Below are 117,173 nucleotides of genomic sequence, written 5' to 3'. Positions count from 1 at the left end.
AAAGGTATAAAAATATAATACAATTATATCAACGATCGTTTCCGATATTTAGATATTAATGATTTTTTTCAGGAAATCCTCCAAACATTTCTTCAGGAAGTCCTACCAAAATTTCGTACGATGATTTCCGAAAATTTCTTCAGCCCTTCTATTGATGATTCTCCCAGAATTTTTTCCAAGGATTTCTTCAGGATTTTTGGCTTTCTTCCTTGTTTCAGGAATTCCTCCAGTCCTTCTTGTTTCAGGAATTCCTCCAGATTATTTCAAGTATCCCAGATTGTTTTAATAAATACACTAATGATCAAAGGAATACAACAGAAATTTCCCCCTTCAGAATCCAAGAATTATTTAAAGGAATTCATAACAAATTGCTCAAACAAATCCATCAGTAATACCTACAAGAATTATCCTAAGAATTCCTCCATTGATAGTGCGGGTATTCCCTAATCGAACACGACGGTTCGGAACGTTCGTGCCTCGAACAGTCCCAAAAATCGTCCGTTTTCGCCTTCACACCTGGTTTCACAGTCAAATGTGTCAAAAGTGACAAAGTGGCACGTGCTTTTTTTGCTGGCTCAATCACATTTCATCTTCGCTCTCTTTCTTTTTTCAACGATGACAACGATCTATTGAAGTATTCGTTCTGAAATTTCACCAAAGGTTTTCTAAAAATTCCTCCAAGAATTCCTTTAAGAATTTCAGTAATTTCTTCAAGTTGGGTGACTTAGGGTATTATCGCAAGTTTGTTCTCATCGTCAAGGGGGAGGGGATTTGTAGGTCAAATTGCTTGAAGCTTGGTTGGTTGGGAAAGATTTGACGCCCACTTTGAGTTCAATAGGTTAAAAAAACCCTGATGACGAAGAGAACAAAACTGCCGAGAATGCGTTAGTTCCCCTTTGTAAAATCCTTATTTGCTGTTTTGTTTTGATTCTATTTACATTCCGTTTCACTCCGTTCCATGGGCAGTTTTATAACTTTCAAAAGAAGAATAATAAAGATGTACAAGATGTACAAACCTTCCTACCTCTCTTGAGGTAGACACTACAGGCAGAATAACATTTGAACCATTTTTATATTGAACGATGTGCAGATTAGCTGGGATCACATTAAAAAGTGTTCAGATTAGATGCGATCAAACCAACGGGGATAGACGGTACCGTCTACCCTCGTTGGTTTGACCTCATCTAATCTGAACACTTTTTAATTTGACCCTCTCTTATCTGCACATCGTTCAAACGTCATTCTGCTCATGGAACGGGGTGAAACAAAACGCACAATCAAAACAAAACAGCAAAAAGGAGCACCACCAGTGTGTTTTTCGATGCATGCACGTTGTACTAGAAGTTCAAATTAAAAAATGAACTCCGTTAGTTTGCATGAGGTGTCGTTCAAACCAACGGGGGTAGACGGTAGTTTCAAAAAATGTTTCAGGAGCTCCTCTAAGAATTTCCACAAATACTCGTTCACACAGTCCTTTAGCAATGTCTCTATTTTGATTAATCAATTCCATTATGAAGTCTTCCAAGAATTTCTTCAGAAATAATTCCAAAAATTTCTTCATGCATTACTAGAAGTGTCTTGTTCCTTCAGAAATGTTTCCAATCCACATAGATATAAAAAAATCGAATATATCCTAGTAATTACTTCAAATCCAGCAGCAGGAACAGCAGAAATTTCTCCAAGTTTTTATCCAGAAACTCCTCCAGGGATTTCTGCGAAAATTCCTCCCAGAACTTAAGAAATAATATGTTTAAATAATAATATGTTTAAATATTTTATCATGGATTCCTCCAAATTTTTCTCTAAATATTTTTAAAGAATTCGCGATCGCGATTAAAGATCGCGATCCTATAAATATTATTTTAAGAATTCATCCAGCGACTGCTTAAGTGTTTTTTTTTTCAAGTATTCCTGCAGGAACACCTCTAAGCATTCTCTCAAAGATTCGTTCCAGATTTTCTTTCAATGATTCTTTATAGGACTCCTTTAAGTCACAAAGTAAAAAATCAATTCCAAATGTGGAAAAATTAAATAACTTTATTGATTCAAGGAACAATGCAACTACAGATGACCCAATCGAAAAAAAACATAAGAACGGTTTGGCCCTAAAGTTATAGAGCCCATTTTACCGTAGCTCCCTCTAAAATTTGAGGTTTTATCACGCAGAAAACAGACGTCCAATCTCATGAAGTGCGTTCGTGTAAACCAGTATTTTCTAAAGTGTGCGCCGTAGACGTTTCTTAGGTGTACCGTGGACTCCTCAGCTGCCAAAACTCTAATAATCTGCATAATCTGAAAGAGTACATTTAACGTTTAACGAAAAACGAAATAAACAATCTCGCGATGAAAATCTATGCTGTATAAAAAAGTCGCTGTTTTAGGTGAAAAAAGTTTAAACAGCGTATGTTTTTATGTCTATACATTCATTTATGAATAGTGATCACCACGCAACCAAAAGTTCGAATTCCACTTGAAGAACGAACTCAAAAGTTCAAGTTTGGTTCAATTCCGGTTTCGTTGAACTGAATTCTCCAAAAAGTTACTCATGTATTGTTTATGAACTTGGAAGTACATGTCCAAGCTTTTGATTTCTGTTCAAAACTACATTAAAGTAGAAAAGAGGTCCAGAAAAAACTTACTTTGAACTTTTGAGCAGAGTTCAATTAAAATTTAACCGAACTGATGTTGAACTTTTGCGTGCCTCTAAAGCTCAAATAAAGTTCAGTTGGACATATTCCAACAACTTGTAAAGTTCTGTTTCGAACTTGTTTCGTACTTGCTTTGAACTTACTACTCAAAGTTCAGATAAATATTAACCGTACCAAAAGTGAACTTCACTTGAACTTCGACGACAGCGGAGCTCGGGAGAAGTTCTCATTCAATTAAATCACTCGGAAATCGAGCTCAGCAGTCACAGCTTGTGTTAATTTCACAAGTACACTTTGTTTCACTATAATATTTCAACATACTTACTTATAATCAACGCAAAGCATCTTCCGAACTTTTGGTTGCTTGGGGAACCATTCAGTACCTCGATATTTGAAATATTTAGCTTGTCCTTATGGAGGGTGCGTGCTACAATGTTCTGTAACTTTGGTTCTAGTTCTCTAAACTTTATGAAATTTGGAATGTGTATTGTCTAGCTAGTATATTCCAGAATCATAATATCCAAAGCTGTTTGTACCATCTACTTGCAGAAACAGAGGGTTCACCTTCTCCCCATATATTGTGCGTTTAGCACTAAATTGATTTCCGAAAAAACTTCATTGACTTCCGCTGCCTTTCCTATGCGTTAAACATAACGTCGGAAGTAGTGCGCTGTACAGTAAATCTGGTTTGCTATACAGCGCGCTACTTCCGACGTAATGTTTAACGCATAGGAAAGGCAGCGAAAGTCAATGAAGTTTTTTCGGAAAACAATTTAGTGCTAAACGCACAATATAATAATTAAGCTCGCATTACTACAAATCTAGTACTTCATCGATCGTGTCCTATTTCAAAGAAATTTTCTAATATCACCTTTTGACAGCTGAGCAACTGTTTGACAGCTCCGTCCAATACAAAATCCTGACTAATTTAATTGATAAACTTTAACCTGGCTTTTAAATAGGTTCCAGAGCACCAAAATAAATAAGTACTAGATTTGTAGTATCGCGGAGATTCCACCCGTTTAGACTGCTGCGCGAAAATAAGTTACGTGGATTTTTGTTGCGTGAGCCCACATATATCAAAACAGAAAGCGTACCAGTGAAAGTTGGACGCCGTATTGTTGAGTACACCTTTAGAATTCTTTTTTCATTAGAAACAAACGTTTATAATGCACCTACGCTAAATTTTTCGCGCTGAAATCTAAGAAATTCTGCAACGGGCAATAATGAGCTGAATATTAGTGTTGTGCACAAATGGAATGGTAGATGCCTATCTGCAAAAGGCGCCTATTGTTCGACAGTCGGCTCATTTCTATCTGCCGATAGTATAATGATGCCGTTTTTGCACATTCATCTTTGCACCCCACCAGAGTCGTCGATCGAGTAACGACAGAACGCCAACAGCAGCAGCCGCCGCAAGATGCTGTTCTCGCGCGCCCATCGCTCGATTGGGCTTTTATTACGTTTATTGTAAATAGTGTGCTCGTTAATAAATGTATATTTTGCTCGTGTTTATGTCCGCGTTTTAAGTAATTATTCGGCCACCGAACGCATAGCCGGACGTAACAATTAGTAGGTATGATGAGAAGGTAAATTCTCCATTTCTGCAATGAGATAGTGCAAAAAGCGAGGGTGTTTTAAAATTGAGTTTAAATCAGTAACAAATTTTGAAAACGACGTATAATCAATGCTACACCATTGATTATACGTCGTTTTCAAAATTTAAGGGCGAAAGTAACATGAGAGAGTTCTCTTCATCGACTCTCTCTTCTGCAAATCAACGTGACAAGATGCAAATTCAATCGAACTTTTTTACACTTAGGCGCTAGATTGCATGATTGCATCGCAACCTAGCGATTTACGACCAAAAAGTACAACCATACTTGCATCTTGTCACTTTAATTAGAAGAAGAGAGAGTCGATGAAGAGAACTCTCTCATGTTACTTTCGCCCTTATTTAAACTTAATCTAGAAATATCATTCCTTGTCTAATTTGATGCTCTTTGAGCAAAACTTTGGAAAACTGTGTTGTTAAAGAGACCAAGAAATTGAGAAAACAACAACACAGTTACCCAAAGTTTCTCTCAAAAAGCATATTAGACAAGGAATCATACCACACAAACCTCGACCTCGACCTCAACAATTGTTGTATTAGTCGTCACATTATGCAGAAACCCCACTGCTCCCTAAATGCGTGACGTAAATTGTGCACGGCCCCTGTTGTCGGCCCTGTTAGGGCTATTTGCAGATCAGAAGGAATTTATCAGCCTATCTTGATGCATGGGAAATTCCTTGTCAGAATCGCCCAAAAAACCGTTTTTCTTCGATCGCAGTACACAGTTGCGAAGAAATTGCGCAATTCAAATGGCAGTCTCTGTAGAAAGTTTCAGCCAGAAATCGATCGAGAAGTAAATAGTTGGGAACAGTGTGGTATACAGTACGAATATGGTTCATGGTTATGCGGGAAGTTTCTTCAGCGATTCCTTTTGAACAGGAGACATGGGCTTTTGTAAAATAATAGCACAGACAAACAGACGTATCACTTGGAACAAAATTGCGATAAAAATCATCGTCACGCAAACATAATCGCCCAATGCTAATTACGCTGTGGTACGCAAATCCACCGAGTAGATGGCGGTAGTGAGCAAACGTCAAACAGGAGTAAAAACGATGCGAGCGCCACAAGTGCGCGATTTGCGAACTATGGAATATTTGAATAATCCGTTAAAAAGGGAAACGATGGGAAGTGGGTAGAGTGAGACGTCTGTTTGTCTGTGATAATAGGGTCCTAAAATTAAAGACGAAATCTCGCTTATATTGAATAATACGATCAAGCATGGTATTCTAATCGGAATTGAACTTTACTCGAACTTGAAAAACAAAGGAATAATGAGAAAATTCGAAATAAGAAAAATGGTAAATAGTTCTACTTTGACATTTGAGGTCAACCTTGTGAGACTGAGCTCGACATTTTTCGCACTGGGATTTCAAAAATGTTCCTATCTGACATACACGGTGAAAAAAAATCACTCAAAGTTTGTGTTATAAGCTACACTAAAAATAATTCGCATCTAGTTTGTAAATGCCGCGCACATAGATTTTTGCAATCGAGCTTTGCACATAAATTTCACTGGCGTGGCACATAGAACCAGATTTCTAGCTCATCTTAGTTTCTACATGCAATGCACATAAATAATATAGGTCCGCACTTTTCAATTTTGAAGGTAAACCTATTGAATTTTAAATTTCATCACAAATAAATACTATATGTGATTTTCTAGAAAATAAATAATTCAGACTAATTATTTTATGATGAAAAAACTGTATTTCGAACTAGAATCAAAAACTATGGTGATTGCGAGGGTGATTGCATTGATCTTTTCAAAAGCGTCGTTTCGGTAATAGAGCCTTCCAGCAGGGTTTGTCCGGTCCAAACGAAAATATTTCCGGAAGATCGTCTGTGGTCAAAGCTTTGCCGCGCTGTAACCTCAATCTGGATCTGTAACAGAACGTAACATACGTAACAGAAAATGATTACGAATGATAACGTATTTTACCTTAATTAAATTGCAGGAATTCGACCGGAAGACTTGAAAAAGCGACCGTAAACTCGGTAAACGCGGCCAGCAACAAAAGTCTTGCTCCACCATTTTTCCGTTGATGAAATGTTTTGAACGTTTTGAAATATCAATCGATGCATTCAAAATTTATATTCAGTTAACATAGGTTGTAAAGGTATCATTTTTAGAATTCATAGCTGTGCATATAAAAAATATGTGCAACTCAATTATATTTAATGCGAACACTTTAAAATCTAAAAGCCGCACATAAAATGAGGATTTGAGCCACCGATTCGCTTTTATCTGCTTTGTGCACATAAAAACTGTGGTATTGTGCACTAATTAATTAGAAACTACTGGATTAATCAATTGAAGTTATTTATTGTACTACTTGAAAGTGACAGTATGCATCCACAAACGGACCACGCGTATGCGTGCATCCACAAACGGACTCTCTGCTAGACTGCTAGACTCCTCTGAACGTTAGGCCTACTATGATTACTCGGAATCACCACATCTCCCTTTTTCTTCCAGTTGATTGACGAAGTAATCTCGGTGCCAGGATGGTCGAGTCATCTGACGAGGTAGACGACGACTTGATTGTTCCTGACCTTGGTCGTTCATTAGGTTGCTGCTTGGGTTGCTGGTCGTAAATATTATCTGTAGCGGATGGCGACGTTTCCTCATTGGATGTTGTCTGCGGACTGATTTTCTTGAGGTGGGCTACATTTCTTTCAAACACGCTTCTTGAAACAGGATCAATAATTTTCACACAGCTTCCTCTTCTCTCCATCACCTGATATTCTATTCCGTTGAATGTTGGAGTTAGTTTCCCGGTTGATACAAGGTTTTGTACCAATACACGATCTCCTACTTGAATGTCCGAGGGTTTTGCATGACGCCGGGCGTCTTCCCTTTCTTTTCCCCTGTGCTTCAGAATTCTGTCTCTGTCTTGAACTTCAGTAGTTATAGGTGGTGCTGTTTCTATGTCGCTTATTGATGGAATCTTGGAACGAATCAGACGGTTCTGTAACAAAACCGATGGTGCCTTTCCCGTGACGGAATGTGCGGTGGTGTTATACATCATAAGGTAGTGAAGCAAATCCGTTTTCCAGTCACGATTCATTGAATGACTGATCTTGAGCCGCTTCAAAAGGGAACTGTTTTGTCTTTCGACTTCACCATTCGCCTGCGGCCAGTATGGAGCTGTGTGGCTCAAGGATATATTTCTTGAATGACAATATTCCTAGAACTCTGTATCTATAAATTGACGACCATTGTCCAGAGTGATCGTCCTCGGATAACCCAGTCGGACGAAAATTGGCTCTATCTTCTTGATGGTCTCTTCTGATGTTATTTTCTTCATGATGCAGACCTCTTTGTACCGACTATAGTAGTCCACGATCACTAGGAGGTACTCGTGTGATGGTAAAGGTCCTAGAAAATCCATCGCAACGTCTACCCAAGGTTCTTTTGGCATTAGACGGCGGCGCATCGGTTCGGGTGCTGAGGGCCTGCTTACCAAACGACAACCTTCGCAGCTTTTGACCGTCTTTCTTGCATCTTCATCCATGCCTGGCCACCAAACCCTGTCACGTAGTCGCGATATCATCAGTGTCTCCCCTGGGTGGCCTTCGTGAGCCAGCTGCAGCATTCTACCGCGTAGATCTTGAGGAATGACGATTCTGCATCCACGAACCACGTAGCCTTCGAGGAGAGTTAGGTCGTTTTGAAAGGGTATGTACTTCTTGGCACCGCTTCTAACAGCATCATCAGCCCAACCCGAAGTCAACAAAGCATCCTTGACGAAAAGTAGCTCAGGGTCTGTTTCCAGTGCATTCTTGATCTCCGAAACATCTACAGCTACAGATTCCGTGATAGCGCTTATGTACAGTTGATCGTCGCATTTGTCTACGTCTTCGTTATCTGCCGTCAGAGAGAGACGAGATAGTGGATCTGCTATATTCTGCTTTCCGGGCCTAATACAATCCTAAATTTGAAAGGTTGTAGTCTAAGCACTAGTGTGGGACACGCTTGTATGGAAAAAATAAATCCTCGCTCCAGTCGACTTTTTAGATCCCATTTAGGTCCCATATGAACTGTACAAAATTTCAGCGCAATCGGTGAAACTATAATTTAGCGCAAGCGGTTCAAAGTTTGCATAGGATTTACTATGGGAAAAGTTACTCTTTCAAACAAAAAATCCCAGGGGTCGCCCTTTATCTCCTTAATTCAAATCGATCAATGCTTCTTGTAGAAAAATCATTTATGAAACTTTCCTTCGAAGACCGCAAAACGATTGGATGCTTGTGGAAAAAGTTATTGATTTATTACCGATTAATGATCCAACGAACGGCTATTTGTTTTGTTTTATCAGCAGCACTGCTGCTACCGTTGTTGCATGGGGTGGCGGGAGGCATTACCACCCCCAGAAACAGCAGCAGCCAAGGCAGCAGCTACAGTGCTGCTGATAAAACAAAACAAAAAACCCTTCGTTGGATCATTAATCGGTAATAAATCAATAACTTTTTCCACAAGCATCCAATCGTTTTGCGGTCTTCGAAGGAAAGTTTCATAAATGATTTTTCTACAAGAAGCATTGATCGATTTGAATTAAGGAGATAAAGGGCGACCCCTGGGATTTTTTGTTTGAAAGAGTAACTTTTCCCATAGTAAATCCAGGTAAATCCTATGCAAACTTTGAACCGCTTGCGCTAAATTATAGTTTCACCGATTGCGCTGAAATTTTGCACAGTTCATATGGGACCTAAATGGAATCAAAAAAGTCGACTGGAGCGAGAATTTGATGTTTGTCCCATACTACTAAGCACCCATCTCTCAATGCGGCCTGGAGGTAGTGACGTCGGCTTGAAGATTGCGGTTAATGGACGATGGTCGGTTTCGAGTTCAAAGTCTCTCCCAAGTAAGAATAACTTGAACTTTTCAACGCTCCAAACTATCGCCAGCGCTTCTTTTTCTGTTTGGCAATATCGACGTTCTGTTGGCGAAAGGCTTTTGCTGGCGTAGGAAATGACAATTGGTTTATCATCACATTCGTCTTCAAACTGTATTAATACAGCACCTAAACCGACCGGCGACGCATCCGCAATCACTCTTGTTCGACGGTTGTTATCGAAGAATCCGAGTGTTGGGGCTGAGCATACTGCTCGTTTCAAATTGTTGAACGCTATTTCATGTTTCGTCGACCAATCGAACTTCTGACCGCTGATTGTCAATTGGGTTTTTAAATTTTGAAAAAAGTATTTATTTATTGATTTTATATGAAAGAGCACCTTTTTCTGAGCCAGTATGATTTTTTTCAGATTCTTAGAACTTTATTTTGATACATACCTAAAATCAATTTCAAAGAGATTTTTCGAAATCACCTTTTGACAGCTAGGCAGCTGTTTGACAGCTCCGCCCAGTACAAAATGCAACGAGGGGTGATTCGACAAATCGCTCCCATACAAACTTCAAATTGATATTTAAATAGGTTCCCGGGCATCAAAATTGATGAAAATTTGGATTTCGGCTCAGTTTGGCATGCAGATTCAGAATATGAAATTATCCCAACACCGCTAAAGAAGCCAATTGTCGAAGATCGAATGTTTTGGTAGCTAAATCGGGGATAAATCTTCCAACATAGCCAACGAGACCCAAAAAACTGCGGACTTCTTCGGCAGACGTAGGCGATCTAAATTGCTGCACCGCCATTACTTTGTCCTCCGTTGGTCTAACGCCTTGCTGAGAAATGTCATGACCCAAGAATTCTGTTTCCGTGACCTTGAATTTGCATTTCTTGGTGTTCAAAACGACATTGTGTGCCTCCAGTGTACGCAAAACACGCTCAAGAGCAGCGTCATGCTCTGCCTCTGTCTTTCCGTGTATGAATATATCGTCTTGAAAGTTAAAGGAGTTTTCGCAGCTGCTTAAAATCTGCTCGATTATGCGCTGGAAATGTTCTGAAGCACTGCAGATCCCAAACATCAACCTGGTGTATCGAAACATTCCAAGGTGGGTAATGAATGTCGTTATATACCGGCTCGACTCGTGCAGTTCCACTTGATGGTAAGCATCCTTAATGTCGAGTCGAGAAAACCATTTGGAGCCGTTCAACCTTGCCAGAAGATCATCAAGCGTAGGTATCATATGATACTCTCGTCTGATTGCAGTATTCGCTCGTCGCATGTCAATGCATAGGCGTACATCGCCGTTATCCTTGATAACGATTACAACGGGTGATACCCAGGGGCTGGGACCGTTAACTTTTTCAATGATGCCGGAATTCAGCAGTCTATTGAGCTGATCTTCAACTTGTCGACGGAGTGCTATTGGTACACGACGGACATGCTGAGCAACGGGTGTCACGGTCTCGTCAATATTGATTCGAATTTTAACACCTTTAATTACAGGAAACTTGTCAATAATGCTCTCTGATACTTTTTTTTTTCTTTGGACTTGTCTTTTCGACTGGCTAAGACCATTGCACAGTGGGACGAATGACCCAAAACGTGAACTTTTTTCAGTAGCGTCTTTAAACGTGATTTTATCGGCATAGTGTCTTCGGATGAAAATTTTATAAAAACAGGGTGCGTCGAATGGCGTTTAGTTTTAGTTCGCAACTTTGCCACAGGCGGCGCTGTAAAATTCAACTTTTTTGTTTTACGTTTTTTCAATATGATGTCTTCGGCAAAGTTGTAGATATGCTCAATACAAACATCTTTGTCGAAGACACCAACCCTCTATCTCTACATTGCTTCAAGATACAGACGTATTTTATGAATGACCCCCCAAAAATCGTTTTATTCATATATTTCGAAAACGCGCAGTTTTAGAAAGTTGCAATGTTCTACAAAGTTGTGTAAAATGTCAAAAGAAACAACTTTGTAGAAGTGAATAGGGTTCTAAAATGGCAATAGGGTTAGTTATGGCTATTTTTTAGTTAAAAATAGCCGTTTTTCAAGGCTCAATAACTATCTTGGATGCAAATGGATGCAAATCAAACCCCACTAGGTTCAATATGTATTACTATTAGTTGAATATCCTGATGTTTTCGGTTGTATCCTCGAGTATCCTTAGCAGGGGTTCTTAATCATACTAGAGCCTATTTTTGACGCTAAAACAATAATATCAGTTTTTGTATGTCATTTAGAACCCCATTATCTTCTGTGAAGTGATAAATATTAACTATTCGCATAATTGTAAGCTTTATTGCGCCTACAAAAATCAATTATTATCGAGTTATTATCATATTATAAAAAAAAAACACTGAATAGAAGTGAGCTAAACCAGACGGTCATATGTATCCAAGTGATCTCACCAGCAAGCAAATTTTATTCGTGTGTTCAAAACATTAATGTAAATCTGGCTTTCGATTTGAATAGGTCGAATCAGGGTAGGAACCACAATCTACATACGACCTATTCAAAACGAACGCCAGAAATATACATATTCTTTTTCAGCACGTATAGTAACCGAACAAACAGCAAGTCTATAAAACCTGAAATCATTTGCGTATCCATTTTCCCAACTTTCAAACATAGCTACAAATTGATTTGTGGAAATGAGAAGGAGCATTTTCAGCTATCGGAAACAACATGCATTTGACAGGTGCCGAACAAGCGGGAGAGTGTGTGTATTTATACGGGAAGGTCAATGAACACATGGCACAAGTAACTGTCGATTAAGCCAGTAAAAGGGTGAAACAGCTTCTCTAAATTAGTTCTAATATTCCAACACATACCCAAAACAACTTTTACGATTTTTGATTAGAGGAACCTTTACTTTTCATCAAAGATGTTGTGCATATCCAAAACTTTTTTGATAAATAGAAATCATTAAACATTTTGTATACAAAAGCTTATTTGCATTAATGCAGAATTTATTTAGATCATTCTCACAGCGATCGAAAAATCTCATGCCTCTTGACGCCTTTAAGTGAATTAGAAAATTAGTAATTGGATATTCGACATAAGAAACGTAGTGATTTTATATGAGTTGACTTTCTGCTTGTTCGGTTACTATACGTGCTGAAAATAATATGTGTATTTGCTTGCTAGTGAGATTACTTGGATACATATGACCGACTGGTTTAGCTCACTTCTATGCAGTGTTTTTAAAATAATAAGATAATAATTCGATAATAATTGATTTTTATAGGTGCAATAAAGCATATAATTATGCGAATAGTTAATATTTATCACTTCACAGAAAATAATGGGGTTCTAAATGACATACAAAAACTGATATTATTGTTTTAGCGTCAAAAATAGGCTCTAGTAAGATTAAGAACCCCTGCTAAGGATACTCGAGGATACAACCGAAAACATCAGGATATTCAACTAATAGTAATACATATTGAACCTAGTGGGGTTTGATTTGCATCCATTTGCATCCAAGATAGTTATTGAGCCTTGAAAAACGGCTATTTTTAACTAAAAAATAGCCATAACTAACCCTATTGCCATTTTAGAACCCTATTCACTTCTACAAAGTTGTTTCTTTTGACATTTTACACAACTTTGTAGAACATTGCAACTTTCTAAAACTGCGCGTTTTCTAAATATATGAATAAAACGATTTTTGGGGGGTCATTCATAAAATACGTCTGTATCTTGAAGCAATGTAGAGATAGAGGGTTGGTGTCTTCGGCAAAGATATTTGTATTGAGCATATCTACAACTTTACCGAAGACACCATATTGAAAAAACGTAAAACAAAAAAGTTGGATTTTACAGCGCCGCCTGTGGCAAAGTTGCGAACTAAAACTAAACGCCATTCGACGCGCCCTATTTTTATAAAATTTCCATACGAAGACACCATGCCGATAAAATCACGTTTAAAGACGCTACTGAAAAAAGTTCATGTTTTTGGCCATTCGTCCCACCGTGGGGTGATTGCGAAAAATGTCAAATATTTTCAGCTGCTAATAACTCACTTGTTTTAATAAATAACTTAATTCGATTTGCACAAATAGCTAGAGCACACTCCTAGCCTTGTGATGCATGTAAAGAAGTTTGTCTAGAAGCGGTTTGAAACGCAGAAAAATGCGAAAATGGGAAAGACAGAAATTTCTGTCGTCGTTGTGCTCGAGTACTGGCGCTCTCGCACTTGGAAACCGTTTCGTGGAAGAAGGCTGCAGGAAAAAAAATGTTATGACATTTATTTTTCGAACAGTTTGAGTTTGGCTGGGCCTACACGCTAGTTTGCAAATACCCATTAAATGGATTTTAAGTACCCATTTTTTGCAAATGTATAGAGCTGTCATAAAATGGGGCTTTTTCTGACATCTAAAAATGGGTATTTAACCCCCATTATGCAGTTCGCTTTCTCATGAAAATAATGGGTAGATAATACTCATGAATGTTTGTGATTTTTTGTGCCGCCATTGTTGAATAACGCGCTTACCGAAAGAAGAACATTTAGTTTGTGATGAATTTGACCAAAAAAGGACCACGCTGACGGAGTGGATAGTGATTTAATTCGCTTACACGTAGGCTTGCACGTAGGTATAATCAAACTGATCATTCTGGAAAGTTAAATACAAGATTTGTTTATTCATTACAGCTGAATGACTAAGTGCCAAGAAAATGCGAGTTCCCGTTGCTGATTGTAGACATTTCAACCCCAATGCCAAGACAGATATGTTTCAAAGGTGGAAAATAAATCGATAATGAGGTGTAAAATATAATGTAATAAGATGTAAAACATATGCATACAAATAAATACACAGTTTAAATAGTCATTTCTGCTTTTCTATTCGTAACAAGTTTTTTTCGAATAATCTAACCTCAAACAGCGATACCGCACTCGAAATAATGGAGTTTTATTACCCATTTTTTAATTTGCTATCAAGTGTAAAAAATACCCATTTTTTGAAGTTCATGGCTAATACCCATTAATGAGTAAACGGCAAATACCCATTTAATGGGTTAAGCCACTTTAGTTGGAAATGGGTACTTAAGTACCCATTAATGGGTATTATCAAACTTGCGTGTATGATGTTCGTGTGGAAAAATGTCAAATGTACAGCCGGTAACCGTTTTTTCCAGTACATTTCTCATCCCTGCTCTGAACCCACAGCGATCACAATCCACAGCGGAACGTTTGTTCGCCGAACGTGACCTGTCACTATCCGTAGATATTTTGTTGACGAACGTATTCGCACGGTTCGCTAGCTGCAATGTGCCTGTACCTGACACATGTTGACCAAGCTCGCGTATATGGTGCTGTACGGATAAGTGGGTATTGACGAGGGTGGTGAGATCATCCAAGTTGATATTGGGCTTTTCCAAAATCTTTCGCCGGAGCTCAGGGGGCGCCAGCATAACAATCTTGTCGATAACTGCTGCATCTCTGCTTTCTTTCTCCGATGATCCGAATCGACATTTATTGGCCATGACTTTGGCACGCAGCAGGAACTTATCCAGTGTTTCTCCAACGACCGGTTTTTGAGTCCAGAACGTATGCCTCTCGAAGGTGTCATGCTGTTTGGGAGCAAAGTAATTGTCGAGCCTGCGAATCATGCGATCGAACTCGTCTTCTTCTTCCTCACTGATTCCTTGGTTATCCTCGGGCAGGCTCTCATACACTCGCTGGAGTTCACGCCCAGCAACAGCAAGGAATATATTTTTCAGCTTCTTCTTTTTCTTTCTGCCCAGAGCGGCAGCGATGTATTCGAACTGCTTCTTGTAGTCGAACCATTTGTTCCTGAGCTCCGTAATTGGGACACTTTCACATTCGAACGGGGGTAGCTTGAACAGTTGTTCTTCCATTTTGAATACTTCCAAAACGCTGCTGGTTCGTCTCGTCGCCAAATATGTGGTATTGTGCACTAATTAATTAGAAACTACTGGATTAATCAATTGAAGTTATTTATTGTACTACTTGAAAGTGACAGTATGCATCCACAAACGGACCACGCGTATGCGTGCATCCACAAACGGACTCTCTGCTAGACTGCTCCTCTGAACGTTAGGCCTACTATGATTACTCGGAATCACCACAAAAACTAATGGAGTTTTCATTTCAGTGTAGGGACGAGACAAAATGCTAAAAAAAATAAAAATTATATATTTTCAACTACGGTTAATAAAAACGTCAAAAAATGAGTAAATATGTACTCTTGAACCATATATTGTGGTTTAAAACAAAAATCCCGATAGGACTTTAGGAGCCTATTGGGTTTTTAAATTTTGAAAAAAGTATTCATTTTTTGATTTTATACGAAAGAGCACCTTTTTCTCCTTTTCTGAGCCACTATGATTTTTTTTTAGATTTTTAGAACTTTATTGTGGATTTACCGGCTACTTGTATTCTACCGGTTATTTGAGTAGCCGTTTTCATATAAAAATCAACTTGATTGTCAAAAAATGAATGTCGCTGAATAGCTAGTGGCAACGAGGAATAGCGCATAAAATAAAAATGTTTAAAAACATTTTAAAGTTACTCTTTTTATAAAACGGCTACTTTGGAGGCCATACTGAAGCGACCGCTAGAATACAAGTAGCCGGTAAATCCACAATATTTTGATACCTAAAATCAATTTCAAAGAGATTTTTTTAAATCACCTTTTGACAGCTAGGCAACTGATTGACAGCTCCGCCCAGTACAAAATGCAACGAGGGGTGATTCGACAAATCTCTCCCATACAAACTTCAACAGGGGCCCATATAGCCGAGGCGGTAAACGCACGGGTATTCAGCATGACCATGCTGAGGGTGACGGGTTCGATTCCCGGTCGGTCCAGGATGTTTTCGTAAAGAAAATTTCCTTGACTTCCTAGGGCATAGAGTATCTTCGTGCCTGCCACACGATATACGCATGCAAAATGGTCATTGGCAGAGGAAGCTCTCAGTTAATAACTGTGGAAGTGCTCATAGAACACTAAGCTGAATGCAGGCTTTGCACGGTGGGACGAATGGCCAAAAACATGAACTTTTTTCAGTAGCGTCTTTAAACGTGATTTTATCGGCATGGTGTCTTCGTATGGAAATTTTATAAAAATAGGGCGCGTCGAATGGCGTTTAGTTTTAGTTCGCAACTTTGCCACAGGCGGCGCTGTAAAATCCAACTTTTTTGTTTTACGTTTTTTCAATATGGTGTCTTCGGTAAAGTTGTAGATATGCTCAATACAAATATCTTTGCCGAAGACACCAACCCTCTATCTCTACATTGCTTCAAGATACAGACGTATTTTATGAATGACCCCCCAAAAATCGTTTTATTCATATATTTAGAAAACGCGCAGTTTTAGAAAGTTGCAATGTTCTACAAAGTTGTGTAAAATGTCAAAAGAAACAACTTTGTAGAAGTGAATAGGGTTCTAAAATGGCAATAGGGTTAGCTATGGCTATTTTTTAGTTAAAAATAGCCGTTTTTCAAGGCTCAATAACTATCTTGGATGCAAATGGATGCAAATCAAACCCCACTAGGTTCAATATGTATTACTATTAGTTGAATATCCTGATGTTTTCGGTTGTATCCTCGAGTATCCTTAGCAGGGGTTCTTAATCTTACTAGAGCCTATTTTTGACGCTAAAACAATAATATCAGTTTTTGTATGTCATTTAGAACCCCATTATTTTCTGTGAAGTGATAAATATTAACTATTCGCATAATTATATGCTTTATTGCACCTATAAAAATCAATTATTATCGAATTATTATCTTATTATTTTAAAAACACTGCATAGAAGTGAGCTAAACCAGTCGGTCATATGTATCCAAGTAATCTCACTAGCAAGCAAATACACATATTATTTTCAGCACGTATAGTAACCGAACAAGCAGAAAGTCAACTCATATAAAATCACTACGTTTCTTATGTCGAATATCCAATTACTAATTTTCTAATTCACTTAAAGGCGTCAAGAGGCATGAGATTTTTCGATCGCTGTGAGAATGATCTAAATAAATTCTGCATTAATGCAAATAAGCTTTTGTATACAAAATGTTTAATGATTTCTATTTATCAAAAAAGTTTTGGATATGCACAACATCTTTGATGAAAAGTAAAGGTTCCTCTAATCAAAAATCGTAAAAGTTGTTTTGGGTATGTGTTGGAATATTAGAACTAATTTAGAGAAGCTGTTTCACCCTTTTACTGGCTTAATCGACAGTTACTTGTGCCATGTGTTCATTGACCTTCCCGTATAAATACACACACTCTCCCGCTTGTTCGGCACCTGTCAAATGCATGTTGTTTCCGATAGCTGAAAACAGAGTATCTGTACGCACAAATCTCACTACGAGATTGAGAAAAGTTGGCTGTGCGCACATTAATATTTCTTGAGCTTGAGACTCACGATGTTGGTGCACATCACATTAGCATTGCGAGTCTCAATGAGACGTCTCAATGAGACAAGCTCCATGTACAGCTTGTTATTACCCGACCCGACACCGGTTTGCTATATTCTTGAATCCTTCACTAAGATGACATTTGCAGATGATGTTCAGCGTGGATTGAGTTGACGTTTTTCGAAAGCGGAGGATGTTTGGGTCATGTATGCTGGGGTAGAGGTTGTTTTACGACGGGAAAGGTGGAACAAGGAACAATCCTGGTAGGGGCTTCTTCCCCAGTGATGTGAGTATGTCCATAATGTTTAGAGAGATTGGGTAAGAGTACTTTTGGTGCTCATTTGGTCACCTCGTGGGCTTCCGGTTGATAAATTTAACGGCGTGTTCTGTTTGACCAACAGAGAGGGATGGTAGGATGGTTTAAGTTGCAGGGAAATGGTACCGCCGTTCATTTTCGAATTGATTGTAATCAGCGGAACAAAAGAGTTGAAATCAGTGGTTTTATGTATTTTTAAATGTTTTACATATTTCAAAGTACGCAGAAGATGCTCGCAGGTCAGTAGAATCGATCAAAACGTCCGGACAATCTGGTCAAGAAATTTATCATTCCTCGCTGAAAGTCGATCGTTGAAAAATTAGCACAAATGAGCGGGAACGAAAGTTTTGATAAAGGTACCTTTTTTCTCACCTTACAAATACCATTATAAGATTATGGAGTGGAGCCTGGAGCGACTAGGAACGAGAACAGATTTGAGTTGTCCTCTATGACTAATAAAGTAGTCACAACTCCCAGCGAATGGTAGTGGCAGTGGTGGGTACAGACGAGCGGTTGTGATCATGACGTTTTGTGAGGATAGAAATCGATTGGCGTCACCAAACGGTTGGCGAAGGAGGAGTACCAAACCCTTCGTTAGTATCACTTGGTATTTTCATAGATTTAATTTGTGCCTTGCTTCTAGAGCGGAATAAGTTTCACAAGAACTAATAATGGGCCTCTAAAAATGTTTTGTTGCTATTAGTTTGATCTGATGAACATCTCAATGAGACGAGTCTCACGAGACGTCTCATTGAGACACGTACACTAGATTTTTTATGAGCATGCTACGATCTCAAAGCTCACAAATTTTCTTGAGACGTTTTTCAAACCAGCGCATGGCACACTGTCTCATTCATGTATACATGTGTTTTCAGACACTCTGGCTGAAAATGCTCCTTCTCATTTCCACAAATCAATTTGTAGCTATGTTTGAAAGTTGGGAAAATGGATACGCAAATGATTTCAGGTTTTATAGACTTGCTGTTTGTTCGGTTACTATACGTGCTGAAAAAGAATATGTATATTTCTGGCGTTCGTTTTGAATAGGTCGTATGTAGATTGTGGTTCCTACCCTGATTCGACCTATTCAAATCGAAAGCCAGATTTACATTAATGTTTTGAACACACGAATAAAATTTGCTTGCTGGTGAGATCACTTGGATACATATGACCGTCTGGTTTAGCTCACTTCTATTCAGTGTTTTTTTTTATAATATGATAATAACTCGATAATAATTGATTTTTGTAGGCGCAATAAAGCTTACAATTATGCGAATAGTTAATATTTATCACTTCACAGAAGATAATGGGGTTCTAAATGACATACAAAAACTGATATTATTGTTTTAGCGTCAAAAATAGGCTCTAGTATGATTAAGAACCCCTGCTAAGGATACTCGAGGATACAACCGAAAACATCAGGATATTCAACTAATAGTAATACATATTGAACCTAGTGGGGTTTGATTTGCATCCATTTGCATCCAAGATAGTTATTGAGCCTTGAAAAACGGCTATTTTTAACTAAAAAATAGCCATAACTAACCCTATTGCCATTTTAGAACCCTATTCACTTCTACAAAGTTGTTTCTTTTGACATTTTACACAACTTTGTAGAACATTGCAACTTTCTAAAACTGCGCGTTTTCGAAATATATGAATAAAACGATTTTTGGGGGGTCATTCATAAAATACGTCTGTATCTTGAAGCAATGTAGAGATAGAGGGTTGGTGTCTTCGACAAAGATGTTTGTATTGAGCATATCTACAACTTTGCCGAAGACATCATATTGAAAAAACGTAAAACAAAAAAGTTGAATTTTACAGCGCCGCCTGTGGCAAAGCTGCGAACTAAAACTAAACGCCATTCGACGCACCCTGTTTTTATAAAATTTTCATCCGAAGACACTATGCCGATAAAATCACGTTTAAAGACGCTACTGAAAAAAGTTCACGTTTTGGGTCATTCGTCCCACTGTGCTTTGTCCCGATGACGACGTTACGCCAAGAAGAGAGAGAGAGACAAACTTCAAATTGATATTTAAATAGATTCCCGGGCATCAAAATTGATGAAAATTTGGATTTCGGCTCAGTTTGGCATGCAGATTCAGAATATGGAATTATCCCGGGAAGATTCAAATATTACGTCCATCGTTTTTCGGGATTTCTAGACCCCCCTCCCCCCTCTGTCACGCACTTTTCCAATACCCAATACACGTACTGTCACACTTTTCTAGACCCCCCCCCCTCCCCCAAATCATGGACGTAATTTTTGAACGTTCCCCAACACTAAACGCTAAAGTAGCCAATTCATGATGAGGGAACGTTCAAAAATTACGTCCAACATTTGGGGGAGGGGGGGGGTCTAGAAAAGTGTGACAGTACGTGTATAGGGTATAGGGAAATTGCGTGACAGAGGGGGGAGGGGGGGTCTAGAAATCCCGAAAAACGATGGACGTAATTTTTGAATCTTCCCTGAACGAAATGCGCAATATTTCATTATTCAAACAAAGTTCATCACACTCACTGGGAACAAATCCAGCTGCCAGCTGTCAAAAATCTTCTTTTTCTCTTTTGCTCGGGTCCCCCCTTGAATAGAGATAAGTGACATTTCAACACACGAACACTAGCGCAAATTTTTCCTCACACAAAAGTGCACGCCGATTGAAAGGCTATTCAGATTGCATATGCAAATATTACCCAATCGAATTGGGTAAAACGGGTTAATAATGATAAAACTAACGTCCGGGGTAAGAGTGCAAATATTTTCCTCGCAGTTTCACAACTACATCTGCAAAAAAGGCACGCATACATTTGAACGTGATTACCACTATTGACCAATCCAATTTCCTGTGTGGTAGTGGTTTGTGTTCAGATTTCCCGTGTTAATCTATCTGTAAGAACTTTGTAAACATCTTTTGTTCTCACGTATATGGATAGGCTTGCATTAGGTTTCGTGAGACATATTTTGGACAACTCAATGTGTGCGTGTCATCGGTTTGTAATGTTTTTATTCCGTACTGTGCGTGTGTGTCATCATCGTCGTCGTTCGTCCGTCCGCCAAAGCCAGAAATTTTCAAAGACGCAGCACAGCAGAGAGGCAGCCAACAAGCAAAAGATTCGTAGCAGCGTAGCAGGCAAAGTTTTCGCCCAAATTACCCCGGAAATGTTGTGAAAATCCGACCAAACTGGGCGTAAAAGTGCACCGCAAACCCACATCAACCCGTAACCGTGGCGATTGTTAGTGATAATCTCAGTTTCGAGCGCTATTTCCTCCAGAAGATGCAGGTGAGTTTTTCGGTCTCGGTGTCGTCCGTGGCGTAGTCTGATCTTTTTTTTTTCCCTGCTAGCAGCTTGCTCACGTACGCTGCTCTCGCATCAGCAGTGTATGTGCACATTACCTTACTGCGTAGCTTGGTGCTCGCGGCGTTTCGTCGCTGCACCTCCCACTTTTCGGGCCCGGTTTGCAAGTGCATCGAAAATAATTCGAGGTTTGCGTTCTGTTTGGGATGCAATTAAATTTTTGAATTATTATATCAATTTATTAGAAATTCCAAAACATGATATTGTTACTAGTGAATTGAAAAGTAATTAAAATAAGCTATGCAGAGCAGTACCGTATGGGAGGTTGGCCCCCATCAAGGGCGCTAGAAGAGTGTTTACTGAATCGTTAATAAAAGGATTATTAATGTCAATCCTATATTGATTTAACACCCGGTTTCCCTTCCTCCACTGTTCCCTTTTCCAGCAAGCAGACGATCCCCCGTATTTGACTGTTGGCACGGAGGTAAGCGCCAAATACAAGGGGGCTTTCTGCGAGGCCAAGGTCCGCAAGGTGGTACGGAACATCAAGTGCCGCGTCGCGTACAAACAGGCCGGTCTGGGCTCGGGCGTGGTGTCCGACGACCAGATCAAGGGGGCACTCCGCGTTGGCGCCACGGTCGAAGTGAAGCACCCGGAGCGGAAGGAATACGTCGAGGCGACGCTGACGAAGATTCAGGACTGCTCGCAGTACACGGTGGTGTTCGACGACGGAGACATTACGACGCTACGGCGTAGTGCATTGTGTTTGAAGAGTGGGAGACATTTCAACGAAAGCGAAACGCTCGATCAGCTTCCGCTGACGCATCCGGAGCACTTCGGTAATCCGGTTATTGGCGGGAGACGAGGCAGAAGGTGAGTTCTGCTTAGGTTCAGTCAGGCTAGTCTAGAGTACAAATTCTCACCTAAATGTATTCCCATTGTTCAGATCGCGTCATCTACTGCAGGACGACAGTTCGGACGAGGACGATGAACCGGCTCCGAACTCCCGTTCGAACAACAGCGACAAAGAGGAAAACATCGGCAAGGTGGTCTGCGTGGAGTCCACCGACAATAAGAAGAAAAATCCCAAGGAAAACTGGTTCCCCGGATTGGTTGTGGCCCCGACCGCCCAGGATACGGTTCGCATTCGCGTCAAGGATGAGTACTTGGTGCGGTCGTTCAAGGATGGTCGCTACTACACGGTGCCCAAAAAGGAGGCCACCGATTTCAGCCGGGATTGTACGAACAAGTCGGAAGCGGCGGCCGTTTCGGCTGCGTTGGATTACATGGACAATGACACGTTGCCGCCGCACTGGGATCGAGAGGCGTTGTTCGGGATGTCCGGAAGCTGTAGCGACTCGGAACAAGAACTGGAAACGGACAGTTCTGATGACGAACCCACGGAGGAGAAGGATCACTTCGTGGCTCAATTGTACAAATTTATGGATGATCGTGGAACCCCACTGAACAAGGTTCCCTCTATTATCAACCGGGATGTTAATTTGTACCGGTTGTTCCGAGCAGTGCAGAAATTGAACGGATACAATCGGGTCACCAGCCAGAATCAATGGAAGCAAATAGCTCTGCGACTGGGATTCTCACCGGCCACGGTCAGCATTACCAACCTGGTCAAGCAAGCATACAAGAAATTCCTGTTTTCCTTCGAGGAATTCAATCGGAAGCTGGGTTGCACTATGGTTCCACATCCGCGAACCAATCGCTCCAAGGGGCGCAGCCTAGTACGGGCCAGTTCGGTGCAGTCACCGAAAACGACGGAAAAGGAGAAGCCTTCAACTTCCAAAGCGGCAGCGGCGGCGGCCGCAGCTGCTGCTGCTGCTGCCGCGGCGGCTGCTGCAGCGGCTGCAGAAGCCGCTTCCAGTTCAGCATCAGTGGAAGAGTCCGGCAACACCAGCGAGTCGAGCACGGCCGAGGTCAAACCGAACAACAAGCGAAAGTTGTCCGGGGCCAGCACAGGAAAGGTCAAGGCCCTGGTGGACAAATTCGAAGAAAAGGAAAAAGACAAGGAAAAGGAGAAAGAAAAGGAAAAGCCCAAGGAACCTCCGGCGGTGAAGAAGGAAGAACCTCCAACACCTTCAACGAAGAAGGCAAAGGAAGTTCCAAAGCCAACAACGCCGAAAGCCACCGAAACTATCATCGAGAAGCGTGGCCGTAAGCGGAAGGAAACCGACTCAACGGATTCCAAAAAGGACGACAAGGACAGCGGAAAAGGATCTTCGGCTTCTTCGAGTGGAGCTTCTTCGTCGTCGGTTTCTGTAATGTCGTCCTCAGGAGACAGCAAGAGCAACAGCAGCAGCAGCAGTTCTTCAAATTCATCTTCAGCACCAGAGGGAAAACCAGTTGCCACCGTGGTCGCCGCTGGCTCCACAACCACCGGCGCTCCTAGCTTCCCCATCGAAGTTGGCGACAAGCTGAAGGTTTACTACGACGAGCAGAAGGTGACCTACGAGGCGAAGGTGATCGAGATTGCCATCCAGGAAGGCAGTCCCATCTATTTGGTGCACTATACTGGATGGAACACCAGGTAATTTATTGATATTATTAGCAAAGCTAACTTGAAATCTTTTTGACACATTCTTTCTTCATTTCAGATACGACGAGTGGGTTCGCAAGGAACGTGTTGCGGAGAATCTCACCAACAGTAAAACCAAAAAGGGCAAATCCGACAAGAGCCACGGAAACAAGAATGCTCCTCCTCCGAGAGACAGCAGTAGTAGCTCTACCGGAGGGCCCCCTGGATCTTCAGCGAATTCAACAGGTCCGCCTTCCTCAACAGCTACGCCCTCCACATCGGCAACGACGCCCAAAACGTCCAAAAGAATCCGTGGCAACTCGAAAGGAGACATGTCCGGCAATACCCCAACGACTCCGGTCACTACGAGCTCTCCGCGATCTACGACCCCGAGTGCGTCCGCCGCTCGTAACAAGTCCCCGGCATCGGCCGGCAATCGCCGTCCGGTGACCCGCGGAGGCCATCCGAACACGTCCTCGAGGCGTCGCACCTCCAACAATACGGACATTTCGTCCCTGTCGTTGCAAACCGATGACAACACCAGCGACACCGATTCGGACGAACCGATCAAAAAGTGTCCGGCCAACACCAACAGCAACAGCTCATCGTCGACGGCGTCCTCCAATTCCTCCTCGTCGTCGTCTGCGTCCTCCAGCAGCAGCATTAGCTCCAGCAGCACGAAAGTAAGTACAACGGCCGAAGCGGGCTCGTCCTCGGACGCGGCGGCCATTTCGGACGAGTTTAGCAACGGAGCCTCCAAGGGTCGCGATTACGATCTGAACCAAGTAAATTTCGGGGTTTGTCGCCTCACTCTCATTCTCTCCTCTCGCTATCTATTATCTTTCTCTATCTCGTTCTTGTTGAAATGCTCTGTTTCTATCACTCTACTATGTACTATTGGTTCTGTCTATGTTAGAAAATGGTCGCTTCGTGTCCACGCGTCACGAAGGGATTGCCGCACTGTTGTTTTATACCTACCGCTATCCACACGTATGACATCTTTCTTTCTTCATCAGTTTGTTAGAATCTCGGGAATGAACAGTGCTGTTTGCGTTTTGTGCTAGGACAAGGGGGCCTCGTAGATTACTGTTTTTGTTTGTTTGGTTGTTTGCTTTAGTTGTGCATTTCGTCTCTGGGGGGTTTCATCGGTTTCATGAACTTATCGACGCCCTGAGTATCGGTTTTTGGGTGTCCATGGTTTGTCTTGAAAAAAGACACGGACACCGTCTTCAGTCACAGGCTGTACAGACTGAACGAAACTTAGCACTCAACACAAGACAGCTGACACGACACACATTACGAGAACCAGTGGATACCAGGAATAAACATTTCTTGCGAAAAGTTTCATCACTCGGAACGGGAATCGAACCCTCCCCATGATACGGTTATACGCTTGGTGACGCTAACCGCCCGTTCACGAGGCTCCATACTTTAGTTTGAGATCAGCAATGAGTCGCAGGTATTTGGGGACGTCTTCGAAGAGTTCTGTAAAGTAAATGGGATTATACATCTCAAGGCAGCAGTGTTTTACCTCCAAAACAACAGCCAGATGGAACGCTTCGTCGGGTCTTTTAAACGGACCGCCAGAAACATCCAAGCGGGGCAGGAAGGTCTGACGAAGAATTCGACCTCCGCCTTATCCAATCTGAACTTCTCTAATTATGCCCTTGGTGACCAATCACTGTTATTTTTTCCTAACTGTTATTCTCAAGCCCCAGATCTCAAGTCAGAAGAGAAGAAGAGAAGTCTATGCCAGCTCATCTGATGGCGTTTGAGGGTCTCATCCGACAACTGAAGACGGCTGGTGCAAAAAATAGATGAAGCGGATACGGTGATTCCTTTGTTCCAGACCCTTCCGGACATCCCCTGTTGACCGCTCTAGAGAATATCCTGGAAGAATACCTGATTCTGGAGATTATCAAGCAACGTTTATTGGTGAAGCTGAAGTACACGGAACGACAGGCAGACGGCGGAATAACCAACCTTATTTGACCTTATTTGTCTCCGGGATAATCGGCTACATTTCGTAAGTCTTAATTCCGAGACTTAACAAAAGTGAGTAATTGTATATTTTAATGACAGGAATCAAGTTTGTACAGGTAAACCTTCATCACGCAAAAGGTGCTTCTGCTGTGCTGAGTCGAAGGTTTAAAAAAGAAGGACTGGAAGTGGCGCTTATTCAAGAGCCATGGTCCAATAAACGAAAGATTCATGGTGTTCTGACACAAAAAATAAACAATTTTATGATGAGCAACAAGATTCTCCCAGAACTGCTGTCGTAGTACGTAAAACGTTAAAATGCTATCATATTACAGAGTTTATCAGAAGGGACATTGTTGCGGTCATGGTAGAGCTACCAACCACTAGGGGTAAAACTGAGATCGCTGTGGCTTCAGCTTACTTTCCTGGTGATGTTCCTGAGGTACCTCCCCCTGAGATCGCATCATTTGTTCAATTCTGTAAAGAAAACAACAAATCGTTCATCATTGGCTGTGACGCCAATGCGCATCACACGGTTTGGGGTAGTACGGATATTAACAGTCGAGGTGAGTCACTATTAGAGTATCTGTCTTCCAACAATATAGACATTTGCAATAATGGTGATAAACCTACTTTCTCAAATGTAATCAGACAAGAGGTCTTGGATCTAACACTGTGCAATGCTGCAATCTTTGATAAGATCACAAACTGGCACGTGTCAGATGAGATTTCTCTATCTGATCATGAACACATAATCTTCAATTCGAGTGGTTGAGAGAATCGCATTTAGAAATCCGAGGAAGACAAACTGGGATCAATATGTAGAATTGTTGTATACGCATTCATTTACAATGGGAGAAAATATTGATTCAACCCAAAAGTTAGAATAATTTTCTCAAAGGGTAAATGAAAGTATCATCAATTCCTTTAACAGCAGTTGTCCCACTATACAATCGTCTTCTACTAGAGACGTGCCATGGTGGAACTTTAAACTGGATCGCCTGAGAAAATTTTCTCGTAAAATGTTCAATAGAGCGAAACAAACGGGAGATTGGACTCAGTATAGGAAAGCCCTGACTGAATACAACAACGAAATACGAAAATCTTGGATGCTGACATGTGAAAACATAAACAACACTCCTGTAGTTGCAAGACTACAGATAACGCTTGCAAAAGATCATTCAAATGAATTGGGAAATCTGAAACGCGACGATGGAGCTTTTACCAAAACTGCTCGTGAAACTTTGGATTTAATGATGGAAACCCATTTTCCATGTTCGGTTCTAGGTGTGGATTCCAATGATACTATATCTCTGGAATGTGAAGGAAGTCCTAGTATAAACTCTTCGGAGCAAACTAGTACAATAAACACCGCCTCAGATTTAACTGATGAAATCTTCACGAAGGCCAGAGTGGAAAATGCAATAAGATCTTTTCAGCCTTTTAAATCTGCAGGAGTTGATGGAATAATTCCAGCACTGATTCAAAATGGAGAAGCGGTGTTGGTACCATCACTAATTGAGATGTTCAAGGCTAGTTTAAGATTGAATTACGTTCCATCAAAATGGAGACTTGTAAAAGTTATCTTTATACCAAAAAAGGGGAAGCGAGACAAGACGCATCCCAAAGCATACAGGCCAATTAGTCTTTCTTCAATTTTGTTGAAGACTATGGAAAAGGTTTTGAGGGATTTTATCATTTCTTCTTACAAAAAAGAGCATCCCCTATCTGACTTCCAGTTTGCTTATCAATCTGGTAAGTGAACGGTTACGGCACTTCATTCGCTAGCAACAAAGGTGGAAAAAACGTTTTCAGCAAAAGAAATAGCTCTATGCGCCTTTTTAGACATAGAAGGAGCATTTGATAATGCCTCCTATTCATCTATGAAGCGTGCCATGGAGAATAAAAACTTCGAACAATGTTTCATACACTGGATTTATACTGTGCTTGCGAAAAGAGGAATCACCTCTGAGCTGGGAAGTTCTTCTATAACAGTAAGGGCAACGAAAGGTTGCCCTCAGTCCTCTCACCACTAATGTGGTCCTTAGTTGTAGACGATCTTCCAAGAAGCTTGAAGGAAAAAGGTTTCGAAGTTGTGGGCTTTGCAGACGATATAGTCATAATAGTGAGAGGAAAGTATGACGAAACTGTTTCGGAGAGAATGCAAAGGGCCCTAAACTATACACATTCATTGTATATTAAGGAGGGCCTTAGCATCAACCCGTCAAAAGTCGTAATTGTTCCTTTCACTAGGAGAAGGAAGATCAACCTAAAAGCTTTTCAGCTTGGAGGGATACAAATTCATCCTAGTAGTGATCGAGTCAAATACTTAGGGGTGATCGGGGCAATATGGGCCACCTAAGGAAATCGTTCTGAAATGCACAGAAAATCTCAATAAATAATTATTTTAAAGTAATTGAACCATGATTAGGAGTGTTTCTCTTCATATTGCGTCGATAAATTATGAAAAAAACCTTTTGTTAATTGTTGGAATATACTTTTGAAAACCATTAATTTTCATGTGTTTCCCAGCTATACGGGGCAATATGAGCCACCAGGCGGGGCAATATGAGCCACCATTTAAAACTCTTGTTTTTTTTTGGACAATGTTTCGTAACAAATGAGAAATAGAACAATATGATAATTTAACAACAATTTAGTGTATTTTATACAAGTTTGATTGTTTTCGTTTCAAAACAATAAAGAAACATAAGCAGATTTCATCGCATTTTACAAACGCAACATTTGGTTCAACGTAGGCATGTTTTTCATCACAGGCATGAATCCAAGAATGGCATCGATGGCATTGGTTCCATTCCTCACATTCTGAGGATGAACGGACGAAGGGAGACACAGTAAGGGAGCACTTACAAATTACGTACCATTTTTGGCCAATTTTCTATAGTTCCTCCCCATCTGTAATTTGTTTTCACATACCTAATGCATGGCTCGTAACAATATCAAGAACTCTTCCCTCCCCCTCCAATGCTACGTCATTTATGGACGGTTCCTAAAACAACCTTCCTTGGCCGTTGCCAGAGAGGATATCGTTCCAAGCGAAGACCGCAAATATCCGGTTTCATTCAACGTTTGAGATTGGGATGTAATCTGTAGTGGCGCCTGTGTCTTGGCGGCGTTCAGGCTGCTATGTGACCTATTTTTTCATTCTGATCGCCGCTTGTAACCTCACACCAGTGATGAACCATGGTTCTGCAGATAATGTTCATGTTTTGATAGCAAAATTTTGAGGTTAGGTTACAAAATAAAACCGATCATGTTGGTCCGAGCAGGTATGACCATATTGCCCCGTAGATACTAGTTTCGGAAAATTCATGTTTTATTGTAATTTCAGTTTCGAAAAAAATGCAGACTTGTTCACAAACTGCCCAGTAATAGTAGGAGTATAAACTGTAATGGAATATTTACCTGGGCAGTAGGGAATTATCTGTTAAAAGCTTATTTTGGAGTTATAAATCTTATAACATTTTTGCGTTCGTAGCAAAAAATTACATTTTCATTAATATTTGCACTTCAGAATCGAATTTTGGTACGATTTTTACAGTGAGACATGATTGAAGCACTCTATAAAAGATCCTAAGGCTTTGAACAGAACAAAACTTGATAATATGGCCAAATTCAGGGTGGCTCATATTGCCCCGTATGGTCATATTGCCCCTACTACCCCTAGATTTGATTCTGGATGCCAAACTGAACAGGAATGCTCAAATTGAGTCCGTGATCGGCAAGGCAACAAGTGCGTTCTGGTTATGATGATGATGATGATGGTTTCCATTCATTGTAGCATGGTACTAAGCCCGATAGCAGTGGGCTGTCCATCCAATGTGATTTGACCAAGCAAAACATTATAATTATACAACCAAGATCATACAATTATATATAGTGCAAGCACTTCACATTGGAGGATGCCCCAATGAATGTGAAAAAGAAGAAGCTGTCATTCTCCACATAAAAGTTATAATAAGAAGTTGGCATCTCCACTCTTCCCAACCATTATGTTTCGACTGACAGCTCTTATTTCCCTCCACTCCCAAAAAATAGTTGTTTTATACCAAATGTTTTAAAATACCTTGAATTAAAATACAAAAATATAAAAATTGTTGTTTATTAAGAAAATAATTGTATTTTCCCTATACAAAGTTTTACCCATACTTTCTGGGACACCCTATATTTCTGCTGTGAACAACTCTTATTCAAAAGGATTTAGAGCAACCCGGAACTCAAAAGAAACAATTTGGTTTGAACTCGAAAACTTCAAAACGCTTTCTTGTTCCACTCTAACATTTGCTCTACATCTCACTCTTGTTAAGACAATATTTCAGAACTTTGGCTACTTTCATACATAGGTATTTGGGATGTGAATTTGAATGGATATTAATGGACATTTTCCTGGTAAAAACGCAAATGGCAAGGAAATGGTCTATAGGGAACAAAAAACTTGTTTGATTTGCCTGACTACCAATTAGTAAATAAGGGTTTGTAGTCCGCTGTTATAAGATACAAAAAAAAAAGAACTCTCTCACCAAGTTTTCAGTAGTAAACTCCGTCCAATATCTTGTAAGAATGGGCTGCTAGTAAACCTCCATAGGTCCGTCAGTTCTCCTCAGTTCGCAGTCAGTTCACCTATGACACTTGTGACGAGTTTTTGAAACAGGCTACCAATTCCAAATGATCTTCAAGAAAACGTTCGTGCTCCCGAGGTACCACTTCACCTTCCTCTTCGTATTTTGTATTATTTTCAATTAATTTAAGAACTTCAGGAATTCACGGGGATTCAAGAAAAAATATTCAAGTTAAAAATGACAGGACTAGCGCAGCTTGAGAAAAATAGGCAGGAAGTGGGGCTTGAAACCAAAAATGATAATGTGGATTAATACTGCCATAATCCGCCTAAAAGTGACATATGCTTCGTTTGTCTGGTGGCCAAAAACAAAAGAGGCTACCACGCAATCAAAGCTTCCGAAAATTCAACGTCTTGCGTCCATTGTTGTTACAGGAGCGATGCGCAGCACTCCATCAAAAGCTTTAGATGCGATTCTCAATCTGCTACCGTTGCACGAATACGTGCAATTAGAAGCAGAAAAGGAATTCCTGAGACTTGAACGAGTTGAAAAGTTTATGCCAAGTGATCTTGTTGGTCACCTGAGCATTTCACAATACTTCCAAAATAGGCCAGTAATGAAAATGATTAAAGACTGGATGAAACCTGTGGAGAACCATGATGTTCCTTACAAGTTGCACGAAACAACTCGTGCAGATTGGGAAGTCGGAGGTCCCACTGTTCGTCAATGATCAATCAAATTCTATAAAGATGGCTCGAAAGTTGGAATAAAAACTGGAGTAGGAATCTACGGCCCTGGAATACAAATTTCAGTGGCGACTATCTGGGACACTATCCTACGGTGTTTCAAGCAGAGATTCTTGCTATTTTGGAATGCGCAAATATCTACCTTGAGAGAAAATACAGATGCAAATATTTTGTTTTTTCTCAGATAGTCAAGCTGCATTAAAAGCAAATGCACTTCAAAGCTAGTCTGGGAATGAATTCTCTCACTGCGCAGCCTGTGCCAAGGGAACTCAGTAAACTTATACTGGGTGATATCTGTCGTTTCTGTAATACGGAACGTGAAACCTCGGAACAGTGATTGATTGATTTGTCTTTATTTAAGAGACTTTCAGGCCTTGGCTGGTTCGTCTCTCGCCTCGGAACATCTGCTTTGCAATTGTGGTGCTTTATACACGCGCAGGCAAAGATTTCTAAATAGTGGTTGCTTGCAACCCAGTGAGATCTGGTCTGCAGAACCTGGGAAGGTCTTGGAGTTTATAAATTTCAGGGGGAGGAAAAAAAACCAACAACACCAAGAAGGGCCCGAAAAAGTTTCAGGGAAGATGCCACAAATGCGGAGAACTTGGACATTTCAAGCGAGACTGCAGGTCGGAGCGAGACAACGAAGCAAACGTGGCAACGAAGAACGCGGTAGTTTTCATGGCAGATCGGTCAAGCAAGAAGACAAGTACTTGATTGTGGTGCGAGCGAACATCTGGTTAATCGTCAAGATATATTCCCGGCCTTCAGACGGTTGTCATCGATGTGGCTAAGGACGGAGAAACGTTGGAAGCTCATGTCGGTCAAAAAGCTTGCCAGCGCAGGTGTGTAAGCAACGTTTTTTGAATCAGTCACGCAGCTCAAGAAAGAAGCAAGGCCCTAGAGTGAATTCAGTCGTCTGTGGACCGGTGGATCTCCCGGCGTGGTTCATGATACTTCATCTCGGTCATTGATGACCATACACACTTCACTGTCATACCTACTGTGATACCTACTCAAGCGTAAGAACGAAGTCTTTGCCAAATTCCGCGAGTATGAAGCCATGGCGTCCAGTATGTTCGGAATGAAGATTTCGAAGCTGAGGATCGATCAGGGACGTGAGTATTTCAAATTCCCAGAAGCAACACTATACACGTATTGGGATTCAAGTCGAGACCACCGTGGCGTACACACCTCAACAAAACAGAGTGGCGGAACGGTTCAACCGAACCGTCGTTGAGAAGATACGAGCGATGCTGTTTGATTCCAAGGTACCAAAATCCATGTGATCGGAAGCAGCGTTGACGGCAGTCTACTTGATTGATCGAAGTCCAACTGCGGCGCTTCCGAAGTCAGTGAGTCCAGCTGAATGTTGGTACAAGCAGAAGCCATCCGTTGAGAAGCTCAGAATTTTCGGCTGCGAAGTGTTCGCCTGGATTCCTAGTCAACACAGAGGAAAACTGGATCCCAGAGGACGTGAAACCATTATGATTGGATATGCTGCCAATGGTTACCGGATGTGGGACGAATTGTTATAGCTCGTTATAAATCGTGTTACCCGTACAACGTGGACTATGAAGAAACTGCTGATTTTCCGATGAGCAAGAGAGAGAGAAACTTCCCAGGTCATGGCGAATGAAGGTACCGATCAACCTGAGGTAGATGACGAAAATCTCGAAAGCGAAAGGTTTGAATTCACCAACGATGAAGAAGAGGTTCAAGATGAAGATCAAGATGAACACGAATCAAACGTTTCAACACAAGGCGCGCTCCCTTTGCAACCAGAAGAGCACGAGCCCAAAAGAGATGTCGTGCTGAGGCGCAGCGAACGGGAGCGCAAGCTCTCTTGTAAGTTCCTACATTTCTTCACCGGATATAAAGCAACTTCTGCTAGGCCGTTATCCAAAGATCCCCCTTAATGCTATTTCGACATTGAGAGACGACCGTAAGCAGGTTACGTGCTGTGAAGGACGAATTGAAATCCATGGATGTCAACGGTGTTTGGAAGATTGTGTGCCCTCCTGGAGTCCGGTGCTTCAAATCAAAGTGAGTATTTCGAATCAAAGAGGAAGAAAATGGCCACCCGGTGAAGTCCAAAGCGCGTCTCGTGGCAAAGGGATTTCTTCAGCGCACTGATATCGAAGAAACCTACGATCCTGCTGCCAAGCTACCGACCATCAGAACAGTTCTCGCCGTTGGAGTCCATGTAGAATTCGTTTTCCACCAGATGGACCTAAGGACGGCCTTTTTGCACGGCTACCTAAAAGAAGACATTTACATGGAGATTCCAGATGGTGTACGCGCTAAGAAAGGGAAAGTCTGCAAGCTACTGAAGTCCTTGTATGGTTTGAAGTAGTTTCCACGCTTCTGAAACGAAAATTTCAATGAAGAACTTATCAAGATTGCATTTACCAGATCAAGACACGACTACTGATAATCAATGATACAAGATGTGATAAAGTTGATGAAATTTATATTATCCTGTACGTAGACGATTTGTTGACAACAGGAAAAGAAGATTTGCATCTGTGATGAAGTTGAAGAAGCAATTGTCCCGCATTTTTGACATGACTGATTGTGAAGAAGCTATAACCATTTCCTGGGCATAACGCTGGATTACAACAGACAGTCTGGTGTCCTAAAGATCTCACAGAAGGCACAGATGGACAGGTTTTTTCAACGCTTCGGGATAATTGACTGTAATATTACGAAAACACCAATGTAGAAAGGTTTACAACTAAACCGCCTTGGACAACCTACTCAAGAACCATACTGGGAACTGCTCGGAAGTTGAATGTACGTAATGCTTTGTGTTCGTCACGATGCATGTTTTTTTATAAGTTACATGGGTCGCTACCGAAAAGCTTCTACCGATAATCATTGGAATTGTTTAAAACGATTCGATACCTTCAACGAATCTCCTGGAATTCAAGATGAGCAATTCCGACGTTCCCTTTGAAGGATTTTCCGATTCTGACTGGGCGTATGACACATAGGACCGAACGTCAGTAAGTGGCCTCACTAGCCATACGCAATCACCAGTGGCTGTCTCATCTAGGTGGCAGAATACATAGCGCTGAGCGGTGCAATAGCTGAAGCTCTTTAATTATCTGGATTACTGGATGATATGAAGATTATCCGTCCTGGAACATTGGTTGTGTTTCGAGAAGACCATCGTGGCTGTATAGGAATGGCCACTAACGTGGAAACAAAGCGAAGTAAACATATAAATGTCAGGCATCACTTCATCCGGCACAATGTTGCTTCTGGCGAATCAAAATTGAATTGATCAAGACTGAAAATATCGGCAACTTGGCTTTGGATTTCAACCGTCTTAGGACGCTCCGTAGGACTCTTTGACTATTTTTGTTTGTTAACCTCGTCGTTATTCGTTACTCAAGTCGTCCCTTAAAAAAGTTGGCTTGACAAAATGTCAAAATTTAAGCTTCATTAAATATTCTGTACCCCAGATATACCTTTGGAAAGCTTGAGAACCCGACTCTGGTTAACCTAATCCGACCTGTATTTGCCATCTTGCCTATGGGATCGTACACGCCGGTCGCACGTTTCAATATGTTTATTGATACCTCCGTGGACACCTCGTTATTGTAGTTGAATAAAGTATGTTTTGTAAGTTAACTCGGATTACTAAATCTTTGGATTCATCAATCAGGATTTATCAGTTTGTTTGAGTAAACATTCGCTTCATTTGCATGCGTAGGAATAAATAGTTAGCAATAGGGAGTATTTAGATAGGTATCTGCTACGTAGCTGTTGATCATACCCAACAGCACTCACGCAGTTTGGTCAGCAGCCCGTCGTATCTAGCTCAGTGTGCACTGTATTGATAAACCCCTTGCACACAGCACTGTTTCCCAAACACCGTCACCCATCGCTCATCGTCGTGTAACACCACTAACCTGGGGTATCCCAAACTCTTCTCTTCTTTTCCGCTCAATGGCACTATTCTGTTTGAATTCTCACACATCTAGATTCGATCGGAGCTCAAGGGATTCAAGGAACTCAAGTCTCCGACTTCCCCGGCCTCGGATAGCACTACCACGGCCACGACAGATGCACCGGCAACGCAAGGACAAACGCTGGATGTCAAAGATGCCAAGGATTCCATACCGGATGGTTCTTCAACGCCTCCACACGACGACGAAGCTGCTCCGGCAAGCTCAAAATCCGATGGTACTCCGTTGAAGGATGAACTCGACGAGCCAATGGAAGAAGAACACGAGAAAACCTCCGAGTCGGAAACGCTTAGCGAGGAAGATTCTTCGCAATCTTCCAATAAGGCTTTCTCTAGCTCTCCGATAACTGCTATGGTTGATTCGGATACGGCTCCTGAAACCCCGGTCCCACCTCCGACGGTTTCGACACCCACCCCTACGGTTATCACAACACAACTCACTTCGGTATCCTCAACCTCCTCAACCACGGTGGGAATGGCCTTGAAGACCATAAAAACCATCGACACCTGCACATCCAAAATTATAGACAAGGTCGTTGAGAAGACCTACGAAAAGGACAAGGCAGCAAGTGCCGCCCCATCCAGCAGCGCATCATCCGGAATGCCCCATAAGCCTCCGTTGAAAACGTACGGAACGGCCGCGGCCATCATCGCCAATGCCGAGAACAACGCCGTCAAATACGCCGTCAGTACCATCATCCGGGAAACGGACGTTGACAAGCTCTTCCCGCTAGGATCTGCCGCAGCCGGTCCTTCCACCAGTGGCTCAGCACCGACTTCCGTCAAAGAAGTACCCACTCCAGTGATCTCCAAACCATCGCATTTACTTCCGGAAGATAAGCCAACCGTCGCAGCGGTTCCCCCGTCCCATCCAACCCAACGTCCCAACATTCCGCCGGCATTTGCTTCCTCTACTACTCCGGCAACACCCGCCGGTACCGTACAACCCGCGCCACCGAAGAGTACAAAGATGATCAACGTTCAGGACGAAATCGTGGCCACGGTGATCAACAAATCGGCCATTGCAGCGGCTACAACGGCGACCGCCGTCTCGGCGGCCGTTTCGTCGACCATTCCCGGAACAACGGGGATTTCGCTTCCCACCGCGACGGTGGTCGTCAATGCACCAGTTACGACGACGCCCAGCACTTCCACCACCACGCTGGCAGCGTTGCGAGCCGAGAAGAAACTCACCGGCGACAAGCGGATGGAGAAGGTCATTCCCATGGGGAAACTTGGAGTGGTAAGTGCTTGTTTGGTTTACTGTTTATCTACATTGTCGAAACGTCTACATCTTGCAGGGTTCCGATAGTGATTGTTTCAGTGTTTGTTCCAAGAAATATTTTAGGAATTTCTCCCACGATTCCTTCAGATTTTTTTTACGGATCCTTCTGCAAGGATGCATCGACGAATTCCTTCAGGAACTTTTCCAAAGCTTCCTTCAGTGATTCCATAATGGATTGCTCAAAAGATTTTCTCAAGAATTCATCTAGGGCTTTCACCAGACATTTCTCCGGGAATTTCTCCTGGGATATCTTTATAGGTTCCTCCAATGATTGTTCTAGTGTTTTTTTTCGAGAATTCCTCAGGATTTTTTCCAGGGATTCCCAAAGGAATGTAATCAGTGATCCTTTTTGCAAGTGTTCCTTCAGATATTTCTTCATGGATTTTTCCATATATTCCTTCAAGAATTCCACTAGAGATTGCTCCAATATTTCAATCTGGAATAACTTAAGATTATTTAAAAATTAATCCAAGAATTCTTAAAAACGTACAAAACATTCTTTTGAGAGTCCATCCAAAGATTCCAACAATAATTCGTCCAGGAATTATTGCAAACGGGGATTCCTTCATATTTTTCTCAGGAATTCCTACAAAAATTCATCCAAAAATTTGTTAAGAAAGCTTTTCGGGGAAAAATCTAAGATATTTCTCATGGGATTTCTTTAGGAATTTATCTTGGGATTCATCCAAGAATTCCTCCACGAACTCATCTTAGGATTCCTTCAGGATTCTTCCCAGAATTCTATCTGCATTTTTTTTTTCAGGAACTCTTCCTGGGATTCCTACAGGAATTCCTCAAAGGATTCTTCCACGAATTTCGTCAGGGATTCCTTCAGAAATTCTTCCAGTGATTCCTCTGGGAGTTTCTGCAGGAATTCCTCTAAAAAATGCTCCAAGGACTCATTCAGAAATGCCTCTAGAGATTTCTCTAGAAATTCCTCCAGCAATTCTTCTAGAGAAATCCCTACACGCATTCCTCTAGGATATGTTCCAGATATTCCTCCAAGACTTTCTCCAAGGCTTCACTCGGGGATTCTTTCTGTGATTCTTTCTGGAAAAAAAAAACATTTAAAAAATACCTCCAAAGATTCCTCCAGAAACTCTTCAGGAATTCCTCCTTGTATTCTTTAATGAACTCCTGCAGGAATTAATTCAGCACTTCCTTCAGGAAATGTTTAGGGATTCCCTTAGGAATTCCTCTTGAAATTGCTGTCGGGATTTCTTCTGGAGTTTCTTCAGGAACTGCTACAGGGATTCTTCTACGAACACTTCCTAAGGATTCCTTCAGAATTTCTCCAAGAATTTCATCTGCGATCTCGTCAGGAATTATTCCTAGTATTCCTCTACGAATTCCTTACGAGGTTCCTTCAGAAATATCTTCAGGAATTCTTCCAGGGATTTCTCTGGGAATTCCTGCAGGGATTTCTCTAAAAAATCCTCCAGGAATTCATTTAGAGATTCTTACAGAAATTCAACCATCAATTTCTCTAGAGATTCCTCTAGAGTTTTTCCAGGAGTTCATCTGGAGATTTTTTCAGAAATTCCAACAGGCATTCCACTAGGATATCATCCACGAATCCCTCCAACAATTTCTTCAGGAATACTTTCAGGGATTCCTCCAAGTATTCCCCAAGAAATTGCCCTAGAAATTCCTACAGGAATTTATCCAGGAATTCTTCAAGGGATTAAGATTCCTCCAAAATTCCACTAGGAATTATCTTAGACATTCTTCCAGGAATTTATCAAGGCATGCTTACAGGGATTCCACCTTGGATTCTTGCAGAGATTTCTCCAAGAATTATTTCAGCGATTCCTCCAGATATTGCTCCATGGACTCCTTCAGGAATTCCTCCAGGAATTCCCCAGTAGTTTCTCCTGCGATTGCTCCAGAAGTTCTTCCTGGGATTCCTCCAAGAATTCATGCCGGCATTCGTTGAGGATTTCATCCAGGAGTTACTCTAGGGTTTCCTCGAGGAATTCCCCCAGAACTTTCTTCAGAGATTCTTCCCTAAATTTCGTCAGGAATAGATCTAGGAATTCCTTCATCAATTCTGTCAGCAATTCATCCAGGAATTTCTCCTAGAAATCCTTCAGGGATTCGTCCAGGAATTCTTCCACATTTTCCTCCAGGAATTCTTCCACATTTTCCTGCAGCGATTCCTCTAGGAATTCCGATAAGAATTTCTCCAGGAATTCCGCTTAGAATTCCTTTAGGAACTTTTTCAGGGACTTTTTCCAGAGTATTGTTTCTCCAGAATCCTTTAATTCCTTCACAAATATTCCAGAAATTGCTCCAGGAATTTCTCAAGGCATTTTTTTCAGAAACTTCTCCCAAAGCTATTCTAGTGATTCCTCCAGAAATTCATCCAGTAATTGTTTCAAAAATTCCTGTAGAGATTCCTCTAGCAATTTCCACAGGAATACCTCTATGATTTCTTCCAGGAATTCCTTCAGGATTTTATCAAGGAATTTGTCAAGGAAATCCCCCAGGAAATTCTCCATAAATTACCCCACGAATTGATGCAGGAATTGTTCCTGAACACCCTTCAGAAATTATGTCAGCAATGTCTACAGGAAATCCTCTATGAGTTTCTTCAGAAATTGTTCCACGAAAGTCTTCAGGAATTTTTCAGGGATTCCTTCAGGAATTTTCCCAGAGATTCTTTCAAATATTGCTTGAAGGATTCCTCCAGAGATTTCCCCACAATCTTCTCCAAGGATTTCTCCAGGGATTAGTTCAGCTATTCCTTCGAGGATTTCTACAGGGATTCCTTCAGAAATTCCTCTAGAAATTCCTCCAGGAAATTCTCAAGGCATTTTTTCTAGAAATAGAAAAATAATATAAATATAAATCTCCCAGAATTCCTCTAAAGATTCCTCCAGAAATTCATCCAGTAATTATTCCAAGAATTCCTATAGAGATTACTCCAGCAATTCCCACCACAGAAATACCTCTAGGATTTTCTTCAGGCATTCCTCCAGGATTTCATCAAGGAATTTCTCCAGGAATTCCTTCAGGATTTTATCAAGAAATTTCTCCAGGAAATTCTTCAAAAACTACCCCAGGAATTTCTTCAGGAATTGCTCCTGGACATCCTTCAGAAATTATTTCAGCAATGTCTCCAGGGAATCCTCTTTGAATTTCTTCAGAAATTCTTCCAGAAGAATCCCCAGGAATTTTTCAGGAATTCCTCCAGGCTTTTCTTCAGGAATTTCCAGAGATTCTTTCAAAAATTTCTTCAATGATTCCTCCAGAGATTTCTCCAAGGATTCCACCAGGGATTCGTTCAGCTATTCCTTCGACGATTTATTCAGGGATTCCTTAAGAAATTCCTCCAGAAAATTCTCAAGGGATTTTTTTTTCTAGAAATCAAAAAATAATAGAAATAGAAATCTCCCAGAATTCCTCTAGAGATTCCCTCAGAAATTCATCCAATAATTATTCTAAGAATTCCTCTAGAGATTACTCCAAGAATACCTTTAGGGAATCCTCCAGCAATTCCCACAGGAATACCTCTAGGATTTCCTTCAGGTATTCCTCCAGCATTTTTTCGTGAAATTTGCCCAAGAACTCCTCCTAAGGATTTTTTTTCCTAAGGATTACCTAAGGATTTTTTTCAGGAATTCCTCCAGAAGTTTCTCCAGGAATTGCTCCTGCACATCCTTCATAAATTATGTCAGCAATTCCTCCAGAAATTTCTGCAAAAAAATCTCTAGGGATTTCTTCAGAGATTCTTCCAGGAAATTTTCCAGGAATACTTACAAGAATTTTTCAGGAATTGTTTCAGGGATTTCCCCTGGAGTTATACAATAGGTTTTTTTTCAGAAATTTCTCCAGGACTTCCTGCCAGAAATCTTCTGCAGAATTCTCCAGGAATTCTCCCAGCGATTGCTTCAAGAATTCCACCAAGATTTCCTCCAGCAAGTTCTCCAGGGATTACGCCAGGAATTTGTTCAGAAGTTCTTCCAGGATTATCTCTAGAGATTTTTCCAGGAATTGCTTCAGGGATTCCTCCAGGAATTCCTTCACTCTTTTCTCCAAAAACTCCTCCGAAGATTCCTCCAAAAATTTCTCTAAGATTTTCTCTTGGAATTCCTCAAGAGATTTCTCCAGATTTTTTTCTAGGGATTCCTCTCAGAATTCTAGGGATTCCTCTCAGAATTTCTCCAGATATTCCTCCAAGGAACCCTCCAGAAATTTATCTAGGATTTCTTCTAGGAGTTTCTCAAGAAAAGGAATTTCTCAAGATTTTTATTCATAAATTTTCTATGGACTCCTCCCATAATTTATCCAGGAATTCCTCCGGAAACCCCTACGGGATTCATCCAGAAAGTCTTCTAGGGATTGCTCCAGGAATTCCTCAAGTGATTTCTTCTGAAGCTCCTCTCAGGTTCTCTTCAAAAATTCATTCAGGAGTTACTTCAGAAATTTCAGAAATCCTTCAAGTTCTCCAAGCATTCTTCCAAGTCACGAGATCCGAGATACATTCATTTTTTTCATTTATTTAGTTCACATCAAATTCATGATAATACTGAATCAACAATTTGCCGCCATAATACTCGATTTGCAGCTGCAGCTCTCCAACGTCGGTCACGCCCAACACTCGCCAGATCACGCTCCACCTGGTCCGCCCATCGTGCTCTCTGCGCTCCACGCCTTCTTGTACCAACCGGATGGTTAGCAAACACCAACTTTGCAGGGTTGTTGTCCGGCATTCTTGCAACATGCCCTGCCCACCGTATCCTTCCAGCTTTGGCCACTTGCTGGATACTGTGTTCGCCGTAAAGTGCAGCGAGCTCGTGGTTCATCCTTCTCCGCCACACACCGTTCTCCTGCACACCGCCGAAGATCGTCCTTAGCACGAGTCGCTCGAAAACTCCGAGTGCTTGCAGGTCCTCCTCGAGCATCGTCCATGTCTCGTGTCCGTAGAGAACCACCGGTCTTATTAACGTCTTGTACATGGTACATTTGGTGCGGGGGTGAATCTTTTTTGACCGCAGTTTCTTCTGGAACCCATAGTAGGCACGACTTCCACTGATGATGCGCCTTCGTATTTCACGGCTCACGTTATTGTCAGCCGTTAGCAAGGAACCGAGGTAGACGAATTCTTCTACCACCTCGAAAGTATCCCCGTCTATCGTAACATTGCTGCCAAGGCTTGTCCTGTCTCGCTCAGTCCCACCTACCAGCATGTACTTTGTCTTAGCCGCATTCACCACCAGTCCGACCTTTGCTGCTTCACGTTTCAGGTGGGTGTACTGTTCTGCCACCGTTCCAAATGTTCTGGCAATAATATCCATGTCATCCGCAAAACAGACAAATTGGCTGGATTTCGTGAAGATCGTACCCCGGCTGTTGAGCCCGGCTCGTCGCATAACACCTTCCAGGGCGATGTTGAATAGTAGGCAGGAAAGTCCATCACCTTGTCGTAGTCCCCGTCGAGATTCAAATGAACTGGATAGCTCACTCGAAATCCTTACGCTGTTCTGTACACCGTCCATCGTTGCTCTTATCAGTCTAGTCAGCTTCCCGGGAAAGCTGTTCTCGTCCATGATTTTCCATAGCTCTGTGCGGTCGATACTGTCGTATGCCGCTTTGAAGTCGATGAACAGGTGATGCGTTGGGACCTGGTATTCACGGCATTTCTGGAGGATTTGCCGTACGGTGAAGATCTGGTCCGTTGTCGACCGGCCGTCGATGAAACCGGCTTGGTAACTTCCCACGAACTCATTTACTTTAGGTGAAAGACGACGGAAGATGATCTGGGATAGCACTTTGTAGGCGGCATTCAAAACGGTGATCGCTCGAAAGTTCTCACACATTAATTAGTCGCCTTTCTTGTGGATGGGACAGATTATCCCTTCCTTCCACTCCTCCGGTAGCTGTTCAGTTTCCCAGATCTTGACTACTAACTGGTGCAGACAAGTGGCCAACTTTTCCGGACCCATCTTGATGAGTTCTGCTGCGATACCGTCCTTACCAGCCGCTTTGTTGTTTTTGAGCTGATGGATGGCATCCTTAACTTCCCTCAGCGTGGGAGTTGGTTCGTTCCCGTCCTCTGCTGCACCAACATAGTCATTTCCTCCGCTGCCTTGGTCCTCCGTGCCTACATTCTCTTCGCCATTCAGGTGCTCGTCGAAGTGCTGCTTCCACCTTTCGATCACCTCACGTTTGTCCGTCAGGAGGCTCCCTTCCTTATCCCTGCATATTTCGGCTTGCGGCACGTAGCCTTTGCGGGATGCGTTGAGCTTCTGGTAGAACTTGCGTGTTTCCTGTGAACGGCACAGCAGTTCCATTTCCTCGCACTCCGCTTCTTCCAGGCGGCGCTTTTCTTCCGGAAGAGACGGGTCTGCTGCTTCCGCTTCTGTCTGTATCGCTCCACATTCTGTCGGGTTCCATGCTGCAGCATTACCGCCCGCGCTGCATCCTTCTCCTCCAGAACCGCTCTGCACTTCTCGTCGAACCAATCGTTTCGTCGACTCCGTTCTACGTACCCGATAGTGCTCTCGGCTGCGTTGTTGATGGCTGCTTTGACTGTACTCCAGCAGTCCTCTAGAGGGGCCACATCGAGCACACCCTCGTCCGGCAACGCTGCCTCGAGATTCTGCGCGTATGCGGTGGCGACATCCGGTTGCTTCAGTCGCTCTAGATCGTACCGGGGAGGCCGCCGGTAATGTACATTGTTAATAACGGAGAGTTTTGGGCGCAGTTTAACCATCACCAGGTAGTGATCAGAGTCGATATTAGCGGACCTATCGTGTCGTGACGTCGATAATGTCGGAGAAGTGCCGTCCATCAATCAGAACGTGGTCGATTTGCGATTCCGTTTGTTGTGGTGATCTCCAGGTGTAACGATACGGGAGGCTGTGCTGGAAGAAGGTGCTACGAATGGCCATGTTCTTGGAGGCGGCGAAATCGATGAGGCGTAGGCCATTTTCGTTCGTCAGCTGGTGGGCGCTGAACTTTCCAATCGTCGGTCTGAATTCCTCCTCCTGGCCTACCTGAGCGTTTAGATCCCCTATGATGATCTTGACGTCGTGGTTTGGGCAGCGGTCGTACTCGCGTTCGAGCTGCGCGTAAAATGCGTCTTTGTCATCATCAGTGCTTCCGGAGTGAGGGCTGTGCACGTTTATTATGCTAATGTTGAAGAATCGGCCCTTGATCCTCAACCTGCACATTCGTTCGTCGATCGGCCACCAACCGATCACGCGCCTCTGCATGTCGCCCATCACTATAAAAGCTGTTCCCAGCTCACGTGTGTTGCCGCAACTCTGGTAGATGGTATGATTACCTCTAAACGTTCGCACCATAGATCCTGTCCAACACACCTCCTGCAGCGCTACGATTCCGAACCCGCGGTCCTTCAGTATATCGGCGAGTATGCGGGTGCTCCCGATGAAGTTGAGAGATCTGCAGTTCCACGTACCGAGCTTCCAATGGCAAGTCCCTTTTCGGCGCTGTGGTCGTCGCCATTGGTATCGGTTCGCATTCTTCTCTTGTTGATTTTCCGGTGCTAGTCTTTTTTACGGCTGGCTCGCAGGGCCTGACACCAACCCACTAACCCAGGGAGCCGGGCTTACCTTCCCGGAAGCTACGGGTTCTGCATTGGCATTTCCTCCAACTACAGTGCTAAATAGCTAGGCTCGAGCGCCAGTCTTCGCCGGGGGTGGTGTTTTTAATGGGCGCCCAGGAGATAATATTTTACCTGAGCTTCCACCCCCATCCGAGATACATGAAAGTTCGATAATAATTGAAATTTTGACACCGTGCGGCAGCGCAGGTTTTGGTTGCGCAGAAGTCACTGTGACTTACTTTTAACATATAAGTACTTACATGCTAAAAGTGCTTTTAGACATTTCTCCAGAGAATCCTTCAGGAATTCACCCAGGGATTCCTCCTGGAATTTCTCTAGGAAATGCACCAGAAATTATTCTAGGAATACCTCTTTAGAATTACATTCTTCCAAACATTTCTTTTTTGAAATTCCAGGTTTTTTTTTTAATTTCATTATTTGAGAGTTTTTTTTTCCGGGAATAGCCGCAGGAAATTGTACAAGATTTTTTCCAGCTATTCCCTTCAGGAATTCTCACATGAATAACTCGAGAGTTATCTGCAATAATAGTTCCAAGGCTTCTACGAGAACACATTCGAAAATTCTTCCAAGGATCCTTCCGGGAATACGTCAATTGACATTTTTATAGGATTTTGCTCTGAGATGAGTATATGCAGTATATGAGCATATAAAACCATCTTTAGGGAGATTCCGGCAAGGATGTATTCGGGACAATTCAACTGAAAAGGTTTACTTTTAGAGGAATAGAGTTCCAGTTCATTATAAGATTACTAATAAGCATAGACAAATTGGATGATTAATTAATAAAAGAACTATTAGTCATGGAAGACTCAAGACATTATGTAGACATTTTGAAAAAGTCTTTGAACGGGTTCCAATTATGTTCTATTGGATTAAAATGTTGAAGAAAATCATTCTGGGTTGAGGACTAAGTTCATAATTTCCAAAAGATTCAGCTATTATTACTTACGAATATTTTGTAGATATTAACAAAAAAATCTGAGGTCCAGAAGAAATAATGCACGAGCAAAATAAAAATCCTAAATCATCCAGAAATTTGCAACCGCTACCAACACCACGTTGATTTGTGTAGAACAGGCGATGACTTTTTCAACGTATTGTACAAAATACAACAGCGTGATTGATGAAGGGTTAAATCAAATGAAGCTTTTAGAATATAATGTTATATTAATCATCCTGTTGCGTTTAGTTATAAAAGCTAGTAGGAACAAATTTGCTAAGGGTGCTGGTCCTCCCCTGACCGAAAAGCTGGCTACGCTCTTGGTGTGATGATGGGTAGAATTTAAATTTTGCTTTCCAGCAGCCCCTGTATAGCACGATTCGTTTGAAGAAAAGTTGAGTTGCAACCTACTTCACTATTGAAGGCGACATTATTTGCTTGTAGAAAGGTATGGTTTACAAATACCTGGGGCTGGGTATGAGTATTAATTTGCTGGTAGAACCCACGTAGTTAAAAATTCTACCTACATAGTTAAGAATACGATTGTCGTTGCCATTCATCTGCCAGGCACGAAATTCAACAACTTGTTTATGGGTAGTGCAATCTGTAAAGTTTGACCTCGCAATTTAAACAATTAAATTTTAAATGTTGTGTTTTGAGAAGTATCCATACCTAATATGCTACTGATACGAACGACACTTTCGTTTCTAACTGTATTGTGAAGTTCTTATACAATTTCATTTTGAATTAGAATCGAAGCCACCTTTCAATCATATTCTAATAACCGAACCCGCTACTATTTCACAGTCCGATCGCTTCCAGCCGTCCGTACTTTCCACAGAGAAGAAACTGTCCTCGTCTACGCTGACCCCGGCCCAGAACAAACTTCTAAGCAAAGAAGCCTTGTCGATCAAGTCGATTTTCGAATCGACCGCCACCAAGATCGAGAAGAACATTTCCGACGTGTACGAATTCAAGGATGTTGAGTTCGACGTTCCGGAAAAGACGACGACTACAACCATCAGCAGCAGTAGCAGCAGTACTGTAGGTGGAACGACTCCGAGAAAGCATGTGTCGGACGTTCCACCGGCGGAGGTGGTCAGCTCGATGGCTGCGGCATCCGAGGAGAAGAAGACCGTGGGTAAGAAGGGTTTGGTGAGAAAACCGGAACTAGTTGGGTTAGCTGAAAAGAAAGTCAAAAAGATTTCGCCGATGAAAGAAACGGATAAGCTCAAGCTGGTTAGGCGGGAAAAGGAACGAGATCTGGAGAAGGAAAAACTCCTTCTTAATAACGAGTTGGAGGGAGCAGTTGCGACGTTCAGCGCCATTATGGTAACGCCGGAGAAATCGTCTCCACATTTCGCTGGATTTTCCATGCAAAAAGACCCGCACACGTTTGATGTGTTTAAGAAGTCTCCTAATCTTCCGACTGTCTCGCATCGAGATGAAAAACCGGTTATTGAGGAAGACCACAAACCGGATGCCAGCAAACTGGCTGCAGTTACGAAGGGAATATTTACCCCGGTCATGTCTCCGACAGGACCGGAGCCATCTTTTAGTGAAATTGTCAAGAGTCCTTCAAAATTGGAAGAAAAAGTCAAGGAAGAACCTACGTTGGAAAATTGCAAGAAGTATTTCAATGATATGAACTTCGATTTCGATACTCCCAAAACGGAGAAACCTCCGTCGATTGCCGATAAGGTTTTGAAGGCCCTAGGCCAGCAACCTCAGGTCCACTGCAGTTCCGTGAAATCCGATTTCCCCAAATACAGCATACCGCCAACGGTTCATCATAAACATCCTTCACTGATGCCCGTTGAACCAGTGAGCAGTGCTCCAACGGTGGTAATAACTCCAGCAAAACTGGAAATGTCCAGCTTTGCATCTACAATTTCGATGAAACCACTTCACACCCAACCACCCAAGATCGAAATTCCTACGATAATGCTCAAAAAAGAAGTTGAACTGGTAAAACCAGCATCAATTCCCATTGTATGCGCCAAGGCCCCGCCAATGTTTACCAGCAATACGGATATCCTTCCACCAACCACCTGCACCAAGAGTCAAGATCTCACCGAATCCATCAAAAAGCTGGAAACATCTAATCTGGTCCAGGCGGAATCCTCGCGCTTCACCCACCACGACGAGGACAGTACGGACAGCAACGATTCCGAGCACCGTCTGGTAATCGAAGACCCGGAGGCCATCGACCCCATCCCACAGCAGACCGACTTCGAGAAGCTGATCAAGGTGGAGGTCGAAGAAAAGCCCCCCATGCCGATGTCTCACGTCGAAATGCACTCGGCAGCTTCGGCCGCTGCGGTGGCCGCCGTGGCCTGCAAAGAAAAGCTCATCTACAAAACCGAACCTCACCACCATCATCATCATCATCATCAGGACGTCAAAGAGGAAGTTCCGCCACTTTACGGTCTCGTCGACAGCAAGAAGGGTAAGCAGCCAAGTATTCTCGAAACGATCATCCAAAGCGAGCTCAACACGGTCGTCAAATGTGGCAGCGCCGGCATGGGTTCGCACAGTTTCCTTAAGATCAAAGATCACGATTCCTTCGCGCAGAACGAGTTGGATCGGCTCCGGCGCGAGGAACTTCTGCTCCAGCAGCAACCGTCATCACACCCCACTCAACCGAATCCTTCACTCGCAGCTCCCCTTTCAGAGTCGCCGATGACTTCGCCTACCACCATGACGGCCCCAGGGGCAACCACCACCACAGACAAACAGCAATCCAGCAGCAGCAACAGCGAGTCCCTCTCGATGCTTATCTGCGAGGAAACCATTCCCGGTTCGCCGGCTCCGGTCTGTGGAGTCTCGTCGGCCAGCGCCCAAAAGGAATCCACCAAGGTATACGCCGAAGCGGTCACTTCCTTCCTTTCCCCGCAAAACATCGCGTCCGATCTGAAACCCGTGCCGATGGACCTGGAACCGACGACGGATCCCCTGGCGATGACGACACCGGCCGGCAGGAAATCAACGGCAGCCGACACAACCGCAACCGATACACCCAACAGTTCACCACGCGATTCCATCAGTCAGGATGAAAGTAAGGAAACGTAGGGAATTGTTTTGATTACCGTGGTTATATTCCTATGCCTTTCCCAGATCAAGAACCGGAAGTATCGCCCGCCAAAAAGAGGAGACAACGGAAAACCAGCGAGGAGCCGACCAATAAGCGGAGGAGAACGACGGGTTGCAGCAGTAGTAGTTACGGTCGGGGAAGTCACCGGTCTATGGGCAACAACGGTAAGTAACTATCTGTGAATTGAAGACAGATGAACGGTGTGGATTCACAAGTGAGATTTTTTTTTTGAATTTTCGGTCAGATAGCTGGCTGACTTTCCTATTGGAAAAATAATCTATCTATCTATCTATATCTATATCCATCTATCTATCTTCTTTATATAAAATGAGTTTGAAGTTCCTTTGAGGCAACAAAACTCGGGAACGGCTGAACCGATCAGGATGAATCTTGCTTGGTTTGATTCGTATTCATGGTGGCTGTGTTAATATGCATAAAAAGTTACGAAAATCATTTAAAAAAGTATGAAAATTGAGAAAATACTGATTTTTTATGAGCCGGGAAGAACTTCAGCCTGATTGAAACGAAATCAATCTAGAGTGCGTTGCTGCGATGACCTCAGCAGTTGTCAAACCACCGCAAATTGGCAAGACAAAGTTTGCCGGGACAGCTAGTTGGCAAATACAAACAAATTTCAGTTCAATTCAACTGGATTATCGGGTTAAATTTGGCACAAACAAAATGTTGGATTGATTTTACTGCCTGGGGCAGTTGTTTCTAACCAAAACTTTAAGTTGTTTATCTGGCAGTTTGGCGGCTAAATTGTACAAACGTCCGGTTGAGAATAACCATCCGTCGGATGTTTCATTTTGACAAACAGGAAAACAAACATTTTGTTTGTTGTTTTCAACTGCCCTCTACAGTTTGTTTTGAACACATTGTAGTTCAACTCTAACGTTCATTTTAAAACAAACCAAATAATTGGTTGAAATAACAAACCCCTTTATTCAAACCAGCCCCCCTCACCCCTCCTTTGTTATTCCTGAAATCATTAAAACTATTATTGCACAAATTTCTTGGCAAATTGAATAAACTAATTATTTGAAGCATCTTTTATTTTTGCAAACCAAACACAGAATCAATTTCTAACACTAAGAATGGCAATTATACTCTCGATGCGGTGTCTCCATCGAGGTTTCCATGGTATCGCACATTAAGGTTTGATAGAACGAAGTAGTTTCTTGAAAAGACCGCAAAATATCATGGCCCCCGTTATTTTCATAGGCGTCGCCCAGTGAAGAGCAGCTTTTGGTTTCATTTGACGCTGTGATTGGGGTCCTCTAAACGATGAATTTGGGCCGGATTTCACCGATAACTGGTCTTACGAAGGAACGCTGAAAAGCAGATACAGATTTAGATTTAATTACTACATCAAGCAAAATATATTCCACTTACAGCATCCGCTCGATAACTGACTGCTGTTTAACTGGACTGCTTTTTAACTGGGCGCTCGATAACTGGGCCAAAGTCCAGTTAAAAATCAGTTGTCCGTCAAAAATAAACACTAACACGCGGAACTAAACAGTTTTATATACTTGTCGACTTTGTGATGGCGGAAAATCAAACAAACATAGACTACGGTTTACTTACAAACTAAATTGGTTGTTGTTTTTTCTTCAAATAGAAGATTGGTTTGATTCTACTGCCGAGTTTGTTGAATCAAGCTTATATTTTGATTTGTTATCGGCATCGAAATAACCCGAACTTAAGTAAATGCAAACTGACATGTTAGTTAAAAATAACAAATACTTGGTTCAGAACAACCGATTACAGGGGATAGACAAAATGATCGGGACAGGCAAAATTTTCACTTTTCAAAAAATGTTCAACTAGCTGTAACTTTTCAAAAAGTGCATCAAATATTCTCAAATTTTTACAGTAAGTTCATCAACTAGTTGTGTATCAGTGGTCAAAATTTGAGAAAAATCGGGCTATTCTCCACGAAGTTATAAAGATTATTGGAAAAGGTAAAATTATCCGATAGCCAACTTTGAGCTGTTATATCTTCGGATTCAATGAACCGAATGCAATGAAATTTTGACCATTTATGACTTATATAATGAACTATGAAAAACCGTTAACTAAACTTAAAATTCTTAACACGGAAGAAAATTATTGCGATTAGATTTTTTTTTCTAATAAAACACAAAAATGTCCAAAACTTCAACATCGTATCAAAATTCAAGATGCAAATCATAGTTCATTTAATTCCCCTCTAATTGACTTATATATAAATGTGTTTGAAAAAAAAGTAACAACATTGCCGCCAACAAATTGAAAAAGTAATGGAATACATATTAAAAATAGACCAATTTGCTAAAAAATCGTGAAGAAAATAAAATCGCTATAACTTTTTCTCTTGTTAAAAATTTCTAGTTAAGTTAAATGTTTTTTAGAGTTCATTATATAAGTCATAAATGGTCAAAATTTCATTGCAATCGGTTCATTAAATCTGGAGATATAATAGCTCAAAGTTGGCTATCGGATAATTTTACCTTTTTCAAGAATCGTTATAACTTCGTGGAAAATGGCCCGATCTTTCCCAAATTTTGACCACTGATACACAACTAGTTGATGAACTTACAGTAAAAATTTGAGAATATTCGATGCACTTTTTGAAAAGTTACAGCTAGTTGAACATTTTTTGAAAAGTAAAAATTTTGCCTGTCCCGATCATTTTGTCTATCCCCTGTATGTTTGTTGTTTTGTTATAATTTCTAAAAGTAAATGCAACCGACCTGCCAGTTTGTTTGAACCGACAATTTCTGGTTTAATGCAACAAATTTTCAATTCAAAATTACTAATGGTTTAGTTTGAAATTCAACAAACGTGTGAGTTGTTTCAAACTACATCGATTCTTCCCCGTCAGGTGAAGGTTTTGATACAATATGTCATTACACAATATATTAACATACTGATAACAATACCAATACTTCCTATTTGTTGGATAATTTAATTCCTCCAAAATTCCTCCGGGGATTCCTTCAAAATATAAAATTTCAATGCTCACTAGTACTACCATGTCTGAGATATTTACATGACATCATATTTTATTGGTATGCTCTTAAACCTAACCTCAGCGAATTCTCATACGATTTGTAAACTGTATAGACCGACGCCAAACGAGGAAAAGAGAAGAACATAATGGTGACGTAACTGTGCAAGCTACCATATCGTCCACAAAGCCGGAGACCACCTGCACTCTGAAAAATATTTAGGTCCGATTTAGGCTGAAAACATATATAGTTTTCGTTAATCCTATTTTCCATGTAAGAGTCACATGATTTGCAGGTGGAGGCACTCACGAGTCACTTTTTTAATTTTACTGAAAATAATTGCAAAAAAGTTATCAAATGCAGATTGATGTACTTGGACTTGGAATAATTGGAACAGTTTGTCAAGAAGTTAACTTAACCAGTCCTTATACATCTATCATCGTCACAATTTATGCTCGCTAGAAGAGGTCAAAGAGCACACTTTCCCTGAAAATACACTAAGGTCTTTTTACACGAGGGATACGTAGCGTGTAAAAAAACCGTGTAAAAACCGTGCTAATTCGGGAACCCGTGTTCCCCGTGTTCGCAGAGGATATTTTAGGGTGTTAAGGGCTGTTTGGACGGACGAAGCGAAGGATCAGGGAGACTGCCAACAACTGCTCCATGGACCTGTAGCAAGATGGTGTAGAGAAAGATGTTCTAGGACACCCAAGAACTTTCGCGAATAACGTTTTAATATCTACGAGCGTAATCGATTGATTGTTGTTAAATTACTGATACGGTGCAACATCCTACAGGTCTATGGAGCATTGTTTTGTAAATAAATAATCTTCAAACATGACCTCCAATTTTGATCTCCAAGAACTTCCGCGAGTAAAGGCCTGAAGATCTACAAACATAGCCAATAGTTTCTTGCTACATTACCGATGCGTTGTAACATCCCAGAGGTCCATTGAGCATTGTATTGAAGAGTATTCATTTCCAAAGATATGCTAGGTCTTCCATGAACTTCGGCGAGTTAAGGCCTTAAGATCTACAAGCGTACTCAATGTATCGTTCCTACATGACTGATAGGGAACAACATGCTACAGATCTATGGAGCATGATTCTGTAGAAAACTACTTTCCATAGATGATCTAGAACTCTCTCGAGTAAAGGCCTTAAGATCTACAAGCGTAATCAGTGGTTTGTTGTTACATTACTGATACGTTGTAACATCCTACAGGTCTATGAACCATTTTTCTGTAAGGAACTAATTTCCAAAGATGTTCTAGGCCCTCCAAGAACTACCACGAGTAAAGACCTGAAGATCTGCAAGCGTAATCAATGCTTTGTTGCCGCCACATTACTGATGCAGTGTAGCCACAGAGAACAGACATCCAAGGCCAGTTCCATAACTGTGTAAGGAATTTAACAGTCATTTAAAATGGCAACACAAGTGGCAACATCGTGGTGGCGCTGCTATCGCAAAGTTCCCACGCTGTTGTAGGTGGTGAATATAAAACTTATCTAGATATGTATTCTCACCACTGACTGTAGCCATTTGCCGCATAGTTAACGCTAGTGTTGCCAACGCTAAAAAAAATTGAATCCTTACACAGCTTTCGAGAAAATTTTCTACAGGCTAGGATGTCTGTTCTCTGTGGTGTAGCGTCCTACAGGTCCAGGGAGCATAGTTCTGTAGAGAAATAATTTCCAAAGATGATCTAGGACCTCCAAGAACTTCCACGAGTAAAGGCCTTAAGATCTACAAGCGTAATCAATGGATTGATGTTACACTTCTAATAAAACATCTTTTTTTGTTTGGTCAATCATCCTTATTGTGAATTTTGCACCCTCCCATGTTTATGGGTGATAGAAAACATGATATAGCAAAGAACTGCTGAGAGGTACTTTGAAAAATTGTGTAAACTTTCAATGAACTCAACGTGATCCTTAGAGTGCTCATCTTGCTCCGCCCTACCCTACGTTGTATTATCCTACAGGTCCATGAACCATTTTTCTATAAGGAACTAATTTCCATAGATGTTTAAAGTCCTCCAAGAACTTCCACGGGTAAAGACCTGAAGATTTAAAAACGTTATTAATGGTTTGTTGCCACATTACTGATACAGCGTAGCGTCATCCTCATCCATTCCCAAGTGGCGTGCAACAAGAATTACTTATTTAACTCGTATTTGTGTAAAACTTACATAGTATCGGCAATTTGACATACGGTTGGTCCTGCTCTTATCGATTGTGTTCCACTCGGATGGAGATACATGTAAAATTTCGAAGAAATAGGGGATATCGGGGCTATTTGAAGATATTTCAATTTAAAAAGCCAGCTCCATTCGATAATAAGGAATTTTTTACACAAACACGAGTTAAATAAATAATTTATTTTGCACTCCAGGATTTTTTCTAAAAAATGAAAGATAGTGGGGTAAAACTAACCCGATACACTGATTTCCACCATTTGCGGGGAATGACACCCTCCTTATCTGTAGAGGTTTTTGCTATTTGTGTCAAATATTCATTCGAATCCATCCACTCCGAGCAGAGATATTGAATTTATTCGCCTTTTATACCTATTTTTTCGCATTGTGCATCGTGGCGTCATATAAAATGTAATGAGAAGGGGGCTCATTGAAGTTTTTGACATGTGGTATTTTGAGACTAGCGTATATCCATTTGATATTTGGATACAACATTTTATTTTAGATCCCGAAGGAAAACTTCCCTATTTTGCACAATAACTTAAAAACTAATCTCGGGGCTCGTGGCGTAGTGGTCACCGTTTGCTTCATAAGCTGATGGTCATGCCAACCCCGGCACTTCGCCAGTTGCTCTTCCCTCAGAGAGCGCCTGACACTTGACCCTCTTCTGAGCTATCATAGCTCTAACGGATCCGGATAGATGGATATCGGCGAAACGGCATATCATAATGGATCCTCAACCGGACTGAAAAAGGAACTGCAGCCACACATCGACATTTTCGTGCTCATCATTCTACCATGGACAGAGTAGAAAAATGAATGCATCACAAAGATCGGTTCGATATAGTAGAAAAGAGTTAATTTAGATGCTGTGCAAGTTCAACTGTGAGTTGTAATCGCTCTCGTAGTGTTCCAGTGAACATAAGAGCTGTAAGTTACGTTAAGCGGTTAAGAATAAATTTAAAAAAAAATAAAATCGAGGAGATATCGTAATTCTGAGCACATTTTTGGCCCTTTAGAGTCCTAAAATCATCGTTTTTTAGTCCTATGCAATTTTTGACAACTTCAGGCCCCTTGAGGGACCACTGCTTTGAGATTCGAACTTCAAATTTTAACACGATCATTTCTTAGCTAAAACGATCATTTTCCAACAACGAACTTTTAACATTTCAATTTTTTGCAAAATAACGGATGGCCTTAAGGGATACATACATACGATCTAATCTACAAATATCTTGAATTTCAGTTTGCCAGAATTTCATTACGTTTCATCTTGTTCATCATTTTCTTTGGTAGAAGTTTAGAAAGGCGCTGTCCATAAACTACGTAGACTTTTTTTCGGCCATCTCAGACCCCTCCCCTCCCCCCTCGTAGACTTTTGTTCATACAAAATTTTCGAAATTTGTATGGAGCGTAGACTTTGGCCAGACCCCCCCGTCCCCCCCCCTAAAAGTCTACGTAGTTTATGGACAGGCCCAAAGGGGAATTATCATCTTTACAGCATAAAAACAATAGTTTGATAAATATCTCCGTCTATTTGATTGAGCTGAAAAGTTGATCGATTGGTTACTCGCTGGTGGTGACCAATCGATCAAGTTTTCAGCGCAAACCGACAGCCGGTTCTTCAGATTTGTGCTCTTGAAAATTTGAGGTGTGGCTTCGTCATATCGTCACCTTAAGTCAGCATTTACGTTTATAGGTACCTTTTTAAGACTGCCATCGAGGCTGTAATTTAATTTTTTTACCCGTTCTTTCCGAGTTCATTTGATAGGTATGAATGGTCTGGGTACGACACTATAGGCTACCTATACCTCGTCCCTATATAAATAAACTCAACATTTTACCTTCCGTCAATCTGAATCCAACCGTACACTGTTAGTGCTCAGCAAAGTCAAATTATCGTACTAACATGTATCTCCGTTCGCACTATCCCGCTTCCGGCCGTTTCAAATCGATCTACATGATTCCACGTGGTGGTGGCCCTCAACCGATGGACGATGACAACGAACCCATTTCGGATGATTCCATGTCCGACGTATCTTTTGCAACGATCCCATCGCTTCCGCCGTCACCAGCCACCGACAGCGAGGACAACTCCGATTCGATGGCCTTCCACCGGGGAGGTCACATTTCATCGGCTGCCGGAGGATCCAGCTCGGCATCACCCGGCGGAAAGTCCGGCCGACCCTGTCAGTACAATTTCCTCGTTAATTTGGGTAAGTTCGATTGACTTCTTGAATCTTGGCAAGGCCAGCATACTAAATACGAATGTTTTATCTTTCCACAGATCCTGCTCTCAATAGCGCCCAGCGGATAGCCATCCTGAAGAAGAAAATTCAAGAGCTTCGCAAAACGTACAACGCGATCAAGGCCGAGCTGGCCAGTATAGATCGCCGACGGAAGAAGCTCCGAAGGCGCGAACGGGAAAACAAGAAACAGGCCAAACTGGCCGCTGGCGGTGGAACCTGCTAGGTGGCAGGTCCCCCGGCATTATTGTAACTATAGTACTACAGTAGGCATGCACACACACATTTGCATCATATTCATGAAGAATTTTATTTACACTCGTTTAACTTATAGCAGTCCCCATTTTAGTAGCGTAGTTTGGCAAGAAGGCAGAGCATTAGATTGTGTGATGAGATTTCTGCTGAAAGGTCCGCAAGGAGCGAGCCCCCACAAACGGCGCAGAGCATCAGATACAAAAAAGTGAAACTTTAGAGTGATTAGATCGTAAGTCAGATTAAGTGTGTTAGAAAACTTCTATAGAACCTCATTCATCGAATGCTGTTTCTGTTTGTGGCGAGGGTGGCTTCCTGGTTCGTATGATTGTGTTTCGAACAGGACTGGGAAAAAGTGAGCTCTTTGTAAAGCTAGAAACAAACTAGGTAAATTTCACTACACAATTAAGTTTTACTCCAAGAAAGAGATGGTTTGCGATCTGTTAATTGTTTATAGGTAGGTTTTTTTAATCCCCCCTTGGAGTGATGAATGTTCTGCGTCCAATTTGTTTGAGATTCTTTCCTGCAACTAAACTACTATAGTGTCCAACATGTCATGCAATTTTAGCACTTAAGTATTCACCAGATGATACCTAGTGTGTAAGAGTTCGTTGTAAAGTGTTGTAAACAGTTTTTGAATTTCAATACAACACAAGAGACAGTAAGCAGATCCACCTATCCATTTACGCACGGTTCAACATTAATATTGTCCAGCTCTTGATTTTAATTTTTCAGATTGGTTTCGACCAAAACTTTCAAAAAATCTCCTGTTATGGCCCTTTCTGGTGAGCTCGTTCCATACTATGTTTTACTGTGTACTCAAACTAACAAATGTGAAATGTTTCCGTTCAGTGAGTCCAGTAAACAATAAAATGCTGATTGTATTTAATGGCTTCTTCTCCTGGTTTCTGGTTTTACGTTTCCGCTGGAATTGGTGCCATTTCTGATTTAAATGCTAGAAGGGTTTTGCGATAGAGTTTTCAATAAAAATTCCATAGAAACTTGTGGCAGAGCTCCTTGAGAAATTTGCGAAAACAATAAATATAATTCTAGGAGTATTTCCACCAAAAGCTTTTATAAAACTTCTTACAAAGTTTATGGTACGAATTTAAGTTCAATTAATAAGAGAAGGCCTGGAAACATTTTTGACAAGACTCTATTGAATTTTTAGTAAAGTTAGTGTGGAATTGTATAATTGCTTATGCACATTTTCGCAATTCCTACAACTTTGTTTTTCTCCAGAGTTCCGCAACTACATCCGTTAGAAATTTGTTCATCTCTCCAAGCAATTGTCTGTAAACTCTTTCAGTTGTTTCATCCTTAGAGAAAATTAGTGAAGAAGGGTAAAACTTAGAGCTGAAAAGAAAACAAACTCCTTTTTTTGTTGTGCCGTGTAATCATCTATAGCAAAATTGAAAATGAGAGCAATCCAACCGTACAGTCATCCAGCAACAGCAACCGGCAACTGATAACAAGATCTGTCTGTTGTGAGACGCCAATGTAAATAACATCCCCAACTAGGTATGGTTTGATTCACCCATCAATAATGAAAAAGAAATATGTGAAACCTCCAAACAATGCTCACAATCAGCCACAACAGTCTCATTATACTATCACCAATTGTTTATGATTCCTGCGGTTTGGTAATTACTTTGGCGTAGTAGTGAAGTCCTTGTTAAAATTTGGAAACAGTGAGATCATACGTAGATAAAAATCCCTTTTAACCTACAATGATAATCGATTGATAAAAAAAAAAACTTCAATTTCTGGAACGCAATTCATAAAAAAAGTACATACACACAAATACACAGATGGCTATTTAAATAAAAAAAAATCAACAGAATGTATATGCAAAATTAAACATTTCGACTCTTTCTGTCCCTTTTTCTAGGACATCCGAAACTACTCCCCAAACGGCGAACATTGTTTGGCTTTGTTCAAGCAGCTGTGATGGTGCGATGGTAAGTTGATTTTCTTCTTAGTTTTAATAATTCAAAGCGAAATCGCAAATCAGCATTTCAGAAAAGAAGAAAGCGGACACATCTTATTTGCTTTTTTGCAGTATCGATGAATACAGTTTTATTTACGTTATCATTTCTTGTTAATCGCTAAACCTTTGGCACACAAACGGTGAGTAAAGTTGCCATTTTTTTCGTTAATGTATTTGAATGTAAAAAAAGTTACACATTTTTGTCAGTTTAAATATTAAAGTAGCATAGGAGCAACCGCTCCACAACAGTAAACGCATAGAAACCTTTCAACAAGTTTGAAAATGTTAACACTATTGTTAACTTCTATGTACCTATACACAGACGTTTAATTCAAAACGCTCTGCCCCTAGTTCATTAGGTTATGGGCCCAGCGTAAATTCCCAACCAATTTATTTGAAGAATCATATCGCCGCATGTGTTCAAAATTAGTGACGAGAAGCTTTGGCTATTCAGCGGAGAAAACTTCGAGAACTGGAAGTTCATAATCGAAGTGTTGGCGGCGGACAATGAACTGCTGGAGCGTCTGGAAACTATTGTCACAGATCTTTCAGAAGATACTGCTGAGGAGAAGTAGCAGAAGAAGAAGCTACTGGACGAGCGGATGGCCAGACACCAATGATGTAAGGTGTAAGGATCCGCCGTATAGGGGGAGATCAGTGTAAAGATCGACAGATCAGACAGAGAAGAGAATGATTAAAGTGAAAAATACGCTTCACTTGAGAGCGCCTCCTGATTGGCCGACTCGGTGGATAACAAGAATAAACAACAAAAGCAAACATACAAAAAGCGCTACGCATCGTCGATTCAGTTCAGTTGATAGCCGATAGCGGATACGAATGGACGCACTCCAAAAGGTGCAGCAACAATGGCAGTGGCACTTGCTTTACTCAGCAGTACACCACAGAGAGGTTTTGACGAGTTTTTCTCTCTGCGGTCGGTGTTGTGGCTTTGAGGAAAGCCGCTGCCCAGGGCAATCAGCTCGAATATGTGGAGGATAAACGGACAGCTAAGAACGCTTGTGATGTACTCAGGAATACGATTGAAAGGGTCAAAATCATTGACCAGCTGTTAATTCGAAGACAATTCTAAGAACTGCAAAAGGAAGGAGAAATTGTTAAGTCATTTTGATCTCGATTGAGAAGGTACCCTGCGAGATAAAAGCGAATATTGCAGAATAAGACGTCATATGCCAACAGCTGTTACACAGACAAACAGACGTAACACTTGCGAAATTTCCATCGACCACGATTTTAACGATCATTTTAAATTTCCATAGTTGTGGCTTTCACAACCAGAGGCGCGCGCATCGTTTCTCTATGCGTTTGACGTTTCACACTAGCGCCTTCTGTTGATGATATTGCACAAGACTGTGATTCGTGCAACTTTACCACCAGGTGATGGTAGTGTGAACTGGGCGATGGATTTCCATGAAAATCGTTCAAGGTGTTACGTCTGTTTGTCTGTGGCTGTTAGTTTTGCCGGGATCCTATGAAGCTTTGATAATTGCCTACCTTGGGGCAAGACAGTGTGCTGGAGAGTACATTTTCTTTCACAGAGTTGCTCAGAATTTCTCCGGATTGCTCCCGTTTTTGCTTGGGTGTTGCCTGATATGCCGCAAAATCAAAACAATATTGCCCGATATCCCGCTTTTCTTGTAGTTTTAGGGGTGTTTTCCAACAAATTTCGTCGATCATTGGTAAAAAGAGTTACTCAGAATTTCTCAGAATCACTCTCGTTCGCACAGTGTCTTGCCCCTAGCTGCCTACCCAAACTATTCAACCCGATCAACTAACCTTCGAAGACGTGACGAAACGACTATTAGATGAACGGGTGAAGTGGTCCGGTAAGTGATCAACAAACTCGGAAGATACTGTAAAATTTGCCTTTGCCGTTTCAAGTGTTAATACGGATGCAGACGTTTTGGACATAAACGGCCAGACGGTTTCGGAAACCTACGGGCCTAGAGGAAGGATCGAGGGAAGAATTGGAAGTTCGGCGAACGTTACTTTAGGCGAACGAAATTTTTTGCGTGCTGATTGCATTCAGCAATACAAATTACTGAGTATCAGTAATTATTTTTCAACTTGCTGAACCATCCAGCAATTTTGACAGTTGATCGGCAAAGTTGTGCTGGAATTCAGCAAAAATGTTGCTGAAATTCAGCAATTTCTTATGCTGATTTTTTGCGTGTAAAACTGAAGCTTCTACCCTACGTGATATTTCACGTAAATCGGACGTGAAAATTTTTCAAAGTGTGGGAGTTTAAATAGACAGTTATGTCTCCCGAACTCCAGGTCGTAACAAGTTGTTAAGTCAATTCGTAACGTTTATGTATCACAGGTTAGTACACTTTAGGCGTAATCATATACAACTCAAGTAATATTGTTTGGTCAAATGGAATAGAAGAGGTGTGGTAATACATATCTGGAAATCCCTAGATATGTTAAATATGAATTAATTTTCCTCTAAAACTTCTAGTTAGGCACGCCGTCCATCAGGATTCCTTCGTACATTCGATACAGTCACACAGAATTACTCATACACATGAACTATACATAACATAGCATTGATTCCCCTAATTCTGTCTGCCCGGCTTACCAACGAACTGCGCTTCGTTAGTTTTCTTCTATCCTTCGGTTCGTACGGACGCGCGATCAAAAGCTATTCCCCATTCTTCGCCAGCAATTCACTACAGTAGTTAGGTGCAGCAGCAGTGTATGTAATTGAATTATCCCTCTGTGTCGTTTCATTGCGTTGGTCGAAGATGCGAGCCCATTCATACGGGTCGCTTGCGGTACTCGCCTTATCGTTGATGATAGGAACCGCCAGTGCCAAACTGTTCGTCAATCCCTATCCGAGCTACCAGCATCTGAAGAGCTACAGCTCTGCTTTCGCTGTGGACGGAGAGGACGTCGGTGAACCGCTGTTTCTGACGCCCTTTATTCTTAATGGTTCCGTCGAAGCTGGACGTAATGCGGCCAAAGTGAACCATTCTGCCATCCCGGCGAACATCGAGAGCTACTCCGGTTACCTGACCGTAGACGGAAAGCTCAACTCCAACCTTTTCTTCTGGTACTTTGTGGCTGAACACGATGTTCAGGATGACGCTCCGGTGGTCATCTGGCTCCAAGGTGGTCCAGGGGCTTCCTCTATGTATGGCTTGTTCACCGAAAACGGACCGTTCTCGGTGGATAACAAGATGAAGTTGCATCCCCGGAAGTACTCGTGGCACTTCAACCATCATATGATCTACTTCGACAACCCCGTTGGAACAGGCTTTAGCTTCACCGATCACGACGAAGGCTACAGCACCAACGAAACGCAAGTAGGCTACAACCTCCACAACGCTTTGGTGCAGTTCTTCCTGCTGTTCCCTGATCTACAGAAACGCAATTTCTACGTTACTGGTGAGTCTTACGGAGGAAAGTACGTCCCAGCTGTGTCGCATGCCATTCACCGCTACAACGATAACGCCAAGGTCAAGATAAACCTCAAAGGATTGGCCATAGGCAACGGACTGTGTGATCCGCTCCACCAACTTGTCTACGGAGATTACCTCTATCAGCTGGGGTTGATCGACTCCAATGCCCGTGACGAGTTCCACGCCTACGAAAAGAAAGGACGGGACTGTATCACCAAGAACGACATGAACTGCGCTTTCGAGGCGTTCGATGCGCTGATCAACGGCGACATGTATTCCAGCGGATCGCTATTTAAAAATGTCTCCGGCTTTGAAACATACTTCAACTACCTACAAACCAAACCGGATCCCAAGGACGATTACATGGTGAAGTTCCTAGAGTTGCCGGAAACCCGTAGGGCAATCCATGTTGGCAATAACACCTTCCACGAGTTGGACAGTGAGAACAAGGTTGAAGAACATCTGAAGCTGGACGTGATGAAGTCGGTGGTGCCCTACCTGGAGGAACTTTTGAACTCCTACCGAGTGGTGATCTACAACGGTCAGCTGGATATCATTGTGGCCTACCCATTGACCATGAACTACGTGCAGAAATTAAACTTCCCGGGTCGGGATCAGTACAAGAAGGCCCCTCGCTACATCTGGAAGGTGGACGGTGAGATTGCCGGGTATGCAAAGGAGGCCGGAAATTTGGCCGAGGTGTTGGTTCGAAACGCAGGCCACATGGTTCCGAAGGATCAACCCAAGTGGGCGCTGGATCTGTTGATGAGACTCACCCACGGTAAAGGTTATGCCTGAGCGGTTGGGGCTAGATTAGTGCTGTGGAGTTGGTGAACAATTCAGTTGAGAAGGAAGAATGAATAATATAGTTCAAACAATAGATATATTTTAACTAAAACATGTGTATAATGTTTTTTCAGAGAATTCATCCCATATCTAATGCTAACGCACATTTTTCATAAACCAATTTCAATTTTGTTCATTAAAGCGTATCTTTACTCCAGCGGTGAACGTATAGTATAAAGTCTTGGATGCTTCCTAGGTCTGCTCTTTTGAATGTCCACGTCTCGTAACTTTAGAGAGATACCGAAAGAATGAACGTTTTAAAAATAAATTTGCTCTGGAGAGCAAAAGCCCTACGATCGATGCCGATGAGATGAATATCGTCCGCAATGACGAGAAGTACTGGCGTGCTACTTCTATACATGCCAAAGCTTCTAATCGCTCATAGGAGTGTATTGTTTAACAGTAAATTTAAAATTAGATCCATACTGGTTACAAACCAGGTGGAAGATAGACACTCTCCGTTGGGGAACTGAACATTTAATTTTGATCCATTTTCAATTTCTCGTATCACCCTTACAAAAGAATCAGCCTTATTAGTTTCAGCCCATATAGCCGAGGCGGTAAACGCACGGGTATTCATTCAGCATGACCATGCTGAGGGTGACGGGTTCGATTCCCGGTCGGTCCAGGATCTTTTCGTAAAGGAAATTTCCTTGACTTCCTTAGGCATAGAGTATCTTCGTACCTGCCACACGATATACGCATGCAAAATGGTCATTGGCAGAGGAAGACCTCAGTTAATAACTGTGGAAGTGCTCATAGAACACTAAGCTGAGAAGCAGGCTTTGTCCTAACGAGGACGTTACGCCAAGAAGAGAGAGAGAGAGAGAGAGAGAGTTCCGCCAGAAAATCATGTTCGGACATTATCTTTCAAAGCTCATTTATTTTCACTGAATCGTACAACAGATGGTGATTTTGCAAACTGTAAATATCTTATTTGTCGTTGATCGTCCCTCACGAAAACCAGGCTGGTATTCGCCGCAAAAGGACTTCTAAACTGTTTTTTTTTTCTTCTTCTTTTCTTGCCCCATAATCTGCTCAACAGAAATGTGCAGGTAGTGTGGGGTTTAGGCCTTACCTTACCAATCAGGCTAAGGCCGGGGTGGCCTCTGCTGTACATAGTAGCCTTCTCCATTCCACTCGGTCCATGGATGTTTGTCTCCAGTTCCGCACTCTGCGTAGGGTCCGCAGATCGTCCTCCACTTGGTCGACCCACCTAGCTCGCTGCGCTCCACGTCTTCTTGTACCGGTCGGATGACTCTCGAGAACCATTTTAGTCGGGTTGCTATCCGACATCCTGATGACGTGTCCCGTCCACCGTAGCCTCCCGATTTTCGCGGTGTGGACCATGGCTGGTTCTCTCAGCAGCTGATGCAGCTCGTGATTCATTCGCCTTCTCCAAGTCCCTTCTTCCATCTGCACTCCACCATAGATGGTACGCAACACCTTCCGTTCGAAAACTCCAGGGGCGCGTTGGTCCTCTGCACGTAGGGTCCATGTTTCGTGCCCATAGAGGACGACCGGTCTAATCAGCGTTTTGTAGATAGTTAACTTCGTGTTACGGCGAACTTTGTTCGATCGTAGAGTTCTGCGGAGTCCAAAGTAAGGACGATTTCCTGCCACAATGCGCCTCTGACTTACTTTGTCTTCGACACATCAATGACTAATCCGATTCGCCTGGCTTCACTCTTTAGTCGGATGTACGTTTCCGCCATCGTCTCAAATTTACGAGCTATGATATCAATATCATCAGCGAAACCAAGCAGCTGAACGGACTTCGTGAAAATCGTTCCACTCGTGTTTATCCCTGCTCTCCTTATTACACCTTCTAACGCAATGTTGAACAGCAAGCACGAAAGATCATCACCTTGCCGTAACCCTCTGCGAGATTCGACGGGACCCGAGAGTGTCCCTGATACTCGAACTACGCACATCACTCGATCCATCGTCGCCTTGATCAATCGTATCAGTTTATCCGGGAATCCGTATTCGTGCATAATCTGCCATAGCTGTTCTCGATCGATTGTATCATACGCCGATTTGAAATCGATGAACAAGTGATGTGTGGGCACGTTGTATTCGCGGCATTTCTGCAACACCTGGCGGATGGCGAACATCTGGTCCGTTGTAGCGCGTTCAGCCATGAATCCAGCCTGATATTGCCCCACGAACTCTCTTGCAATCGGTGATAGACGGCGGCATACAATTTGGGAGAGTACCTTGAGCGCTCAGCAGTGTGATCGCGCGATAGTTACCGCAATCCAACTTATCGCCCTTTTTGTAGATGGGACACTCGATACCTTCCATCCACTCCTCTGGTAATACTTCCTCTTCCCAAATCTCGGTAATGACCCAGTGTAGTACTCTCACCAGTGCTTCTCTACCGTGTTTTAGTAACTCGCTTGGTAGATGATCTGTTCCAACGGCTTTGTTGTTTTTTAACCGGCTAACCTCCTCTTTAATCTCTTGGAGGTTAGGGGCTGGAAATCTTTCGTCCTGCGCACGTACTCATACATCTGTTACCGCACCACCTTCGGTGCTTGCAACGTCGCCATTGAGGTGCTCATCGTAATGCTGCCGCCAACTCTTGACCACCTCACGCTCGCTCGGGAAAATATTCCCGTGATTATCTCGACACATGTCGGCTTGTGGCACAAAGCCTCTACGCGAGCGGTTCAGCTTCTCGTAGAACTTTCGTGTGTCCTTAGCGCGGTACAGCTCTTCCATTGCTTCGCGATCTCGTTCTTCCTGCTGGCGCTTCTTCATCCGGAAGACATGAGTTCTGCCTGTTCCGCGCCTGTTTGTAACGTGCCTTATTCGCTCTCGTACGGTGTTGCAGCATTCTCGCCCATGCTGCATTCTTCTCGTTTTTCAACTGTTCACATTCGCCGTCGTACCAGTCGTTTCTGTGATTCGGAGTCGCGAAGCCTAGTGCTGTAGCCGAGGTACTACCAATGGCGGATCGGATGTCTCTCCAGCCATCTTCAAGGGTAGCTGCGCCAAGCTGCTCTTCCGTTGGTAGGGCCACTGCTAACTGCTGCGCGTAGTCTTGAGCCACTTCTACGTTACGCAGTTGCTCGATGTTGAGCCGCGGCATTCGACTTCGACGCGTGGTGATAACTGTCGAAAGTTTTGAGCGCATGCATACAGCGACTAAGTAGTGATCCGAATCTATATTCGCACTGCGGTATGTGCGGACATTGGTTATATCCGAGAAGAATTTACCGTCGATTAGAACGTGGTCGATTTGGTTTTCTGTTTGATGCTCGGGGTGGCTTCAGGTGGCTTTGTGGATATCTTTGCGGGGGAAGAAGGCGCTTCGGACTACCATACCACGGGAGGCTACGAAGTTTACGCATCGCTGGCCGTTATCATTCGATACGGCGTGCAGGCTGTTTCGCCCGATTACCGGTCTGTACATTTCCTCCCTTCCCACCTGTGCATTCATGTCGCCGACAACGATTTTCACGTCACGCGGCAAGCAACCATCGTAAGTTTGCTCTAACTGCGCGTAGAACGCTTCTTTCTCGTCATCAGGTCTCCCTTCGTGTGGGCAGTTGACGTTGATGATGCTGTAGTTGAAGAAACGGCCCTTAACTCTCAACATGCACATCCTTGCGTTGACCGGCTGCCACCCGATCACACGTTGTCGCATCTTGCCCAACACTATATATCCTGTTCCCAGTTCATTGGTGGTGCCACAGCTTTGGTAGAAGGTAGTCGCTCGATGCCCGCTTTTCCACACTTTCTGTCCAGTCCAACAAAGTTCCTGCAACGCCACGATGTCGAAGTTGCGGGGATGTAGTTCGTCGTAGATTCCAATCGTAGTCCTTATTGCGTCGCTTGGGTCTTTGCCGATTGTATCGAGTCGTATTTGGTCCTATGTTATTCGCAACGGGAATTTTTACGGGTGGCTTATTGGGCCTAGCCCACACTCCTGTCTCGCCGGAGAGGCATTGTGCCAGTTCTGTTGAACGTCCCAACCAACACTGGGACGACCACGCTGATGGAGCTACCACCTTGGATCTAGCTGGGCGTGGTGAGCATTTCTTACTCAGCCGCTGGATGCCAGAACAGACGCTGTTTGAGCCGCACCTCCTTGATGAACAGACGCTCGGGTCGTACCTCCTCAATCTCTTAGCTGGCGGTCTTTGTTATCGCTTGACCCGTGTAAGCATGAGGTAGGAACTTGTGAGGACCAGAGCTATGTTGGACGCTTCCCTTATCGATTCACCGTTTTGCAGCCGATGCAGACGTATGTGGTTCCGTTGAAATGCTGCCATTATGAGGAAGTCATTATTTCCTAACTTTTACGGATGATGCAAATCGGAAAGTGTTCGTGTATTGCTTGACATCGAAGTGTCGGGTGTTCGCAGCATACGAGGACTTCCAAGCGGTGACGGAGCGCCAATCTGAGGATCCTGCGAGCTGCGAACCGACAATGGAACAGAATTTGTTAATTCACGAATGGGAGGCAGCATGAAGAGTGTTCACCAGACATCGTGTTCGTACGTCGTGGCAATTGGGAACCGTGCAGTGTTTGAACTAAACTCTCGTTGCAAGAAGCGAGATTCATGTTGATAGAAGCGCGGTTACCGAAGAAATTTTGGGAGGACGCAATATGGACAGCAGTGTATTTAGTTAACCGATGTCCGAACAGATCGTCCTACAAACTTCTGATATCACCAAATCCCTTGCATTCTCGTACTCTGTCGTTTTCTTGCGTACTTCGCTATTAGAAACGATTAATTATTGAACTTTCGGATGTAATGATTATAAAAGTTATTAGATTATCGAATGTTTTCAAAGCTTTTATTGTCACTACGTGCTAAATTAAGATAAGAGCCTTTTCAAACAAATGCTTTACACAGCGCCAAAGTGTGATCCACCCCGCAGCTGATCTTCATCACCCGTGCGCTAACGGCCACCTTGAGCGGAAAGAACTGATCCTTCTTGTGGCCGAATCCCAAACAGCCGTACCGATTATGACCCCACATGTACAGATCGTCCTGATCGTTGATAGCCCCGCTGTGAATCAATCCCGCCGAAATGGCCCGCACCCTCACGTTGGGATTGAAATCGTTTCGCCCGAACAAGGTCGGCGGGATTTGCGTTGGACGTGCTTGATGGCCCACCTCCGGACCGAATCCGAGAATGCCGTACCCCCAGGAGAATACGTCGCCATTTTCTGAAGAAAAAAATCGATATGATTTAATCTTGTTAAGAGTTAGAAGATTCTTCACCAACTTACCATTGAGCACCATGCAGAAAGAACCGCCGGCAGCGATGTCTACAATTTTGCCGCACTCTTTCAGGAAGCTTAAATGCCTCGGCAGAGTAATTTGAGGATTGTCATCGGAATCGGTAGCCAACTGGCCGTACTCAGTGTTACCCCAACCAAACACTTCACCCTTGTCTGGAATGAGAGAAAAAAAATCCAGTTAGTAGGTACCCTAGGGTCACTCCATTGCGCAATCAACTCACCAGTTAAAGCCAGCACCGTGTCGGAAGTACCGGTCACCTTGCAGATTTTCTCCCCCTTCAAGTCACCTTCGACTTCCGATGGGGTGCTCACCTGGCCAAATCTGCCCTGACCGGTTTGGCCGTCATCGCTCCATCCGCAGGAATACAATCGACCCGACGCCGTGAGGAAGAAGCTATGATCCTGACCACAATCCACTTCCACAATCGGGTCATCCTGCCTTCCTCCCAGGTCCTTGATCCGGTTAATTACCGGTGCATTAAAGTAATCCTCACCCCGGACGATCTCCCTGCCGCACTGTCCATAGGCATTGCTCCCGAAGGCATAAACCACTCCATCCTTGGCCAGCGCCAGCGTGTGGGCCCTTCCGGCGGCCACCTTCACGATCTCCACCTCCTTCTCGTGACCTTCCACCGAGGTGAAATCAATCGGAGCGGGGTAGATGAGCAGCACGAACGGTTTTCGATGCTTGCCACCGAGTTTATGATACCCGATCTGCGCATCAGTGTTGATACCCGTTCCCCACAGACTCTTTCCGTTGCGACACTTGGCCGCGAACACCGAGAAGCCGTATCCGGCGGCCACGTCCACGATGTCTCGGTTTTCGGCAAAATTCAACCTACTGGGATGCTGAATCACATCCGTGTGAGCTTTGGCTTGCTTCTTGACCGAGGTCTGTACGCCGAGGGCACCGGTCGCGGCCAGGCCCCACACGTACACTCGGGTATCGGTCGGCTTGGCGACTGGGTACTCGTGAACTGGGCGGGGAAAGGTAAGAATGATTACATGCATCGGGCAGTTACTAAATGGACTTACCGGGTATTTTAGACTGATCTTGCCGGAGAACGGTTCTCCGCGCGTGAGACGTATAATGTCTGGAATGCTGGACCCGACCAACAAACGTACCTATCCGCAAAGTTCGATTCATCTTTCAACACTCTCAAGTTCACTGTACAACTAGTTTTTAATTAATTAAATCAGATTTAATAAGGTTCTACGAATCCCACGAATCCATGCTTTGGTTTGTTATGGACTTACAATATTCACATAATCAGCGCAACATGCGAAGAGGATCAAAACAAAAAGGCAATAGAGTAGGGGGTATAATGGGTATAATGAGCACAATGCATAAAAAGGGTTTTATGACAATACATAGCACATTCCGAGAATTACTAAGATCAAGCATAACTTTTCAATCCGACGTAACTCGAGAATGTAAACAAATCCGGGTTAACTGCTGCATGCATGATTCATAAAGCAAACTGAAGAATCCACATCACTGTTTGATGATTTATTGCCTAATTTGTTTAACTAAGCATATTTTTCTAAACGACGTATCTAACTATTTTGATGTTTACAACTTTACTGATAGATACACCGTTTTGATATATGAGAAAACCAAACGACGTATCTAGCCAAAATCAAAAGTAACAGATACACCAAACTGGCACCATACAAAAGCGACGTATCTGGCATGACGTATCTCTAACCAACCCGGTGTATGTGTATTTTTGTCAAAATTCATTGTGAAAATGATATGGAATGAGTAGGTTTTGTTTCTTACCTAGTGCGTGCTATATCCCTGGTGATGTTAAGCACGAAAAAACTTATGCAAAGTCTTTTTATAAAAAACTATTTTAGTGAAATGGTCGTCAACATTGACCATGAATTTACTCAGATCAGTGAAAAAGTTAGATACGTCGATTTGAAAAATTATGCTTGAGATAGTCTTTGCCAAACAAAGGTTTACAGGGAAATTTTACAATTGTGCTCATTCTGCGAATGGAGTGACGTGAGAAAAGTCGGAGTCGTATATCGAAGTGAGGAATACCGTCTCGAATGAAGTGACTCGCCGTGTAAATCAAATGTAGAGTCACCTCATTCGAGTCGAGATTTCTCACCTCGATATACGACTCCGACTTTTCTCACGTCACTCCATTCGCAGAATAAGCACAAATCTTTTCTAATTGTGCCCCCAACTCCGCTAATAAGTGTTGAGAAATATACCAAAAGTTGTTAGTTATTGACTTGTTAAAAGTCGTAACGGATAGGTACAAGTATGTACAATAATTTGAAGTCTTTATGTGAAAGAAGTTCTACACCGAATAGAATTGGTTTTCTTAAAAACATTTTTATTTTGGTCACATTCACTTACATGCACGCCCGCTATGCACAGTTACATAAACAATAAACATAACCTTAAAACGATTGACTACATTTTTGACAGATTGATTTCAGCCATCCATCTCAGATGTTGTGCAAAATCCACATCAATAGCAAATAATTGTTAAAAAACAAGTGAAACAACTTTAAAACATCGCCTACAAACTAATTAAAATAAGCAATATGTTACGGCAGGTAAGTTGAATATCAATTTCCGATTCAGAGATGCATTGCCCACGAAAACTAATTATTCTCTTACCTCGCTTCAGATGACCCACCGCTTGCTGACCACCGGTCAAGTGTTCCGGCCCTTCAGCAGCATGTACGAGCCGGACTATTTAGAGGTAAGTGTCCGTTTCCCCTTCCATTCGCCTATTCAGTGAATCCGGAAGTACACCGCTAGGTCCATGTCCCGCTTGGTAATAGTCACCCGCTGCCGGTGCATTGCCAACTTCTCGCAGTCCTCGAATAACATCACCAGATAGATTTCCGCTGCCTCTTGGACGGCCATCAGGGCTTCCGCTGTGATACGCAGATTGCGGCCACTATAATCCAGCATAACTTCTCGGATAACCCGGGCGAAGGGCAACTTGGGAATAAGCATATCGGTCGTTCGCTGCAAGTGTCGAATCTCGGCCAGCGCCTTGGCACCTCTGACTGCCGAGGCTGCCCGTGGTTCCGGGGCTTGCGCTCTGCTACTACGACGAGCGGGTGCCGACGATGATCGCCTTCGTGTCTGTCGAGAAGCAGCAGGTGGCGGAGAATTGGAGGCACTGCTGTCGGAGGAAGTGTCGCTTGGTCGTTCCTCGGCGCCCAGTCCTTGTGGATTGCGGGTTGGTTGTCTTCCCCAGCGTCGAGGCATTTTATCCAGTTCGTTGTTAAAATCCTGGTTTTGAAACGAAAGCTTACGCGACTGTATTTCCTCGAGGAAACAACAACAGCACGGTCACCTCCCGTTCGATTCGTTCGATTAGCGCGTAGAATTGAGCGATATGAGTTTTAATCGAATTTTGAGACACTCATGAGTGCTAGAGTGGCTGGAAGGGACTTCCAGTCCAGTCACTCTAATGAGTGCATGAATTATGTTAAGCATCCGGAGATGAACATGCACGCTTAAAAAAATTACCGACTTCACATGTTTTTTTTTATCCTCCCTAAAAAAATAGAGGTTTCACCAAAGTTTTCACAATAAAAAAATCGGAATATCCCAGTCTCGATCCAATTTTCGGGTGTATGGCTTGTGTTATTTCGGAAATTTTCACATTTCAAACGAAATTGTTGATTTTGATCATTGTTTTGCTTTGTTTGTCACTTTGCACGATATGCTTTTGGTTGAAATGCGAAGTGACCGGCGGTGCGAAAATTAATTGTTATCCTATTTAGAAATGTTGTAACTCGATTTGGATTAATGCATATTCTAGGGGCGGATCACTATCAACAACTAGCCCTACACACCAGCGGCTGACAGCTGATGGCCGCGACCAGAAAAGAAGAAGAAGGATCACTATCAAAACAACTGAATCGAAAATGCGTTAGAAAATCGTGATTTGGAATAATGCGTTGAAAAATGCATTGAAAATGTGCTAAAACACTCAATGCGTTGAAAAGTGCACGAAATAAAAACGTATTGTTTAACGCCGAATACGCCAATGCGGAACAAAATGCACCAATGCGTAATGCCTGGTTTATACTTATGACACACATGTGATACAAGAATCACTGTACCATTGCGCTTGAAATGAGTGCCATACTGAAAATTCTCTCAGTTCAAGTCAGTTTTGTTAGAATTTTCTTGACAGTGCGTACCGTTGTACAGGAATCACACTCGTATCACATGTCTGTCCGGGGTATTAGACTGTTCAATAGGAGGCAATCAGTGAAGTACTAGATTGAAAGTAGTGAGCTGGATTTTAGTATGGTTAGATGATCAATTCTCCATTTCTGCAATGAAATGGTGCAAATAGCGTGGGTTATATGATTTCTTGACTAATTTGATGCTATTTGAGCAAAAGTTTGAGTAACTGTGATGTTGTATTATTTATTTCTTGCAACTTCAACAACACAGTTACCTAAACTTTTGCTCAAACAGCATAAAATTGGACATTAAATCATATAACCCACGCTATTTGCACCATTTCATTGCAGAAATGGAGAATTGATCATCTCACCATACAAAAATCCAGCTCACTACTTTCAATCTAGTACTTCACTGATTGCTTCCTATTCAAACGAGCATTTCACTTGCTAACTTTTCAAGCTTGTTCAATCCAATGAAATGATGTGTTTAGACTGAGCAAATGACATAAGCGTCCACTTGCATGCTCTTGAATGCATCTCAGTTGAAGCAAATGTTTATACATTGTTCAGCTCGTGTGGTGCGTAAGCAAACTGCAACAATTCATGAACTGAATGCATTTCGTTTGACAGATGACTTGAATTCAACTCACATGGATCGCGGGTTTAGATGGGGCAAGTGAGATGATTTCGTTTGACTTGAATGAAAAAGTTCAACATATTCAACTTTCGTTCAAGTCAAGCCAGTTGCTCACGTGAGATGAATGGTGGTGTTTACATGTTCAATTCGCATTCAGTTGTACATTTTCAACTGACTGGAATCAAGTCACTTGCACCGCCCGGATAAAAAATTGCCATTCATTACATGGTAAATATTATTAACATATGACTGGTTTTATTGTTTACAATAAAACACATAGTAGATATATTGTTACTTTTTACAATAGAAATCAAGCCCATATAGTTCGTACAATAAGTGAACATTAGCTTTATTAGTGACTATTTGATTCGATTGTTTTTCAATAGTTCTATAATAATTTTAAGTTACTATCAATAAAATTAATTTATAGTTGCAAAAGTGCCTGCAAAGTTCTCATGGACGTTTTATTCAAAAAGAGTTTATATCTCAATTACATTAAAAAACAATTTGTAACAAATAAATAACAATAAATATTATTGTTGCTTGGATCATGTTTGTATAATCAAATACAAAATCACTTAACATCTTTTTTTTTATAGTTTTTGTTTTAAATTTGAGTACAGTTGGTTATCGAATGTTAATTTTTAATTAATTAATTAATTGTATTTGTATAGTAAGAACAATGAAAAAACATTAAGATATATTGTTTTCTTTTGTAAATTGCCCTAAAAATGTCTCATAAAAACACAATACATTCTATTGTTTTTCGCGAAAAAGTGTATGAAAATTTTTTCAAAATTTTATGGTTAAGATACATAACGACCACCATTTTTTATTGCAAAAATGCCATTTACCATTCGCCGAATGGTATAGAACAATAGGGGTGATGGTGAGTGTACCGTGTTAATTACAATACGTTTAATGGTGAATATTTTTCGAAAAAATGGTGTTGTAACAATTAAATTTATCGTATGTTTATGATATTTTTTATCAGGGCGTCTAAACCAAGCATATTGTCAATACGCAAGGCTGAATCGAAAATGCGCTAGTGATCCGCCCCTCGTGCATATTGTAGCTCTTAATTAGCTTAATTAGCAATAGAAAAAATAGATTCAAATTCACTTCGCAGCTGCAACTTCGCAAGTGCTTCATGCGACGACTTCGATTTGGTGGTGCGACGATAATATTACACGTAGAAGCGAAGCGTGTCGATGTTTCCGTCGATGTCGATAGGGTAACCAATACAATTAGGACCCCATATTTTGGACCCCCTGAGTTGTATTATCATAACTTTCACAGATTTAATGAAGAGATGACAAAAATTTTTAGAATCATTCGCTAAATTAGAGTGTTCTGCAATCATTTCCTCACTAGAAATATTATTATTTGCCTTGAAATTATTTTTTGTCAATTTCGTCATCCGTGCGAGTGTCGCGGCGTTTACGAAAAGAGAATGTGGTGCTCGAGGTGATGCTTGCAAAAATCAGCCTTTGTCAATCAAGTATTTAGGGTCTGTGTCAATTGGGAAATTAAAATTAATTTTCACTTACATTTGACAGTTCGGAAAGTATTTCCTTGGAAGAACTGTCAAGTTTAGGTGTCGAACTGTCAAATTTAAGTAAAAATTAATTTTAATTTCCCAATTGACACAGACCAAGACACAGATCCTTAGAATGTGATCCGGCATATCCAAGTGGCAGATTCTTCGTAAATAGTTTCAATCAGGTTTAAACACCGGGTGTCCAAAATTTATACTCAAGAGTGTCCAACATACATTAGGGCACAGACGTAACACCATAGACCCCATAGACTAACACTTAGAACAAGTTTAATTAAATATATAAAAAACATCGTCATAAAAACGTAATAGCCCTATGCTAAACCTACTGTGTTAGGCCGGGCCGCCACTAGATGGTGGTAGTGAGTAAACGTCAAACAGCAACAAAAACAACACCAGCGCCGCGAGAGGCCAATCGACCAACTACTAGAAATTTCAATCAACCGTTAAAAAGGTGATCGATGGGAGGCGTTGAGAATGCGATGTCTGTTTCTCTATGATTGGGGTGTCCAAAACAGTGAAAACTGATACTTCAAAAATCAGTTATTTTCATAAAATGTTCAGCCAGAAATGATCTTGTGGGTATTTTTGACGGACAGTGGAGGCTTTTACGATCATACCAACATCATCATTATGTCAAATTACAGTCATCCGCACCAACGCCCAGTGGCTCCTACGTCGTAGATTTGTTTATGTTTTGATCATCGTCTTGACAACCTGTGTGCCACTCTCTGAAGTTCAAGCAATGAAAAATTCATTACCTCGTTGTCTACTGAATTTCAACCACCCACTGATATTCAAAGTCAGCATATTCATATTCAATTGATATTTATGTTTAAGCACGATTTAAAAGCAAAAAGTACTGCTGGTGCATACCATTCACCTAAAGTAAGCATAATAAATATAATTAGGGCAATATATCGACATTTGCGTGCCTTAAATAGCCTAAAATAACCAAAAAGCTTAAATTCAAATCGTTGTCCTCTAGGGGTCCAGAATTCGACCGTCACCCTATTTTGGTTTGGGAAAATTAGTGTTGCTCCCCAGCAAAAATATGAATTTCTAAATTTATAAATTTACTGTAACTTATAGCTATAGCTGGCTTGAAGCGAGAGCTAAAGATAGTCTGAAGCCTCTATTTTTGTATATATAAGGTGCTTTAAACCAGCACATATCTCTTCAAGTTCCTGTTCTCATACATTTTGTCAACATTCTTCTCCGATTCACAGAAACTCCGACCCAAATATCCGCTGTACAACACGCTGAATTTCACCATCAAAGGCTACGACTATCCGATTCTTGAGAGCTACCAGCGCTTCATGCACAACGTGGCCGACACGATGGACTTGGACATTGCTGACTGCTGGGCTCAACCGCCGCAGAAGTTCAACGTACAAAAATTCAAACCGTCATCGGCGGTCATCGAAAGCGAATACAAGCTCACGGCGTACCAACGGAATGTTCAGATTGCCAACCTGCAGGCGCCGCTGTATCCCACGTTTCTGCGACTGCTGCAAGCTGCACTTCCGGAAGGCGTCACCCTTACGGTGAGTGAACACACCAGTGAAGTGGACGACGGGCGGTACGTGCCCGACCGAGAGCTGCTCGAGTTGCGACAGAAGCTCGACGAAATGGGTGGCTCCAGAGAAAAGAAGTGAGAAGTGAGGTTTGTTTGGTTCGTAAGGAATAGAGCTAATAGAAGGCAGTGTGTTATAATAATAATAATAATGTAGTGTTTTATTGAATGAGAAATGTTTTGTGTGATCTTGGTAAGAGAATAATAAGGTTATGAGTACCTGCTTTATGCTTATGCACATAGTGCTTTATTTAAAAGATTTAACATTTCACGATCGTTTCAAAATCGTTGCAATGCAAGGCACAATACACGGTTTCAAATATTATCAATCCAGCTGGAACACGGTATTTTCGACTAGCGAAGCTGGATTTTTCTCCAAATCCATGCGTCGGACCTAACTTCGGAAGTGGTGCGCTTTATAGCGGAGCTGGTGTATATACTACACAGTGCACCACTTCCAAAGTTAGGCCCGACACACGGATTTGGAGAAAAATCCAACTTCGCTAGTAGAAAACTCTGATTTTTAGTCGGGTTGCTATCCGACATCCTGACAACGTGACCCGTCAGCTTACACTGAAATAAATTTTGTTGTAGTTACCTTGGTAGTTACTACCGAATCCATGGTAAAATTAAGAACCGGACCAACGATTTTCAACCGAATGCAAAATTCTGTTAATTGTACTGAAACATTGTTAATATTACCATGCGTGCCGTACCGTTGACTGAAAACATTCTTGATGCTACTATTTTGGCATTGTTATTTTGACCACGTTTATCTGATATGCTCAACATTCAAGTCGACGTGGGCGAAATTACAATGCCAAAATGGTTGCATCAAGAATGTTTTCAGTTAACGGTACGGTACGCATGGTAATATTGACAATGTTTCAGTACAATTAACAGAATTTTGCATTCGGTTGAAAATCGTTGGTACAGTTCTTAATAGGGTCCTAAAATTAAAGATGAAATCTCACTTATATTGAATAATACGATCAAGCATGGTATTCTAATCGGAATTCTACTTTACTCGAACTTGAAAAACAAAGGAATAATGAGAAAATTCGAAACAAGTAAAATGGTAAATAGTTCTACTTTGACATTTGAGGTCAACCTCGTGAGACTGAGCTCGACATTTTTCGCACTGGGATTTCAAAAATGTTCCTATCTGACATACACTGTGAAAAAAATCACTCAAAGTATGTGTTAAATATAAGCTAGGGACGAGACAAAAGGCTAAAAAAATAAAAATTATATATTTTCAACTACGGTTAATAAAAACGTCAAAAAATGAGTAAAAATGTACTCTTGAACCATATATTATGGTTTAAAACAAGAATCCCGATAGGACTTTAGGAGCCTATTTTACCATGGATTCGTTGGAAACTACAACAAATATTATTTCAGTGTAGCAGCTGATGCAGCTCGTGTATCATTCGCCTTCTCCAAGTCCCATCTTCCATCTGCACCCCGTTGTAGATGGTACGCAACACCCTCCGTTAGAAAACTCCAATGGCACGTTCGAGGGCGCGTTAGTCCTCTGCACGTAGGGTCAATGCTTCGTGCCCATAGAGAACTACCGGTCTAATCAGAGTTTTGAAGATGCTTAACTTCGCGTGACGGCTAGTGTGACGGCGAGCTTTGTTCGATCGTAGAGTTCTGCGGAGTCCAAAGAAAGCTCGATTTCTGACACAATGCGTCTCTGAATTTCTCTGTTGGTTTCGTTGTCGGCGATCACCAGTGAGCCCAAGTACAGTAGACGTTCGATAAGTGCAACATGTTTACGTTTCAGTTACCGAATGAAATTCGCTAACTGCAACGACTGACAGCCGTCAAACAGTTGTCAAATGCTGTTGGACGCAGCCAGAATGCACTCAAAACATCGCAATGCAGGTGTAGTGCATCCGAAAAACATCGCAACTCTGATGACGTTTTGTTTTTGACAGATAGCGGTGCGATAACTGCAAAATTGTTGCACTTAGCGGACTTGCAGTTAAAAAGCATTGCAATTAAACCGTTTGCACCGAGCGAACGTCTACTGTACACGAATTCTTCAACCGCCTCGATTTCATCACCGTCGATATGAATTCGGGGTGGCGGGCGCGGTGATTCCTCCCTGGAGCCCTTTGCCATCATGTACTTCGTCTTCGACACATAAATGACTAATTCGATTCGCCTGGATTCACTCTTTAGTCGGATGTACGTTTCCGCCATCGGCTTAAATTTACGAGCTATATACAGTAGACGTTCGATAACTGCAACATGTTTACGTTTCACTTAGCGAATGAAATTCGGTAACTGCAACGACTGACAGATGTCAAGAAGTTGTCAAACGACAAAAAATAACCGTGAACGTGATCCGACTGTTCTACGCACATCACTCGATCCATCGTCGCCTTGATCAATCGTGTAAGTTTATCCGGGAATCCGTATGCGTGCATAATCTGCCATAGCTGGTCTCGATCGATTGTATCATACGCAGATTTGAAATCGATGAACAAGTGATGCGTGGGCGGGCAGGTTGTATTCGCGACATTTCTGCAACACCTGGCGGATGGCAAACATCTGGTCCGTTTTAGCGCGTTCACCCATGAATCCAGCCTGATATTGCCCTACGAACTCTCTTGCAATCGGTGATAGACGGCGGCATAAAATTTGAGAGAGTATCTACCAACAGATGGCAGTAGTGTGCTCATAAAAAATACACCGGGCAAAAAATTTTAATGAATTTCCTCTAAGAGTTACGTCTGTTTGTCTGTGCTCGCAAATACAATTATTTGGAACATTAAAATCACAAAAATATCATCCTGGAGGTACGAACTATTTTTTCCAGGTTTTGCAAGTCGAAACTGTTCGTGCCCAAAGCGCTCCGGTCAGCACGTGGTAGAAACATATCATCGAGTCCAGCAAATGCATCACAGCAATCTATATTAAAAACATGTAAACTTTGATATGTACATCACAGCTTCTTTGGCCACTGGATTCGAAGGTCGATTCGACACCCTATATTTCAAACGCCCTTTTCCTTGCCCTTTTCGGCGATTTCGTTAATTGAGTCTCCTTGCTGCCATGTTTGCACAAACTCTCGTTTTTGATGCGAACTTCTGCTGTCATCGTTGCAAATTTAATTACATTATTAACTAATAAATTGGGTTGTTTAGTGAATAAAATATTGCTGTTTTCTATAGCCTAATCGAAAGAGCTCATTTTTCTGAGCATAACTTGATTTTATTGGATTTCAATACCTTTGTTTTGATGGTTAAATTAACATAACAGTTTTGATTTTCGTGGATAGAATGACAGTTCAATCGTTAAAATGACAGTTCGACCCGAACAAAAAAATTTCCCCATACAAACTTTAAATGCATTTTAAAAATAGTTCCCGGACTCCAAAAATTATGAAATTTTGGATTTCGACTAATTTTTGGGCGGAGAATCTGATTATGAAATAATCTGGATACCCCTAAAGAACCCAATTGAATTAAGTCTTAATTCAAAAATTTTCAACATTGGTATCGCGTTGTTTTGAGTGTATTATTATTATGTTTCCAGTTCAAAACCGAATTAGCGACATTTTTTCTTTGACTTGCGCTGATTTTGCCTTGCGTTAAACACAATGTCGGAAGTGGGGCGCTGTATAGAGCACCAGGTGTATAATACAGCGCCCCACTTCCGACATTGTGTTTAACGCAAGGCAAAAGCAGCGGAAGTCAAAGAAAAAAATGTCGCTAATTCGGTTTTGAACTGGAAACATAATATGTTTTGTTGAAGATCAAGTAGGCATTGGTGATCCCGACATAGTTTGACACATAGTTTTTCATTTCACTTCTTGTTAAACCTCCAAACAAGTTAGATCAAATAAAGATTTGTTCGTTACGTATACCGAGATTCCCAATAGGTTATGGGCTCGACCAGTAAAGACGCAGCGGTTAACGGAATCCCGCAGTTCCGGGGAGGACCTGGATTTCATAACTGGAGTTTCCGTGTGTGCGCTTACCTGGAAGCAATGGGAGTAGACCATACGTTGACGGAGGATCCTCCCGCGCAAGAAGCTTTGAAGGCCAAATTTGCAGAGGCGGATAAAAAGGCAAAATCCTTGTTGATCGGATTCCTCGCTGATGAGTGTCTCGAAGTTATACGGGAGAAGAAGTCGACCAAGGCTATGTGGACAAGCCTGCAAAACACGTTTGCGAAGAAGTCCTTGGGAACGCAGAACCTGGTGCGGAAGCAGTTGAGCCGTTTGAAGATGAAGGAAGGTTCGCCGATGCGTGAACACCTGGTGGCATTTGAAGACTTGATCCGCCAACTACGTGTTGCTGGCGCCAAGCTGTCGGATGCGGATATGGTGGTATCACTGTTCGGAACGCTTCCAGATTCATACGACCCTCTCATCACGGCGCTTGAAAATCTGGGGGACGATGAAATAACGCTGGACCACGTGAAGCAGCGGCTGCTTGCGGAGGAAATGAAGCAACAGGAACGGCATCATGATTTATTTGAAGAGGTACCCACGGCGTTTTCTGGAGAAAAAGCGAGGCACAAGCAGACGAAATTCGGAGGCCGGTGCCACAGGTGTGGAAAGAAAGGCCACATGAAAAAGGATTGCGAAGAAGTCAGTTCGGAATCAGCAGCGGCAAACAGGAAGGCGGTAAGTTTCATGATGGATCGGCACGGTGGTCAACGGAACGGCTCCAGCAAATTGACGTTCAGACTGGATTCCGGCGCGAGCGACCATGTAGTGAACGATTTGAAGGTATTTTCATCGGCAAGGCAACTGAGAGCTCCGATCATTTTCGACATTGCGAAGGAAGGACAGACTCTCGAAGCGGAAGCGGTTGGCGTTATTGACGGTCAGAGTAATAGAGGAGTACCACTCAACGTCAACCAGGTGCTCTACGTTCCAGAGCTGCGGGAGAACTTGTTGTCGGTTAAGCGTTTGACGAAGGCTGGCGTTACCGTAATATTTGAGGGAAGCGTTGCTGTGTTGAAGAAAGGCAATATTGTGATTGCGACGGCATTGCTGAGAGGAAATCTCTATGAATTGGACATCAAGATATCAAATACTAAGCACTGCGAGGATCAGAAAAGCGAGCCAGAGGGGGAAAATGATGTCCCGCATGATGGAGATGAAGCTGAGAAGATTGAAGGCTGCATGGTTGATTGTCCGGATAAATTGAAGCCCTCTTCCCGGCTTCCGGTGATGCAGTGTGATAGGCGTGTGCAGCGATATCAAGATTGGCAAAGCGAAGGAACCGGTGACAAAACCAAGAAAGGCATACGACGTGTTCAACAATCGAGCAGTGGTTTCCTCAAGAAAAGTGCTAATACGCAGCTGCTTGAATCTTGGAGGACTAATGCGAACTCGACCGTGAAACTGCGTGGTGTATGTAACCGGAGAGGAGCCTATGACCTGTCCAAAGGTGTCGGATCAAGAGGGGGTGTTGAAGATCAAGTAGGCATTGGTGATCCCGACATAGTTTGACACATAGTTTTTCATTTCACTTCTTGTTAAACCTCCAAACAAGTTAGATCAAATAAAGATTTGTTCGTTACGTATACCGAGATTCCCAATATGTTTCCAGTTCAAAATCGAATTAGCGACATTTTTTCTTTTACTTGCGCTGCTTTTGCCTTGCGTTAAACACAATGTCGGAAGTGGGGCGCTGTACACGGAAAAACGAAAGTACCCAAAAGTGAGTTCATTCCACCCAACTTGGAGGTTGCGTGCGGGAAGCCAATTTTGAGTTGCTGGAGTCGATGTTCAGGTAGGTAGTTTGCATTTAGGCGTATACGGCCAAAGTACCTAAAGTCAAGGTTCTTTTTACTCAACCGTCAGTTAAAATTACTCAACTTCTCAACTTTTGAAACAGGATGCAAAAAAGAACTCAAAAGTGAGTTTAAAAATACTCAAATTTGGGTTCTCTTGTTTTTCAGTGTATTGTACACCTGGTATTCTATACAGCGCCCCACTTCCGACATAGTGTATAACGCAAGGCAAAAGCAGCGGAAGTAAAAGAAAAAATGTCGCTTATAAGGCAATCCATGACGACATATCGCGATGGGGGTGACAGCTGAAATTGTGAACACAGTGTACGTGCAGCTTACCAAATTTTCGTCGAGTGTTCTCGGTGCTTAACAAATTCCTTTGTGTTCAACTGTCACCCCGATCGACGATTGTCAAAAATACATGGTAAACAAAGAAAATCAGCTGATCGCATCTGTCTCATGGATTGCCTTATTCGGTTTTGAACTGGAAACACAATATTATAAAAATTGGGTAATCTTGATTTTCCGTGCAGCACTCGCATGAATCATGCCAGGGTGGTGAATTTATCAACGCAGCTTGAGTGAACTCACAGCGCGCGGTGCACTCATGTGAGTACCTTAACACACTCCCTTCCAGTCACTCAAGTCTCTCTAAACTCACCTTCTGATCAAAATCACTCAAATTTTTTGTTGAGTACTAACCGGTGATCGGATCGAGATTCGCCTTGACGGAACTCTTTGAGAGAATTGCTCTGTGCGTGAAAACATTTTTTTTTTAACATGGGAAAGGATTCGCCTTGACGGAGGCTCTCTGAGAGAATTGCGCTGTGCGTGAAAACAATTTTTTTTAACATGGGAAAGGATAGGAGCTGCATTTTCAAATGCTTCTAATTCTTTATAGAAATTTTTTTAAGCAAAACGTTCTTAATGTTATCGAATGAGATTTTGATACGCTATATTATAGACATAACATTGTGATTTAAAAACATTTTGTCTAAAACCAGTTATAGTGTAGCTAATTGAAAGTATATTGCAAAACATTAACTCTTTTTTCAATCTGAAGTCCCTAAAATATTTTAGAAGCATTTGAAAATGCAGCTCCTATTCGCCTTGACGGAACTCTTTGAGAGAATTGCTCTGTGCGTGAAAACATTTTTTTTTTAACATGGGAAAGGATAGGAGCTGCATTTTCAAATGCTTCTAAAATATTTTAGGGACTTCAGATTGAAAAAAGAGTTAATGTTTTGCAATATACTTTCAATTAGCTACACTATAACTGGTTTTAGACAAAATGTTTTTAAATCACAATGTTATGTCTATAATATAGCGTATCAAAATCTCATTCGATAACATTAAGAACGTTTTGCTTAAAAAAATTTCTATAAAGAATTAGAAGCATTTGAAAATGCAGCTCCTATCCTTTCCCATGTTAAAAAAAATTGTTTTCACGCACAGCGCAATTCTCTCAGAGAGCCTCCGTCAAGGCGAATTACTTTGAGGTGCTTTTGTTCTTATGTTCTTTGTTAGATAACAAACGCACCCGATCACAGGCGTATTATCAGTGTTTCTGTGGCAGTCTTTTTCAAAATTCAAAGTATTCCGTGCTTTCTCCGTAAAAATTTGTGCATTATACACGTACTGGAAAATTTCAGATTGCAAGGCACCATTTGCGCTAAACCAGTAGGAATCCACCGAGGAAACGACAACAGCTGAGAGCACCGATCGCGAAAGGGATTCCTCTATTGCAGCCGGTGACGACGATCAGAGCTGCGAAACGATGTACCACCAGCGATTCGTGCTGACGACGCTTATGAGGCTTCCGCTGTTTCAAGGGAATTTGGCGGACGATGAAGATTTTAGGAGGGATTTAACTGACTTGCGTAATATGGCTATAGATAAGAATGTTGTGCTGTTATTGCTCCGCCACGAAGTGGTAGAGCTGATTCTGAGAATAACCGAGACCTCGGCGGATAATCAGCTGGTGGTAATTCTGCTGGGGATGGTGCAGAATATGTGCTGCGTAGAGGAGACTCATCGGTTTCTGTATGATAACGAGACGCTGCTGTTGAGGTTGTGCGGATTCTTGAATTCAAACGACCCGTTGGTTTTGGAGCAGATGATGAAAATTATTACGACGATTTTGGAGCAATCAAATGATGAGTACTTCTGGTTCCAAATGATCTGTGAGATTCATGGCATTGCGGAAAGGCTAGCTTATATATTGCGCATTTCGACCAGCAGGGATTTGCTGGAAAGTACAATGGAGGCGGTGCATGCGATGGCCGAGCGCTTTACGGAGACGGAAGTGGATTACTTCGAGTTAGATGAGTTCTACGAGTTGTTTGGGAAAACTTGCTTGATCGAGGGATTGATGGAAGGATTCAAACAGTTGTATCCCGAAACAACGTTCGTCGATCATAACTTATTGGTCAAAGAAGATCTAAAAATAATTAACAAATTCTTGGATATCCACGAAAACTTCATCATCAATGCCGAAGACGTGTACGAGGATCAAATCGAGAACGTCTTGGAATGCTTCTACCGGGTGCTAGTGCCGATTAGCGCAGAAGCTTGTCTGATACCGCTGTACAATGCACATGCCCGAATCATCGTTCGCATCAACGAACTCTGCAGCGATGACAACGTGCGTCAGTTCCACGCCGGAATGTACCAGGCCATGTTGAAGATTTTCACGGTTCTCTCGTACAACTTGAACGACTACTTTGAGCAAGACCAACGGCCCCATGAAGCGATGGACTTGGACGAGGACGACCATGATGATTACTGTCCGGTTGAAAACCAAAAGACACTCCAATTTGTGCTGGGATACCTGTACCATGTGGCCCAACCGATACCCAGCCGGACGCTTGCCAACGTTATGAAACTCTGCAGTCCATTCAACGAGGAGATTCTCCGGCGGCTTTGTGCGGCACTGCAGTACACTATGGACGGAGATCCACTGCTAGGAAAAACCTGTAACCTGTTGATGGAGAGTGCCTGGACCGCGTGGAATGCCGAGTAAAACAGTAGATCTTATAAATTGCGTAGAAATTTTATTACACGGAATCGGTATTAAATGTTCAGCATGAATGGAACAACTAATAGTCTTTTGTTTAATAGAGAATGTAAGCGACGACAATATGGTCCATCAATGGTCTTCGAAACGATTGTCTTTTGTTGCGATACGTGATATGAATATAGTCGCGCCTCTTTCACTTTCAGAACAGTATTTTTTATTATCTAGTTCATTTATTTGGGGCTCAAACGCGAATAACGCTTTGCGGATCCGTACTTATAATAGAGTAATAACTTTTTCATGCTGTTAGTAATGGGTGGAAGCCAGGGTACTCGTGGCAGCTCGAGGTTAGAAGGTCACATTTTGAGGGATGGACGGGGTAAGGATTGGGCCAAAGGTTTCACTGCAGCCCATCCGGGGGTGAATCGCATATTGGTAGCGTATTCGGTGCCTTGTGGTGTTGGTACCAACTTGTTGTGGGACTTACCAGCAGAGCGAAGAAAGTCGAAAATACATCCCATGTATGTGACATCGCGGATCCCCAACACATCTCTCAAAAGAACAAAGGGTTGTCTACCTCGGGCCTCAAGGGTATCCAAAAGTAGTGCTCTGGAGGCGTCATTATCCGGGCATTGCCAAACTACGTGGTCAATGTCATCATAACAGGAACCGCACTTAGTACAAGCATTGCTCAACGCGAGATTAATCCTGTGTAAATGCACATCTAGCGAGTAATGGTTGGACATAAAAGTCTTGACATCAAGCGAATGAAATTGCGACTTACATCCAAACCATACCACCACACTTGCAATGAAACATTAGGAATAATGGAATGTAACCACCGTTCCAGCTGGCCATCTCGCCAATCATTTTGCCAACATTGAAGAGAACTCTGGCGAACAAAATGGAAAAATTAATCATGTGAAATTCTTCTATCATATATCTCACCTTCCTTTGCGAGAGAGTGCGCCTTCTCATTGCCATAAATTGAGCAATGTGAGGGAACCCATACAAAGGTAATCTTGTATGATTTTTCGACCAGTGCACCCATCTGCCCCCTTATTTTTGTAAGAAAGTAATAAGGATGTTTTACAGGTTTTATCGACCGGAGTGCCTCAATCGAACTAAGGCTATCCGAGAAGACATGAAGAAATGGTCTACGGGCATGTTGGAAATCATCCCCAAAGCGAAGTTGATCGCTGCCAGCTCAGCAACATAAACCGAACAAGGTTGCGGAAGGCGGTGAAATTTTCATTGAAGACACCGAAACCAGTGGATACATTTATGCGAGACCCATCAGTGAAGAATCTCTTACAGGAGTTTACATATTGGTACTTTTCGTTAAAAATGTGAGGAATAGATATACATCGAAGTTGATCTGGTATTCCATGAATAGCTTGTCTCATGGACAGATCGTATTTAACAGAGCAACGTGGAGCAACTGTCATTAGTGAAGTGTACACGAGGAGGGTTATAACTTGGTAGGCTTATGTCAGACGACATGTAGAACAGATAAATTCTCATAAATTTTGACTGAGTGTTCAGAATAAACATTTCTTCGAAGTTTTCAATTATAAGTGTGTTGCTCACTCCACACTTGATTAGTAACCTTAGCGAGAGGTTTCACCCCTGCCAGGACCTCTAGGCTCGCATTATGCGTTAAGTGCATACAGCCGAGGGCAATACGCAAACAACGGTATTGAATTCGTTCCAACTTTATTAGGTGGCAGTTTGCTGCTGAGAGGAAACAGAAAGAGCCATACTCGAGAACAGTCGAATAGTCGTTTTGTAAAGTTTAATGAGGTCTTCCGGGTAAGTACCCCACCATGTTCCGGTAATTGTGCGTAGACAATTGATCCACAGAGAAACAGACGTCACACTCTCATCGCTTCCCATCGATCATCTTTTTAACGGTTGATTCAAATATTCAGTAGTAGCCAGTGGGGTGACACGGCTGTCAAACTCGGTACATCGCCGCTCCACCCAACATAATTTTTGGTACGGCGCGTTTTGGTACCCACTTTCTGGTCGGTTTACCCTAACTTGCTCCTGATTTTCGTGTGTGTGGCTCGTGTGTTGCTAGTGCGTATTTCAGAAATTACACATTTCAAACGAAATCGTTGTTTTTGATGATTGTTTCTCTTTCCTTATCACTTTGGACGATATTATATGTAGCAGTAAAGCAGTGTCGATGTTTCTAGCGCATTTTTTCCATGAAAAGCAATCAAAACAAAACATTGGACGCCATGCTGAATTGAATACTGGGTAGATGATTCTGGATCTTCGTCATCCCCCTGGTAGTAGCATACGAAAAACATCGCATTGCAACAAACGTGCACGCGAAAAACATCGCATCGCTGTTGACATTTCATTTTGACGGATAGCGGTGCGATAACTGCAAAATTGTTGCAGTTAGCGGACTTGCAGTTAAAATGCGTTTGCACCGAGCGAACGTCTACTGTACTTAGTTTGGGTAACTCAAGTGCCTTTTGAATCAAACCAGATATTTCGAAGTTAAAGACTGGTCGATTTCTGTTCCCAAAAGCTTAAGTTTCAATTGGGCTGGATTTCGCTTTCTAGAAAAAAAAACATCCAATTGAGTTTTTTGCGGAGCAAACTCGATCCCCAACTGGACAGATTATTTAGAGAATTTTGCAATGGTCTTTGCAACATTTCTGCATGTGGGCTTTTAAAGAAACCACAGCATCATCTGCAAGTTGTCTCAGCGTGCATTGGCCTTCCAAACAACTGTCAATGTCTTTCACATATCTATATATATCTACACGCTTAGGTCAGTTTACCCAAATATGGGTAACCTTTACTCATAATCGCTGAAAAGTACACAACCTCATTTTATGGGTAAGGGCCCTTTACTCATATTTGAGTAAGATAGATATATCATGAATATAGGTAATATTTACCCATATTGAAGTTATTCCATTTTGGGTGAATTTGACGCATATTTGGGTAAATTCTTTTAATTTTATTTTATGCAATCTGAAAGAACATTAATATGTAATAAAAAAAAACAATAACTATAATAACGTTTATTCAACGAATAGTATAAAAATATAAAATAAAATGAAAAAAAGGAACCAACTGTCTTATTATTCTTTCGGACTGTTTTCAGCTGAGCAGGTTGTTTCCCCTTCGTCGGTTGTCGACGGTACATCAAAAAAGGCTGGATCGGGTGCTGAATCCTGAACAGGTTCATAAGTCCACTGCAATGTTGAAATTCTTCAGAGAGCCGGATATTTTTTGGTGGGCTGCAACATGTGCCGGATCCACGTTTACGGAAACAAGATCGCTGAGAGTTTTCCGATGTTGCAGCACTTTGCGGTTCGCGTCTCCTTCCTTCCGGATGATCAACTCCCGTGGGCTCACATTTTGCTTCCTCATGTTGATCTATCTACATCTTTTCTTAGATTCCCGGTATTAGAGGCACGCGTTACGTGTACAAGCGGTAGGCTTTACCTCGTTTACAACTTCTTTCAGTTCGGTCTCTGTTTGGCAATGGCTGGGAAATCGACGTAAGGACGAGGACGTCCATTCCGGTCTTGGAATATGACACCTTCTGCTAATCGAATCCCGGATCTACCACGTAGTAAATACCGTCCATGGTGAGGGAAGTTTCGACAATGTTGGTCGCATACACCACTTTTCGACTGCCAGGTGGTGCCGGATCAAAAACACGGGTTTGCATTTCCAACGGCAGGATAATCAGTTCCGGAACATCCGGCCCGAGGGGCTTCCATTCGTATGTACAGAATTATTTCACAGGCAGTGTCAATCTCCATCTGACCGGTGAGAAAAAGCAGGATGCCGCCAGGAGGTTCGCAAAGATGGATTTGCATGTCCTGAAACAACCGAAAGAGAGAAAAAGCAGTTTAGAAAACTACTAAAACAAGGTTAGATTTTGTCTAACTCTAACGGACTGTTAAACGAGAAAGAATATTATAATACTTACTGTATTGGGAGACGCATCCTCCAAATAGTTCGTCTGATTCCTTCGGGCACAAAATTTCCGAGACTTTCCGACCTGGAATGGTGAAAATGGGAGCTTCCTTCAAAGAAATGTTGTAAAAACTTGACAGTGTCCAATGTGGCGGACGTAATGGTGAGTTCCAGCTTCGGCCTTCGCTGGATAATAATCGAATATGACTTCAAATCTAAATCTACTAGACATTCAAGCAGCAACATACCGTCTGTCATGTACTTGATGACCGTTTCCTGGCTGGTGCAGGGGATGCAGGCCTCGAAATGGTTCGTATAACCGACTTCCTGCCTACGGCGGCAAACGTACTCCTCGGCAACTCGCTTTGCTACGGACATGGCGGCCATACGACGCGGAATCTTCCCCCGGACAATGAAGTCACATTCGGCCAAGTAATTTGTGTAGATTAACCGGAACCGGTCTCTTCGATGACAATCAAAATTAGATTACCCGTCACAGCTTTAATGAGATTGTCTCTCAGCTTTTAGAAGCGATTGACGCTGTTCATCCAAACTCATGTCTGAATTTTTGCCGTACGATGATTTCTAACCGCCGATGATGATGGCCTTCTTCCATTCCGGAACATCCTGCATTCACTTTAACGTCACGGAATTCGCTGCCAGTGTACGGGTATCCTCCTCCGGCAAAGGATCAATCCAGTTCATTTGCATGTTGACCGGGATCGAGTCCATTTCTTGCTTTCGCTGCGAGTAACCTTATTAAACGAAACAAGGTGGCTGATGGATTTCTGGTGTTGCAGCGCTGTGTGGTCCGCGCCTCCTTGCTTTTAAGGATGATCAACTCCCGAGGTCTCATCATTTGCTTCACTGATCCATCGGCGGCTTTCCTTAGATTTCTGGTATTGGCTGTGGGAGAAACAAAAGATTGAAAACTATTTTCATGGAACATTATCATGATAGGGTATTGGTTCCCTTTTTAAGCACACGAAAAGAAAAGTAATGATTTTATTTATTAGTTTAAAGTTTTAGATTTCATGCCACTCCTGCAAATAAACTACATTACGCCACTTTATTCAATTTAAAACAAAATTACATGAAACGTATAACACGTCCTAGTGAAGAGTATTAGTTTTACCTAATGGCGAAAATTTATTAGGCAAAACTTATACTATTGATAATGTTTGGGATTGAAAATTTCCAACATGGTACTTGAAGCAGAAGAATCAAGAAACCAAGTTCGTTGGCCAGCTTAGTGCTATTTTCGGGTAAGTTATAATCATTAAACTGTTTAATTACTTAATTCAGTTATATATTTTTGCTTCCAGATTAAATATTTACCGTTGGAACTATGCTTGCATGTGCAAATATGTCTGGAACAACTTCTCAGAGGTCGGCAGCAATTGTGGCGGTTAACCGTAGTTCCATATGGAAGTGCTCAAGTACAAGCACATCGTCTAGGAAGTGGTCATCATTCCCACGTCTGGGATTCCCGCTGGCCCTGCGCAGCAACTGCAGGCTTCCATGACTCATTTGATGAAGTATCTGCGCCACTCCCAAATTCTTGGAACTTCCATCATGCTGCAGGAGGAGGAAGGTGAGTCGAAAGTGTTCGTTCTGTCGAAGACGATCCGGAGACAAAGGAAATGTTGAAGCTGTTGGACTCCAACAACATCGGTCATCAAACCTTTGGCCCTGAGCCGTCGTCGTAACTAAATCTGCCTGTTGGTGATCAGTCCTGGCAGCCCCGCTGAGATGTGCCCGGATGAGAATTCTCCACATCCGCAAGAGTGTTCGTATTTTATACGAAATGTTTATATATAAACATATATACATAAACCATTTGAAAATAAACATTTACGTATATTTTAAGCATATATATATAATAATCGTTTTATTTTATAATCAGTTGTGACTTTAAATTTTAGCCTAAAAGTATGGGCAAGAAATCAAAACAGAGCATAGTATATTGTATTAGTTTACTCGTATAACTTTTATAAGGTATGTAATAATCATTATTAGAAAAGAAAGATGAAAGGTATAAGATAAACTTATACTTTTCATAACATTTTTCTAATAGGGTTCATAAACATTTTGAATACTTTTCATTGGGTAAACGAAATGGCAAAAATGTATAATATTTTCTTATACATTTACAGTAGACGTTCGCTCGGTGCAAACGGTTTAATTGCAATGCTTTTTAACTGCAAGTCCGCTAAGTGCAACAATTTTGCAGTTATCGCACCGCTATCTGTCAAAAACAAAACGTCATCAGAGTTGCGATGTTTTTCGGATGCACTACACCTGCATTGCGATGTTTTGAGTGCATTCTGGCTGCGTCCAACAGCATTTGACAACTGTTTGACGGCTGTCAGTCGTTGCAGTTAGCGAATTTCATTCGGTAACTGAAACGTAAACATGTTGCACTTATCGAACGCCTACTGTAATAAGGAAATTTTTTTTCGTGCATGTGGCTCCCATTTTCATCCTACGAAAAACAAAGGATTGAAGCGCTGTTTGTTTTGTTTCTTATTTTTGTATTTTTTGTTAGAAGTGAGCACCCATGAAAACAAAAAGAACGGAATCAATCGGTGCCGTAATCGCTTGTTTTCGATTAGGATGAATATGGGAGCGTGAGATTAATGATGGAACACATACCCTACTTACTGAGATATTTGCACAACGGGAAATAATGGGATTCCGGGGAAAATTACAAAAGCAGCACCTAGCTCAAACAGAGATTGATGGTTGTTTTCATCGCGATGGACGAGAATTATTTTTCATCCAAATATGGGTAAATAGCATTTACCCATATTTGAGTTTTTGTGCACTACCCATAATATGAGTAAATTTTACAGCTTTTTCTCAGTACATTTTACCCACAATCTAGGTAATGCATATATAACTCAAATATGGGTAAATGAACTACCTATTTATGAGTAAACTGGTCTTAGCGTGTATATATATAAAAATGAATTTCTGTCTGTCTGTCTGTCTGTCTGTCTGTCTGTCTGACCGCTATGGGTTCGGAAACTACTGAACCGATCGGTGTGGGATTTTGTATGTGGGTGCTGTTGGGACCGGGGATGGTTCTTAGCTTGGTGCGGGACCTCTCCGGTCTTTGGAACGGGGGGCTCCCATTCGCCTTGACGGAACTCTTTGAGAGAATTGCTCTGTGCGTGAAAACATTTTTTTTTTAACATGGGAAAGGATAGGAGCTGCATTTTCAAATGCTTCTAAAATATTTTAGGGACTTCAGATTGAAAAAAGAGTTAATGTTTTGCAATATACTTTCAATTAGCTACACTATAACTGGTTTTAGACAAAATGTTTTTAAATCACAATGTTATGTCTATAATATAGCGTATCAAAATCTCATTCGATAACATTAAGAACGTTTTGCTTAAAAAAATTTCTATAAAGAATTAGAAGCATTTGAAAATGCAGCTCCTATCCTTTCCCATGTTAAAAAAAATTGTTTTCACGCACAGCGCAATTCTCTCAGAGAGCCTCCGTCAAGGCGAATACAGATGACTTTGCGGGGGACGTCCCTATGAAGCTGTACGTCAAAAAACACAGTAGGCAGGCAGTACGACGTTTGCCGGGACAGCTAGTAAATTATAAAGCAAAAGACTTAAACATGAGCCTTGGGGTAGGCCCATGTAGCTAATTGGCACAGACAAACAGACGTAATACTCTAATATTTCCCATCGTATACCGATTTAACGGTCTATTTAAATATATGATAGTTGGCCAACTGCCCACCCAATGCGCTCACATCGTTTTTCTTTGAGTTTGACGTTTGCTCATAACCGCCATCTAGTTGATGGTTGGCCAAACTTAGACCTTTTAGCATTGGGCGAACATGCTTCCGGGACTATGATTTGAATCGAAAAGTGTTCGAAGTGTTACGTCTGTTTGTCTGTGTAATTGGGTTCTTTAGGGGTATCCCGATTATTTCATAATATCATTCTTTGCCCAAAAATTTGCCGAAATCCAAAATTTCTTATTTTTTGGAGTCCGGGAACTATGTATTCTTAAAATGCATTTAAAGTTTGTATTGGAAAATTGTTTTGCTCGGGTCGAACTGTCACTTTATCGATTGAACTTGTGGGGTATGAATAATGATTAGTGATATTCCCCTTGCGTGCCCTTCCCCTAGTAAGCATCGGTGACAGCAATCATCATGACGAGACAGTGAGTGTGTTGCTGTCTCATTGAGTAGTGGAGCTTTGGCGGAGCCAGTCGCCTGTATTGCGAGGTCCCGTATCATACCAAGTGGTTCTACTGCAGTTTGCTAAGAATGTCGGAAACGGATTGTTATAGTGAGTTGCGTAATATTCACAGAACTATCATTATATCCACGAAAATTACTGTTCTGTTAATTTAACCATCAAAACAAAGGTACAGTAGACGTTCGGTCGGTGCAAACGGTTTAACTGCAATGCTTTTTAACTGCAAGTCCGGTAAGTGCAACTAATTTGCAGTTATCGCACCGCCAAACGTCAAAATGGTGCGCCATGTTAGCCCTAATGAACAGTCGAATGAATTTTTCGTTCATTTTACGTCAATTGACGGCTTGTTGACACTGTCAGGCGTTGCAGTTATCGAATTTTCGTTCGCTAAGTGAAACGTAAACATGTTGCAGTTATCGAACGTCTACTGTATTGAAATCTAATAAAATCACGTTAAACTAAAAAAATGAGCTCTTTCGATTAGGCTATATATAGAAATGTGTCTATATAGAAAATAGCAATATTATATTCATTAAACCAGTGGGTGGTTGAAATTCAGCAGACAGCGAGACCCAGAATGTTTCATCGCTTGAACTTCAGAGTGGCACACGGATTGTTCAGACGATAATCAAAACAAAAATAAATCTACGATGCAGGAGCTACTGGGCGTCGATGAGGATGACTGTAATTTTACAAATTAAGACACTGCATTAAACACTAAACAACCCAATTCTGGAAGTTGTCAGTTGTCCGAGGTTGAAGCTCATATGTTTTTCTGACAACAAATTATACAAGAAATTATTTAAGATTCCTGGTAGTCCACTATTGTGCAGTTTTTCTGACAATATTCCTATGGAAACTGAATCAAAAGCGCCCTTAAAGCCAGAACCGTATTGTCTCCGGTCGTTCCGATGTCCATTCTCGATTCAAGAAAGAAACTTTCTTTAGAGTAACAAACTCATCCATCTTTCGTGGCCCATTACAATGAATCGTCAATTTGGAATTCAAAAGAAGTGTAGCCCTGGTACAAAGTCATTATTTTGTGACTTTTCACCAGTCACTATTTTCAACTGTGCATTTTGCTTATCTCTGCTAACACCAATGATGCAATCAATGAAAATAGGTAAATTTTTTGTGAGAGATTGAGTGGAAATCGAACTTTTCTATCCGGTTGGAATCCACCAATCTTGTTTGATAAAGTGTCATTTGTAGTTAAAAAGCCTGAAAGAATTGCAGAAAAACTTTCAGCTACAATCTGTTGGAATTTCTGATGATTTTTTTTATAAAATTTCTGATGGAAATTGTAATCAATTTTCTGCATGATCATACATAGTCAGAGAGAGGGGGGGTAGGTCAATGTGTGGGGCTTGATGCCTCTGACCACTCACATATGTTCATATATGTGAACTCAACTTTACTCGTGATTATCTAAATTGGGTTTTTTAATTCAGAAAAAAATAATGATTTTATATTTTTCAGATTTTGAGAACTTTGTTTTGATGCCTAAAATTAATTTCAAAAAGATTTATTCAAATCACCTTTTGACAGCTGGGCAACTACTTGACAGCTCCGTCCAGTACAAAATCCGACGAGGGGTGATCCGACAAATCGCTCCCATATTGTGTATTCAGTTCAAAGTTGGATTATCCCGACTGTTTGCGAAACTGTTTAGAACAGTCGTCGAATATCGAGGGGATTCTCGATGTATTCTACAGAAACCAATTAATCAGCAAGTTTGTTCAAGCACATCATTATTTCTAACGTCTTCAGGTCTTCAGAATAACAAATATTAGCAATTATCCTGGATATAATATAAATTGCATTTATTAAACCTCACTTTAAAACATTTAAAACATTTATTGCGAAAATAAAAATTTTCATAAATTTGTTGAGTGTCATAAAGTCGGGGGGTGTTCAGATGCAATGTTTACATCTGAACACCCCCCGACTTCCGCGCCAAAAAGCTGGTGGCTTGGCTGCCGGCAACAGCTGATCAGGACGACCGGTTAGCTGTCCTTGTTCCACCAATTGAATGTTTTTGAAAACACGTTTGCGCGCGAAATCTTTCTCGCTCACTTCTGCTGTCAAATCCGACACCGACTGTTTCACCGACCGTTTGAAATGCCGACTGTTTCGAACGGTCGTGAACAGTTTGGAACTGGACGGTCAATACACACTTCAAATTGATTTTTAAATAGGTTCCAAATTCCAAATTAAATAGGTAAATTCATGAAAATTTGCATTTTGGCTCAGTTTGGCGTGAAGATTCAGAATATGGAATTATCTCAACATCACTTAAAAAGCCGATTGCAGGAAATAATCGAATAGTTTATTTAAGGAATTCATTAAACGATATTTTTTGTCCTATCCAAAATCCCACAGTGGTCACATGCATTTTGTCGAAGAATCGCTCAAGATGCGGCCCATTTCACTTCGTTCCCTTTGAGGGCATCGATTTGAATTGTCAAAAAAGCGCATCGCATCGGTGCATTTTGTTTTTGTTTTCGTAACGGCTTTTAAAGAGCTTCAATCGGCTAACCAAGTTTATTTTATAAAAAGTTGTAGTTTTTACATACAATTTCATCATATAAAAATTCTAGACTGTGAAGTAATGCCTCGCCGAGTTCGTCCGCCTCAACGACACGTGACTGCAGCAAAACTCTCAACATTGAAGCCCAAAGCGGCAGCGGAAAAAGCAGCAGAAGCAGCGCCTGAGCCGCCAGCAAAACCAGCAAAGGCGCCGAGCCTACCCAAGCAACAAAAAGTTTCGGTACCACCACGAGCAACTAGACGATCCCGTTCCGAGTCGCGAATTTCCAGCAACAGCAGCGACGACGACTACCAGCCATCGATTCGCGTCCGAAATGCTTCCGAGTCGCGATTCGACCGCAGCCGGCAGGATGTGCAAATTCTGCAGGACATTCACCGATTGCAATCGACCACGCAGCTGCTGATTCCGAAGTTGCCTTTTGCCCGGGTCATCCGGGAAGTGCTCATGCAATACATGTACCGAGACTTTCGCATCACCCCGGAGTGCCTGTGCGCCATTCAGGAAGCGGCCGAAATGTACATGGTGCAGGTGTTTGAAGACTCGTACCGGTGCTGTCTGCACCGAAGCCGGGTTACTCTGGGAGTGCCGGACATGAAGCTAGCCCTGTATCTGCGGGAGAAATGGCGCCCGTAAGGAGACATCGTGCATTTTAAAAATAACTTTTTTTTTTCTAGTAGCTTTATGAGGTTAGTGTGATTTTACTAATGCCGGATTTTTTTTACTAACTTACCTACTGCCTATTGCATTGCATCAGTAACTCCCTATTGTGTGACCAATTTTGACTGCCAATAAATGACTGACTTTTGTGACGTGTGTCAGTTCCTGACTTGGAATCTCATCCATTCGATACAGGTGAAAGAAGTCCATATGCAAGTGCAGCGCGTGCGTCGTTATTAGGAAGGCAGCATCCGACCGGTGCATCCTGGGTGGGTGTACTTGACCAGGGGTTTCCAATCTATTTCTTCTGAAGGATTCGAATACAATATGATTTACCCGATTGTGCTACTTTTCCCCGAATGACCCGTTTCTCCGAAAATAATATACATTACATTTTTGTTCGAAATGATCACTTGTCACCAAATGTTCGTGATCCTGTTGACTAGGTTGCTCAAAAAGTTAACCGATCGCAATTTGACAAGTCGTTAGGGTCAATTTGGTTCTAGAAAGAACGAGCAGCAATGGAAAGAAGGACGCATATTACCATTCTTCATTCAGAAGTGTTTCAGCAGGTCTGAGGAGCAAGAGAACTTGAAAGAACCGCCTATAAAATAAAGAAAGGTGTGATTCGGGGAAATGGGTCATTCGGGGAAAAGTGTCATTCGGGGTAACGGCATTCGGGGTATCGGCGTTCGGGGAAACGACATTCGGGGAACCGGCGTTCGGGGAAAAGTAGCACAACCGATTTACCCTATGCTTGTACCTAATCAACATATTTTTAGCGGAGTAAAGGGGTACTCGAGAAACTGACTTTCGGGGAAAGGGCATTCGTTGAGAAATATCTACAGACATACCTACTTCGAACTGCATTTTTATTTTCATTTCATCGAAGTCAATATTTTTTTGTTCCCTAAATTTGTATGAATGTATTTTTGAAGAAAAAAAATTTTAGATTGAGTTTAAATAAGGGCGAAAGTAACATGAGAGAGTTCTCTTCATCGACTCTCTCTTCTGCAAATGCTTACTAAATTTTGTATTTTACGCGGATGATGCTAGATAAATTTCGAGGGCAGTAGAGGAAGCGGCTTATGCTCCTCTGAAGAGAGTGACAGCGAGGATAGGCTTGACGATTAACTCTACATGAGAGCGGGTAGAGACAGAGGCAAACCAAGTGGTGTTAGTGCCGAGTTAGTGATTGATGGGGATGTGTTGAAGAATTTGTTTATCTTGGAACCTTGTAGCATGTGACAATGAGGTTTCCCGTGAAGTGAAAATGCGTATTGTAGCTGCGAATAGGGCTTTTTACAGATAGTGTAACCAGCGTAGGTACCGTAGCTTGCTAATGCAAATGAAATTCGCACTATTTAAGACGCTCATACCACAGACGAACCGACGTGACAGTGGTGAGTCAAAACTGTGCCCCCTAAATTTAACGGCCAACCAGCGAAGCGAGCGATCGCTTCTGTCAAATCAGCACCAACGCGAACCTTTTCCTATATAAAACACGGGGGTTTGTGGTCAAGCTAGCAAGCCAACACGAACCGTTATAGAGGTGGCGGTAGTGTTCGGCTATTTTTTATAATAGCGTCGGGGACAAGACATTTGAATTTGTTTGCTGTAGCTGTCACGTCGGTTCATCGGTGCTTATACTTCCGGTTGCCCTCTACCCACAGTAACTCAGCATCAAGCCGTATCCCGCAATTTCTGCCGATATTCCTCCAAGAAATGCTTTTGAGATTCATTCAAGACTTCCTCCAGGAATTTCTGCAAAAGTTCCTAGAGTAATTCTTGGAAGAATCTCTGGAGGAATCCTTACAGTTCTTCGTGAAGGTTTATCTGGAGGAATATCTGATGGAATCTATGGATGATTTCCTGGATAAATCCCCGGAGAAATTAATGGAGTGTTTGAAGAAATCCAAGGAAGAATTTCTGTAGTAATTTGTGGAAAAAAAATCAGCACGAATCCCCGGAGGCATGCCTGGAGAAATAACTGGAGGAATCCCCAGTAATTAATGGAGGAGTTCATCGATTAATCCCTAAAGAATCCCTGACGAAGACTCATAAGAATTCCTGAAGGAATATAAAAAATCGAGGATCAATCACAGAGAAATTCCTAGAAGAATCTCTATAAGAATTCTTGAAGAAAGCATGGAGGTATTCCTAGAGGAATCTTTGGAGAACATTCTGGAGTTTTTTTTTAGATTTTCTTTAGGATCCCTGCAGTTATTCTTGGAGGAATTCATGGAGAAGTCTCCGGAGCAATTCCTCAAATAATTTTTGGAGGTATACACGGAAGCATCCCTAGAGAAACATATGGAGGAACTCCCGGTGGAGTCCTGGAATGAGTTCTTGGATGATTCCTTGGAAAATTCTCAGGAGATATTAATTCTTGGAGCAATAAAAAAGGGCAATACAAGGTTTGCCGGGTCAGCTAGTATATCTATCTATCTATCTATATATATAAAAATGAATTTCTGTCTGTCTGTCTGTCTGTCTGTCTGTCTGTCTGTCTGTCTGTCTGTCTGACCGCTATGGATTCTAAAACTACTGGACCGATCGGTGTGAAATTTTGTATGTCGGTATTTTTGGGGCCGGGGAAGGTTCTTAGCTTGGTGCGGGACCTCTCCGGTCTCTGGAACGGGGGGCTCCCATACAGATGACTTCGCCGGGGACGTCCCTATGGAGCTGCATGTCAAAAAACACAGTAGGCAGGCAGTGCGACGTTTGCCGGGACAGCTAGTATATATATAAATGAATTTCTGTCTGTCTGACCGCTATGCGTTCGGAAACTACTGAACCAATCGGCGTGAAACTTTGTATGTGGGTACTTTTGGGGCCGAGGAAGGTTCTTAGCATAGTGTGAGACTCTTCCGGTAGCAGGGAAGGAGCTAGGATAGGATACGACAACTAGTCAGCCCAAAAGAGACCAATTTGGGGACCAATAATCTTAGCAACGCGGAAAAACAAGACAGCAAGCTGTGAAATTAGACAGAGAAGTTGCAGGTGTCACATCCTATCCTAGGGAAGGAGGACTCCCAAAGAAATGAACCGGAAATGAGCTGAGAGAGAAGGTCAACACGGTCACAAACAAAACCAATCTAGAGTGCGGTGCTCCAGTGACCGCAGTCCAGTGACAATGGACAAATTTGAATTGCCAATACAATTGTTGGAGCAAATACGGCGGTGGCTGACCAGGTGGACCCCGAGAGCCACAGAGGAAAGGCCGGGGGTTTCTGACCCAAGCTACCCAAGAACCAGTCCCGGAATGGCCGGGCGCTTGGCAGCGGGCAGCATGGGTCGAGAAAAACGGCGGTGAGACAACGGCGGGCCGACAACGATGATGGCTGGTAAGGTTGGCGTCGAGAGCCACCGAGGAAAGGCCGTGGTTTCTGACTCCCGTGCTGTGCCGACTTTGTCCCGAGAAAACATGCCCGGAAGGACTGGGCAATTGGCTTGAGAGGGCTGCTACCAACCGGCAGGTTTCTGAGGATAATTTACGACACGGAAAAACCGGATGATTTTTTTTTTTCTGGTGGGGGCCCAGGGGACCTGATTTGAAATGACTTTCAAGCGGCATAGTCGCCCGATATGTGAATATGCAAATCTGGATTGCAGTTTTGAAGAATCAAAATGACTGGATTCTCCCAGAGATTCCTTCAAGAATGCATCTAGGGATTACACAAGACATTTCTTTGGGGATTTGTCCTAAAGAGGGGATTTAAATATCTTTAGATCCAGAAATTCCTTAAACATTTTGTGAAAAAAAAAACTTTAGGAGTCCATTCAATTGTTCCTCCAATAATTCGTCTAGAAATTATTGCAGACATGGATTTATTCAGATTTTTTGATCCAGCGATTTCTACAGATTTTTTTCCAGAAATTCGCTAATAAAAATCTCCTGTGATTTCCTAAGGAATTCCTCATGGGGTTTCTTCAGAAATTCACCCGGGAATTCCTTCTGTGATTTTTTCAGGAACAACTTTCGGGAGTATTTAAAAAATGACTTCAAGCACTTTTCTTGGGATTCTTCCAGAAATTCCTTCAGGAGTTGTTCCTAGATACCTCTGTGAATTCCTTCAGGGATTCGTCTAAAAATTCCTACACGGAATCGTCCAGGAATTCCTATATAAAGTCCGCTAGAGATTCCTCTAGAAATTACTCCAGATATTCCTCTAGATATACCTCAAGCAATTCCTCTAGAGATTCCACCAGGGGTTCATCCAGGAACTCCTCCAGGAAATCTTTCAGGGATTTGTCCAAGAATTCCTCCAGAATCCTGAAAGTTCTCCAATGATTCTTCAAGAAAATCTTTCAGAAATTCCTCTAGGGATTGCTCTAGAGATTCCTCCAGGAGTTCCTTAGAAGATAGTTCAAGAAATTTCTCTAGAGATTTTCCCAGATATTCTCTCAGGTATGTCTACTGGAATTCCTTCAGAAGCTCCTTCAGACATTTCTTCAGGAGTTCCTCTAGGAATTGCTGTAGGAATTCCTTCACGAATTCTTCTCCAGGGATTGTAGAGATTCCTCCAGGGACTCCTCCAGGAATACCTTTAAGAATTCCACCAGGAATTCCTGCAGATATTAACTCAGGAATTCATGCAGAATTTACCTCAGGAATTCTGGATTTCATCCAGGCATTTCCTCCAGGATTGCCATCAAGAACACCTCTAAGAATTACCCCAAGAATTGATCCACAAAATCCTCCAGGGATTCCATTTGAAATTCTTTCAAGAATTTCTTCAGTCATTCCTCCAGGAGTTTTTCCAGGGATTTCTCCGGGAATTCTTCCAGGGTTTCTTTGAAGATTTTTTCCAGAAGTTTCTCCTCCACGTATTCCTCTAAGGATTCCTCCAGAGATTTCTCAAGGAATTGGTTCAAGGGATCCCTCCAGGAATCCCACCAGCATTTCCTCCAGGAGTTTCTTCAGGAATTGGTCCAGGTATTTACCAGAAATTCCTCTAAAGATTCTTCCAGAGATTCCTCCAGAAATTCCTCCGATGATTTCTCCAATAATTCATCCAGATATTCCTCCAAGAATGTTTCCAGGAATTCCTCCAGAAATTCCTCTGGAAATTTCTAATGAAAATTTCTACAGGGATTCCTTAAGGAGTTGCTCTGGAGATTTCTTAAGGATTCCTCGAGAAATTCCGCCAGTGATTCCTCCAGGTATTCTCTAGAGATACCTCATGAAATTACTGTAGAGCTCATTGCAGTGATCGATGAAGCGACATAAGAGCGGTCGACCTGCTGCACTATGATTCCAGACTGATACGAAGGTTTAACGTAGCTGCCGTTAGAGTTGGGTCGTCCGCGCTACGGGAACAACTGTTCAATAACAAGACTTGAGCGGAAGAGCAAACTAAGCGGAAATCTTTGTGGCTGTGTTGCTTGCGAAATGATATTCGGAATCAGTTGAATAAAATATTTCACGAGATATGCTGGAGGTTGCTCCAGGGATGCCTCTACAAACTCTGTATTCTTCAATGGGAGTTTTTCTAGCAATTATTGGAACAGTTTGTTCTACAAAAAATTCTCAGAAAAAAACCTGAAGGAGAAATTTCTCGCAAAACTTCTGCAGAACCTTCTGGTAGGATATCATTGAGAATTCAAAGAGCAATGGAAAAAAGATATCCTTCACTCAATTTGTTTAGGTAAGACATGAGGGATTTTCTTACGCATGATTTGAGCTTTCATAAAAAAGAATTTCTGTGGAATGGTGCAAATCAGTAAAAGATTAAACTTTGAAATATTTTATACCTATATTCCTTTAAATAAAGCAAAAGCAAGGTAGGTTGAAAGGACCAACATGATCTAAGCCGAACCTGGTGCAGAGAAGGTGTAAACCTGCACTCCATTCAAGTTGATATGTGACGTTCAAATATATAAATAAGAAAATATCGCAAAATCTTTGACGGTTCCAAATATCTCCCTTTCCCGTCATATGCTATTTCGTTACCGCTCATTTCTACAGCCATGCAGAGATGGCATAGATACACTGATAAACAGCTCTGCGTACACATCTTCAATAAAATGTGCGCAGCTTTGTTTTGCTACGAATGTGAACCGGCAACAAACACACATCGCGCAGCCGTAAAACTTTGCGTGAGAGTGCGAATGTGTAAGTTGCCACACCAGCTACGTGAGATGTCGCAGAACTCAAACTTCTTCTGCGTGAGCTTCGCTCATTTCGAGGAATGTGCTACACATCTGCGCTGTCTGAGCTGTAAGTTGTATGCTCTCAGCAGTACAGAGTAGCGCAGCGCTGCGGTGTGAGCTGTGTGTTGGACTGTACTTTCTCTTGCTTTCCTGCGCTCACCTTCGAGTGCGACGCGGCAACGATGCCGAGCGCGTGCAGTCGGACCACACAGAAGATTATTCTTTACACGCACTCTTTCTCATCTGACAGGCTGTGTGTATTGTGTATTTTTTTATCTTCTCACATAAAACTCTGAGGAGCATGCCATCTCTGCAGCCATGTTATATAATTTGTAGGGACACCACAGTTACAGTAATACTTGACCCTTTCACTTCTGTGATATTTTCTTACTTTATTTACACAAGAAACGTGAAGGGTCCGACGCTCAACATAAAATACAAAACAAACATCAATAATTTGTAACCAAACGGTTACAAAACAGTGAAAAAAATCAAAAGGAACTAAATTTGGCATATGGTGTTTTTGAAGGCTGGAAATGTCAAAAATATTGTGAGTTCCCTTCCATCTATTTATTAAAGGGCAAAATATCATTAGGCCGAACGTCATGCAGCCGAATAAACAATATCCCGAATGGACATTAGCCAGAATGGTCATTGAACCAAAATGCCATCAGGCAAAATGATCATCATTCCCGCATTGTCACACAGGTGTACTTCCTCACCACCCTAATGAAACAAAATTGTCTACATTATGTGCAAAACGAACTAAATTTGGCATGTGGACATTTTTGAAGGCATGAAATGTCTGAGATATTGTGAGTGCTTCCAGAGGATGGAGGAGGTTCTTATACAAATTAAATATAAAATTTTGCATAACTAGGAAAAAGTGTACGGCCGACGGTTATTAGGCCAAAGTTCATAGAGTCGAATGAAGAATAGCTCAACATCATCGGACATCAGGCCGAACGTTCATTCACTCCATCACAGGTTTTTCCTTCTTTTAGTAATAGCAGGCTGTTCTTGCAAGTCCCGCTTTCTTTACGGACCAACTGCTAAAATTTACTGCATATCTAAATGTTTCCTTCTTATTATCGAAGGTTTTTCTTTTGAGTGGCACTGTTGAGTAAGTTTATGGCAGTTGAACTGTTACGGTCATATACGATTTGTCCCTTTAAGTCACTTTGATAAAGAATTGATTAGCAATCAAACCACCAAACGGCATTATTATTCTGAGATTTTTCCTTCTTTTAAAATAGACTACTTTTGCACTGTTTGCTAGGATTCCTCCAGGAGTGTATGATGAAACAGCCCCATGAATTCCTTCTAGGATTCACAAAGATATCCCTGTTTTACTTTACATAGATATCCCTGTTTACTTTTTGATAAGATTTCTACAAGAATTTATTCTTATTTAGGCACCTTCAGAATCTCCAGTGATTTCTGATTGGAATTTGGAAGGATTGCTGAGGGAACTTGCCCACAGATTTTTGCCTACCAATTTTTCCAGGAGTTCCTTATAACATAAGGTAAGGAATTCCAGCTTGCAAAATTTTTACTTGCAAAAGTTTCTGTTCTCTAGGATTTCGCACCAGAAAAAGCCTGTAGGCAAATACCTAAGTGATAAAACTCCACCGTTTGACTCGATCGAATTTTCATTAGTGTCAAACAGATGTTGTTCCTTGAGTTCTTTGCTTGTCGACTATTTAACCCTGTGTACTTATAAGGGGCCGTTCATAAACCACGTCGACTTTTTGGGGGAGGGGGAGGGGTTTCTGACCAAAGTCTACGCCCCATACAATTTTTCAAATTTTTGTATGGAAAAAAAAGTCTGAAAAAAGGGGAGGGGGGTCTGACATGGCCAAATTTTGGTCTACGTGGTTTATGAACAGCCCCTAACCTTAGAATTGTGGAACATTGTGTGGAAATATTTTTTCCGAAAAGGGTAGGTAATCAAAATTTGAACCAAATTGCGGCTTTCTGAAGCAGTGCAAATTTTAAGTGATTTTTTCTCCCACATGGAAATAATTTACTACGGCAAAATCGTATGTACATGAAAGCCACGGGTATAAGCTTTCTGTTAAATGGTAAAAAGTTTGTATTTGCACCGAATTTCATTGAAATATTTGATTTTTCATCAACAATGATTTTAATCTTAATTTGAACCATCGTAATCATAATTTGAACCAATTTTAATCTTAATTTGAACTACTGGCGGCAGCAGCTCGAGCAACTCACAAAACAGCCAATTCCATGCTAAACAATGAAAAATCACATGAATCTAAAAAGAAAATCGGGTTAAGTACGGTTCCTTTGAATTCCACTAAGAATTTGCATCCTTTGACAGATACGTATTTCGACCTCAACTGTAAGGTCGTCTTCAGTGTCTTGTACTTGACTCGACTCAGTCGACTCAAGTCGAGTCAAGTACAAGACACTGAAGACGACCTTACAGTTGAGGTCGAAATACGTATCTGTCAAAGGATGCAAATTCTTAGTGGAATTCAAAGGAACCGTACTTAACCCGATTTTCTTTTTATTTACAGATATTCCCCTAACAAGCCCAGGTTAATCATCATCACATGAATCTGCTAATTCGCATACCTATTTTCCATTAGGCAGTGGAATCTCAACTCAGAATGTTCGTAATTCTTTAGGAATTTGGAAACTAAATTTGGATTTTTTCATCTCCCAAGAGTAAACAAAGCAACCACTAGCGCAATCTACAGGCCAACACTAGAAGCTCACCCCCGTTTACTAGTTCAAATTTAGATTACAAATGGTTCAACTTAAGATAACATTCTCCAAGTAAGAATCACTTAAATTTGATAATTTTATGACAAATAATGCGGAATATTATTCGGTTGGTCGATTCTACGATAAATAAGCCTTCATTTGACGTGTTCACATATTGCGTGTGATACAATGCATGAGCTGTACGAGTGCACCAATAATGTGCTTTCTCTTTGGGGAAATGGGTGAAATCACAGTGATTTTTCAATTGCCTGTTTTCCATGACAAAACCGCTTTTTTCAATGCTTTTAAAGCCCATGTTATCAGGTTATATTACGGAAAGCTGTTTAACATCTTTTTCGGGACAATATTTTCCTGAATAGTACGTCGTTTTAATGAATTTTGAAATGGTTCAAATTAAGATTACAATTTGACTAGTTCAAAGCTTGATTTCTTACCCTAATTCTCGCTGAAAATAGGCCGACATTAATTCACATTCACAAGTTAGAGATTTCAATTGTTTCATACATGTTTGCTAGAATCTAAATCTTAAGCAATAGTATTTTCTCGGACTCCGAGTTTGAGAACTGCTGCTCCAGTTTCCCGATTTCCATCATGTCGGATAACAGTGTCTCGCTACAATCTCCCGCCACAATGCCCAACCAGACGGGCACACCCGGCGATCAGCGGGTCAAGTTCCTGGTCAACAGTGAGCTCCTTTCGGATGTCACGTTTTCGGTCGGCCAGAGCGGCGGTGGTGGTACCCTAATCTACGGTCATCGGTTCCCACTGGCCGCGGCTAGCGATGTCTTCTACGAGATGTTCACACGGGAAAACGGAGGGAATGGGGAACCGATTGGGGTGCCCGATATGGAACCGGATACGTTTTTGGAGATGCTCAAGTTTGTGTACTACGACAATCCCACTTTGAGGGAGGACAATCTGGTGGAACTGTACTATGCCGCCGTTAAGTATAACTTGAGTGGACTGAGGAGTCGCTGCCAGAGGTTTGTGTGCCAAGAGGAAGCTTCGGTGGTGAAAGTTTTTACGGCCAATGTGAAGCATGGGTTCGAAGAACTGAACAAGGTATGTCTGAAGACGATCTGTGCCAATCCGTTGGTGATATTCAGAAGTTCGGACTTTTTGGAACTGCCGCTGGAATTGGTGGAGAGAATTGCTAGTCAAAGAAAGTTGCGATGTAACGATGATCAGCTGATGGATGCGTTGAAGAGGTGGACCCAACATCAAGACGGGATGGCCAATCGACAGGAAGCGCTTGCTAGGTTGAAACAGCAGGTTCAGAAACAGCAAGAACTCAACAGGGACTATCAGTGCAGAAAATGGCTGTTCTTCGGACCCATCTGCTACACGGTCGATGCATGCAAGGGTACATTCCACGTGACAGCCGTAAAGAATGTTGGTCTCTACGGAGTCGGAATCTATGTGGGCTGCCACGACAACGAAATGCCAGTTGCAATTTCCATCCTGGTCATGAGTGGCGACAAGATGATCAGAAGGTGGCAAGCAAACGTTCCGATCAAGGAAGATATCTACGTGTATGACTGTATGTTTGAAAGAGTCTCGCTTTGTGCCAATGCCAAGGTGACGATAATTTGCGATGGGCCACGAAAGACGGAAGGCCCTCTGAAGAAATTTACCTTCTGGAATCGAGGCTTCACGTGGACCGGAGACAACTCGGTTCTAAAAGTGGAGGACGATCGTAACTATGAGCATACAGCTATCGCTTACATTCTCTATCAAACAAAAGACTTTAATGATTCAATTTAATCTTTACATTTAATATCGATTTCATGAAATAAAACCTACACGCAATTCTTAAGATCGACTTTTATCCTCGACATTCCACGCAACCCGGGCACTCTCCATCAGCAAATCACAGGTCCTTTTTAGCAGTGGATCTCCGGCCATAGTTTCCTTTATTGCCGCACAAAGCCGCTCAATGGTTTCCTCGTTGAATGAACTGCTGAGTTTCAGAGCGTTGGCAATCGTTAGGCTGGGCATCGGTTCGGCCATAAAGTACAGGGTCTCCAAAATCTCCCCGAGTGCCGTTTGGATTTCGAACTCTCCGTCATTTTCATCGTTTTCCTCGTCCATCGGTTGATGGGGCTTTTGTTCTTGCCCTGGATTTTGCAAGGTCTCTTGCTCCTTGGCTAGAATCGTGAAAATCTTCAACATGGCTAGGAATGTTCCGGCGTGGAAATGATACACGATCGCGCTGTAAATGCTGTTGATGCAAACAAGAATCCGAACGTGTGCCTTGGACAGTGGTATCAGACAACCTTCTGTGCTCATCGGCACCAACACCCTGTAGACGCAGTAAACAATCTTCTCGATCTGATCCTCGTACACTTCGTTGGCGTTGATGATGAAATTTTCATGGATTTCCAAAAATTTCTGAATTGTTTTCAGATCTTTGTTAGACAAGAAGTCCTCCTCGAACTGATTATCAGACGACGTTTCGGGGAACATCTGTTTGAATCCCTCCATCAATCCCTCGATCAAGCATGTTTTCGCAAACATCCGGTAGAACTCATTCAGCTGAGCGTAATCAACTTCTGCCTCCGTAAAGCGGTTGACCATCGCATGCACCGCCTCCAATGTATGCTCAATCAGCTCCCTATTGGTTGTACTGCCCAATATAAATGCTATCGTTTCCGTGATGTCCTCAACCTCACGGATCACCTTGAACCAACAGTACTCCTCATCATCCGAACGCTCCAAAATCGTCGTTAAAATCCTCATCAGCTGTACTAGAATCAATGTGTCACTCGAACTCAAGAATCCGCACAAACTCACCAACAGTGACTTGTTCTCATACAGCACTCGATGCGTCTCTTCCACGCAGCACATATTCCCCACAATGCCCAGCAGAATCTCCACCAGCCGATTATCCTCCGAGGCCTCCGATATTCCCACAAACAGCTCCACCACGTCGTGCTTCAACAGGAACAGCACCACATCCTTTTCTATGGTCATGTCCCACAGGCTACACAAATCCTTCTCATAATCTTCGTCCTCGGCCAAGTTCCCTTCCAGCTGCGGAAGCTTCAGAATCGTCGTCAACACGAACCGCTCGCTGTACATCGTTTCGCCGATCCGATCGCCATTCAGCTTTTCCAACACCTCACCCTCTTCGTCTTCGTCGTCACCACCGGCGCCGGTGGATTCCCGTTCCGGATCGGTAATTGCAGCTGTAGTTGCTTCTTGCTCGATAGATTCCTCCTGGTTCAACGCTAGTGGTGTTTCCAAGCTGGAACTGTCCATAACGTACGATGCAAAAACTTTAACGGAGAAGACCCGGATCTCGGTACCTAAACACTTTGCACTGTAAATTTTGGAGGGGGTGTTGCACTTATGCGCGTCGCGTCTTTCGCTTGCGTCGTTTGTGAGTGTGACCGCAGATGCACTTGTAAACAAAAAAAAATGCAAAATAAAAACACTCGGTTCGGTTCGGTTGTCAAACATGCCGCATTGGGCGATTTTAACCACAAACTTGGGGAACAAATTGAAACAGGATCGACGACCCGAAAAAACAATCTAAAGATCGTATTGGGGACTACGAAGCACAGACAAACAGACATACCACTCAAATCTCAATCGTCGCACGATTTAACGGTCATTTTGAAAATGCAGTGTGGTTCGGACTGTGTTCGCATGTGTCATGGTGGCGCTGCTGTTTCTACATAACGTCTCACTTTTGGAGAGAAATGAACGCGACGCCGATCAATGTTTACATAAAATGACCCAATCATGAACCTTTATTCATTTTTCATGAATGGGTAACGCCACGGGGGAGTCGTCATCTGCTTAATTATTACATCGAGCCGAGGGATAATACACCTGCAAACGAATGCTTCGGATTGTGCATTATAGAGGGTGCTATTGTGATGCCTAACGATGTTTTTGAAACAAATTCCTTCTAAATGGTATGTCTGTTTGTCTGTGTACGAAGGTTGATGAGCCGGGAAACACTCTTTCTTCCTACGGGGTTTCTTATGGGAGTATGAGTGAAAAAAAAGCAAAAAGTCTTCCCTCCTTCACTTTCTCACAGAAAACCGCAAACAAAATCATCACCTTCGTAGTCCCCAATTGGACGATAATCAAATGGAAATCAAAAAAAAAAAAATCTGAGAAAAATAATATGTTTGCTAATTTTAGGTTGCTTACTAAACATACATCGGAAGTGACTATGTGATAGTGCATCATTGAACGCACACAGCGCACCCCACCCGGTACTGAAAAAAAGTGTCGCTAGTCAAAACGTCACTATTTGGTTTGGTGTTGGCGTCATAATAATGTATGCTTTTGGTTTAAGGTTGAAGGATTCGTCATTGACAACATCGTCATCATTGAAATTTCAAAAGCAGTTTTCTCGTTCAAAACACAAATGTTCGTAATGAAAATGTATTCACTGTATTTCAGATGGAGAATGGAATACAGTGAATACATTTTCATAACGAACATTTATGCACAAACAGACGTCTCACTCTACTCACTTCCCATCGTTTCACTTTTTAACGGATTATTCAAATATTCCGTAGTTCGCAAATCGCTCGCTCATGGCGCTCGCATCGTTTTTGCTCCTGTTTGACGTTTGCTCACTACCGCCATCTACTCAGTAGATTTGCGTACCACAGCATAATTAGCATTGGGCGATTATGTCTTCGTGACGATGATTTTTATCACATTTTCTTCCAAGTGACACGTCTGTTTGTCTGTGATTTATGTTTTGAACGAGAAAACTGCTTTCGAAATTTCAATGATGGCGGTGTTGTCAATGACGAATCCTTCAACCTTAAATCCGAGAATAAGGATGACTCTTGCACAGGGATGCCAGATGTGAAGACATGTCTTCAATTTGAAGACATTTTTTTGTGAAGACATATTGACGGTTTCCCCCCTTATCGAACGCGACGATTTGAATCCGTCGCGGATGAAACCATCGCCAGAGTCGTCGCAGCCAGGAGACCCGCAAGCGGCAAGGTAGGCCTACCGCTGATCTTTTGCGAGTGTGTTAGTGTCGACTGGCAACGCGACCTGAAGCCTGGTCGAATCCTGCTTGGATATCGCTTTGTTTTGCCGATGGGGGTGGCCCGCGAAATCGCAGTGTGTTGTTTGGGAAGGCCCGCTCGATGCATGTTAGGTAGGCGTAGTTTGTTCGAGTTTGACGTGCCTGCACCCTCCCTGGTCGCAGCCAATCAGCAGGCGGGAGTGTGACGTGTCACGTGTCTCCGATCTCACTAACACAAACAGCAGCAGAAGTGGTGTTTGATTCGTTGCGATGATTCAGAAATGCCGACTGGAAGTTGGCAGCGCGTTTTGTTATGAAAGCAACGTATCAAATATGACGACCACAATTTCTTGGGAATTTTAGGATATATGCTGATTGATTAAATTAATTTTAGATCAGCAATTATATAAAGAAAGCAAAATTTTAAGGAAACAACCAACATATTCCATTAATGCTTCAAGGTATTTTCCAGAAAAATGAAATGTATGGTCATATTTATTATTTTTAATTTCGTACAAGGACTTTTTTAATGTCATCAAATCATTCTGAAAGACGTTAACGTTATATCTAGTTTTTTTTGAGTGGAATTCATCTGGCTATTCTCCTCTAGTTTTTCAAACATATCTAAAAACAGAGGTTCTTTCTAAGGTTAGTATTACCGATGTTTTTCTTCCGGAAATTCTCTCAAGAACTTCGTTTGAAACAGAGCTACGTCCAGAATTTTCAACAGATTTTTCCGAAGAGTCCCTCCAGAAGTTCAACGGGAATTCCTTCAGGATTTCATCAGGAATTCCTCCAGAAATTCATTAGTTTCTCGGGAATTCTTCCAGGTGTCCTCTTCCTCCAGAAGCTCCTCGCAAATCCCGCCAAGATTTCCTCGGGAATTCCTCCAGAAGCTTTCCGAGAATTTCTTCAGATGACCATCGGGAATTCCTTTGAGAGTTCATTGGCAATTCCTCTAGGAGTTCCTCGGAATTCCTCCAGGAATTTCTTGAGAACTCTTACAGATGATCCTCGGAAATTCATCCAAGGTTTTCTCGGGAATTCCTCCTGGAGTTCCTCCAGGAGTTTTTCCTGGAGTTCCTCGGGAATTTCTCCAGGAGATCCTCAAGAAGTGCTTCAGGAGTTCCTCAGGAATTTCTTTAGAGGTTCCTTTTGGGAATTCTTCCAAGAGTTTTTTCGAGATTTTTTTCATGAGATCGTCGGGAGTTCCTCCAGGAGTTCCTCAAGAATTCCTCCAGGAGTTCCTCGGAAATTCTCCCAGGGTCTGCTCTGGAATTCTTCCAGGAGTTCCTCGGAAATTTCTCCACAAGTCCCTCGGAATTTCATCCAGGAGTCCTCGAGAATCTCTCCAGGAGTTTCACGGGTATCCCTAAAGGAGATCCTTGGGAATTTCTCTAGGGAATGCTTGGAAATTTTTCCAGGAGATCCTCAAGAATCCCTCTAGCATTTTCTTTTGAATAATTCCACGAGATTCTCAAGAAATCCTTCAGTAGTTTATCAAAAGTTCAACTCGATGTTCCTATGGATACCTCCTGAAGAAATAAGTGAGGAACTCCTGGAGGAATTTTTGGGAAACTTATGGAGGAATTCCCGAGAAACTTTTGGTGTAGTTCTCGAAGAACTTCTGGAGAAATTTCTGAGGAACTCCCGACGATCTTCTAGAGAATTACCCGAGGATCTTCTGGAGGAAATTCCGAGGAACTCCTGAAGGAATTCCCGAGGAACTCCTAGAGGAATTTCCGAAAAACTCCAGGGCGACTTCGCGAGGATATTCTAGAGGTATTTCCGGAGGAACTTTCGGATTTCTTTGTGGACTTGTGGGAATAAATACGAGGAACTTCTTAAGGAATCATCGAGAAAAAATACATGAAAAATACTAGAGAAAACCTGGAGAGAATCATGCGTTATTGCTGTAGGAGTTCTTGGTGAACTTCTGAAGTAAATTTCATGAAAATTCTGAATGGAATTTCTCGGGAAATTCCTGGAAAAGTTCTCGGGGATTCGTGGATAAGTTTTCATGAAACTCCTACAGCAATTTTCTGATTGCTCCAAGATAAACTCTCGGGGATTTCTATATCAATTGCCTGAAAGCTCGTGCAGGAATTCCTGAAGAACTGATGGAGGAATTTCTGAGGAATTCTCAAGGATCCTAGAGGAATTCCCGAAGAACTCCAGAAGGAATGTCCGAGGAGCCCCTGGAGGAATTCCTGATGAACTTTTAGAGGATTTCCTGAGGAACTGCTTGAGGAATCTTCGTGGATCACCTCCCGAGGATCTCTAGGAGGAATTCCGGAAAAACTTCTGGAAGAGTTCCCGAAGAACTACTGAAAGAATTCGCGAGGATCTCCTGCAGAATTCCCGAGATTCTTCTGGAGGAATTCCCGAAATACTCTGAGAAATTTCCTAGGAACTGCAGGATGAATTCCCGAGTATCTTCTAGAGAAATTTCCGGATTTTTTTTGTGGAGCTTTTGGAAATAAATCCGAGGAGCCATGCATTATTGCTGGAGGAGTTCTTGGTAGGCTTTTAAAGTAAATTGTGTGGAAACTCTGGATGGAATTTCAGGATAATGTATGTAGTTAATTAAAAAAAAAATCATTGATGAATTCCCTGGGAAAACCTGGAGGGATTCTAGCACAATTACCGCAGGAATTCTTCGGTTGCTTCTTCAGAAATTCCCATGGTATTCGTGGGGAATCCATGGAGGGAAATTCCTGGAGAAATTCTGCTTAAGCAATTTCTTGGGAGCTTCAAGATACACTCGCGGCGACTTCTGTAGAAATTGCCTGGAAACTCCTGCAGGAATTTCTAAAGAACTAATGAAGGAATTCCCAAAGACCTCTAAGAGAAATTCCCGAGGATTTCCTGGAGGAATTTCCGAGGGACTTCTTGAGAAATTCCCGAGGAACTTCTGAAGAAATTCCCGAGGAAGTCCTGCAGGAATTCCTAAAGAACTGCTAGAGAAATTCCCGTCGATCTCTTGTAGGTATTCCCGAGGATCTCTACAAGGAAGTTTTGAGGATCTCCTGGAGCAATTCCCAAGGAACTACTGGTGGAATTCCCGACTATCTTCTGGAGGAATTCCCACGGAACCATTGGAAGAGTTTTCAAGGAATTCCAGGATGAATTCCCGAGAATTTTCTGAAAATTCCTTTTTTGTGGATTTTTTCAGGATTTTTTTGTGAAACTCTTGGAAATAAATTCGAGATACTTCTTGAGGGAAATCCAAGAAAAATTCGATCGAATTCCTGAGAGAACCATGCATCATTGCTGGAGGACATCTTATAGGGAACTCTTGTAGTAAATATCATGAATGCTCTGGAGGGCATTTTTGGATAATTTATGCAGTTATTTCCAGTCAAATCATGGAGAAATTCCCTGGGTAATCCTGTAGGAATTCTACCACAAATGCTGCAGGAATTCTTCGAAAGCTTCTTAAGGAATTTCCATGGAATTCGTGGGGAAGCCATGGAGGGATTCCCGGAAACTCCTGGAGAAATACTCGGAGACTCCTGGAGAAAATTACCTGGAAACTTCTTCTTCTTCTTCTTGGCGTAACGTCCTCACTGGGACAAAGCCTGCTTCTCAGCTTAGTGTTCAATGAGCACTTCCACAGTTTTTAACTGAGAGCTTCCTCTGCCAATGACCATTTTGCATGTGTATATCGTGTGGCAGGCACAAAGATACTCTATGCCCAAGGAAGTCAAGGAAATTTCCATTACGAAAAGATCCTGGACCGACCGGGAATCGAACCCGTCACCCTCAGCATGGTCATGCTGAATACCCGTGCGTTTACCGCCTCGGCTATATGGGCCCTATAGCTAAACTTCGGAAGCAATTCCCGAGGTATTCCGGTAGTAATGTCTGAAGAACACTTAGACCAATTCTTGCGAAATTGAGGAGGACTTCCCGGTGAACTGAGTAAATTCTTGGGAAGCTCCATGAGGAATCACAAAAAAACTTGAGGAATCCCAGAAGAAACTATTGAAGCAGGAATAACAAAAGAAAGTCGCGTTAAGTACTGTTCCTTTGAATTCCACTAAGAATTTGCAAATTGAGCTGGAAATGCTTAAACATTTCATTATTATCTTTATTCCTGTTTGGATTCCACAAGGACTTTCTTTTGATGATGATTAACCTGGGCTTGTTAGGGGAATATCTGTAAGTAAAAAGAAAATCGCGTATACTGCTCCTTTGAATTCCACTAAGAATGTGCATCCTTTGACAGATACGTATTTCGACCTCAACTGTAAGGTCGTCTTCAGTGTCTTGTACTTGACTCGACTCCTCCTAGCCTACCTGAGCGTTTAAATCTCCTATGATGATCTTGACGTCGTGACTTGGGCAGCGATTGTACTCGCGTTCGAGCTGCGCATAAAATGCGTCCTTGTCATCATCAGTGATTCCAGAGTGTGGGATGTGCACGTTTATTATGCTGAAGTTGAAGAATCGGCCCTTGATCCTCAACCTGCACATTCTTTCGTCGATCGTCGAGCCACCAACCGATCTCGCGCATCTGCATATCACCCATAACGATGAAAACTGTTCCCAGCTCGCGTGTGTTGCCGCAGCTCTGGTAGATGGTATGATTACCTCTAAACGTTCGCACCATGGATCCTGTCCAACACACCTCCTGCAGCGCTACGATGCCGAACCCGCGGTCCTTCAGTAAGAGATCGGCAGTTCCACGTACCGAGTTTCCAATCGCAAGTCCTTTTTGTTCGCTGGGGTCGTTGCCGTTGGTCTCGGTTCGTATTATTCTGTTGCTAATTTTCCGTTACAATGGTTTTTTACGGCTGGCTCGTAGGGCCTGACACCAACCCCCTACTTTCCGGAGGACCATAGTGCACAGTTGAGCTTAGAGTCCTTCCCTGGCACTCGGACGTAGATCAGCCGCCCCTAACATGGGGATCAGACGCTGTTGTGAGCCGCTCCTCCTGGAGAACAGACGCTCAGGTTTGCCGAAGCAAACCCCCCCTTCCCTGTCAGCCTACGACCAAAGTTCCCACCGGGGTTGGTTACCCGATCTTCCCTAAGGTTGCTCATAGTTTCCGGCCGGTACCGCGTGGAGGTAAGGATAGGAGTTGCTGGGCTTCATGAGTAGAAGTCAAAAATCAATATCTGACGCCATTTTGGAATCCAAGTTGGCGGACCATATTCCAAGATGGCGGTCGTGGAATGGTGGTTTGAGCTATGACACCATGCAATATGGGTATCTATCGATCGGGCTTCATGAGTAGAAGTGAAAAATCAATACCCGACGTAATTTTAGAATCCAACATGGCGGACCATAATCCAAGATGGCGGCCATGGAATGGTATACTGAGCTAAGATACCATGCAAGATGGGTATCTATCGATCGGGCTTGATGAATAGAATTAAAAAATCAATATCCGACGCCATTTTGGAATCCAAGATGGCGGACTATAATCCAAGATGGCGGACTATAATCCAAGATGGCGGACCATATTCCAAGATGGCGGCCATGGATTGGTAGTTTGAGCTATGACACCATGCAATATGCGTATCTTACGATCGGGCTTGAAGAGTAGAAGTCAAAAATTGATATTTTATCCAAGATGCCGAACTATAAATCCAAGATGGTGGACCATAATGCAAGATGGCGGGCATGTAATGGTGGTTTGTGCCATGGTACCATGTAATATGGATATCTATCGATCAAACTTGATGAGTAAAAGTCGAAAATCTATATGTAACGACATCTTGAAATCCAAGATGGCGAACATAATCCAAGATGGCGGCCATGGAATGGTGGTTTGTGCTATGATTCCTGGCAGTATGGGTATCAATCGATCGGGCTTGAGGAGTAGAAGTCAAAAATCGATATTCGACGCCATTTTTGGATTCGAAGATGCCGCACTATAAATCTCAGATAGTGGACCATAATCCAAGATAGCGGCCATGGAATGGTGGTTTGAACCATGAGACCTTGCCATTATGGGTTTCAATCGATCGGGTTTGATGAATAGAAATTTCAAATCGATATCGAACGCCATTTTGGAAATCAAGATAGCGGACCGTAAAACATTCGTATACCATTAAATATTTAACAGCCTCTGGCAACGTTTTGCGTTGGAAATGTATGGAGGACTGAGGAACATCGGCGGCAGAAAACCGCCGATGTTCCGAAAGTCCGATGCGCCGTGTTTGCGTCGACTCACTTCTAGGCGAACAGCATATCTATGCATTTGCCCGGTAGAATGCGAACAGAGGTGTTTTCCCTTTTTTAGCAAGCGTTTACACGTTGTTACGCAATCATGTGTCTACTGATTGAGATTTGAAACCACGGCTCCGCAATTTTATAGGACGCAGAGCACGCAACGAAAACTTATCTGAAACGCCCATTTTTTATTTTCGTTACATTTCTCTATGGAACCTGAAATGTATATAACTCTTTAGCACTTTCTCAAAGTGCCGTGGAAAAATGGTTAGAGTACATGATTTAGCTTTAATTTATTTTGAACTGTTTGTTGACAGAGCCAAACATGAAGAATCATAATTTATATTGAAAGCTATGAAACTAATAAATCTAGCAAATGCCATGCGCTGTTACCCGGGCAAAACACAAGGTTGGCTTACTACTGGGCAATCGGAGGGGCTTCACGACCAACGTGCAGACACTGTAAGGTGACAGGTTGGGTTATGGTATTACAAATATGGAACTATGGAATTGAAACTATTGGTTTTATTGCAAATTTACTACTTTAATGGTGTGGGTGGTATTTATTGGAAACTATTGTAGATTGTGGGTGTAGAGTGGGTGTTTTATTGAGAAATTGAGGACGTACCTGTACTGCTGCTGTTGGTTGTGCTTGGCCTGGTGTATTGGTCGGTGGACGAGCGCTCGCCGATGCTGTAGTGGGCTGGACTGCCTGTCCGCCGGCGGATTAACGGCTTGTGGTGGTGGTTTGGTGGTCGTAATAGCTTGGTGGATCGTGCGAACAGATCGTCTTGGCTTGACGGTGCGATCTGTCTGTCTCACTGGCGTCTTCCCTCTTTGTCGAAGATCGACAGAGCCCAGGACAAGGCCGGATTGACTCTGCCGAGAGGGGTCCTCTTTGGCGGTTAGGGCGCCTTTCGGGGCCCGAGGAATTCGCTCCTTAACGATTATGGCCTCGCAAGACCAGAGCGGGGTTACTCTCTTTTACGCTTTAGGCGTAGCGGCCAACTAGGGACCACTAGGCCGAGTCGTGTGCTTCACCAACTCTACGAGTTGGTGTACAAAATGGCGGTGGAGTACCGTAAGGTACCACAAAAGGTCCTGTGAGGGCAATGGTGAGGAATTTTTACAAACCGTACTACACAATTTAGTCACTAGCTTTAACGTAGGTTTAAGTTAGTTTTAAGACCACTATATAAGTAGAAGCATACCTGAATGAACTTCGTATCTTCTCCCAAATCGTTCAAGCCACTCATCGATATTGTAACTAGGACACTTTATAACAATAACGAAGCACACGAACGCCAGATACTTAATGAGGAATGGCGGATTCTTTTTACGCCTTAAACCTTACAATCCCTTCTCCATCGAGACAGTTATTGTTCCACCACCCCTTTTGTATAGGATCTACGCCCGCCTTATCATGTTGTACCCACTATGTGTATCCCAACATGTCTGCTTCTTGTACCCACTCTGTACCGTTGTAATGTTTTACATCATTCGAATTTAAATCTAGCTAACCCTACTAACAAACATACAATTTTTATACATTTTAGTTTAATAACCCTACTAACCCAACACCTAATAACCTAAGGGTCTGTTTCAATTGGAGAATTAAAATTAATTTTCACTTAAACTTGACAGTTCGATAATTATTTCCATAGGAGAACTGTCAAGTTTAAGTGTCGAACTGTCAAATTTAAGTAAAAATTAATTTTAATTCGCCAATTGGAACAGACCCTAAGAGACGTGACAGTATCAAAATAAACATATAGCACATTTTAAAAATCTTCAAATCATGTAACACGGTTACAGTGCACTGTTGGCACAAACGAAAATAAAATTCAAGTTATGGTATTGAACTTGGCCTATCTCTTTTCAGCTTATT

General features: G+C 42.1%; 10 protein-coding genes and 2 long non-coding RNA genes across 14 annotated transcripts; 7 read left to right on the top strand and 5 right to left on the bottom strand.

The window, feature by feature from the left end:
* Positions 1-7,454: 7,454 nt before the first annotated feature.
* On the bottom strand, positions 7,455-10,284 carry LOC134286978 (uncharacterized protein K02A2.6-like). The gene is made up of 2 exons (XM_062848694.1): positions 10,248-10,284; positions 7,455-8,134 (listed from the first exon to the last, which is right to left on the bottom strand). Exons 1-2 carry the CDS (start codon positions 10,282-10,284, stop codon positions 7,455-7,457), a joined length of 717 nt encoding a protein of 238 aa, XP_062704678.1.
* Positions 10,285-13,402: 3,118 nt separating this feature from the next.
* On the top strand, positions 13,403-13,952 carry LOC115256692 (uncharacterized). Its single transcript, XR_009997346.1, has 2 exons — positions 13,403-13,712; positions 13,775-13,952. It is a non-coding gene; the product is annotated as an uncharacterized LOC115256692 (long non-coding RNA).
* A 6,999-nt stretch (positions 13,953-20,951) lies between these two features.
* Positions 20,952-57,400, top strand: LOC109409527 (AT-rich interactive domain-containing protein 4B). Of its 3 annotated transcripts, XM_029870389.2 has the most exons (10): positions 20,952-21,110; positions 21,571-21,998; positions 22,072-23,667; positions 23,735-24,440; positions 34,951-36,177; positions 45,561-47,202; positions 47,416-47,811; positions 47,871-48,011; positions 55,117-55,257; positions 55,329-57,400. In XM_029870389.2, exons 1-10 carry the CDS (start codon positions 21,105-21,107, stop codon positions 55,511-55,513), a joined length of 6,468 nt encoding a protein of 2,155 aa, XP_029726249.2. In that variant the 5' UTR covers positions 20,952-21,104; the 3' UTR covers positions 55,514-57,400. The 3 variants fall into 3 exon arrangements, with proteins under 3 accessions (XP_029726249.2, XP_029726248.2, XP_029726247.2); XM_029870388.2 differs by having other exon boundaries at positions 23,735-24,338; positions 45,561-47,811; XM_029870387.2 differs by having other exon boundaries at positions 45,561-47,811.
* Positions 57,401-60,147: 2,747 nt separating this feature from the next.
* Positions 60,148-61,849, top strand: LOC109622423 (venom serine carboxypeptidase). The gene has a single exon (XM_020076736.3). It carries the CDS (start codon positions 60,295-60,297, stop codon positions 61,747-61,749), a length of 1,455 nt encoding a protein of 484 aa, XP_019932295.3. The 5' UTR covers positions 60,148-60,294; the 3' UTR covers positions 61,750-61,849.
* A 4,738-nt stretch (positions 61,850-66,587) lies between these two features.
* LOC109409503 (RCC1-like G exchanging factor-like protein) lies at positions 66,588-68,335 on the bottom strand. The gene is made up of 4 exons (XM_019682957.4): positions 68,096-68,335; positions 67,282-68,037; positions 67,049-67,213; positions 66,588-66,985 (listed from the first exon to the last, which is right to left on the bottom strand). The coding sequence occupies exons 1-4, from the start codon at positions 68,205-68,207 to the stop codon at positions 66,648-66,650; spliced, it is 1,371 nt and encodes a 456-aa protein (XP_019538502.3). The 5' UTR covers positions 68,208-68,335; the 3' UTR covers positions 66,588-66,647.
* Positions 68,336-69,476: 1,141 nt separating this feature from the next.
* On the top strand, positions 69,477-75,162 carry LOC109409482 (large ribosomal subunit protein mL48). Its single transcript, XM_029870392.2, has 3 exons — positions 69,477-69,637; positions 69,712-69,786; positions 74,664-75,162. Exons 1-3 carry the CDS (start codon positions 69,626-69,628, stop codon positions 75,090-75,092), a joined length of 516 nt encoding a protein of 171 aa, XP_029726252.1. The 5' UTR covers positions 69,477-69,625; the 3' UTR covers positions 75,093-75,162.
* Positions 69,793-70,343, bottom strand: LOC109409491 (histone H3-6-like). Its single transcript, XM_019682948.4, has one exon. It carries the CDS (start codon positions 70,302-70,304, stop codon positions 69,819-69,821), a length of 486 nt encoding a protein of 161 aa, XP_019538493.3. The 5' UTR covers positions 70,305-70,343; the 3' UTR covers positions 69,793-69,818.
* A 7,098-nt stretch (positions 75,163-82,260) lies between the features above and the next one.
* On the top strand, positions 82,261-83,955 carry LOC109622551 (uncharacterized). Its single transcript, XM_020076945.3, has 2 exons — positions 82,261-82,367; positions 82,426-83,955. Exon 2 carries the CDS (start codon positions 82,551-82,553, stop codon positions 83,793-83,795), a length of 1,245 nt encoding a protein of 414 aa, XP_019932504.3. The 5' UTR covers positions 82,261-82,367; positions 82,426-82,550; the 3' UTR covers positions 83,796-83,955.
* Positions 83,956-86,772: 2,817 nt separating this feature from the next.
* LOC134287498 (uncharacterized) lies at positions 86,773-90,504 on the bottom strand. The gene is made up of 4 exons (XR_009997345.1): positions 90,408-90,504; positions 87,992-88,649; positions 87,757-87,828; positions 86,773-87,646 (listed from the first exon to the last, which is right to left on the bottom strand). It is a non-coding gene; the product is annotated as an uncharacterized LOC134287498 (long non-coding RNA).
* A 3,941-nt stretch (positions 90,505-94,445) lies between these two features.
* LOC109409461 (uncharacterized) lies at positions 94,446-95,352 on the top strand. Its single transcript, XM_019682905.4, has one exon. The coding sequence runs from the start codon at positions 94,587-94,589 to the stop codon at positions 95,157-95,159; it is 573 nt and encodes a 190-aa protein (XP_019538450.3). The 5' UTR covers positions 94,446-94,586; the 3' UTR covers positions 95,160-95,352.
* Positions 95,353-104,535: 9,183 nt separating this feature from the next.
* LOC109622548 (BTB/POZ domain-containing protein 3-like) lies at positions 104,536-105,857 on the top strand. Its single transcript, XM_020076943.3, has one exon. It carries the CDS (start codon positions 104,685-104,687, stop codon positions 105,855-105,857), a length of 1,173 nt encoding a protein of 390 aa, XP_019932502.3. The 5' UTR covers positions 104,536-104,684.
* LOC109622547 (uncharacterized) lies at positions 105,848-107,501 on the bottom strand. Its single transcript, XM_020076941.3, has one exon. The coding sequence runs from the start codon at positions 107,352-107,354 to the stop codon at positions 105,906-105,908; it is 1,449 nt and encodes a 482-aa protein (XP_019932500.3). The 5' UTR covers positions 107,355-107,501; the 3' UTR covers positions 105,848-105,905.
* Positions 107,502-117,173: the final 9,672 nt, after the last annotated feature.

The sequence above is a fragment of the Aedes albopictus genome, chromosome 2 (genome assembly GCF_035046485.1).
Source record: "Aedes albopictus strain Foshan chromosome 2, AalbF5, whole genome shotgun sequence".
In the NCBI taxonomy this organism is placed as follows: Eukaryota; Metazoa; Arthropoda; class Insecta; order Diptera; family Culicidae; genus Aedes; species Aedes albopictus.
Note: the sequence above shows the minus strand (reverse complement) of the source record. Positions and strands in the feature narration are given on the sequence as shown.

Excerpts from the sequence above, each read along its gene's own strand:
- LOC134286978 (XM_062848694.1), bottom strand. The coding sequence starts at position 10,284 with ATGCTTACCATCAAGTGGAACTGCACGAGTCGAGCCG. Across the intron at positions 8,135-10,247 it reads GAACTGCACGAGTCGAGCCG|ATAACGAAGACGTAGACAAA; the intron begins GTATATAACGAC and ends CTCTGACGGCAG.
- LOC109409527 (XM_029870387.2), top strand. Across the intron at positions 23,668-23,734 it reads TATACTGGATGGAACACCAG|ATACGACGAGTGGGTTCGCA; the intron begins GTAATTTATTGA and ends TCTTCATTTCAG. Across the intron at positions 55,258-55,328 it reads CAATTTCCTCGTTAATTTGG|ATCCTGCTCTCAATAGCGCC; the intron begins GTAAGTTCGATT and ends ATCTTTCCACAG.
- LOC109622423 (XM_020076736.3), top strand. The coding sequence starts at position 60,295 with ATGCGAGCCCATTCATACGGGTCGCTTGCGGTACTCGCCTTATCGTTG.
- LOC109409503 (XM_019682957.4), bottom strand. The coding sequence starts at position 68,207 with ATGAATCGAACTTTGCGGATAGGTACGTTTGTTGGTCGGGTCCAGCAT. Across the intron at positions 67,214-67,281 it reads CACGGTGCTGGCTTTAACTG|ACAAGGGTGAAGTGTTTGGT; the intron begins GTGAGTTGATTG and ends CTCTCATTCCAG. Across the intron at positions 66,986-67,048 it reads TTTCTGCATGGTGCTCAATG|AAAATGGCGACGTATTCTCC; the intron begins GTAAGTTGGTGA and ends TTTTTTCTTCAG.
- LOC109409482 (XM_029870392.2), top strand. Across the intron at positions 69,787-74,663 it reads ACGAGCCGGACTATTTAGAG|AAACTCCGACCCAAATATCC; the intron begins GTAAGTGTCCGT and ends TCCGATTCACAG.
- LOC109409491 (XM_019682948.4), bottom strand. The coding sequence starts at position 70,304 with ATGCCTCGACGCTGGGGAAGACAACCAACCCGCAATCCACAAGGACTG.
- LOC109622551 (XM_020076945.3), top strand. The coding sequence starts at position 82,551 with ATGTACCACCAGCGATTCGTGCTGACGACGCTTATGAGGCTTCCGCTG.
- LOC109409461 (XM_019682905.4), top strand. The coding sequence starts at position 94,587 with ATGCCTCGCCGAGTTCGTCCGCCTCAACGACACGTGACTGCAGCAAAA.
- LOC109622548 (XM_020076943.3), top strand. The coding sequence starts at position 104,685 with ATGTCGGATAACAGTGTCTCGCTACAATCTCCCGCCACAATGCCCAAC.
- LOC109622547 (XM_020076941.3), bottom strand. The coding sequence starts at position 107,354 with ATGGACAGTTCCAGCTTGGAAACACCACTAGCGTTGAACCAGGAGGAA.